Below are 144,179 nucleotides of genomic sequence, written 5' to 3'. Positions count from 1 at the left end.
GTTCCCACTCAACGCGTTCAAGGAATAATCGAGGTTGTATCAGTTTGCTAGGACTGCTGTAGCAAAGCACCGTAGACTGGGTAGCTTAAATGACAGTGGTTTATCTTCTCACAGTTCTGGAAGCTAAGTGTCCAAGGTCAAGGTGTCAGCAGGGTTGGTTTCAGCTGAAGGCTGTGAGGGAAGGATCTGTCCCAGGCTTTTGGTGTTTAATTTTCTGTGCCACCTTGACTAGGCCCTGGGATACCCAAATATCTGGTTAGACATTATATCTGAGTATGTCTGTGAGGATGCTTCTAGAAGAGATCAGTATTTGGATTGGTGGACTGGATAGATAGACCACTCTGTTTCAGTGTGGATGGGCATCATCTCATCCTTTGAAGGCCTGAATGGAGGAAAAAGGCAGAGGAAAGCTGAACTGACTCTCTCTGCCTGAGTTATCAGTCTTGGACCGGGAGTTACGCCAGCAGCGCTCCTGGTTACTAGGCCTTCAGACTCAGGCTGAAAGTTACACGTCAGCCTTCAGGAGCCTCCCACTTTCTGACAGCAGGTTGTGCCACTTCTCAGCTTCCATAATCACCTACCTGAGCCCCTTCTTTATAAGTTCTATTTGAATGTATAAGATGGGGCTCCTGTCGGTTCTCTGGAGAACTCTGATATGAGACCTCTCTCTGGTCTTCAGACAGCCATCTTCTCCCTCCTCTTCACATCATCTCCTCAGGTACACATCTGTGTTTACGTTTCCTCAGTCACACTGGATAAGGACCCACCCTAATGACCTCATTTTAACATAATCACCTCTGTAAAGACCCTTATCTCTTCATGAAGTCACATTCTAAGGTACTGGGGGCTAGGACTGCCACATATGAGTGTGGGGGGTGAGAGGACAAACTCCGGCCCATAACAAGGTTTGTGGAGCTAACTGTGACTCATCTCAATGCAGCCTGCATTTAAAAGAGGAACTTCAAGAGAAGAGACTTCAGATGGCGGAATTCTGGATTTCAAGAGGGGGAATTCTAGTTTTCAAAGTGGTCCCTAGGGGTGCCGAAGGCCCACCCTGTAGTTCTTCCTAAAAGGCACCTCAAAAGTATCCCACCTTCTGCCAAAGGGGCCCTAGCGACTGGTGGAATGTGTGTTATTATGAGGACAGGTGATTGTGATGGCGGCCAGGCTGTGGAATCTTGTGAGGCCAAATGTTAATGCCTCAAAAAATGTCCTTTGGCCCCAGCTGGCAGTGTTGTGGTTTTCTGGATGGCAATGGAGGATAGGGAAATGATGGAAGGCCGAGGGGCAGGAGAAAGTTGCCCAACCTTCCCCAGGATGGCGCCTGATGACCCCATGTCTGAAGGAAAGCCAAGGGCTTCGTTGGTAAGGAGGATACCTCTTCCCACTTCCCCAGCCCGTCCCAGTGAGGGGAGGAAAAGCACAATGGGGATACCACGAGCTAGGGGCTGAGTGCTAGAAGATTCCAGAGAGCAGCTAGGAGGGGGCTGACCTGCATCCCGTCCCCACACTGGCGCCTGGCTGTATCCAGAGACCAGGGAACTTTCATAAGATTGTGAAGTCACCTGAAGTTGCCTTTGCTCCCCCCCATCTACCTCTCCACTTCCCAGATGGCTCATCTGGTAATGAATCTGCCTGCAAAGTGGGAGACCTGGGTTCGATCCCTGGGTTGGAAAGATCCCCTGGAGAAGGGAAAGGCTACCCACTCCAGTATTCTGGCCTGGAGAATTGCATGGGGTCCCAAAGAGTCAGACTCGACTTTCACACACACACACACATCTACCTCTCCATGGGTGGGGGGCGGGGGTGGCTTTCTTCTTCCTACCGATGGGGATCCGGGTCCTCGTATACAGGGGTACTCAATGCAGATCCTAGGTTTCTTCCTACCTCTGTCAGTTAGTATCTAACTGATCCCAAACTAGTTGTGGGGGTGGGGTGAGTCACCTGCAAGCAGCGATTTGAAGATCACCAGGAAGACAGACTTCTACTCAATACCCCCACCACACCCACCTGCAAATTTAGGGCGCCGTTCCTCTGTCAGTTTCCCTCTCCATCTTCTTAACTCCCAAGGTCCTGATAACTCCTTGTAAGTTTCTCCTAAGAATTCAGTCTGGATGCTTACAGCTGACAACACACTTTCAAGCGCCCCCGGGGCACGGTGCCTGGGGCTGCGGGTGCACGTGGGGTGGGAGGCGGGGCCGCCCCAGACTGACTCCTCCCATCCCCTCATTTCCGTCTCCCCAGCCACAGGAGGCCGACACCCCGAAGCCAGATTCCTCCTACGACTACCTGGAGGAGATGGAAACTTGTGAGGACGGAGGCTGCCCGGGGCCACCTAAGTCACTGTCCTCCCAGGCTGGCCCCGCTGCCACTAAAGGACAGGCGGGCGATGGACCCGAACCCGCGGAGCTGCCCTCGGTCCCAGCCACGGAGGCGCCGGGGACCCCAGTGCGCGAGCGCAACGCGGAGATGGAGCTGGAGAAGGTGCGCATGGAGTTCGAGCTCACGCGGCTCAGGTACCTGCACGAGGAGAACGAGCGCCAGCGGCTGCACGAGGAGGTGATGGAGCAGCTGCAGCAGCAAGCGGCGCCCCGCCTGGTAGGTGACAGGTCCCGCCGGACGCCGAGGGTGCGGGACACTAGGGGTGAGGGGAGCCCGTCGCTGACCCGCATCTACTTTATCCATCTGGCGGCTGCGTCCCACCCTACCTCCACTCACGGCTTTAGAGCTTCCATGTTAGTTAAACTCAGATCCAACTCTTCAAGGAAGGTTGACCCCAGAACCACCTTGTCTACGGTTTTCCTCCTTAGGGAAAACTCAACATTTCTTCTCTGGCTGGATTCCCACCCCTCTCCTCTCTTCTCGGCATCTCTTAAAACAGGATGCCTGGGCCTAGACTGCAGACACCCCCACCCTTCACGCCCCCTCCCCATCATGTCCCCTCCAAAGCTCCCCCACCCCCAGCCCTGACCGCCAGCCACTGCTGCCTGGCCTGTGGATTTTGATAGAGTCATCCCCCGCCCCACCACACACAGACATACACCTCGCCTGATCAGGGCTGCATTTGTTCTATTGGATCACACTGCCTTGCTGTCAACTAAAACTTAGATATCTTTTGGCAAGAAATGGGCCACTCTCCCCTAAACTAAAAGGGGATAAGAAAGCCTGTGCGTGATTAAATGGGATGGGAAGTTCCTAACACTGTGGCTGGACCATCATAAAGCACTAAATAATGAAAGATGTTATTGTTTAAAGCAGCACTGTCCGAACTTTAAAATCAGACAGTTCTAGGTTAAAATCCTGGCTCTGAAACATATGAATTGCATGACACTGGGCAAATTACTGATCCTCTTGAACCTTGGTCTGCTCATCTCTAAGGCAATACCTACCTCATAGGGTTGTGGGGATTAAATGAAAGAATACATGTGAGGCATTCTGAAATGAGCCTGGCACATTGAGGTAAGCACTCAATAAATGTTAGCTATTACCATTTTTATATACTCATGCAATTCACTTCTTGACCCAAATGCAACAACCTACGTTCATCACTTTTTAATTTTATTGGGATGTAATGTATTAGCTATGCTTCCCAGTTCTGAGTCATCCTCAGTTCTGAGAAACATGCCTTCTGGCTTTATCCGAGTCATTGCTATAATTGTTGAGAAGGATATGACCTAAAGTAAATACCACTAAAAGATCTCCCTACAGGTTAGCAATGTTCCATTAATCAGCACCCTTGAGTTACATTTTCTCCAGCTCACATTTCTCTACCTTGTCCAGAAAACTGTACTGATACACACAGTATCAGAATTAAGTTTCCCAGAATTAAGGTATTACATGATAGGATTTCCCCAACTGTCTAGTCCATGTTCTTTTTAAAGAAAATTAGGTTGGCTTTGCATGATTTGCTCTCAATGAACACATGCTGGCTTCTTAACAATTATCTTTTGTTTTTCTTGCTCATGAAACACTTGCTTTTTAGTCTGAAAATCTTTCTCCTTGCTGGAGGAGATGGAAATCTTTATAGTCCTATCTGCTCTCTGTCTAAAAAAAAAAAAAAAAAAGAGACCGTTGGAAGTGTTTTGAAAAGTCTAAAAGATTTCACAAATGCACAGTTTAGTTATCAAAATCACAAATGTCAGTCATTAGCATACAGACCACCAACAGTGGCAAAGAGTCTGTGGACACAGAGCCACACCTGGTCTGCAGAGAAACACAGTATCCGTTCAGCCCTCCACTCCCACCCCAGAACACCAGGTTTCTTCCTCTGGTCTTCTGCCTTCCTTGCCATTCATTCAAGAGGCAGCTTTACTGGAGTCATTTTCTGCCCTCCTCAGTTTTATTTAGTTGCCCTCACATTTTATGTAGCTGTTTCAACTGTATTGTGTCCCAAACCCCACCTTTAACAATATTTTTACAAAAGCGTTTTACTTCCTGTGCATTTCCGTGAGGAGTTGAGTTGATTTTTAAATTCCCAACTCTCTTTTTCTGGGTGGGTGGGTGAGTAGGTAGACAGTTGTTATTGTATTGAAAAATACCTCTGAATATGTTTCTAGTGAATTCAGAGCATCACCAACCCTGCTTACAAAAAATATGGCATGAGTTGAAAAGATATTTTAAAGAATGAACCATAGGTGTGATGCCTTCTTAACTGCAGATCATAATAGTTACATCAGCTTTTACTCCACTTATATGTTAATGCCTTCTACAGTTTAATTGGGGATCTGTTTGACCTTAATCATATAGATCCTGGAAAAGAGCAACACACAGGCAGAAACTGACTCTCCCCCACACCCAAGACCCTGAGGGTTTAGGGAGGCCCCATCACCTGTCTACTACCTGTCCACAGGAGAGACACACCCTGGGCTGAAGGATCGCAGCCTGTCCTGATGTGACACATGCCAGCACCCAGAAAATCAGATACAGGCATTTGTGCCCAAGGGATGCCCTCTCATCGGGCCACCATCCAGCAAAAATGGTGGGGCGTCAGGGGAGACCATCTAGGGAACTAGCCCAAGATCCAGTGTCCAGATCTGGGGATCTCTGAGGAGGAGAGAGGCTGCCCACGTGTGGGGCCCACAAGCTGCATGGAGCGTACAGAGAAAGGAGCGTGGCGGCCCGACTCGGGAGGGCGAAGGCCAGGCTCAAGAAGTGAAAATGATGAGACCCCTCTGTGCCAGTAGCCTTGCCTGGAATTTTTCATTCTTGTCTCACTCTTCCTCCTCACCATCTTGTGAGGTGGGCACAGTTACCCTCACCTTGGGTGAGGAAGACAGCCTGCCTGAGGTCACAGTCCAGAAGGGACAAGAGCAGGAAGGAAGCCCAGGTCTGCCTGGTGCCTGGGCCCCATGTGGTCGCTTCCACTCTCTTCTTTCCCCACAGTTCCCAGGAGGCCTCCAGGACCTCCTGCTTCCCCAGAACCAGTTCGCCATGTTCCTGTACTGCTTCATCTTCATACACATAATCTACGTCACCAAGGAGATGATCTTCTTTCTGTTCTCCAAACACTACCTCTTCTGCATTGCGGCCATTTTGCTCTGTTTGATTAAAACTTTATGGTCATACTTCCAAGTGCCTTCGCTCTCTCTCCATCACTCACCTCCTTCCCTCACCTGCGCCCCCCTCCCCCAGTCAGAACTTGCTGTTAGGAAAGGTTTGTTGTCAAACATTTACACCTTAGTGTGAAGAAACGTGTTTAGGCCTGGTACTGAGCCCGAGTTCTCACTGTGGGTGAAGACACTTTGTTTCCCAAGAGGAGGATTTCAGAAGGTAGTAGCTTAAGGAGGCATCTGTAGGGAGAAGGGGTTTAGAAAGCCTTTCCAGAATCACAGAAATTATACCATGACTGGGCTGACTTGGGATCCACTGAATCTGCTCATTTAGACAGATCTTGTCTGAGGTGTGGGGAGCTGAGAGAGGTTCCCCAAAGACGTCCACATCCCAGTTCCCATATGTTACCTTCTGTGATTAAAAAAAAAAAAAAAAAGACTTTGGGATTAAATTAAGGCCTGGAAATGAAGAAGTGACCCTGGATTATCCAGATAAGCACAATGTAATCAAAAGGGTTCCTATAAGAGGGAGGCAGGAGGGTGAGAGGCTGAGAACACGTGGCATGGGAGCAGAGTGGGGCGTGATGTGGGACCACGAGCCAAGAAATGCAGGCAACCTATAGAAGTCAGAAAAGGCAAGAACACGGGCTCTTTCCTAGAGTCACCAGAAAAAATGCAGCCCTGCCAAAGCCATTTTAAATTCCTGACCTCCAGAACTGTAAGAGAATAAATGAGTTGTTTTAAGCCACTACATTTGTAATAATTTATGACAGCAGCAAAACTAACACAGGAAACTAACACAAGAGCCAAAACTCTGGAAACTCCTTCCAGCTCTGCAGACATGTCAAGATGGCATCACCATGCCGTTGGCCCATGTAACCCTGGACTGAGCAGGACTGCACACAGTCCATCACACAGGCTCAGAGCCTGTCCTCAGCCACATGCAATCCAAGAACAGAGATGCTGAAGCTCCAGGGAGCCTAATCATTGGGCAGTACAGGCCTGGGTGAGGTGGGGGCAAAATCTGGGCATACTCCTAGGGGCCTGGGGAAGGAGGCACTGATGTCTGATTAGATCCACAACAAGTCAGCAATGTTGCTCTCGTGGAAAAGTAGAAGGAGAGGGGACAAAACCAAACAGGCCACACAGCCCAACCCTCAAATCACACACACACACACACACACACACACACACACAGAGAGAGCTAACAGCGGTCTACAATAGACAGGTACACAGATAAGCAGGCAGCAACGACTAAAAGGAACAGACTCTGGGCACTAGAGGGCTCACAGAGGGCACAAATGAAGTGGCCCAGTGTGTGTGTGTTCAACTCCCCTATCCCCTACCCCGCCCTCCCCCCAACACACAGAAGGTTGTCAGCTGCCCGACCCCACCAGCCCCATCTGAGAATGATGGCCAGTGCAGGAGACTTCAAGAATAACACAGCAAGCTGAATGGACACAGCTGTGCAATCAGTCAAGTCTTTTTCTTTTTTTGACCCCTCTTCTTCCTGGACATGAGGCTCTGCTTTAAGAAGAACAAAAGAATACATTTCTGTCTTGTTGGGCTCTCTGAGTGATGCTGAGTGAAAATACATGAAAAGAGAAGACCACTCTGGGGTTCAATGTCAGGACACATTATCATGCACCAGTCCACAGTGACTTCTTATTTTCCACCCAGTTCAATGTGTCCATTCCCATTTATAGCTGCCTGTGGCAGGTATTTACTTGAAGGTAATAAAACTGTCATTTCTCATTAAACTTTCAATAGAATTTTTTTGCTATGGGTCACTTCTCACAATCTCTTAATTTGATCTGGGTTTCTGGGGGGCAAGGATTGAGGCAAAAGAAGGAGAAAATCTTGCTTTATTGACTATACCAAAACCTTTGACTGTGTGGATCACAACAAACTGTGGAAAATTCTTAAAGAGATGGGAATATCAGACCATGTTACCTGCCTTCTGAGAAATCTGTATGCAGGTCAAGAAGCAACATTAGAACCCAGACATGGAACATCAGACTGGTTGCAAATAGGAAAAGGAGTACGTCAAGGCTGTATATTATCACCCTACTTATTTAACTTATGTGCAGAGTACATCATGAGAAACACTGGGCTGTGAATGAAGCACAAGCTGGAATCAAGATTGCCAGGAGAAATATCAATAACCTCAGATATGCAGATGACATCCCCCTAAAGTGTAAAGAAACTATCAGGCACATAGACCTCAGTGATGAAGGAGATTAAACGAGAGGGCCCTGGAGTACAGAATGATCGGAAGTCTTCTCAAAAGAGCAGCTCACAGGGGCCGGTAAGCCTGGGACAGGTAGAAAGGAGCAGGGAGAACTCACCTGAATTCAGACCAGTGTGGGATCTTAATTCAAAGAAAGGAGTAGGCTCATCCTCGCTCTGGTGAATAATAACAGACCTGGAAAAGTGATTTGGAACCAAATTTTATAGTTTTGAATGTTGGTCTGAGGAATGTGAACTTAATCTCCTAGGAAATAAGAAATGTTCAAACTACTGCGCCGTTGCACTTATTTCACATGCTCAAAATCCTTCAAGCTAGGTTTCAGCAGTACATGAACCAAGAACTTCCAGATGTACAAGTTGGATTTGGAAAAGTCAGAGAAACTGGAGATCAAATTGCCAACATTCATTGGATCATGGAGAAAACAAGGGAATTCTAGAAAAACATTTACTTCTTCATTGACTATGTTAAAGCCTTTGACTGTATGGATCACAACGAACTGTGGAAAATTCTTAAAGAAATGGAAGTAGCAGACCACCTCATCTGTCTCCTGAGAAACCTGTATGCCGGTCAAGAAGCAAAAGTTAGAACCAGACATGAAACGATAGACTGGTTCAAAACTGGGAAAGGCTGTATATTATCACCCTGCTTATTTAACTTATATGCAGAGTACATCATGTGACATGCCGGGCTGAATGAATCACAATCTGGAATCAAATCTGCTGGGAGAAATATCAACACCCTCAGATATGCAGATAATAGCACTCTAACGGCAGAAAATAAAGAACTAAAGAGCCTCTTGATGAGGGTGAAAGAGGAGAGTGAAAAAAGCTGGCTTGAAACTCAGCATTTAAAAAAGTGAGATCATAACATCTGGTCCCATCACTTTATGGCAAATAGAAGGGCAAAAAGTTGAAGCAGTGACAGATTTCATTTTCTTGGGCTCCAAAATCACTGTGGACAATGACTGCAGCCATGAAATTAAAAGATGCTTGCTCCTTGGAAGTAAGCTATGACAAACCTAGACTGTATTAAAAAGCAGAGACATCACTTTGCCAACAAAGGTCTGTATAGTCAAAGCTATGATTTTTCCAGTAGTCATGTACAGATGTGAGAGGTGGACTATAAAAAAGGCTGAGCGCTGAAGAATTGATGCTTTCAAATTGTAGTGCTGGAGAAGATTCTTGAGAGTCCCTTGGACTGTAAAGAGATCAAATCAATCAATCCTAAAGGAAATGAACCCTGAATATTCATTGGAAGGACAGCTGCTGAAGCTCCAATACTTTGGCCACCTGATGAGAAGAAACACCTCTGTGGAAAAGCCTCTGATGCCGGGAAAGATGGAAGGCAAAAGGAGAAGTGGGTGGCAGAGGATGAGATGGTTAGATAGCATCACTGACTCAATGGACATGAATTTGAGTAAACTCCAGGAGATAGCAGAGGATAGAGGAGCTTGGCATGCTACAGTTCATGGGATCACAAAGAGTCAGATACTATCTAGTGAATGAATAACAACAATAGTGACCCTCCCCCCAAAAGGGGAAATTCTTCACCCATCCCCTCTCCTGGGGACCATGTTTTTGCCTTGACCTTCTCTTCCCATTTCCAGTCTAGGAACATTCATTCTAACGTCCCCATGTGAAGATTGCATTTAGCTGTAAAAGAAACCCAGTCACAGTGGCTTAACAAAGTAGGAGTGTACATGTCTCAGACACTAAGAAATCCCTGGTAAGGCAATCCGTGATGGTGAAATTTCTCTAGGAAGTCATAGAAAACCCAGTCATAAAGGACCCTTCTTTTCATTCCACCATCCTTAGCATATGACTTTTATCCTGCTCACTTCATGGTTTTCAGCCTCATAATCTCAGTATGCCTGCCGTGGCTCCAGGTATCAACTCCTGTTCAGCAAAGGGGGAAAAGAAATGAAGCCACCTCTGAAAAGCTTTCCAGAAAGATCCACTTAGAGACTTCTGCTTGCACCTCATGGGTCAGACTGGTCATGTTGCTGCTCCTAACTTCAGGACATCTTTAGTATAGTAAGTTTTTTGCCTGGACACTGTTGCAGCCTTGAACAAAATTAAGATTTTGATAGTATGGGGAGGAGAAGAAAGAGAGGGGCAGATATTGAATAAACAAATAACTGTATCTACAGTACCTTGCTGCTTTCTTAGGCCCAGCTCCCACTCCCCGCCTTAGTGCTGAGCCAGCATCACAGTCCTGTCTGGGTTGAGACAACTGGGTGGAGCACAGCCATGGCTAAGCTGGGTCTGGCGCATGGCTGCACTTCTGCCTTAAGGCCTCACTCACATACCACAGCAAGAAGGTCACAGTTTTCTCCCAGTACAGGACTGGAACAGCTCTGCCTTCATCCTTTTGACCTCTGCCTGAGGCCCCGGGATCTTACACAACAAGGGCCTCAGCCTTGCCTGGGGGCACACCCCTTGGTGCTAGGCTGCAGGAGGAAGCCAGTCTGCCCCTAGAGTCCCTCCCCTTCCGAGTCCCAGATCCCACAGAATAGAACCCTAACAGATCCTCCACAGTACACTCCACTATAGCCCAAGCAATTAAGCACTAATAATAAAGTTTCAAGCAGTCTCAAGAAGAGAAAGATAGAAGAATCTTGCCTGCTGTCACAGTGGAATCACATAGGTTGCAACCCTGAGCCCAGGGACAGGCTAGGATCCTGGAAATGCTCAGATCTGCAAGGAGGGAAGAAGGAGCAGGCTTGGCTTCCAATTTCCCTGCCATTTCAGTTTCTAATCCCACTTCAACAGGCGATGGCAAGCAAGTTGGTTAAGCTTTCTAGGCTTCATTTGGGTGACCTACCAATTACCTAGGTGCTCAGGTTTAAAAAAAAAAAAAGAAAAGAAAAAAGTGGGGGGGTGGAGAGAATGGGACCAAAGAGCCTTGGGTCTGATTTCAGAAATTCCAATTTAATTGATCTGAGATCATGTCCAGAGAATTTGGTAACTTGAACACTGCCCCAGTTGATTGTAACATTTTCAGCTTCATTACAAAAACTAAATCCTTGTGACTCAACACATGATCTGAGGACCAGCAGCTCCAGGTATCTTAGAAATGCAGCATCCCAGGCCCCACTCTGGACCCACTGATCATTTGTTTTTGACAATATTCTCAATGACCCTTGTACACGTGGGCGTCACAAAAGCGCTGCTCTAGGTGAAGTGATTCAACCTTTGTTCAGTTGCAAAGACAGTGCTCTCAGCCTGGAGGGTCTTGGGCTGGGGGCAAGGGGAGAGTCGGGGGTGGGGGAGGAGTTGTGGAGGCAATACAGGAAGGAGAGGAGAGAGGATAACCAAGCGTGCAGCCCCTAGGAGGGCTGTGGGAGCCCCCCTCACCGCTGGCAAGCACAGGCTGAGTGACCATACTTCTGCCCCTCCCCTCCATGCTCTTCACCAGTCCTTGCTCTGGGCTTCTGAGCAACCAAATAATTGCTCCCAGCACTCCGCGATTCACCAGAAACTTCCGGAATCCCCCCAGGCCTGTCTCTGCCTCTGTCCCTTTTATGATCTGGCTCTGTTGTAGCTTGGGGAAAAATCTTGCTAATATACATTCATTCATTATTTAAAGGTTGCCACTGTTCTTTCAGGAAGGTTAAGCATGATTAAAAGAGGGGATTTTTTTTCCACAGGGCACAGCAGAAAAGCTGGGACTCCCGCAATTTTAAGCTGTTTTGGCCAAGCCTTGTTGCATAATTTAAAGTCTGTGACTCATTTAGATTTAATTAGCCAAAGGAGCAGCAGCTGCAGGTTCATTAGTTGGTATTTATTAAGCACCCTCAGAGGGCTAGGTCTGCTGCTCTTTAAGAGCTTTGGACTTGCAAATTTCCTATACTTTAAGAAAGAGGGGATCAAGGAGAGGGTTAGGAGGCAAGCATTTTGGTTCCTCAAGAACAAAGGGGTGGCATCAAAGGTGTGGCCTGGGGTCAGGAGACAAATCCCCCAAACGCCTCTGCCGAGAGTCAGTGATTTAGAGACTCAAGGTGACAATGTGATAAGAGGGTGCAGGCTCAGCTCTACAAATGAGAGGTGTTAGTAAGAGAAGGGCAGAGAATGTAGGGGTCAGAGACCTGACTTTAAGAAATAAGAGATGTGGAGCAATCAGAACTCAGCTCCAGGATCTTCGGGGCCCAGTGCAGAAGGACAATGAGGGTCCCTTGTTCAAGAACCACTGAGGATTTCAAGGTGGGGACAGAGGATCCTGGAACCAACTGTGGGGTCTGGCTAAGTGCAGGCTACCCCCCCACACACACCCAGTGCTGTGGTGGTCCACCCATGAGCCTGGCCCTCGAGTGAGTGTGGGAGAACTTCTGGGGTAGGGAGCTTTTGTGGATCCTCTGAAATCCCTTTCTGATCCCTGACACCCCATCAGCCAGAGGAAGAGGAACAGGTGCTATGCATTTTGAAAGGGGGTAGGGACCACGGGAGCAGACCCAACTGCCGAGGATGCTGAGTCTGGTGGTCTAGGGGGAGGAAAGGTCCCCACATAGGCAATGTCCGGGGTTGGGGGGGCAGCTCATACGCCCACCAGCTCTGGAAGCAGAGTCTGGCTGAGTGGGAGACACCTCTTGGTGTGCAGGTCACGCCTTGGGCTTGCAGCTGCTAAGCTCAGGGCTAACACAAGCACTGAGTTCCCCAATTCTTGGCGTTTCCTCTCCCTCCTGGCTTCCTCTCCGGCCCCATTCAGCAACTAGCTTTTCTCTGGGCTAGAAAATCCCCAAATAAGAGAATAAAGCTACACTTTTTACCCTCATGAGCCTCATTTGTATCAAATGACACAGTCACTTTGCCTCAAACTTTGCATCAAAGGAGGCTTTGTAAGGTCCTAGGGCAGAAAGCAGGTCTTGGAAGAGAGCCACCGGAAAGCCAAGCAGAAAGTGCTGAGCAAGGCAACCCTTGGTGAGAAGGTGGGGGTCAGCGGGAGGGAGGTGGGGGTGTCCTTGGGAGCTTCCCCCAGCCCTAGGTAGGACGTATGCCAGACATTCTCTACCATGGAGCCACTCTCCTCCCAGCTGGACCAGCTAATTGTGTGCTGCAGGGACCACCCTACTGCAGGGGCTTCAGTCAATGCTTGAGGAGCAAATGAGTGAACAAGTCGATGAACAAAAGGATGCAGTCGACAGCCTGAGAGAGGACTCTGAGCTCAAGCCTTCTGTGAAGATGTCCCGGAGAGGAGGGAAGGGCTCACGCACTTAACCCAGTAGCTACTGTATATTCTGCCCCGTCCAACACACTTCATGTCAACTCATCTCATCCCATGGCCACCCCGTGAGATAGTACTATAACCATCCTCACTCTGCCAATGAGAATGAGACTCAGACAGGTTCAGGAGTTGCCTGAGCTTCCTGAGCTGGAATCCTGGCAGGGACCAAGTATAGCATGGAGCTGAAATTTGCTTTAAAGAATGCGGAGAAATCTATCTCGTCTTTTTGGATGTCAATGAGATTCAGAGCTGCTTTGATAATAAATGTGAAGAGTGATGTTACTGTATTTCAAATGCTATTGTGAGGGCCGCTGTATCTCTCTATATTGTGCACACCTAGGGATAGCGGCTTCAAAGGTACTCGACTGAAAAATCTGCCCTTTTATTCCACCCATCCTCTCCCTTCCTCCCACTAAAGGCTGTGGAGGGAAATATCTCTGAAAGGGGACAAGTATGTCAGGCCTCACTCACTGGCTTAGGTGGGGCAGGTGAAAGAGGGGAGCTGGCCAGGTGGAGCTAACAAGAAAGGAAGAATCCGTGTAAAAGAGGCAGCACCCCCCGCACCCCCCACCTCCTGCCCATTTTCACTCTGTGTCTAGTTCAAGGGCAGCCAGGAATCCAGTCTTTTTAACTTAATGATACCTGCTGATTTTTAACTGTTGACTCTATCTTTTTAGGCACTCTATGGACCTAACAAAAGTCTGCAGGCCCACCAACTCACAACCTTTGAACTTGAGATGTGATTTCCTTTATGATACAGTCTTCTGTTTCACTCAGAGACATGCTGGGGGAATTCTTTAAACAAAAAATACTCCTAGTTCCAAAAATAGAATGTGATTCACTCTAGCCCTGCATTAAGCAGAGAAGCAGCAGTAAAGGATGTTTCTTCCCTTCACAAATTACCTCACCTTGAGGTGTTTCAAGAGACAGATCTCTTTATGCATTTCAAATCAAGTTAGAATGGGAAAAATCTAATTTTCATACAACTTGCAGGAAAATGGGGATTTGACTCAAGCCTGGATCAGGATTAAGGAAGGGGCAAGGCGGGGGCCTGGGGTGGAGAAATGAGGCGAGAGAGTGCACTGCAGGCAGAGGGCAAAGCTGGGTGCACGCACTGAGGGATGTGGGGAGAGGCTGGCAACAGCCCTGTGAGATTGGGGAGACAGCGAGATGGAGCCTGGGGGCCGGATCCAGCCGGAGAGGGGAAGAGGATGAGGGCACATCATCAGTTGCCATGGCAACGAAGGGCTAAGGAAAGGGGCGGGGAGAAAAGGAGGGAGAGGGGAATCTCAGAGAAGAGCTGTATTCTGCTGCTGCGGCCAGGTCTCTCCCCTCCATCCAGGCACCTTGTCTATAACTCCCAGGCCCTCCACCACCTCCCCCACCTGACCCCACTCAACCTTGGCATGGATAAAATACTATGAACTGATGTTAAAGGCATTCAGATCCTCTATGTGTAACAATAAGATGTGTAACTACTTACTTCGCATCAGTCTCCAGAAGACCTCTTTTTAAAAAAATTTTTTTTTAATGTTTATTTGGCTGTACTAGGTCTTAGTTGCAACATGTGGGATCTTTAATTGTGACATGAGAACTCTTAATTGCAGCATGTGGGATCTAAATCCTTTACCAGGGACCGAACCCAGGCCCCCTACATTGGGAGCATGGGGTCTGAGCCAATGGGCCAACAGGGAAGTCCCTCCAAAAGGCCTCTTGAATTAAAAAATATTTTCTCCACTGTCCTGCTATGAAAGCCTGTAATTCAACTATCAGGGCAAAAATTCTTGGACTAAAGATTTGTTCATATTCAATTACAAACCCTCCTTAGGAAGAGTAATGTCTTGGATATTAACTTCTAGAATCTCATAAATTAATTTATCACACATAGCAGGGGTCTTGGCTTCAGCCTAGGTATGTCTACCACTAGGATTCAGGCATATCTAAACCTGTATGATAAGTTGGTAGGATAGACCTCAGACAGGTCAGTTTATAGCATGATTCCAGTGACATCTGCTATGTGTACCCAGTGTTCATTCCCCATTGATTTTCTTTTGGGGAACTCCCTGTTCATCAGTCTTTGTAAATTTCCAGTGGGCTGACTTCCAATTGAGGGTGGGCCCCAGACCCAGACCTGACCAATCACAGCATTCCATCTTTTTGGCCAAATGATAGGGTCTGGTGTGGACACATGACCCAAGTCTGACCAATGAGTCTCAGACTTAGGACTTTTGCTGGAACTCCTGGGAAAGATAAACTCTCCTTTGGGTACTAATTAGGCAGAATAAATGTCCAGAGCGATTGGTGGCTGTCTTGTTCCACTTGGGAAAGCCTGGCCTGAGAATACAGCTTACATGGAGAAAAGCAGAGCCAAGAAGGGATAAGAAGACTCAGGGAAAGAGAGGGAGGGAGGAGAAGGAAAGATAGTGAGACCTGGTTGGCATGATTTGAGCTCCTGGATCCACCTGAAATAAGAGACATCCCTAAGCTTTTCAGTTGCTATTAACTTTGATTTAAATTGGGTTTCTGTCACTTGGAACCAAGAGTTCTGAAGCAGGCAAGGGCTTTCCCATTTGGCTAAGGAGAAGAGAATTATATGAGTTGGAACATAAGCTCAGCAATAGCTAATGGAGGAAACTTGGCATCTGTTTCCAGCCTGTCCTATAGAGAAAGCTAAGCAGATGAACCTAAACAAGGGAGTTTGAGAGACACGGGGAGAAGTGGCGCTATTAGGGGGCACACATGAGAACTCACATGTGGGAAGGGAGTCATTACTCCACTTCTGGAGGGAAAACAGTCCTGCTCTGGCACCATGAGGAGCTGAGGGATTGATGTCTCTGCCAATGGAAATGGTGGCAGGGCATCGCTGAGAGGGGATGCCTAGTGGAAAACCATAGACAAGCATAGTCTGTACAATCACAAAGGCTCCATGATAAGACCATGAACAGTCTGGAAGCAACCCAAGCGTCCATCAACTGATGGGTAGATAATCACCATGCGGGACAGCCATACCGTGGAATATTATTTGGTAGTAAAAAAAGAATAAAGCATTGATCCATGCTACCACATGGTTGAACCTTGAAAACATCATGCTAAGTGAAAGAAGCCAAACATAAAAGACTACAGATGTTGTAATTCCATTTACACAGAATGTCCAGAATGTGCCAATCTCTAGAGAAACAAAGTAGATTAGTAGTTGCTTAGGACCAGGGGAGCAGAGGGACTGGGAGATGAGCGCTAGGGGTGCACAGTTTCCTTTAGGGTGATGAAATGTTCTAAAATTAACTGTGGTGATGGTTGCAAAACCTGAAATGCTAAAAGTCATCTAATTGCACACTTTAAATGGGAAATTGTACAGTATATGAATTATATCTCAATAAAGTTCTTACCCTCCAAAATGGCTCTTGAGGTTTCTGCTGAGTCTGCATGGGGTGGGGATAAAGGTGAAAGGTTAGCCTCCAGAAGACTCCAGGTGACCCAGGGCACTTGATGAAGCTGCTGCGACTTTGGGAGGGAGTTTGCCCTTAGATCTAACAAGAGAGACCTCGCTCTGGGCCAGCACTATAAGAGGGCTCCCCTCTGACTCTTACCTGGCCTCACCCCTCCCCACAGGGTAGAAAGGCTGTAGGGCCACGTGGATGTGCCCACCACACTCCACCTCCTGAGAACATACCATAGGCATACAGGACCCGGGAACTCCTTGCCCAAAAGGTCCCAAACCTGTTTCCAAACCTGCAGTCCTCTTCCCCAGGTTCATCCTCCACAGGGTAGACTGAATTGGGGGGGGGGGGGGAGGGCGTGGCAAATACAAGAGGTGTGACTGGAACTTGGATATGCAGGCTGGTTGCCCACACCAGGCCCCTCGAAGAATGAGGCAGAGCTGGGGGGTGAAGGATAAAGGGACAGGCCACAGGCCGTGAGTGCAGGGTCGGGGGGAGGCCTGGGGCCCGCTCTCCCCACAATCACCAAGTATTCCAGCAAGTGATCAGAGAAATATGAGCATTTTCAATTCAAACTTGACCTTCCAGGTCATCATGAAGATGTATTTTTCAAGACAGAAAGCTGGAACATTTAACAATTTGTGACGCTTTATAGGTGTAAGATACGTAAACACAGGCTTGTGAACCTCCATTTGTCTTCATGCTCTGGATTCCCGCAAACACAGAGATCTTGACGCTGAGAGATGCTTCACTTGAGAGAAATCTATCAGAGCTCTTCTTTCTACAGAATCTTGCTGAGGGATTTCCCAGGCTGCATTTACGGATTTAGGAAACTTCATGGATTCTTTGCTCCAGGCTACAGAGAAAGCTGATACATAGCTGCCCACAACCTGAAGTCTAACGATTTCTCTCAACGTCTTCTCAGCTGAGCCCACAGCTTAGGCACATAGTGAGGTGCAGGCTGGAGACTCAGTGGTTCTCAGAGGCTCTCTTGTCTTTCAGTTTTGTTGTTGTTGCTTTTAAGATATAATATAGTAAGAGTCCGACTGGCAAAGAATCCCAGCAGAAGCTCATGGGAAAAGTCTGAGAGCAGGACTGAGGCTGGCCAGGGAGTATCCATACATTCTTGCCCTACATCTTCCTGTTGGCCAAAAACTCTGAAGAATCGTGTGCTAGTGCCCTTGCAGGAGAGACCTTCAAGACACACTTGGTCTCTGTCCTCCAAGAATGTATCATCTGGCTACAAAGTAACACTGATGTGGATCATTAAAACACAAGGATCCCTGGTGGTCCAGTGGTTAAGAATCACCTTCCACTGTAGGGGACCCTGATTGCATCCCTGGCCAGGGAACTAAGATCTCACATGATGGGGCAACTAAGTCCAAGCCTCAACTAGAGAGCCTGTTTGCTCTAGAGCCTATGTGCTACAACTAAAGAGAAGCCTGCACATCCAACACAGCCAAGCAAATAAATAAAAATAAATATCAAAAAAAGAAAGAAAAGATGCTCAACATTAAAAACACACACACAATATAAAAACTCCATGATATAACAGCGTGTGACATAAAGCATTTTCAAGACTAGAGATCATCTCATTCAGAGTTTCTCTTAGGCACGCTGACCCTTTGGACTACATTACCCTTTGCTTGGGCTTCCCTGATAGCTCAGTTGGTAAAGAATCCGCCTGCAATGCAGGAGACCCCGGTTCAATTCCTGGGTCAGGAAGAGCCCCTGGAGAAGGGACAGGCTACCCACTCCAGTATTCTTGGGCTTCCCTTGTGGCTCAGCTGGTAAAGAATCCACCTGCAATGTGAGAGACCTGGGTTCGATCCCTGGGTTGGGAAGATCCCCTAGAAAAGGGAAAAGCTACCCACTTCAGTGTTCTGGCCTGGAGAATTCTGTGGATTGTATAGTCCATGGGGTTGCAAAGAGGTGGACACGACTGAGTGACTCTCACCACCACCACCCTTTGCTTGGAAAGACGGGGAGCTGTCCTCTGCTTTGCAGGATGCTAACAGCATCCCTGCCCTCTAACCCACTAGATGCCAGTAACAGGTTCCCTGCCCCAGTTGTAAGAACAAAAAGTATCTCCAGACACTGGAGATTTTATTTTCTTGTGCTCCAAAATCACTGTGGATGGTGACTGCAGCCATGAAATAAAAAGACTCCTGCTGCTTGGAAGAAAAGCTATGACAAACCTAGATAGCGTACTAAAAACAGAGACATCACTTTGCCGGCAAAGGTCCATCTAGTCAAAGCTATGGCTTTTCCAGTAGTCATGTATGGATGTGAGAGTTGGACCATAAAGAAGGCTGAGAGCTAAAAAATTGATGCTTTTGAACTGGTGCTGGAGAAGACTCTTGAGAGTCCCTTGGACAGCAAGGAGACCAAACCAATCAATCCTAAATGAAATCAACCTTGAATAATCATTGGAAGGACTGATGCTGAAGCTGAAGCTCCAATACTTTGGCCACCTGATGAGAAGAGCCGACTCACTGGAAAAGAACTTGATGCTGGGAAAGACTGAAGGTAGGAGGAGAAAGGGATGACAGAGGATGAGATGGTTGGATGGCATCACTGATTCAACAGACATGAGTTTGAGCAAACTCTGGGAGATCGTGAAGGACAGGAAAGTCTGTCATGCTGCTGTCCAAGGGGTCATAAAGAGTCAGACACAACTGAGTGACTGAACAACAGCAGATGAAGGGGAGATGATTGTGGGTGGGAAGAGCTAGTTCTTGAAGAAAGTGGCACCATAACTGGGCCTCAAAGGCTGAGTAGGAACTGGTGAATCTGGCTAGAAGGACAGCCCTCCAAGATGGCAGAGGTTGTGCTCAGAACAAGCAGTATGACCCACGTGGTTATGAGGTTGTGCAATGTCAAAAGGTGCCCAGCCGAGGGGACAGGCAGGGAGTCACACACAGCTCCCCTCTCCTGGCCAAGACATGCCCCTTGGCACTGGGCTGTGTCAGTATGGAGGAGAGACTGCTGTTCGTACAAAGGTGTCTTGTGCTCCCCACCTCATATGCCCATGGTGCTGTATCTGCCCAAAGAAGACCATTTCCTAGTGACAAAGGCACCAGGGGCCAGCCAGGAATGAGCGTGCCCTGGGATGGAGAGGAGAGAGCCAGCATAGGAGCCAGCCTTCCGTCAGGGTCCAATGAGGACTGTAGCATCTCGAGCCTCTTGCTGGCCCCACTAAGCTCCTCTCTGCTCTGACTGGTCTGTGGGGACACCCTCGCTCCTCCTGCAGAAGCCCTTCATGGAAGAATGAGAAGGAAGGACTTTCAAGAGCTCAAGGTAGGCTGAACCAAAAGAAGAAGGAAAGCTCTAAGAAAAGAGTCTGGATCTGAGACACACAGCAGCCAGTGCGCCTGGACTCAGATTATTGTTGCTTCTGTCCCTTCCTCAGAAAGGCCTTACAGAGAGGTGGTCACCCCTCAGGGATGTCTCCTATGCCCAGAGCATCTTTCCTCCTACAAACAGACCTTAAGACCCTGCAGTGACCCCTCATCCCATCACCTTCCCTTTCTTTGCTCATCCATCCAGCAATGGACAGGCAAAAACTAAGGTACAAGTGCCCCTGGGCATACACAAAGAACCTCCCAAGGGTATTTTGGCATGGGCCATTTTAAGAGCCTCACGTGACAAGTCTTCACCTTTCACAAGGACTGTGTTAAACAGTGTCTCATCTGAGTACACATGTGAGGGAGGCTGCTGGTTCTCCCTCCTGCTTCCCTTACACCATCACCCTTCTCCCACTTTCCCAAAGAGCAGCATACTTCTTACCCATCCTGAATCTTCCCATGGTGCACTGGCTTGAGGGAAAATGTATGGCACAACAAAGTGAGAGTCTAAATTCCTGTATCCATGTGGAGAAGAATGGTGGCTAAATGACTGGGCAAATCAACTAGCTTCTGGTTCTCTGCTTTCATTCAAAGTGAAGGAGAATCTATTCTAGTTGTCTGTCAACTGATAGGTTTTTAATGATTATCCATACGATTTTTGACATATAACTCAAAAAGAGTTTATAAAACTGAGTGACACTGCTATAACAAAACTCCTTACATTCTTTAGTATTTACGTACGTGAAACGTTTCTGAGCTCAGCTATTGCATCTAGTTTTTAAAATAGAAAAATACTGAAACTTGACTCCTCCTAGCAATGAGTAGTATTCATCTATGGATATATGATCTAATTGGGGTGGGAAAAAAAGCACTTCATCCTCATTAAGAGATACATCTTCAATTAAGCTTTATTTTTTATGCTTCCTTAAGTAGCTATTAAATTTTCTAATAGCATTTGTTTTGATTAATTGTGATTAGTTGTCATGGTACAAGTCCAGACAAAATATTTTCTAATATCTAGAATCTATGGTAACAAGAACATTTTAAAATAAATTCATTTTTATATACATAGCTTTGTTGGAGAGAAGTATGATTCGGTGAATAAGAGACATTCAATCATAAAAATGTATCAGGATAAAATTCTGTTGGGGAAGAAAAAGGAAACATAAATTCAAGGAGAAAAAAAGATGAAATTTTTCCAACTGTTAAGGGAGAACTTCATGTATTTTTTAAAAGGATTATGCTGGGTATCCAATCACTATACTATTTCATTTAGAAACATTTTTCAGAGTACTGTAACAGTTTTATCTTTAAATGTCAATATTTGCATACACCAGAAAGTACACCCTATGTAACTATTTAAACTATGGAAAATTTTTGAACGTTTGCTCCTAAAATTGTGCAAAGGGGTACACAGATTTTCCGGGAAAAAAAAAAAAAAATGGAGTCCACAAGAAAAACCTTTAGAGCACCAGGGTGACAGAGCTTGGCTCTTGCCTGCAAGGGGATGGCCTTCAGTGAATGCAAAATCAGCACCTTTAAAGATTTCCTAAGTCTCCAGGGGCCTGGGGGCACCCTTAAAGTGCTGGGCTGGGGGTAGGGACCTCTCACTGGTGCAAAACTGGGCCGAGGCGCTCGCCCTTCATCCTATCAACACTTTCCTCCGTCTTCTTTATTCTCTCGCTTGTTTTATTTTCAGCGTTCCTCCCAAATTCCATTCTCTCCCCTACAGATGCCCTGTCCGGTCGGTGTGAGATCTCTTCGGCTTGTTTGCATCCCGCCTCACAGTTCCTTTCTTCCAGAAGCTTTCAGGCGAGCAGTGCCCCCACCTGCCCTCCCCAGACTCGCTGACCGCAGTCTAACACCTCTTGGAAACGTGCTGCACCCACTGCTTCCTCCAGTTTTCTCTTGCTATGGGCGAGTGTCCTCACTCCCCAGCTAAGCCATTCGTTTTCTCATCTGTGTCTGCAAGACTCTTTTCTCAGCAGGAAGAGGCGGATATAAAGAATTCAGCGAGATGAAATGCGTACTGGCACGGAGCCTGGCCTGCAGCCAGAACTGGGTACCCAGCTGCGTTCAGCAAATACTTGCTAATCGCGCAGTAGAATTTTCCCTCTGGCCAGTGATTACAGAAGTCTGGGCTTCCTAGCGTCCTCCTTGTCCGCCCAGGGAACCAAAGAGAGTTTCCAAACCCCAGGTCTCCTTTCGACAGCTTGCCAAGTAAGAGTGATGGAAAGGCCCTCCCGCTCCCGCCACCGCTGCCGCCCCCGAGTCCGCTCTGGGTGCCGGAGGCCGAACGGTGGACTTGAAGAGTGGGTGGGGGGGAGCCGGGAGCTATGAGGTCATGCACGGGTCACGTGACCGCTCCCGCGTCTGTCAACTGTGATACAATTACTAGGCCGGTCTGGGCGTGCGACATTCAAACCAGTTCTCTCTCCCTCCCGCTCTCACAGGCTCTGGTCCCTTTCACAACAAGGGACCGTCTCAAAAGTGTAGGACCCTGAAGGATTTGGCTCCATATGTTACAATTTAAAGGGCTGGGCTAGAAAGAAAGGAGGGGAGAGAGAAAAAAAAGTCCAAGATAGCACTTACTGCTGCTGCAGTTTGAAAATTATGCTTAAGGCTCCTTAAAATCTTTTCTGTCAAAGCAATTTGGCATATGTGTTAAACGGTCTTTTAAAAATCTTCATATGGCCTATTAATTCCATTTCTAGCGTGCCTGTAAGGGAAGTAATTCAAACTGGGGCAAAGGTTTAGGTACAGGAAAGTCACTTTGTTATTGAAATTAACCAACCATATAAGGAAAGTGACTAGATGAGAGTATAAAAAAACAATATTGTTCAGTTGTTTAAAATGATTTCCAAGAATCTTTCACGACACAGAAAAATGTATGAAACAGTGACCACAGGGAGTATTTGTTGAGCACTTCCTATGTGCCAGATGTTCTGCTAAATGCTTTCTATGGATTGATGCTTACACCCTTAGGAGACAGATACCATTATTACCCCTCTTCTAAAAACTGTGGCCTAGAGAAGGAACCTGCCTAAGGCTGACTAGCTAATAAAGCAGGAAAACTGAGGCTTAGCAGTTATCCAAAAGGCTTACCTAGATAGATGACAGAGGCAGGATTTGAACCCACAAAATCTGAGGCTAGGGTCCAGCCTTTTAACTGCCATTCTCTTAACTGCCTGTCACAGTAATAACTGGCAAGAAATCAGTATGAATACGGCACACACACCATCAGGTCAGGAGTGTGTACACACACACGATATATGAATAGCAAAAGAATGAAAGGGCAGACACCCACATTCTCACAGTGGTATCCCCCAGTGGCACAATTACCAGCGATTTAAGTTCTCTTTATACTATTCCAAATGTTTTAATGCAGTATGTATGTATTATAAATTAATGCAGTGTGTATGTATTAATTTAACAAGTAGACAAAAATGTTATATGCAGATTGATTTCACTAAAAAGTCATGTTTTAATTATGGTATCATTTATTATTAATATAATGAAAACCTCAAAGTAGTTCATGACAATTACTCCTTGAATAGTTAAATGAATTTTAAAACATATTAGGTGCAATAATTTGCAGGCACTGAAAATGAAAGGTACAGAGATCAAATGATACCACTGTGTGAAAAATCAAGATACAAAATGGTAGGCATACTATACACAATTATTTGAAAATATTGTTATAAAATCTGAAAGAAAAAAACAATATCAAAAGATAACTATCAGGATGGTAAAATTATGTGTGATTTTTAAAACTTTTTTGAACTTCTATAATATCTTCTGTTTCTTCTATACTAATAAAAATTTTTTATTATTTTAATATTTTATCTTATTATTTTATAAACACTTATAAACAATATTTTATTGTGTTAAGGTTCCATATCAAAATTAGCACAGAGCACACAGGAATCTTTTTTACCTTTCCAGAATGCTTTCTGTTTTATCTCACTTCATTGCCAAAACATCCCAATGAGACTAGGCTCTTTTTCATTTTACCTATAGAAAAGTTAAGGCATTATGATGGCAAATGAGTTACTTGGAGTAAACTACTAAATGCATGGCAACCCTGGGACCAGAGCCTACAACCCCAGAACTCTGGCCTATAAAACACACCAATTTCCTGATGCCAAGGCTGATGGTGCTGCCTGGAGAATAAAAACAATGATTAAGACCGCCACCTCTGAGATCTAAGTGTAGATTCTCTCCAGTGAGCCAGAACCGGGGAGCAGGGAGCATGCCCTGTTGCTCCTCTCTGTCTTCTGAGTGGGAATGTCTAAGGCCTAAGGCTGTCCCCCCAAACTCCAAACTCCACCCCCAACACACACAGCCAGCCATGTCCCCAAAAACAGGCTCCCTGGGAACATGCCTTGGTCTCGGATGGAGAAAGAGGCCAATAGATGTGTAGTTTATCCTTCCCCACACCGTCTGGTGTACAGTCTCACCAAGAGTTCCCAGAGGAGGAGGATCAGGGGCCCCACAGGCCAGCATGTGTCAAAGGTTAGTTGCAAACTAGATAGGCACTAGACAAACAGGCCTGGGAAGAGCATCGGGACATGCATGTTGCCCACAGGCATAGGAAAGGATGCTCAACATCGCTAATTATTAGAGAACGGCAAATCAAAACTATAATGAGGTACCCCCTCACACTGGTCAAAATGGCCATCATTAAAAAGTCTGCAAATAACAAATGCTGGAGCAGGTGTGGAGAAAGGAGAACCCTCCTATACTGTTGGTGGGAATGTAAATTGGAGCAGCCACTATGGAAAACAGTATGGAGGTTCCTCCAAGCTAAAAACAGAGCTACCATATGATCTAGCAATCCCACTCCTGGCCATATATGTGGAAGACCAAAAACTCTAATTCAAAAAGATACATACATATACCCAGTGTTCAGAGTAACACTATTCACATTAGCCAAGACATGAAAGCAACCTAAATGTCCATCAACAGAAGAATGGATAAAGAAGATGTGGCATATATATACATACAATCATATATATATATATATATATATATATATATATATATATATATATATAAAACATATACAATTGAATATTACTCAGCCATAAAAAAGAATGAAATAATTCCACTTGCAGCAACATGGATGAATCTAGAGATTATCATGCTGAGGTAAAGTAAGTCAGACAAAGACAAATATCATATGCTATCATTTATATGTGGAACCTAAAAAGAAAAAAAAAGATACAAATGAACTTATTTACAAAATAGAAATAGACTCACAGACATAGAAAACAAACTTATGTTACCAAACAGGAAACAGGTGGGGAAGGAGGGGACAAATTATGAGTGTGGGATTAGCAGATACACAAAACTATACATAAAATAGATAAACAACAAGAACCTACTATATAGCACAGGGAATTATATTCAATATCTTATAACTAGCCTATAATGGAAAAGAATCTGAAAAAGAAAAATACACATACAAACATATTTTTTATATATAAATAAATATATATAATCACTTTACTATATATCTGAAACGGACAACATTGTAAATCAACTATACTTCAATCAAAAAAAAGAGAGAGAGAAAGATCAGAAGAGGTCAAGTCTCAGCGACAGTGGGCCAAGCCAGCCGTGGGGAACCAGAGGGGCTGAAGAACCCCAGGGAATCAGGTCCCGGTCCCTCGTGTAACAGAAGGAGATGTGACTTGCCAGGGTCACAGTCAGGCTGAGCAGGAGTAAGCCCAACCCAAAGCAGAAAGGAATTAGTCAGAGACCAGGCCACAACTCCACAGAGCCAGGCTTCATTAATTCATTCAAGATATACCCAGTGCCATTCCTGCTGATCAGATCTTCCTATTGTTGTGGGTCCAGAGCCAGTACCCTTTCCCCAGTCCCCTCTCCTTTGGGGATCAGGTGACCCCAATGACTCAAGGTGAGGGAAATGTGGATGTCACAGGCAAGGGGGCAATTACTCCTCCAGAGAAACAAATTCAAACTCCACAGCACAGAAAACAAACCAGTGGGCTGAGTCCAGGGGCGTGAGAAGTCCAGGGCTCAGTGGAGAAAGCTTCTGAAGGCAGGAGTCAGACAGGCATATGACTCGAGTGGTTCAGGAGGATGTACGAGCTCTAAAGAGCTAAAAGAAAACCAAAGGATCTCCATGGGCAAGGTCATGGCACAAAAAGTTAAGAGGGGGAGGAAAGCCTAGATTTACCAATCCTGACGTCAGGGGAGGGTCCCTAGTCAGGAGAATGGGAGGCGGAAGTGCTTGGATAGGGTGATTTATGTAAACAGTACATTTAAGTGTTTGTCCCCAAACTGGAACGGAAAGTATGGAACACCTGAATGTGAGCAGTTTCTGCTACTGAAGACAAAGGTGAAGGTAATGATACTTTCTGTAAAGAAAGGGGAAGCAAGTGGCCCCAAGTGCTATTTACAAAGAGGCTTTGAGGGGGTGGGCGGGGAATCGTGCCTATAAAGAGACCTGTCCATTGGTCTGAGCTGATGATAACTCTGTGTTTGCTTTCCTATTTCCATGGGGTCTGTGGGATTTCTTTAGAGTAAAGAAGAGGTGCAAGTGCTGTGCTGGGGACCTAACAGAGAAGCAGGGAGATGGTAAAATGAAATCATGTCCATTCCATTCTTGCAAACCTTCAGTGGCTTCCCAGTTTCTCTAGAATAAACTCAGATCCCATAAGTGTCACATGGGATCTGGCCCTGCCCATTCTCTCTCACCTTCACTCACTCAGCGAAGCCCCACTGACCTCCTCTCGGCTCCTCAACCCAACAGAGCTGTCTGTGCCTGGTGCCTTACACTGTGGGTCCCTCTGCTCAGAACATCCATCCTTTCTGCCCCCTTCCCCTCACCTTGCTAGGCTGCCTCCTGCTTCCCTCTGCTCCCTACCTAAGCATAAACTTTTACTTCTCCATAGTACTTAGATCAGACCCCAGTCACCAGCTGTCTACCTGCTCAGCGAGGCCAGTATCTCCACCACCCCCCCAGCCCTGACTCCTCCCACTTGTGCCCCACCCTCCACCTCCTAGGTTCCTCTGTAAAACCTGGGGCTTAACTGCCCTGCTCACTAAAAGTGATGTGGTGCCTGGCAGAGTGCCTGACATTGGAAACCAGTCAATACATATTTGTGGAATGAATGAACGAAAAAGAGATCTGCTGCTCAGAATGTAACTGAGTGAACGCTCAGAGCTCAAATTCCAAAGGAGAAAAGATGAGAATCTTCACACATTCCCTATTGCTTCCCTCCTTTCAACTGAGCCCCATGCAGCTTGCTTCCACTTTCTCCTCTCCTCCCTCCCACCCTCGCTTCTTTCTTTTACAGAGCTTCATGAGCACCTATTCTGGCTAGGTGCTGTGTGATAAGCCCACCTTCCCACCCACTGTGCTCCCCAACATGTGCCCAGTGCCCTGACCTCACCCAGGGCCCCAGCTAACCCTCGGCCCTCTCAAGCCACATCCCTTATACACTCACCCCCACCCTTGGTACCTCTTCTCCCTGGACCTTCACTGGACCTCTGTGCTCTGAGGACAGACACCCTGGGAAAGAAAAATGAAGGATTCCCCAAGGAACCAGCTAACTCCAGGCATGTATTCGCTAACATATTTATCCTCTTGGGAGTCAAACTTTTAGAGTTCCTATACACTAAGTTTTTCATAAAAATGAATGTCAACAACCTGGTCTTATCAGGTTTTTTGCTTGTAGTCCCAAGAGTCTTATTAGCTATGACCCAGGACTACTTTCTTGCTTCCTTTGAGCCTCAGATTCAAATGAACACTTGGCTTTTGAGATCCCTTCAACTTCTAGATCTTGTGTCAGCTTTGGCACACAAATTCACTCAGGCTTGGTAGCAGCCAGGATGAGTCAAACATCACTCTCTATGGGCTCATTTCCCAATGACAAAAAAAAAAGAAAGTGCTCAATTCCATCACTCCAAGGGTGTACAGGAGTGGGTGGTGAGCTGGGACAAGGTCTGCCAAGACTCTCTCTGAACTGGGGATTCATTTTGCTGCATCTGCAAAGAGAATGCAGTAGCTAGCCTTATAGTGAAAGGGGTCCCATACTGCAGGAAAAGACCACAAGGTGAGCTGTGAGGTTGTGCAGGAAAGCTGGGGTGCTGTGACAAAGTGAGGGTTTATCATGCTTTAGAACAGAGCTTAAGGGGAGGAAAAAAAGAGCTTAGGAAGGTGGGGGTGGCAGGAGAGATTCAGTCCTTCCTAGTGTTGTCAACGGGCTTCTCAGGTGGCATTAGTGGTAAAGAACCCGCCTGCCAATGCAGGAGACATAAGAGACGAGGGTTTGGTCCCTGGATCCGGTAGATCCCCTGGAGGAAGGCATAGCAACCCACTCCAGTATTCTTGCTTAGAGAATCCCATGGACAGAGGAGCCTGATGGGCTACAGTCCACGGGGTTGCAAAGAGTCGGGCACGGATAAAGTGACTGAGCATGCAGTATTGCCAATGAACAAGCGTAATGTCAGAATAATGGGCTGGGAGGGTACGGAAAGGATGCAGAGGAGAAGAGAGGAAGCGGCAAAGACTTGAGCATCTCCCTGGGGAGTCCAGTGAGTAGCTGCACTAGCTCCCGGGAGGTGTGGGGGTTGGGGTTGGCCCAGTGTAGGTCTGCTGATCCCTTCAAGGGTTCCTGGAACCCTAGAGACAAAGAGGAAGCCCTGCAGAAATTTCCAAAATGCTAGCAAGTGTGCAAAGCTCCCTCTCCAGGCAGCTCAGGCTCAGAATGAAATCCACACTCTCCATCCACCAAGTTATCCTTGCCTTCCTGGGGCAGCAGGAAGTGAGGGGCAGGGCCTGGCCACCCAGTGTTCAGCTCCCCCCAGTTCTCCCAGAGCAGGGAGTGAGCCTGCAGAACAGCCTCGGCTGGAGCACAGTCTGGGACTGCGTCAGCAGCAAACAGCTTCTCTCGCACCTCGGCAGGAAGTGTTAATGAGGAGAGCAGTGAGCAAGGGCTGTGCCTGCTTGCGGTTGTAACAGTTTGCTCCTTCTAGCTCACAGGCACTGAGGAACTTAGACATGGAACACGCCTTCTTGAGGGTAAGATGGTTAATGCTAATAATGTGTGTCAGTTTGTAGCAGGTATCGAACAAAGTGCCCAGTGCAAACATTTCTAAAGCAAAGATCTGGACAGCAGCAGTGCAGCTGCCGGAAAGGACAGGATGTTGACCAGCAGCCCACCCCCGCAGGTCGAGGGCAGGCTTGGGGGCTACAGAAAGGTGCCCCTTCATGGCGGAGGACCTAGCATCCACAGCCCCCTACCTTCGCACCCAGGTCCAAAGCAAGCCTCTCCCCTGTTTGTTTCCCAGGGAGGGAAGGGAGGCAATAAAACCCAGATTTGTCCAGAAGGAACCAACCCTGACTGAAGTGAGTCCTGATTGAGTTCAGTCTCCACGCATCTACAGCCTTCCCCACCAGGAGCAGAAGAGAGGGATTCTCTTATCAAACACCATCCCTGTGTTACATCCTTGCCCGGCCCACACCTCACCTAAGCACCCCTTTCTATGGCACAATCCATAGTTGAAGAGGAGACAGATGCTGGAAGCCTCCATCCAGAGACCAGCGCCAGGCCAGGGCAGAAGACTGTGACAAGCATAGATGTCTGTTCAGACCCTACAACGTGCACCCCAACAGGGTGGCAAGAACCACAGAGAAGGATGAAGACACAGTCCTGCCCACAAAGAGCTGTGTTGAAAAAGATGGTGGGCCAAGCAGACAAAGCTGCTGACCGGAAATAAAGGCAATGAGGGGAAAGATCTCATCAACCATCAATCCTGGCAACCAGGGGCTGGGAGGGCAGGCTTGGTCCACCACCGGTTTTTGTTTTTGTGGAGGGGAACATTATGACGGTGTAGACTGGAACACACATGTTGACAGGCTGAGAAGGAGGCTGGGGAAAGAGAGAGAATCAGGCAGCTCTGGGAGAGACATTTTGGAAAACAGAGAGACACTGAAGTGGGACAGGGAGAAATTTTGCAAAGCTCTCAACTTTCCCCAAAACCTTTCATTAAAACGAGTTTGCAGAGGAGATGAATTAATGTCAATCTGGGGGACACGGATGATCGCTGGGGCCCCAATAATGGATTGAGGCCAACTCAGAAGGTCAGAACTGGGGTTGGCCAGGGGGATCAGACACTCCTGGGTTATAGAGCTTGAAGTGGGGTTAGAGTCCCCAGAAGGGGAGGCGGCTGCGGGCTCAGGCAGCTGGGAAGGGAATGCTTTCTTTGCTGGGCCTGGAATGATGGCTGGGAGAGAAGGGGGTGGGTTGGGGGGGGGGGTGTCCACTGGGACTTGTCAGATGGTGTGAAACTGTAATGGAAAGTCTCAAGCCCTGGACAAGTGAAAGGATTTATTGGGATGGAAGGAAGGGGGGTGAGAATGGTTAGGACACAGGTCACAGACTCTGACCTCTTCCAGCCTGTGTATCAAAGAATTTAAGCTACCTCACCAAAAGGATGCGGAGATTATTTGTCATCTCTCACCTGGGCTGATGAACAGTTTCCAATGGGGCCCCTGCCTGCAGTCTCTCCCTTTCTCCAGTGTGTCCTCCACATACTGTGGCGCTAGAAGAATCTTTTGAAAGTCCAGCTCTCTGGGATTTCCCTGGCAGACCAGTGGTTAAGACCCTTCCAGTGCAGGGGGCGTGGGTTCAATGCCTGGTGAGGGAACTAAGATCCCGCATGCCACGCAGCTCTGTCAAATATTTAAAATAAATAAAGTCCTTCAATGACCCCTCATCACCTACACCCTGCCTCACCTACCCGATTTCATCTAATTCCTGAGCAGGGCACACAGCACCATGTAATCAGTCTCCGTCCATCTTTTCAGCCTCATCCATGTCACTTCTTGTCACTCCCACACTCCATCACACTGAACTACACACAGGTCCTCAAACACAATTTGCTTTTACACATGTCAGGGACTTTCCAAATGTTCTCCCCACCCATCACTCCCACCTTTACCTGAAGTTCTTTTCCCCAGTTCAACTGCCAACACCCCAGAGCCTTCTGTGACCCTTTCCTTCCACCTACTACTGTATTTCCACAGCATGCTGTATACGGCACTTCTGCATTGTTTCATCACCAAGTTATCATCTGTGAACGTGTCTGTAACTAGTGAAAGAACAGGGCCAGATGGTATTCTTTGCAGCTGAGCAGCCAGCGCAGTGCCTGGCTCATTCCTGGCATTCAGAAAATTTTCAATGAATGACTGAGTTTACAATTCAAAAGGGTCCACAAAGATGACATCTTTTAAGGAGTCTGTCCAGCTAACAAAGACACCCTTTTTTCATAGAACTGACCCCAGACATCAACTGGACTGGAGACGGACATCTGATCTGAGCTGGGTCAAACGGACTCCTTCTCAGAAAAGAGGAAGTGACTCTAAGAAAAGCAAATTTGTTTCTGAAACTACAACATGTAGTGCATGCATGCTTAGTTGCTGAGTCGTGTCTGACTTCTTGAGACCCCATGGATCCCTCCAGGCTTCTCTGTCCATGGAGGTGCTCCAGGCAAGAATACTGGAGCGGGTTGCCATGCCCTTCTGCAGGGATCTTCCTAAACCAGAGATCAAACCTGCATCTCCTGCATCGCAGGCAGATTCTTTACCACTGAGCCACCAGGGAAGTCCACATCATGTAGAGTCTGGGATATAAAGTATATGGGGAATGCAAACTCTACCACCTAAAATGGACGGTAAAATGTCATTCTTTAAAAAAGGAGAATGAAGTAACCATCTAGAGGACTTCATAAAGCTTTCTGATACTCAGTTTTGCCGTCCCTTGAGACTATGACAGATGCCTGTCCCAAGCTTCTGTGAGGTGACCCTGTTTATGGATAGCCTGCCTCCTATTCTGTTTTTGAGCTTCATGGGATTTCTGTTACTTACAAATTCCTGACCACACAAGCCAAGCTTTGCCCTTGGTAGAACATCTTGAGGGTTCTTTTCTTCAAAAAACTTCTATTTTAATACAAAAATCATACTCAGGCATAAATTAGACTTTAAATCACCATACACAGACAGAACCAGCTGCATAATTTGTGGGGCCTAATGTAAAATGAAACTGTGGGATCCTTTGTTCAAAAGTATAGTTAGGGCTTCCCTGGTGGTCCAGTGGTTAAGAATTCACCTTGCAATGCAGGAGACATGGGTTCGATCCCTGGTCTGGGAAGATCTCACATGCCATGGGGCAACTAAGCCCACATGCTACAACTACTGAGCCTGTGCGCTTGAGCCTGTACTCTTCAACTACTGAAGCCCGCGTACTGCAACTAGAAAGCAGCCCTCAAATGCAACAATGAAGATATACCACAGACAAAAAATAAGTTAAAAACTTTTTTTTATTTTAAATTACAGTTGAGTGAGAAAGTCGCTCAGTTGTGTCTGACTCTTTGCAACTCCATCAACTGTAGTCCATGGAATTCTCCAGGCCACGCTACTGGAGTGGGTAGCCTTTCCCTTCTCCAGGGAATCTTCCCAATCCAGGGATCGAACCCAGGTCTCCCGCATTGCTGGCAGATTCTTAACCAGCTGAGTCACACGGGAAGCCCAAGAATACTGGAGTGGGTAGCCTATTCATTCTCCAGTGGATCTTCCTGATGCAGAAATTTAACCAGGGTCTCCTGCATTGCAGGCGGATTCTTTACCAACTGAGCTATCAGAGAAGACCAAAGTACAGTTAAAGGCACAGAAATACTTCTAAAGCTTTTTACTTATTTCTCCAGTCTCTCTTTCAGCTTGTCATGGTGTTTATTTGCTATTTAATGTCTGGGTAAATAAAAATTACAGTATAAAATACTTAGCATGAATCTTATTATTTATCTTTATATTGTGCAATGCCCATATGGAGAATCACCAAAATGACTGTATTTCTTGTCTTTTCCCAGAAGATGCATCCAACTGGCAACAAGAGATGAGATGAGCCCAAGTTCCCCCATGCACTGAGTTGTCTAATGGAGGACTCCACCAGGCACAGGACACTTTACAAGGCAAGTACAGACCCTCATAAGCTTCTGAAAGTCCCACCCTGAGACTCAGGTCCAGCAACCCTAACAAATATTATGCCCTCCTTCCCACCAGTCCCCAGATCTATGTGTTGTGCCAAGCGTCATGGAAGTCAGGCCACGCATCTCCCATTCCAATAAACTGACTGATCCAATTCACAGTAGGCAGGTGAATCCCAGGGTCATTACCTCCACAATGAGATGTGCTCGGTATCTGGTGGGTAAGAAACCCATGCTCACCAAGTTGCCTGCTGGATGTGCCATGGAGCTGCCAACCTGGGGCAGAGATGGCCACTGTTACGTCCAGCCCTAAGCTTCTATGAAGGATACAGACCTTCCCTGCATACACTGGGCCCTAACCAGGGGCAGAGGGCACTAGTGTTCACTGGTTGAGGGAGAGGGAGGCAGGATCTTGGAATACCAGGGAGCTGAGAAGTGGGTGGTCAAGAACCCATCCCAGAGAGATGCGTAGACTTCAAAAGTTAGTACTTGCACACATGAGCCAGGGCCCAAGCCCCTGGCACGTGCACTGAAGTCCTACTGGACTTCACTTATAAATCACACATACAAAGATAAAATTAAGAACTTCAAGACAGTTAGCTACAGAGCATTAGACCCCACTTCAGTTCAGTTCGGTCACTCAGTTGTGTCCGACCCTTTATGACACCATGGTCTGCAGCACACCAGGATTCCCTGTCCATCACCAACTCCTGGAGCTTACTCAAACTCATGTCCATTGAGTCGGTGATGCCATCCAACCATCTTATCCTCTGTCGTAGACCCCAACTGCTGGGCAATTCTGAGCATGGAGCTCTGTGTCACTGCACTCATCATACACCCATGAAGTTGACCCTCTACACAAGAAAAAGAGTTTTGTGTGGGCATGCATGCTAAGTCGCTTCAGTTGTGTCCCCCTCTTTGCAACCATGTAGATGTCTCTACTTCTTTCAGCCCAGACTGTAGAATTGACCAGGAGCTCTAGAATGTATAGATAAAATGGAATTAGATTTATAAGCATTAAGTCAGGCTTTATTCCAAAGTATAATGCCTTTAGCTAGTCAGAGAGTATTTCATAAAGACAGACTAATCCCGGAGCAAAACAGAGGAGGAGATATTACCAGTTTGCTTTGCCCTAATGAGTTATGCTTTTATGGCTTAGAAGTTCAACAGGAGCTTCACTTTCCAGAGGCTTATACAAAAAACTTCCTGCTGTCATTGGCTCCAAACAAGGCCTTTCGGATTTCTGGCATCTTTTGCTGGGCTAAGAGATCCAGTCGGCTTTCCAGAGTATTAGAAACCATTATCCTCTGATCGCTACTGTAGACCTCCACACCTCCAATTGTGTCTGTAGCCAGTTGCACCTCTTTGTCAACTTGCACTTCCACACATCTGTGGGAGACTGTGGTGTACTGGGGGACGGCTCTCTGCACTGCAGCCTCCACCAGGAGGTGGTCCTGTGGCTTGCAGCGTACAATCATCACAGGCTCCAGCAGTCGGAGCAGACCCTGGAGCACTAGTTTATCCAGGAGCCCCTGGTAAAATTGTCGGTCTGTCACCATCCGGCTGAGTCTCAGCTTTGCATCATTCAGCAACTCTGAGATGAGGTCATTTCGGGCTCGCAGGACATTCAGCCTTGCCTGATTCCTCAAGGCAGACATCTGGATTTTCTTCTGCTGCTCTATCTGCTTCTCTTTCTTCTCATAATACTCTATAATCTTCAGTCGTTGGGTTTGCACAAGGCGTCCTTTCTCAATGTTGAACTCTTCCTCAGCCTTGGCATCTATTTCTTCTGCCTTCTCATTGGCTTCCTGCTCAATGAAAGCCATCATGTGCTTAATCTGCTTTTGCACATCGAAATCACTCAGGGCCATGGCTGCTCCTGGAAAGGGAGGTAAGTGGGAGAACTGGTGGACCCTCTGGCTTCTCTGACTTTGGGCAGAATTTCAGGTGTGTTTCCGGAGCTCCACTTTCTGAGCTGTGGAGTGTATGAGGGGAGGAAGGATAGAATTAGGATCCGAGGGGAGGAAGGATAGATTTAGGGTCCAAAGGGAAGGATCACGGAGACCATTTATTCACAACTCATTTCACAGATGAGGAAACTGAAGTTCAGACAGGGAAAGCAACTTGTCTAAGGTCATACCCTAGTAGAATCAGACTCAAACTTGGGTTCCCAGAGTTCTATTTCTACTACACTCACCACCTTTTTGTCATCAAATAATATGAGATGATCAAGACAAAAGATTTCTAGCCAGCAATGGCTCAATCACAGATAACAAGTGGAGAGAATGGAAAGGTCAAATTAATACAAAAATGGAAAGTGTAGGCCCATTTCAGGTTGGTGAGGGCTGGGGCAGTCATAAGAAACTTGTGGTTAAACAGGATTCAATCCAGGAAGGTTGCCTAGAAAAAGAAATATCTTTTGTGCCTCAAATGATACGAAGAGACACAATACTTGTGGGCAGATGGTGGCATCCTGGAGAGAAGTGGAGGTGGGAGAGCTTGATGGTAATCCTTTAACTGGAAGTGGTTTCCAAACCTAGATGTACATATAAATCACCTGTGGACCTTTCAGGAATACAGCTTTTCAGGTCCCACTCCAGAATACTGAATTAGAATCTCTGCCAGTAGGATCTGGGTGGGAATCCGTATCTTTAAGTCTCTCTGGGCCCTCCTACACTGCTGGTGGGACTGTAAATCAGTGCAGTCACTGAGGAGAACAGTATGGAGGTTCTTAAAAAAACTTGAGTTGCCAGATGATCCAGCAATCCCACTCCTGGGCATACATCCAAATAAAACTGTAATGTGAAAAGATACCTGCAACTCTATGTTCATTTCAGCATTATTCACAAAAGCCAAGACATGGAAACAATCTAAATGTCCATGAACAGATGCATGGAAAAAAGATGTGGTACATATATATTCACACACACATATATACAATGGAATATTAGTCATATAAAAGAATGAAATAATGCCATTTGCAGCTATATGGATGGACTTAGAAATTATCATGCTAAGCAAAGTAAGTCAGAAAGAGAAAGACAAATATCATATATATAACTTATCTGTGGAATCTAAAATATGACACAAATGAACATATCTACAAAAAAGAAACAAACTCACAGACAAACTTGTTTCTCTAGAACAAACTTGTGGCTGCTAAGGTGGATGGGACGCAGGAGAGGGCTGGATTGGGAGTTTGGGACTAGCAGATGCAAACTATTATATATAGCATGGTTAAACAACAAGGTCCTATTGTATAGCATAGGCAACTATATTCAATATTCTGTAATAACCCATAATGGAAAAGAAAAAAAAAGACTCTCTGGGATGCTTAATGAGCCCAAGCAAATGATACATGAAAATTTTAAAATGACATATGAAAAAATAAGACTAGCAATAAAGAGCCAGAAAATATTAAAAAGAACCTAACAGAAAATTTGAAGCTAAAGAATATAATAGCTGAATTGTAAAATTCACTAGAGGTGTTCAACAACAGACTTGATTATGGAGGAGAAATAATCAACCAATTCAAAGATAGGCCATTTGAAATTATCCATTATGGTTGGAGAAGCAAATATTTTTTTAAGTGAAGAAAATCTAGGGACATATGGAACACCATCAAATGGATTAATATATGCACTGTGGAAGTCCCAGAAGGTGAGGATAAAGAAAGAAAGGAGCAGAAAGCTTATCTGAAGAAAGAATGATTCCAAACTCCCCAAGTCTAAGGAAGGCAATGGACATCCAGATTCACAAACAAAACTGACAAAGTAACCAAATCATGTCTCTAAAACAAATCAGTGAAACACGGAGACAGCAAGAGAGGGACAAAAAATGCTAGAAGACAGACAGAAAACAATGAACAAACTGGCCATAGCACATCTTTCTTTTATAAGCAATTATTTTAAATGTAAATAGATTAAACTCCATAATCAAAAGCTATAGAGTGGCTAAATGAAATTAAAAACAAAACAGGATCCAATCATATGCTGTCTACAAGAGACTCACTTTAAGAACACACATAGACTGTGAAACACATATCCTTTCACTTTCAAGTGAAAAGATAGAGAAAGATAGTCTATGCAAATGGTATCCAAAAGAGAGCAGGAATGGCCGTACTTAAGTTACATAAAATACACTTCATGTAAAAAACTGTCATAAGAGTAAAAGAAAGACATTTTATAATAATAAAAGTCAATTCAACAAGAAGGTATAATAACTATAAATAGATATGCACCCAACATCAGACTACCCAAATACACGAAGTAAACATTGACAGGACTGAAGAGCAACAGACGGAAACACAATAATAGTAAGAGAGTTCAATATCCCATTTTCAATAATGAATAAAATATCCAGAGAGAAGATCAACAAGGAAACAGAGGACTTTAACAATGATATAGATCAAACAGACCTGACAGACATACCAAAATATTCCACGAACAGCAGCAAAATACACACTTTTCTCAAGCACAATTTTAACATTCTCCAGCATAGATTACATGTTAGGTCACAAACCAAGTCTTAACAAAGTGAAAAAGACTGAAATCATACCAAGCATCTTTTCTGACCACAATGGAATGAAACTAGAAATCAGTAGCAGAAGGAAAAATGGACATTTCACAAATATGTGGAAATTAAAATGCCCTTGAACAACCAATAGCTCAAAGAAGACATCAAAAGGGAAATTAGAAAATATCTTGAGACAAACAAAAATGAAATACAACATACCAAAACTTGGGATGTAGCAAAGAAGCGTAGCAAAGTGTTGAGAAAGAAGTTTATAGTGTTACAAGCCTACAATTAAAAAGAAGAAAGGACTGCCCTAGTGGTCCAATGGTTAAGAAACTGCCTGTCAATGCAGGAGACACAGGTTTAATCGCTGGTTCAGGAAGATTCCACATGCCTCAGGACGACTCAGGCTGGTGCACCACAACTACTGAAGTCTACACTCTCTGGAGACTGTGCTCCACAGCCAGAGAAGCCAACACAATGAGACGCCTGCACACTGCAACTAGAGAAAAGCCTGCTCGCAGCAACAAAGACCCAGCACAGCCAAAAATAAAATGAATATTTTTTTAAAAAAGAAGGAAAATTTCAAATAAGCAGCCTAATTTTATACATTTAAGGAACTAGGAAGACAAAAACTAAGCCCAAAGTTAGCAGAAGGAAATAATAAAAATTAGGGCAAAAATAAATGAAATAGAAAAATGGGGGGGGGGTGGAATCAATAAAACTAAGAGCTTTTGAAATGATAAAACTGACAACCTTTAGTTAGACTAAGAAAAAAAGAGAAGACTCAAATAAAATAAAAAATGAAAGAGGAGACATTACTAGTGGTGCCACAGAAATGAAAAGGATTATAAGAGATTACTATGAACAACCATATACCAACAAATTGGAAAACCTAAAAGAAATGGATAAATTCCAAGATACATACAACCTACCAAGACTAAATATAAATAGAAAATCTGAACATAGCTATAACAAGGAGACTGAATCAGTAATCAAAACCTCCCAATGAAAAAACCCCAGGACCAGATAACTTCAAAGGAGAACCCTACAAAAAAAAAAAAATTAAAAAATTAATGTCAACTCCTTGCAAACTTTCCCAAAAAATGGAAGAGGAGGGAACAGCTCCAAATTCACTTTAAGAAGTCAGCATTTTTTCTTGGACTCCAAAACCACTGCAGACAGTGACTGCAACCATGAAATTAAAAGATGCTTGCTCCTAGGAAGAAAAGCTATGACAAACCTAGACAGCATATTAAAAAGCACTTTGCCAACAAAGGTTCATATAGTCAAAGCTATGGCTTTTCCAGTAGTCATGTATGGATGTGAGAGCTGAACCATCATAAAGAAAGCTGAGCACCAAACAATTGATGCTTTTGAACTATGGCGTTAGAGAAGACTCTTGAGAGTCCCTTGGACTGCAAGGAGATCCAACCAGTCAATCCTAAAGGAAATCAACCCTGAATATTCATTGGAAGGACTGAAGCTGAAGCTCCAATACTTTTGGCCACCTGATGAGAAGAACTGACTCACTGGAAAAGACCCTGAAGGTGGGAAAGATTGAAGGCAGGAGGAGAAGGGGATGACAGAGGATGAGATGGTTGAATGGCATCACTGACTCAAGGGATATGAGTTTGAGCAAGCTTGGGGAGATGGTGAAGGACAGAGAAGTCTGGTGTGCTGCAGTCCATGGGGTCACAAAGTGTTGGACATGACTGAGCAACTGAACAACAATAATTACCCTGATAACAAAGCCAAAGACACTACAAGAAAAGAAAACTGAAGCCCAATATCCTTGATGAACACAGATGTAAAAATCCTCAACAAAATATTAGCAAACTAAATTCAAGAGCACGTTAGAAGAATTATACACTATGATCAAGTGGAATTTATTCCTAGAATGCAAGGATGGTTCAACATATAAAAATCAATGATCATACAAATGATCATTCAACATGCAAAAATCAATCAGTGCAATATACCACATTAATGGAATGAAAAATAAAATCATATGATCATTTCAATAGATGCAGAAAAGGCATTTGAGAAAGTTAGACACCCTTTCATGATAAAAAAACAACCAGCAAAGTAGGAATAGAATGAAATTACCTCAATATAATGCAGGTCATATATGAAACGTGCACAACTAACATCATTCACTTGGCTTCCCAGGTGGCGCTAGTGGTAAAGAACCTGCCTGTAATGCAGGGGACATAATGGACATGAGTTCAATCCCTGGGTTGGGAAAATCCCCTGGAGAAGGAAATGGCAACCCATTCCAATATTCTTGCCTAGAGAATCCCATGGACAGAGAAGCCTGGAGGGCTACGGTTCATGGGGTCGCAAAGAGTCGGGTACGACTGAATCGACTTAGCATACAGCATCATTCATACTCAACAGTGAAAAACTGAAAGCTATTTTTCTAACATCAGGAATAAGGCAAGGATGCCCACTCTTGCCACTTTTATTCAACACAGAACTGGAAGTCCTAGTTACAGCAATTAGACAAGAGAAAGACATCAAAATTGGAAACATATAAGGTCAACATACAAAAATCTATAATTTTTTTAATATATTTTTTATAATATTTTATTTTTATTTTTTTTATAAATTTTTTAAATAATTTGTTTCTATAATATTAAAATGAATAATCCAAAAAGAAAATTAAAAAAACAATTCCAATTACAATGTCATCAAAAAGAACAAAATACCGTGACTAAATTAAACCAAAGAAGCTAAACACTTGAACACTAAATCTACAAATTACTGTTGGAAGAATTTAATGACACAAATAAATGGAAAGATAACCTATGTTCATTAGAAGACTTAATACTGTTCATACTACTAAAATCGATCTACAAATTCAATGCGATCTCTATCAAATGCCCAATGGCATTTTTTTAAGAAATAGAAAAAACAACCCTAAAATTAATATGAAACCACAAGGAATCTTTCATAGCAAAAACAGTCTTGAAAGAGAACAAAGCTGGAGGCTTCACACCCCTAACTTCAAAATATATTACGAACCTATAGTATTCAAAACAGTATAGTACTGATAGAGACACCAATATAACAGGATACAGATCCTAGAAATAAACCCACACAAGAACAATAAAAATGATCTTCAACAAGGGTGCCATGACTACACAATGGGGAAAGGACAATCTCTTTAACAAATGGTACTAGGAAAACTAAATATCCTCAGGCAAAAGAATTAAATTGGACCCTTATCTTAAACAGAAATCAACTCAAAATGGATTAAAGAATCCCATATAATCCAACAATTTCACGACTGGATATTTACCCAAAAGAATTGAAAACAGGATCTCAAAAGAGATATTTGCATTCCCATGTTACTGGAGATTTACTCACAATAACCAAGAGGTAGAAGCAACTTAAATGTCTATTGATGATTGGATGGATAAAGGAAATGTTGTATATACATTCAATGAAATATTATTTTGCCTTAATATGACAAGGAAATTCTGTTATGCTATATCATAGATGAACCTTGAGGACATTAATATGCAATGTGAAACAAGTCAGTCACAGGAAAAATACTACATGATTACACTTAAATGAGGTATCTTAAGTAATCGAATTCATAGAAGCAGAAAGTATAATAATGGTTTCCAGGGGCTAGGTGGAGGGGAATTAGGAAGTTACTGTTTAATGGGTATAGAGTTTCATTCATGCAAGATGAAAAAGTCCTAGAAATCGGCTAAACAATGCGTATATAGCTAGTATTGTACTGTACACTTAAGTTTTTTGTTAAGAGGGTAGACTTTATGTTACCTGTTTTTTTTTTTTTAATTGAAAGAAAAAAATAAAAGAATGCTGTCCCAGAAAGATGTACCACTCACCAAGTTTGTTGGAAAAACACACCCATGTTTGTGATAAAGACCAAGACTTTGGGTTCAACTTTGCAAACTGTCATCGGAAGTTAAAATGAAAATAATTTAGCCCATCCATTCTCCATTATTTTAGGATGTAATTTTCCTTAAACTGTGCTTTTGTAAACAGAGAAAAACATTCTCTGTTCCTAAATAAGACAAGTCCATTAAATTTTTTTTTTAAGGTTCTCTGGGTAACCCTGCTGATCATCAGCTTTGAGAGCCACTGTGAATGAAAGACAGAGAGCGGGAGATGCAGGAAGTCACAGGTTAAGTGTGTAGAGGAAAAAATGTACCAGACAAATCCTTACCAGCTCCCCTGCCAAGGGCCAGCCTTTCTCTGGCGCCGGGCGTCTGCAGGCAGAATGTGGAACTTGGAACACCCACTGGAACCTGGCACTGTTGCTTCCTTCTTTCTGCAGACGACCCTCTCAGTCTGACCTGGCAGCTCGGATCTTCAGAGCCAGGCTGTCACTGGAGAAGGCGAGCCAAGCCAGCCAAAAGGAGGCCAAGAGGAATTTCCTTGGCACACAGGCCTGGGCTGGGGGCTGCGCTTGCACGCCCAGAATCTCAATTAAGTTAGCACACGGTGGGCTTCAACTCTGGGGTGGGGGGTGCTCACCTTAACCAAACCATCAGAAACAGATACGTGTGTGAACCCAGGCAGCCAGTTTACTAATTTACTAATGAAAAATACAGCCGTCAAGCTGGCAGGTCATGGCCCTCTTTCTCTGCATGTGAGTCACATGGGAACAAATGCAAAAGTTGTCTAGTGAGAAACCAGGGCAAACAAAATGTGCCAGATGGTCTCTAAGAGCGGCACAGTGGCCACAGGCGCTGGCATGCTCCTGTCCACAAGCGAGGACATCCTCTCCAAGTCCAGACAGGGCTTAAAGGGGGCATCACTGGCTTCCGAGTATGGGCTCTGGAGTAAGATTGCTGGAATTGAGATCCTAGTTCCGCACTTAACATTTGTATGACTTTGGGGAAACAGCTCATGCCTTGAAGGCTCAGTTTCCTCATCTGTATAATGGAAATAATAATAGCATGCACATCATAGGATTACCGTGAGGCTTAAATGAAAGAAGTGAGTGTTTAGCATAATGCTAAGTGCACGGTTAATCGTCATGCTTGGTAGTTACCGTCGTCATCAGCATCACTATTACTACTGCTACCACTTTATAACTAGCTATTCTCCTCTGCTTTAAGCCTCATCATCGTCACTCTGTGTATGTACAGAGTACTTACGACTGCTTTGATTTCCATTCTCAAAAGTAAGTAGAAACACATCCTAGTCTTGCTTCCTTGTATTAAACTTAGTAGCCCTGCAAGAAGCTTGAGAACCTCCCAGCACTTCATGGCATAAAATTCACCCATGGTCTCAGGTGGCCAGCCATATCCTTGATGATGGGAGGCAAAGTCCTGGAATTTCAGGGCTCTTGGGCTGGGGGTGAGGTGGAGTCATTTCACAGCCTGTAACAGTCCCTGAAACTGCAGTCCTGAGTTCTCATACCTCCTCTGGGACTCCCACTTCTAATCAGTTTCTCAGTGCTGGGACTTGAAAGCAGCTGCAGGGTGGGGCAGGGCTGGAAGTCAGGGATTGAGCAAGTGTCTCCACAGGAACGCGGCTGCCCGTATAATGCATCTGGCTGATGTAACTTCCAGTCTGTCTGGGATGGGGATTATGAACTCACATGAGCCTGTGGCTCAAACAAAACAATGAAAAGGAGCTAAGAAATATGAAACATACATGTCTGCTCTTGCACAGGACTCTCCTGTCCCACGAGGCAGGCTTGCACTGTAAGTGGCATCTGTCCTGCCCATGCTTGGTAGGGGACAGCACCTAGAGCTCTCAAGGCAGTCTTACTCCCATAAACTATTCAATACTGAGGTCTCTTCACTGCCCCCCCGCCCCCAGACACAGCAGGCTCAGCCCTATCTAACTCATGTAGCTTGTGACCACACAGTTCCCTCAGCTAAAAAGCCTTTCTCTGCTTCTCTCAACTTAACTAAATCACATCTACATCTTTGGCCCAGTGTGAGTCCCACTACCTCCTTGACCTCTGGACTCCTCCTCAAAATGACAGCATGGCCTATTTTCCAGATATAATTCACAGTCTTCTGATGCTCCAGTTACCTTGCTTCCTCCAGGAAATTCCTTGAGGACAAAAATCTCCTTCTCTAGCAGGGGTTGGATGCAGACAGGCACTCGTTAAACATGAATTGATTGGATTAAAGGCTTGAGGCTGGGGTGGGGGGAGTGCTTTTTTTTTCTTAATCGTGAATTATAACACACATTCAGAAAAGTATATAGCTTAATGAATTATTATGAGGCAAACATGCAGTAACCAGCACCCAGGTCAAGCACAAGGACGTTACCAGCACCCCCAGAAACCCCTCCTTATGACCTTGGGGAAGAAGACATTTCAAAACTGATGATTTTGTATTCATAGGCATAGGAGATGTTCTTAGAGGACGTGTGGGCTTGGAAATTTCTCTTCGCCAGTCCTCACCTACAGGAGCCTGTGTGCACCTTGGAGAATCCTCCTCACCACGAGAGGGAGGAGGGGAGATAGGCATGCTTGGGGGGGGCCAAATGTGTCTGTCAACCCGCAGCCCTGTCCAGACCCTGATCCCACTGTTCCTCATTCCAGTTGGGATTTGTAAGTCTGAGGGGTCATGTGTCCAGGTCTGGGCTCCCTGGCTTAAAGACAAGCAGCATCAAATCAGGGCCTCCAGACACTTAGAGATGACAGAGTGAGCAAGGGGAGGGTGCATGGGGCAACTTGCAGGGCCCAGGAAGTGGGTGAGGAAATTTAGAAAAATAAGGACTTCTTGCGGGGGGCGGGGGGGGGGGGGCGGTTAAAATACTTAATGTGTGGAAAGGGGGTGTCCCTTTTTCTGTCTTTGGACAAATATTTGCTGATCATCTACTACATGCCAGGCACTACGTAGGCACTAGAGACAGAGAACAAGCAAACACCAGCCCTGCCTCCCAAGCCCATGATGTCATGGGGGGGACCAACAGGTCAACAGGAAGTCACACTACAGGGTGGCCTGTGAGCAATCAGCAGCTCCAAGACAGCTAGGTGAGGACTTCGCTGGTGGTCCACTGGCTAAGACTCCAAGCTCCCAATGCAGGGGGCCAGGGTTCGATCCCAGACCAGGGAACTAGATCCTATACACTGCAATTAAAGATCCCACATGCCACAGCTAAGACCTGACATGGCCAAATAAATATATAGCAAAAATTAAAAAACAAAAAAGGCTAAGCAAATGAAGGGATCCAATGCCTAAACGCCCCCTCCCAAGTTCACCATGGGCTCTTCTATAATAAATTGCTCTGCAACCATTAAACTATGTAGTGGGTGGTTTGAGACACATCATTAGTGACAACAAATGCTTTAGGTGAAGGTCACTTCCCTGGTAGCTCAATTGGTAAAGAATCCACTTGCAATGTAAGAGACCCAGGTTCTATCTCTGGGTCGGGAAGATGCCCTGGAGAAGCCATTCCAGTATTCTTGCCTGGAGAACCCCATGGACAGAGGAACATGGCAGGCTACAGTCCATGGGGTGGCAAGAGTCACACACAACTTAGTGACAAAACCATCACCACCACTTGGAAAAGGTAGCAAGTTGGTAGTTTTCATGAAGGAGGGTTTTCCAAATAGATAAGAATCAATCAAGTTGTTAGGGGCACCTGACTCGAAGCAATGCCTTGGGCTTTCCAGAAGGACTCTGGCTCAGAAACATGGAAAGGTACCTGGACCCAACATAGGAAGGAATAAGAGAAAGGAGAAGACACAGGCTGAGTGACTGCAGACTTCAGTAGAGGTAGTGGTCTTCTGGGCAAAGGGTCAACCTAGGAGGGAGAAGCACAGATGGGCATTGAAGGACAGATACTTTGGAGAAGCAGGAAGAGAAAGTGAGAGTGTTTAGACAGGGAGAACGCTGTGGGCAGAGGCACTGTGCTGGGAGTGTGTAGGAGGTCTGAGCGCAGAGAACAGATTGGATCAGCAGCAGCAGACAGGCCTCCAGTGGCAGTGGGAGTGAGCGATGTCTAGAAAGTCGGAGCTCAGTTGGGGAAGATTTGAAATGTCAGACTGAGGGCTGGGACATGAGGCTAAGGAGACCCATTATGGGTTTTGAGTAGGGATGTAACTTGGCCAAACCCGAGTTTAGAAAGATTAGCCTGGTGGTGGTGAAAGCTGGAGAGTCTGGCTTTAGGTAAATGCCAGGTCGAGACTGCATGGATGAGGGCTTAGACAAGAACATGAGAACAGAGGCTTGGGGTGGAAGGAGATGTGGTACAAGAGCTGGCAGGTTTGAAGACTCAGGGTCTGGCCCCGGCAGCTCCTGCCGAAGCTCCACCCACAGGGCTGAGCTGCTCAACTCAGTGTGAAGATGTGGAAAAGCAGGTGTGAAGCACCCTGCTCCTTCCAGAGCCAGCTGGGGGTAGAGAAAGCCACAGCCAGAATTTGTTCATTTGGTTTGGAATTAAAGGAGAGGAATTAAAAGACCCGTCCCCCCCGAGAGGAAATCAGAAGTGTCCACAAAGCTTTATCTCTGCTTCAGTTGCTGATAACTAAGGGGACACATGCAGTTTTAATCAAAGAACTCCATCCCAGAGGCAAAGCAGGCTGTGGTTGGGACCGGAGAAAGCTAGTGCCCACAAGAGGCAGGCAGGTAACATAAAGGAGAGACCCAGGTAGGGTCAGAGATATTTCTTCCCCAAATAATGTACCTTAAGAATTTACAACTTAAGTGTCTCCTTTTCACACATCTGCAGGAAGGTTACTTCAAAGGAGTCACGTTCTCCCCAAGAGCAATGTGCAACAAAGTTGCATGGCTAAAGGTTTTCAGTGGTGGCTCCCCCCACCTCCAAAACAAAACCCTTCCATTTCATCCCTGCCTAAAGGGCCCAGGCTTCTGAGTCTTTTGGAAATGGGGACTTGGGGGCACAAGTTCTCATATTTTAGAGAAGGTGGAAATCCCATTTGAAAAGTAAAATCCTTTTATCCTTTTTCTTTGTCTTATTGTGGTAAAATATACGTAACAAATCTTTGTCATTTTAACCACTAAGTAATGTTCAGTGGCATTAAATACATTCACATTGTTGTGTGACAGACATCACCAATCATCTCCAGAATGCTGTACCCATCAAACACTAACTCCTCATGCCTTCCTCCCACATTTCCTGGCAACCACCACGCTACTTTGAGTTTCTATGCATTTGGCCACCCTCAGTTCAGTTCAGTTCAGTTGCTTAGGCATGTCTGACTCTTTGCAATCCCGTGGACTGCAGCACACCAGGCTTCCCTGTCCATCACCAACTCCCGGAGCATGCTCAAACTCATGTTCATCAAGTTGGTGACGCCATCCAATCATCTCATCCTCGGTCATCCCCTTCTTCTCCTGCCTTCAATCTTTCCCAGCATCAGGATCTTTTCCAAGGAGTCAGTTCTTCACATCAGGTGGCCAAAGTATTGGAGTTTCAGCTTCAGCATCAGTCATTCCAATGAATATTCAGGACTGATTTCCTTTAAGAATGACTGGTTTGATCTCCTTGCAGTCAAAGGGACTCTCAAGAGTCTTCAACATCACAGTTCAAAAGCATCAGTTCTTTGACGCTCATTTTTCTAGAGTTGACCACTTTTGAAACCTCTTGTAAGTGGAATCATTTGTCTTTTGTGACTGGCTTATTTCACTTAGCAAAATGTATTCAAGGTTTATCCATGTTGTTGCACTTGTCAGAATTTCCTTCCTTTGTAAGACTGAATAACATTTCATTGTATGTACCTACCACATTTTGCTCAGTCGTCAGTGGCATTTGGGTTGCATCTACCTTTCTGCTATTATGAATAACATTCCTCTGAGTGTGGGTGTACAAATATCTGTTCCAGTCGTTGCCTTCAATTATTATAGGTATTTACCTAGAAAGGGAGTTGCTAGATCACATGGCAATGCTCTACTCTTTAGAGGAAACTGTGCCGTTTTCTACAATGGCTCCAGCATTTTATATTCCCACCAGCAATGCAACAAGGGTTTCAACTTCCCCACATCATCACCAGTATTTGTTATTTTCTGTGTTTTTGACAAAAGTCTTCCTAATGGTTGTGAGGTGGTACTCATTGTAGTTTTGATTTGCATTTTCCTAATGATTAGTGGTGTTGAACATCTTTTCATGTGTTTATTGGGCATTTGTGTATTGTCTTTGGATTAATGTCTATTCAGGCCCATTTTAGAAACCAGGTTGTTTTTGTTGTTTAGTTGTAGGAGTTCTTATCACTTTGTGGTCCTGAGCACTCCAGCTGCCAGTCAGGTAGCCAGCCAGCCAGCAAACAAAGCTCCTAGATAGGGTTTTTCAAAGTGTGGGCTGTGAGACCAAAAGGAATAGAAAATCCAAAATTCATTACAGGTAGTGAGCTTAAGTGTGGTCTGTCAAATTTTTGTCATATATATGATGCATATGTATTCTGGTGCACAATGAAAATGTATTTGTTAACTGTGACTTAACATACAAAACATCTGAACAACAGTGACCTCCGGACTTTCCTGATGGTCTAGTGGCTAAACTCTGTGCTCCCAACGCAGGGGGACCTGGGTTTGATTCCTGGTCAGGGAACTAGATCCCATATACTGCAACTAAGACCCGGTACAGCCAAATAAATAGTACTTTCAAAAACAAAACAACAACAAAAAACTCTGACCTCAAGTTAATTGAATCCAACCTCCTTAGAAAGCAACCAGTGTTACTCAAGCAGACCCTGGAAATTCTCCCTCAATCGATTTATGAAAGTATTCATCCCCAAAACACATCTCTTCTAGGTGAGGATGGGGGTGGGTGGAAGTGGTCTGAGATTCTGGCTACATGATGTATGAGAAGCATGGTCACTCAGTCATATCCAATTTTTTGTGAGCCCACGTACTATAGCCTGCCAGGCTCCTCTGTCCATTGAATTTTCCAGGCAAGAATGCTGGAGTGGGTTGCCATTTCTTCCTCCAGGGAATCTTTCTGACTCAGGGGTTGAACCTGCATCTCCTGTGTCTTCCTGCATTGGCAGGCAGAGTCTTTATCACTGAGCCACCTGGGAAGCATGAGCAATTTATAAGGCTAATATCCACTGAGCATGCCCCCAGGGACTGGGCGGTCACAGGACACCATGGGATGGTAACTGAGGGTAGGAACCAGGCTGCCCCTGAAGTAAGAGGCCTCTCTCTGCCCTGGATGCCCCTGTGGGCCATAACTGGTGTCATGAGAAGTGCTATGGATGGAGCATCAGAGGTAAAAGATTCAATCCTGATGCCACTCATAGGCTGGGTGATCTGAATAAAGGCTCACAATCTGTTTGAATTCCCTCTGGATAAAGACACAAAGCCTCATCTGTTTACAGAAAGGATGTTAATGAGGAATTCTGTGAAAGCCAAATTCGGTGAGGAGTTACGAAGCTGTGTTAAATGCTAGGTGAACCACAGGTGTTCTCATTCACAAAACACCACGCCAATCATCCTGCCCTTCCCAGAACGTCAAGCTGCCTTGAAGTAGGAGCAGGTCAGCAGTCAGAACTCTAGAAAGCCTCCAGGCAAGTGGAGGGTGGGCTTGAGGTCATCCAGGAGCCCCAGGACACAAGTTTTTCCGGGGGAGCCGGCTGGCCAAGTCTCCAGCTGGTGGGCCACGGTCAGGGACAGCCTAGAAAGAGCAGATGCTCTGCTTGTTTAGGAGCATCAGGAGCAATGTTTGCTACCAGTCCCCAGTTCAGGGGATGCATTCAGATGCCAAATGCTCCTCTAGTACTGACTTAACGCTTGCTGCTATAGGTCCTGACAGGCTTCACCTCTGCTAAGAGACACAGCTCAAGCCCAGAAGCAGGGAAGCTACTGGCTTGCAAGGAAGAGAGTGTATCCACTCAACTGTGTCCCTCACGTTCACAGGGACTTCCATATGACATAGTTGGGAAAAATGCTCTTTCTGACCCCCTCTGTGCTCAGGAATCAACCCTGCATATTCACTGGAAGGACTGATGCTGATGCTGAAGCTAAAGCTCCAAGCCACCTGATGCAAAGAGCTGACTCACTGGAAAAGAGCCTGATGCTAGGAAAGACTGAGGGCAGGAGGAGAAGGAGGCGACAGAGGAAGAGACGGCTGGATGGCATCACCGACTCAATGAACATGAGTTTAACCAAACTCTAGGAGACAGTGAAGGACAGGAAAGCCTGGTGTGCTGCAGTTCATGTGGTCGCAAAGAATCGGACACAACTCAGTGACTGAACAACAACAGAGTCCAGTACATAACATTTAAGCATTATCTGTTGGACTCACAGACAAATGGATGGATAGTGAGGAAAGAGTCTTCTGTATAGACTGTCACAATCCTAGGAATCTGCAGCTCTTTTTCAGATGGAGGAGAGAGGAATGTGAAGAGGTGCTGCAGTGGTTGCCCCGGGGAGACACCTCCTCCTGTTTCATCCACATACTTGGAACATAGAGCTCAATAAGAATTTAACTCCCTGCGGTGTTTCACTCTGTCTGCACACAAGTGGAAACAGTGACAGATTTTATTTTCTTGGGGTCCAAAGTCACTACAGACACGTGACTGCAGCCATGAAATTAAAAGACGCTTGCACCTTGGAAGGAAAGTGATGACAAACCTAGATAGCATACTAAAAAGCAGAGATATCACTTGGCTGAAAAAGGCCCGTATAGTCAAAGCTATACTATTTTCAGTAGTCATGTGAGAGTTGCACCATAAAGAAGGCTGAGTGCTGAAGAACTGATGCTTTCAAACTGTGGTGCTGGAGAAAACTCTTGAGAGCCCTCTGGACAACAAGGAGATCAAACCAATCAATCCTAAAGGAAACCAACACTGACTATTCATTGGAAGGATTGATGCTGAAACTGAAGGTCCAATACTTTGGCCATCTGATTCGAAGAGCTGACTTGTTGGAAAAAGACCCTGATGCTGGGAAATATTGAGGACAGGAGGAGAAGGGAGCAATAGATGATGCGATCGTTGGATGGTATCACCGACTCAGTGGATAAGAGTTTGGGCAAACTCTGGGAGACAGTGAAGGACAGGGAAGTCTGGCATGCTGCAATTCACGGGTTCACAGAGTTGGACACCACTTAGCAACTGAACAACGAGCAACTTAGCATAAGCAACAGACTCAAGAGAATACTCCCTCCTCTCTGGTACTCAGTCTTGAAAAGTCTCCTCAACTCAGCAAGACCACTAAGGTCAGCTTTGGTTCAACTGTGCACTGCGATTCAGAAAATATTTCCAGCAGAAAGGGTAATAGTAGAGTTTCCCTCATTTGTTCCTTTCTTTCAAAAATCACAGTCCTGTGCTACATTCAATATCTGAAAACAGGGATTTGGGTATGGTAGAAGTTGGAATCTCTGCTCACACTGCATGAAGCACATTGAATACAGCAATCCAGTCTTCCAATGTCTTCTCAGGAGGCTGTGGTTGTGAGGAAAAGAAGCTGGACGTGGTTAACAAAACAGAAAAGGAAATTTTAAGGATCATGCATGCCTCACAGGATAGTGAAATGGCAACCCACTCCAGTATTCTTGCCTGGAGAATCCCATGGACGGAGGAGCCTGGTGGGCTACAGTCCAAGGGGTCGCAAAGAGTCGGACACGACTGAGTGACTTAACTTAGAAAAGCTGCTCAGGACTATCTTTACAGGAACCACACCCAACATGTGCCTCTGGACCTGCTCCGATGAGAAAACCACTTCTGGTATTGTTGCTGCCGACAAATTCTAGATAGTGTATACAGTAGTCACTTCTGCACCAGGAACTCAATTACACCACAACCAACACCACCACCCACCCTATGTGCCACTTCCTGTATTCAGCATTGAGTTGTGGACCCAGCACCAAAGCTGCAAGAGTCTGCTCTGTATTTAACTGTAGTCATTCCAGCTCTTGAGTCTGACAAGGAAAGCAAGAGTCTGTAACAGCTTCCACAAGGGTGATCTTTTCCTTCCCACCAAGACTTACAAAGTGGAAGATTCCCCAAATTCAAAATGTGCTTATAACACTCAGTGACCACAGGATCCACTATGGAAAAACAATCATCAACAAACCTTGGATCTTTTTCTGGCACTGTTAGAACTGAAGCCTAGAATAAAATCATTAATTTCATTTCTGGAAGATGGATCTATGATCCAGCCTCCTTTGGACCTTACAGGAGATGGCCACTCCCAGATCATAGAGGTATTCCATACCAGCAGCCTTTAAGAAGTGTCCTTTTCTATGAATCAACAATGGTGGCAATTCCATCTGTTATAATGACTGGTCTCCTGACCTAGGCTGCAGCAAAAGATGGTTAGAAATAAAGATGGAAAAACATTATTAAGGGTGCTTGAGCTAAAATTCTCAGAGGCTGGGATTTACTCCTGAGTTTCTGGCATGTGACGAGCTGGAAAAAAAAAAAAGAGATCAGGATGTATTCTAGAAACATAACTAATGAAACCAAGTGAGCCAGATGTATTGGATTTTTTAAGTCATCCTGATCATCAGGAACCATTGACCTTTAAGAAACTGCTGCAGTGTTTAAGTCATTAACATCTCAGCTAAAAAATTGTATAATACATTACATCTGAGCCCTAAGAGAAAAGGATGCAGATGGGAGGTCTTAGCGGTAGGAAGAAAAAAAGGAGTAGGTATGGCACACAGTGTGATGCTGCAAAGGTGGGCAGGTAGGGTCTGGGAAGCAGGAGAGCCCTGGGGAGTGAAGAGGCGGCAGTCTGAAGAGGGCAAGTATGGAGGAAAGAAGCATAATTGAAGAGCAGAGGAGGGACTTTCTTGGTGGTCCAGTGGCTAAGACTCTGGGCTTCCAATGCAGGGGGCCCGGGTTCAATCCCCGGTCAGGGAACTAGATCCCACATACTGCCAACTAAAGATCCTGAGGGCTGCGACAAAGATCAAAGATCCAGTGTGCTACAACTAAGACCAACTGCAGCCAAATAAATAAAAGAGCAGAAGGGACCAGATAAAAGAATGATTACCATTTTACCTCCTTGCCAATAACTCTAAGAAGGAAGTTTGAAGGGGGAAAGGAGTACCTACTATCAGCCAAGAATTAGGGACTCACACCAAACCTGGATTCATGTACTGACAAATCAACTGACTGAAATTTAAAACAAATCATAGATATGACTTGGATCCTTCTCATCTCCCTCTTCCCTTGAAATTTACTTTTTCTTTATTTCTAGTATAGCTTGGGGAGACCTTGAAACTTTGACTGTTGGCAACAATCCGGAGGTAATAGGTATTATTGGTTGCCTCCCCAGCATATATTATCCCCTATGTCTGCTGTCCACTGTGCAAGAAACAATTGAGGGGGAATAAAACTCTGGCCTTGGGGTGGGCCCTGACAGGCCTAATAAGGATAGTTCCAAGCCCCCGACCCAGCAGTGGTTTCCGGGACAGCCAGTAGCCCAGGCCTAAGGCAATGAGCATCTGACATTCTGATGGCCACCGTGATGAACTCAGCTAATCTGATGAGAGGAAGTCCAAGAATTTTGTGTATTAAGTGAGTCAAGAGAAGCTCTCTCTCCTGCTGGGCAGTGTGGTATATGGGAAGTAATGCCTGGACCTGGTATAACCATTTTGTTTTCAAGAGTGAAAGCAACCTAAGTAGGATGCTGACCCAGAGAGAAGAGAAAAACTGAGAGAAGTGCAGGAAAAAAATAGTTTCAGGGTCGTGATCAAGCCATACTTGAAGCCTGAGCTACTTCTAGTTGTTTCAATCAAAGAAGTCCATACACTCCCTTTCCTGTTGAAACCATTTGGGGTTGACTTTCCTATTACTTGAAGTCCAAAGTGTCATGACACCAAATGATCTACTAGAATCCAGTTGTCCATTTCTGGAGTAAATGTGAAGGGACACGAGCAAAATGACAGAAAGTGAATACATTTTAGAAACTTAAGTGTCCTTCTGGAGTTCTACTCTCAGCTTGGTTTAGGCAGTGGGTCACATATTTAGTCACCAAGAGGAGACTGGTACATTTTGAAAAGTTAGGAAGAAACCTAAAGAAGTAAAGAGGATAAAACAGAGAAGAATTAAAAGGGAGAGAGAGAAGGGATATGTCAATGGAATAGACACCTCAGAGTATCCCAGCCCTTCTCTGTGTTACCAAGCCCTGTGAACTTGGTCATCTAAACATCCTGCTTCCTGTTCATTTTCACAGCCAAGCCTGATCCAGACCTTCATGACCTCTCTCCTCCTTACTTTCTCTGCCTTCACTTGGGTCCCCTCTAAATCCATGTTCTACACCACTCCCAGAGTGATCATCTCAAAAGATAGCTCTAAACTTGTCATTTCCAACTGAAACTTTTGATGCCTCCTTCCTGGGGAACACGGGAAATAGCATGAGCTCAGACCAATCCTTTTGAAAGCTAGCTCTGCCACTTAGCAGCTACGTGACTTTGAGTAAATGTCTTAATTTCTCTGCACATCATTTATCTTGACTGTAGTGATAATACTATCATAGACAAGATTCCTTTAGTTACCAGTGACAGAAAACCAATCTACACCATCTAGGCAAAAAAGAAGGGAGGACTTATTAAGTGACCAACTGAAGCCCAGGAGTTTCAGGGAACAACAGAGTTTCAGGGATACCCAGAATCAGGAACTCACAAATATCCTGTGTCATCCCTGCCACTTTTCAGGGGAATGGGTGGAGAGCATCTCTCTCCATTTGTCTCTCTGTGCGTTGTTGCTTCATTTCCTTGGGTTAACTATTTTGAAACATGAAGCAGGAATGACCCACGACTTTTAGGCTCTTATCTTCCAGTTTAGTTAGTACCAGTTTTGAATCCCAAGTTCAAACTTCTCAAGAAGGGTTCTGGTCATCCCATCTGGTGTCAGGTGCCCAGGACAGGATGTGTGAGAAGAGGGCATCTACCATTTAACCATATGATTGGAACTTCCTTGGTGGTCCAGGGGTTAAGGCTCCCAAGGCAGGGAGCCTGGGTTTGATTGCATGCCACAACTGAAAGATCCTGCATGCTGCAACTAAGACCTGGAGCAGCCAAATAAATCAATAGGTAAATGTTTTCTGAAAGAAAAAGAAAACAAACCACATGCTCACAGAAAGAGCATGTAACACAAGCAAAGGGTGTTGTTTTGGATAGAGAAGCCAATAGGTATTCTCTATGAATTTTATCTTGCATGGTTATTTTGGGGGTGTAATAGGATGACCTATGAAATGAGCAGCAAATACCCAGGACAGTGCCTGGGCACAGTACACAGTGACAGCTCACAGCAAATCCTCCTTTCCTCCCTTCATCACATCCTTACTCCCAGAGCCACTGTTTACCTAGCTAGTTCCTTTGTCTGGATAGCAAGGAGATCAAACCAGTCGATCCTAAAGGAAATCAACCCTGAACATTCATTGGAAGGACTGATGCTGAAGCTGAAGCTCCAATACTTTGGCCACCTGATGCAAAGAAATGACTGATTTGAAAAAGACCCTGAGCCGACTCACTGAAGACAGGAGGAGAAGGGGATGACAGAGGATGAGACGGTTGGATGGCATCACCAACTTGATGAACGTGAGTTTGAGCAAACTCTGGGAGATAATGAAGGACAGAGAAGCCTGGAGTGCTGCAGTCCACAGGGTCGCAAAGAGTCTGACACGACTTAGTGAATAAACAACAATAACAAATAGAAAAAGATGTCCCTCTGTTGGTGGATGCCACCCCACAGGCACAGGTCTGATAAGCAGAAGTTGCCTCTGTGATAAGAAAAAAGTACCCCTTCTTCCCATGTACACAGTCTTAGGCCAGGGTCATGGCTTTGCGGGTATCATGTGGGCCTTTCTGGGTATCATATTTCTCCCTTTGCCTTGTGCAGTGCACAGACTGCCCAGCCCAGGTTGGCCCTGCATGCCCTTAACATGGCATCCAGAAGTCCATGGCCTGGTAGTATCACACAGTTCTCAATTAAACACAAAGCAGTTCTTTCACACCACTAATCCTGCATTCTGTCCACCCTACATGGCTCACCATTCCCAAGAAGTTGTGTGCTGTTCCTTCTTGCTGCTTTTCCCAGGCATTCTTATCTTATCTTACTCCTATTAGCCTATTAAACCCCAGGCCAATGACACCCTTCTGCACACCCAGAGCTAGGTACTAACAGCCTCCCAGCACTTCCCAAAGACTGTTCTTTATTCCCTACCACAGCACTGAACACATTATATAGTACTTATCTATTGAGATCTGTTTGGTTCTTTTAGCTAACCTATCAGTGGGCTGACCTGGGCATCTGGGATAATACTCCCCTCTGCCTCCTACTCCATATACAACTGGTGGAATCAACCCAGAGCTCAAAGTACTCCTGGCAGTCTGTTTTGGCTTTTCTACAGGCCAAAGGGATGAGGTCACCATCATCAGTGAAGTCACCATTGCCTGATTCATCTGACTTCAGTTCCCCACTTGGAATGTCCAGATATTCCCAGAACTTCTCCCAAAGGATCCAGAACCTGGAAACCCTTCCATCTGTCAAGGTTCTGGAGCTAATCATCCAGCTCCCTGGATCCCCAGTAACTATCTGCCCTTCTGAAAAGCAGCAAAAGAACTGAGAGGATGGAGTCTTGAATGGAGGAAGCGTCCATCCTCCCAGTCCTGGGACAGACCTCATTATTCCTCATCAAAGCCTTCCCCATGTCTCTAGCAACTGGCCCAAAGCCTCTACCAGGATCTTTCAGAGCATGTTGTGAAGAGCTCTAGAGCTGTCAAAGGTGAGCCTTGATCACACCCTATGGATGAGCTCACTTTTATAGATGAGAAACCTGAGGGCCCGAGAAGGGGGGTGGCATGCTCAAGGTCACACTGTGAACCACTGTCAGTCATGTCCGACTCATTGCGACCCCACGGACTGCAGCCTGTCAGGCTTCGCTGTTCATCACCAACTCCCGGAGCTTACTCAAACTCATGTCCATTGAGTCCAATCATCTCATCTCTGCTGTCCCCTTCTCCTCTTGCCTTCAGTCTTTCTCAGCATCAGGGTCTTTTCCAGTGAGTCAGGTCTTCACATCGGGTGGCCAAAGTATTGGAGTTTCAGCTTCAGCATCAGTCATTCCAGTGAATATTCAGGGTTGATTTCCTTTAGGATTGACTACTGTCAGAGTTGGAACCAAATGACCTCTCTCGGCTGAGAGTATTCAGTAGCTCCTTAACCTCTCTCAATAGGCTCCTTTCAGAATTCTAGTCCCAGCAAATGCTGCCTGAAGAAGTGGTTCTGCAGGCAAAGGAGGTAAGTCCTCCTTTCTTTCCCTCTAGAAAGAAGTGGCAGAACCAAGATCTGACTTCAAGACACCGAACTGCTTTCTTTAACCCATCATTCAGTACATACAAAGTGTCTTTCAGATTGACTGCATAATTAATCTAAAGCAGCCGGCAATGTAAGTACTCACACTCAGACATGATGCAGGGGTCTGGTGAAACACCCAGTGGGACTCCACAAGGAACTTCTGAAAAGCCAGGATGTCTTTCAGGACAATGGAAATCAGATTTGGGATTTGAGAGTTGAGGTCTCGGAAGCATGGTGTGAGGACATAACTAACTGAGCATTTCCCACGGTGTGTTCCCAGAACCTGAATGCTGGAAAGAGGTGGAGACCTTTGGGATAACGACTTCACCTGTCTGCGTCTCAATTTGCTTACCCACAATCTGAGAGAGATCTCAGGGAGACCGTGTGTTTGACCTCTGCTGTGCCTCTCCACACAGCGTTTTCTGATCCTGTGAACTGATGACAGGAAGCGATTTATCTCGCGTCAGCAAGGGGCGGGAGGGTGTGGTGTCAACGTGGAGTGTATCATCCCCGCCTCCCCTCTCCTCCAAGGCCTAAACTTAGAAGTAGCACTTTTGGCCAGTGAACAGATGGGTGTTTCCAAGCTTCGTCCAGGCGGGAGGGCAGGGGTTGTCGCCTGGCTCACTGGCCAGGTCTTTGAGCTCTGGGGTGTATCACTCCTCAGGGATCCCAACCTAACACCTTCGAGGGATACTGGGACTCTAAAGGGGCCTCAGAGATGTCGCCTCTAGGGGGAGCACGGGTACACCCGCAGCATCCAGAGTCTCCCAGTCTACCTTTTCTGGCTAGTTGGGGGGGTGGAGAGTGCGTCAGTGGTTCAAGATGCTGTAACTCCCTTAGTCACCAGTTTCATAGCAAACGATTCAAGCTCTGATGTGGACAGCATGGGTTGGGTTGGTGGAGGGGAAGGACTGGAAAACAAGCCTCAATGTAGGAGTTCCTACTTTCCAGCTCAGGGACTACAGCCACCCCTCCCCCGTCACCCCCGTGCGCCTGAAAAAAAAATTTTTTTTTCCCAAACTCTCTTGGCCCTTCTTCCTTCCCGATTTCTAGTTCTATTGTGCATTTAGAGGCTAATAGAATGGATCCTGTCTTCCGGGTGGAGTTTAAATATATATGAATAATTTTGCACGACTATTGCGTCATCATAAAAGTCGTCGTGGTCCCCCAAGAGGGCTCCACGTCTTCTCCCAGCTTCGGGGCCTTGGGACGCTTCTGGGCGCTGCGGACACTTTCGCGAGGAGCCCTCGGCTCCGCCCGAGCGCGGGTCTCTCGGTCCCCCTCCCCCAGTCTCACCTTCCTCCCAGCTACGCTGCTCCTCGGCTCCTCCTCCACGCCCCCTCCCCGCAGCCCTCGCGCGGAGCCAAGCTAGGGTGAGCCGGCAGGACAGAGCGGCGGCTGCGGGCGGGGCGCGGGGCTCTGGAGCCAGCCGGCAGGCGGGCGGGCGGGGGCGCGAGGCTGGCTGCCCGCAATCGGGGGAGGCGCCTGGGCCCGCCCTCCTCCGGGGCCCAGCGGGGAGGGGGCCCCGGCCCGGCGCGGGGCGGGGTGAGCCGCCTGGCCCCTCCCCTCCGCTGCCCTCCCCAAAGTTGCCGTCTCCCCCGGGGCCGGCCAGTCTTATGATCCAGTGGATCCTCCTGGGGAGGCCGGGCCGGGGAGAGGGCGCGGGCGCCGAACGGCGGGGGCAGCGGGCGGGCGCGGCGACCGGGGCCCGGGCGGGGATCCGGGCAGCGACCGAGGCGGCGGCAGCGCCCCGGGGCCGTCGCCCCCTCCCCTCGGGCGGGGGGAGCCGCTGCATGGGGCCGGGGGGTCGGCCCTGCTGCGCTGAGCGGCGGCGGCGGCGGCGGCGGACCCCCCAGGCGGGCTGGGGCTAAGCCCGGGGCCGGGGCGGGGGCTCCGGGGGGACCATGCCCGGAGGCCGGCCGGCCGCAGCATGGCTCACGGGCCCGGCGCGCTGATGCTCAAGTGCGTGGTGGTCGGTGACGGGGCGGTGGGCAAGACGTGCCTACTCATGAGCTATGCCAACGACGCCTTCCCGGAGGAGTACGTGCCCACCGTCTTCGACCACTACGCAGGTAAGCTTCGGAAGTGCTGACTAAGGGGCATCTCCCCAGGCCGGGAACTTTGGAGCAACTTTGGATGAGCCCCCTCGCCGCCTCCCCTGCGTGCGCTCCTCCCCCCTCCCCCGCCGCGCCCTCCACGGGGCGCCGGGCCCCACCCCCAGGCTATCCCTCGGGCAGCCCCCTTGCCAACTGGACCCACCCCTCTTCCCACCCCGCCCCCCCAATCCCGGTGCTCAGTCCCGCGTCCCGCGCGTCTCGGCGCCCGTCACTTCCCAACCCCCTCGGTGCTCCGGGCCGACCTCCTTGACCTTCCTACAGTCGCCTTCCCAACAGTCTCAAACCCCGAGGGGGAAGCGTGGCTACGGGACTTGGGAGAAGGGAGTGGGCAGCTGGGGGCCACTTCATCCCAGCCTCACGCCCACTTCACCGTGAGCCTGGGAAAAGCGGTGGCATCTCCCTGGGAGCTCCCGCCTGCGAGCGCTGGTTTGGGAGGGGAGGGTCCTGGCGGGGAACAGAATGGCCCCAGAGTCTAGGTAATTGAGCTTCTCTCCCCGCCCCCACTTCTGCCCTTGCAGTCAGCGTCACCGTTGGGGGCAAGCAGTACCTCCTGGGACTCTATGATACTGCGGGACAGGTGAGTGTCTTGGCCCCAGCCAACACCCCCCTCCCTTTCCCCAATTTACGGTGATCGCGAAGAGCCTTTAGAAACTGAGGTGTCTAGGAGCGAGGGTGTGTCTGCGAGGGTCCCTCTGGATCAAGTATTTCTTTGAGTCAGCACATTGGGAAAAAGATAAAACCTCAGCAACAAAGGCAGACCAGCCCACCCCACGGGAACCCCTGGGCTGAAAGTTTTTGCCTGTGTGTGCCTTCTGTGTGGTGCCTGGTGTGTGGGTCCCAACTCCTGTTGCAAAGTGGCAGCAGCCAATCCTGAAGCGCCCTTATTTTTAGTTGCAGATGACCAGGTCTCCCCTCACAGCCTTTGTCTGGTCCCTCATTGGTGAGTGGTCTGCCTGCCCGAGGAGCCTGATTGGTGGGAAATGGCATCATCTAATATGATGGGAAGGCATTTGGTCCTGGTTATGTTTATTACAACATCATTGCACTCTGGGACTCAAGTCCCTGAAAACGTAATTTGTGGTGTTACCGAGGACCACAGGGAAAAAAAGAAAAGAAACAACAACCATCCAGCCACTCCCTGGGGCAGGGAGAGGAAGGGTTAGGAGTTCAGCCTGAGCCTTGGAGGAAGAGCTTTTGTTGTTGTTGTTCCCTAGGAAGGCCAGGTGACTTTGTCTGGGTTTTCTTTGGTAGAGATCACTGTGCAGAAAGAAAATGCACCCTCCTCCTGTCAGCCTCTAACCATTATTGGCAAATTAGAGGTGGCTTCTGAAGGATTGAAGTCTCCTTTCTGACTCTGTACCAGCTCCACCCTTTTCCCAAACCCACTTTTGCTGTGGGCCTAAGATGTGTGATGAAGTTTTGCAAAATCCAGCCCTGTGATTAGACCTGAAAATTCAGACGGGAGTTTCTACGTGTCATCCTGACGAGTTCTTGAGGACATGTGGGCAGTTGAGGGCCTTAGAGAGTGTCTGTAGGGAATGGCCAACAGTGCAGTTTCCTTATGTGTAAGATGGGGTATAAAAATTTCAGACCATTCCCCTGGGCATGTATTATATGCTAGATGCTTAGCGTTGAGTCTGGCACATACTTGGTAGGTCAATAAAGAGGAGGTTTTCTTTGTAAACTCATCTAGTTCTGGGTTTCAGAATTGTAGTATCAGGTTAGATTCTGGAAAATGTCTTCTCTGGGGGCCTCAGTGTGACCTCTGGTTTCTGTACTGTGAAGTTAGAGGAGCCTCTGAGAGAGACTGTTAGAACAGACTCTATAGAGTAGCCTCAAAAGGGAGACTGTTGTCAGAGAGAGGTGACTAAGGCCACCCCCTCTCACCAAACTGACCCAGGTCAGTATAACCAGTTCTTTTTAGATTTTTTTTTTTTGGATGTGGGCGATTTTTAAAGTCTTTATTGAATTTGTTACCATATTGTTCTGTTTTATATTTTGTTTTTTTGCCCAGAGGCATATGGAGTCTTAGCTCCTGGTCAGAGATAGAACCTGCACTCCCTGCATTGGAAGGCAAAATCTTAACCTCTGGACCACCGGGGAAGTCCCAGTATAACCAGTTCTTAGCTTTCCAGGGCCACTTTTCATTACCTGCCTTGTAGCTACTCCTTCTGTCATGGACAGCAAGAGGCAGAACCCATTCAATCAAATAAGACTAATGTTTAAGCAGTACAGCTGGTAAACAACAGTTTGAAATTATTGGTTGAAAGGAGAGAGGTTTTTAAGAATCGTCTCTAATTTTAACTTCTCTCACTAGTGCCTCTTCCCTTTTCTTTGTTACTTGTCACCATGACTGTTTTTTGACCACGAGCCCTATTCAACAGGACGTGTGTATGTCAGAGCTGTTCTGTGCACATTCATATCTGACTAATATTTGCTGACTTTCTTCTATTGTACATATCAGGCCAGAGTCATCCACATGCAAATATTATATCATCTTCTTCACTAAACAACCCCATGAGATAGGTGATCCACTATCTTTGCAGATGAGAAAAGGAGCTCAAAGAAGCTAGGTTGCTGATCTAAGATCACGCAGCTACTGAAGGGTGTTGCTTGGGTTAGGACATGGGTCTGAATATAGAGGTGGTTATATACACAGGAAACCATGGGAGGTGCTGAGGTAACACCTGGGTTGATTGGGTTGCTTGTATGTCTGTAGACATGGTCCCTGGAATCTTCACAGCTATTCTGAGCAGGGGTTATATGCCAGTCCTGCAGAGGAAAGAACCCAGGTCGAAAGAGTCAACTGTTCTTTCCAGTGGAGATTGTAAGCTGTATACCTAGTGGGATCAACCTATTAGTGATTAAAGTTTACTCTTTTTACTCAGTGGTGGATCACCTATTCTGTTGACCACGAGGTGGACTAGGCTCCCTTGGTGTTTCTCTCAGTGTCTAAGACTTTTCTTAGCAATAATTCATCTTTCAGCATCCAAGCGTTTATTACTAATAAGCAGTCTTAGCAACATAATCCTCAATGAGATTAAATGAGTGCCCACTTTGTACCTGTGTGTGTCTGTGCTCAAGTCGCTTCAGTCATATCCGATTCTTGGCAACTCTGTGGTACCTGGCCCTGCACTAAGCACCTGGGGGCTACAAAGAATAAATTTAAGATAGGGATCTGCCATGGCCAATGGCAGCATAGGTGGAAGTGTTTGAATTAGATGCCATGAGTGTTATTTAGGCGGTACTTGTGTTGTACTTGGGCATTAAGGCCTCATGCCTTTATGAATCGATATCAGATTAGTCTTACAATAATAATAGTGATCAAGAAACACATATACATATGTAGAGAAATGTTAAAGTCTAAAGGGCACCAGAAAAAAGCCCATGGGCTTTGGAACCAAATTAGCTTGGGCCTGGATCTCTACTTGGCTGAACTGTTCTTTTGATTCTTACCACATTATTAACCTTCTTTGTGATCTAGTAAAAAATGTAGATAATTAAAATCTGCACTGCAGTGTTGTAGGCCAACTTAAATTGTTTAATGTGTGGAAAAACAGCTGACACTATTCTTCATTCATAGTAGTAGATGTGTAATAAATATTTGGAGAAATTACTGTGCTCCACTGTAGGCAGTTTTGTGGGGTGAAGGGGTCGCAGGTGGAAGAGGGCAGTGTGTTATACTTGGAGTTGATAGAAATTCCACTAGGATGCCAGATCCTAGAGCCTTTTGAGTGGAGCCATGGTGCCAACTTTGTACTTCAGAATTCCCACAGTCTCCATCACTACCCATGGACACAGTTGAATGCTCCCTTCTCTAAATGCCCTGCTGTGTCAGATGGTTTTCCTTTCTCGATCAGAACCTACATCCCCAATGATAGAACTCTTAGCAAAATGAAGAGTTCAGTGTAGATTTTGAGAACCAAGTGGGGTATGGAGGTTTCAGTTGATGCTACTTTGGGAGGTAGGTTGGGATGGGGAAGGAACTCATAGTACTTTCAGATGTTCACTTGTAGGTACTTCCCTGATGGTTCAGTGGTTTGGATTCTGCACTTCCAGTGCAGGGGGCATAGGTTTGATCCCTGGTTGGGGAACTAAGATCCTACCTGAGGCCAGAAAAAAATATAAAAAGTTTTAAAAAATAAAGTACAATGTTTCCTTGTGTACTTGGGTGCTCTCTGTATTTGATTCATAGCAACAACACCCTCCTCAGGTTGGTTGGGACTTCTAGTCTGGGCACCTACTCTTGGGTTCCCTCTTAAAAAAATGTATTAATTTTTATTTTTTAGCTGCCCTGTTTGGCATGTGGGATCTTGATTCTCCAACCAGGGGTCAAACCTGAGCCCCTGCATTGGCAGCATGGAGTCCTAACCACTGGACCACCACGGAAGTCCCATTGGATCCCCTCTTTGACCTCAGTCGAGTTCAAAGCCATGTAACAATGGCCCAATTTATATATTAAAGAACATATTAAAAAAATTCAAGAGGTGGCTGTAGCAGATGACCTCTTGCCTTCCAGAGCAGGCAGTTTCCCCCTTCACCTCTGCTGCTGGCAGAGAGAGAGAGAACGTGAGTGTGATGGGCAGTGTTAGTCTGGTCACGTGGTCTGCCTGGGCACATCCCGCACCACCACCAGCATTAGGCCAAAGGGAAGCCCCCCTGTCTTGGCCAAGACCCTGGGTGGCCCAGGAGCAGGCCCAATATTTTACTGCCAAGCTTTTCAGAGTGGAAGTTGTGGACACTCCCTCCAGCTCTCTGGGGCCTGCTGGAGGGTCTGGCTTCCGGCCTGGGCCTCTGCAGTGCTTCTCCTTTCCTGCCCAGCTTTCAGGGCTCTGAGGTTGGCTCTGCAGCCCCTCTGTCTGCCCACAGAGGGGCTAGAAGGTGATATTTTCCCCTCCTGCCTTTGTACAGGGAGCTTGGGGGAAGTGGAAAGGGCTCTGGCAGATGAGCCGGTGGGAGCTGACTGGCAAGCTGCTCTCCAGCACCCGGCTGATCTCTTAATCCTTGGCAGGAAGGCAGAACTTGATACCTTGAAGAGGGAAGGACAGACGCCCAGTTTATCCCAGGTCCCGGAATACCCACACTCAAGAGGGTGTGTGTTGGGGCTGAGTTTGGGTTCCTGGGAGTTCCAGATTTAGTCACTGCCTCAGTGTGTACACATCCATATGTGTGCTTTGGGGTGTACTGTTGCTATATGTGTTAACTTGAACACACACAAGTTCAAGGATGCATACAGGAGAGCTATAAATACCTTAGCTCAGGTGTCCCCGGGGGTTGGTTCAGGGACTGGCAAGGTCTGTTTCTTACTTGTCGTAGCCCAGCAGCTGTGGCTACCTTGCAAACTCTCTGGGTACGCAGGAAAGCGCTTCCCTTCCAGAAGGGAATCTCCAGGGCTGGTAGCCTGGGAATGCCCCGCCTTCAGTGTTTCCTTGGGCAGCACCCAAGGGCCCAGGGTCATGGGAAGGGGGAGGGGAAAGCCCAGGGAATTGCCACTCATGGAACACCTCCTGCCTTCGGGCCAACATCCTCATGAAACCTCCCAAGGTGGACTCTTCCCTGCTGAGGGAGTTGAGGGAGTGGGCTTGTGAAAACCAGACCCATTGAAAGGTTTTCCTTAATTCGGAGGGGTCTGCGGGGAACAGCAGTGAGACTCAGGAGGTGCCCGCTCACGTCACCAGGCCTCCAGGTCCCTGCACCCCCTCACTCACCCTGAAGGGCCCGGGGAGCAGAGTTTGAGAGGAGCTGCAGTGTTCCTTTCAGGCATCAGCCGCAACAGGTGAGATCCGGGCACTGAGCACCCTGGTTTCCCTTAGTAACCTACTGTAGATTTGTCATCTCTGCATTTTGCTAACCTTTTTAGAAGCTATTTATATCTCTAGCCTGCACTGCTTCATAGGGAATGCTGCTTTCCTCCTCCGCCTGGGGAAGGTGGATGGCCTTTTTTGGCTCCAAAGCCTTTGTGGTGGCCAAAGGTCCGGTGTCCCCCGTCTTGGGACTCTGATACAGGTTTGGGATGTGGTCCTCTGATCCATCTGGCTTCACTTCTGTCATGACTCTCTTGACGTTTGGTGACATTTACGCTCTGGGAACCAAAGCTTCGCAGCAGGTGTATCAGGATCGGTGTTACAGGTGTGCCCAGATACCATCTGCTCAGCTCAGGGCAGGGGGTTGGGGGGTGGGGGGCGCGGGGCAGTGTGCAGCCTCCAGGGAGCGGAGCAGATGCAGTCCTTTCTATGTGTGCCAGGATGTGAAAAAGGTGGGAAGCACTGCTTTAAAGCTCATGGGTCAGAGGCCTTAAGGGGAGCTGGGCGTTTGCGGTTTTGTTGTGGAATTGGGGGTTTCAAGAGAAGAGCCCTAATGGTATTAAACAACACAAAACGGAGCCGCTCTCCACGGGGCTGACACATGTGTTGGCAGCAGCTGGTACCACTGAGAGGCCTCAGACACAGAATAGCAATATACAAAAAGGAGGAAAGAGAGGCTGTTACAAAGAAACTAAGCCCGAGACCACACATGTCTTTAAAATTTGTGCGCCTCAGCTGAATTTCTTTTCAGTCAGAGGGCTTGGTTTTGCCCTAATTTGGCATGCTTGGGTCAAGGAGCAGCTTTCCTTGCCCTCAGCAGTTTGCCGTTCCTCTTTTAGTTTCTGGCAGACAGCTGCTTTGCACGAGGAAGCGAGGGGAGACCCAGCCAGGGAGGCTGCACATGGTGGCATGCGGGCCATGGCAGGCTGGCCGTGGCGAGCCGCACGAGCCCTCTCCCGGGTCTCCCAGCCCTCCTGGGTTCAGTCCTTCCGGATCCGCTGCCTGCAGATCTGACTCCATTCCGCTCTAAGCTCCGTGAGGACAGGCAACTCTGTTTCTTTACCGTGTTTCCAGCTCTAGCCCAGTGTCTGGTGCGTGGTAAGCCTACAGTGAATATTTCTTAAATTGACTTGATTCCCATTTGGCTGCCGACCCATTTCTGCTAAAAGGTTAACCAAAGACTAGGGTTATTGTTCTTAAATAAGAGCTTCTGGCACACCCCCTTTCTTGGGGAAAAAAAAAAAAAAAGCTTTGTAAATTTAGTAAAAGTATCTTAAGTTTCAAACGAGTGACAGGCATGTAGATAAGCATCAGGCCAACAGCGTTATCCCCTCTTTTGGACCCTGGGGGCCTTTAGTATCACCTGTGGGTCCGTCCCTCAATGCTGTCTCAAGCATCTTTCCTGAGGTTTCTGTCTCAAATCCCCTGAGGAGAAGGCAGCTTGGCAGTAAATGTATGGGTATTGGATTGTCTGGAACATCTTTGAATTGCGCTCCTCCTGTCTCTGTGAGAGCATCAGGCAGCCCGGATTCTTCCCTCCCTATAAAGTGGGGAGATAATGGGCACCTTGCAGGGTTCCATCAGGGTTAGAGATGGTCCAAATGGCCCGGCACTCAGTCTGTGACGATGGTCCAGGCTGGCTTTGGGGGTTTCACCCCAGTTCAGTTCAGCTGGTGTTGGTTCTGGGCTGGCTCTGTGTGTCAGTCTCCTGGGGGAGGAGAGAAGGGGGATCAGATGGCATAAAGGTCCACCTATGCAATAGGGAACACTCCGCATGTGAAACCGCGTGCCACATGGTCCAACTGAGAGGAGGTGGTCCAGACGAGCTTTTGGAAGTTGTTGGCTTGCAGGGAGAGACAGAAGGCAGCACAGTAGGCTGGTTACTATGGTGGGCCCCCACATTGGACTACCAGGATCCACTTCTCAACAAGGGTCTTGACCTCTCAAAACCTCCTTTTCCTTATCTGTAAAATGGGGATTATAAAATCAAACCAGAGCTTTCCAGCTCCCAAGTAAGAGATTTTTCTCAGCCTCAAAGCAGCTGGGTGGGGCCTAGGATGGGCAGCCCTGGGCTCAGGTTGTCCCTTCCAGCTCAATCAGCCTGACCTCAGTCACTTACCCCAGGGCCCCTCTACCTGTGTGCTGAACACATATCTCTTTTCTCTCCCGTGGAATGAAAGCTTGAGAAGCAAGGGACTAAATGAGGTCACAGAGGCAGAGGGGCATGGAGAACTGGTATTCTGGGTAGAGAGGAAGAGCGTGGGGCGTGCAAGCATGGGGTGTCCCAAATGTGTCTTTTCATGCTACCCCAGATCCCTGCTATCAGTGTCAACATGTGGAGTAGGGATGAGTCCTAAATTATGGAGTTTTTCACCTGGTAAGTGACAGCTTAGTAATTAGATATTAATCTGGTGCTGTGTTGCTTGTTGATTTTGTTTTATTTATTTATTTATTTAATTTTTGCTTGTTGATTTTAATAGAAAGAGCAGAACATGGGGGAAAGGGGCTACTGCTTCATTTCAAGTGCCTGAGTAGAGGCCTGGCCACCTCTCGTCGCCATCCCCACACAAGCCAGCCCTTTCCAGACTGAGGGTGGACTCTGGGCTTCAATAATGACACCCTCGTCATGGAATGGTGTTCTTACAGGGTACAAAGCATGTTTCATGTCCTGCCTCCACGAGGCCTCTCACCTGCTCTGTGAGTAAAGAAAGCCGGTTGCCATTGTCTCCTGTGCAGGTTCAGGGAAGTTAAGTAACTTGCTCATACCACAACAGCTGATAAAAGGCAAAATGAAGGTTGCAGGGCGGACTGCCCAACTCCAAGGCCTGGGTTCTTTATGTTAAATCACTCACACGAATCAGCTTGATGGTGTCATGCGTCTCCTTTACATCACTCCCTTGCTATTTCATTTAACAGTGCATTCCAGGCCTGCTGCTTTTCTGGATGGAAGAGTGGGTGGGATGGTATCTATAGTTGGGACACCAGGCGCTGCTGCTGAAACGGCCCTTAAAGAGACCCCCACCGCACCCCCACCCTGGGAGGTTAAGGGCGTTTTGTCCATGTATTCATTAACTTCCACTCTTGCTGAAAAATACGCCGTCCCCGGCGTGGCACTGGCGGCTGCACGGCCAGTGAGGCTGGGGCCTGTATTGCCCCTTCCCAGGAAGGAGGACCGGGCTGTGCGCAGCACCCCTGCGCCTTGTCACCCCGCTCGCCTGCCACCCCGACTTGCCTGGAGTGTGTGTGCGGCGGCTACTGAGCAGGGCCGTGACAGCCAGCACATGGCTGGTGTCTGTTCCATCCCATAGGGGCTGCCCCAGGCTTTTCTTTTTCTCTTGTTAGGAGTTTTCTTATTTAGGTAAAAATTGCTGTTTTCAACCTGTTTGTCCCTCGTCCATCGGGTATGCCCTGGATGTGCACCCAGAGGCTCCCTCCACCACCCGCGCCTCATTTTGCCTGCCTTCCTGAGTATCTCATTGACACCATGTCTGCTCCCACAGCCCACCACCTGGGCTGCATCCCGCCGCTGAGGCTGCCAGGACGGGATGAAAACATTCATTCATTCAGTCAGCAAACATTCCTTGAGCACCAGTCTGGGCCACCAGTCCCTCTGCCAGGGGCGGGGCTTACAAGACAGGTCAGGCCCTGCCGCCAGAAGCTCACAGTTCAGCAAAAGGGCCACAGGAGTAGGTGCCTGTTCATCACGGGGCGCAGAGGGGGCTGGGTTCTGTCCTTCCCAAACAATACACTGCCCCTAAGAGCTAAGCTGCCTAGGATTCTCCAGGTCGATTTTAGGTGAAGAAAAGTGCCAGGTTGGATTCGTACATGTACTCGATGCTCAGCAAGGGTTTGAATTGCTACGTGCGTGCATGCCAAGTTGCTTCGGTCGTGTCCGACTCTTTGCAACCCTAGGGATGATAGCCACCAGGCTCCTCTGCCCATGGGGTTCTCCAGGCAAGAATACTGGAGTGGGTTGCCATGCCCTCCTCCAGGGGATCTTTCTGACCCAGGGATCGAACCCAAATCTCTTATGTCTCCTGCTTTGGCAGGTGGGTTCTTTATCACTATCCCCACTTGGCAAGCCCTTGAATTAAACTACACTGATTCTCAAATGTGGTCCTGCAGCCAACATGTGTCTCCTGGGAATTTGATAGCCATCCAGGCTCTTAGGCTTCTCCCCAGGCCTCCTGAATCAGAAAATCTGGGACAACTCTGGTATAACAGGCCCTCCAGGGGATTCTGATACAACTGAAATATCAGAGCCACCATTAACGAATAACTGTGAACCTCATGTATCTCCTCACAGCAAGCCACCTCCCCTCCCCCAACATGTGTGTATACACACACATACACGCACGTATATGTATATGTATGTGTAAATGTAAGTATACGCAGGTATACTTACACATTGTCTCCAGAGTGCAGTACATAACTTCTTCATCTTTTAACCCCTATCCATCCAAACACGAGTACACACACCCTCATCTCTAGTTCTTTGCATGCGGTTGGGACACTCTGTATATGTTGGAATGAATTGAATCATTCAGCCAGTGGTGCTGCCTTCCTCACTTGTCTGGTGGAGATGGGGCCAAGGCAGTATCAGCAGCAGAAAACGGAAGCAGACTCCTTAAGCTGCCCTTAGCTCCAGTGGTATGCTGTCTGACGCAGGGTGTGCACACAGTAGGCTCCATGAGTATACTTTGATGAAACCCAAGTGTCAAGCCATGTTCTCCTCTGTACTGTAAGCAGTCAGATAGATTTGAGGCTCAGGCCCTGCTGTGCTCACCATGGCTGAGGTTAGCACTCTGGGAGGTGACAGGCCCGCCCCTGGGGACAAGGCTAGTTCGGTTTGTGCTAAATTAGTTACAAAGCCACAGGTGGGCATGACATCCTTTTGTATTGAAACTCCCCAGGCAGGTCACTGGGACAGGCCATTACTCACTCTTCTCAGCTGTAATTACTTTTCGGGCTGACCATGGCTGTCTGTCTAAGTGTCCTCCTCCTCCATTCCCCTTCCCTTCCCCCACTTTTGAATTCCTCCTTCAGTCCGCTCTTTCTTCCTTCTTTTTTTCTCTCTTGCTCTTTCTTTTTTTCAAAACTTGTTCCAGTGTAGAAAGACCATCCTCTTTCAAATGAGCTAATGGTTGGGATTATAAATGAGTTGGCTCAAGTATGCCCCCTGTAAGAGCTGCCACTGAGGGGAAGCATTTAATTCTTTTTGTCCAGCTTGATTAAAATTCCATTTACTCCAGCTTAATTTTCAAAGAGCTGTCCTTCCTAGTTAGCTGATTAAGGGTTCGTAATTAAGGTGTTTCTCCTTAAAAGGTGGCCTCCCTGGCCCTGGAGGAATGGGGAAGGGCTGGAGGTGAGAGGGTTTCTTGCAGTCTTCAGACAGGGGCCTTGTCTGGCAGCAGGGAGTTTGTGGTCTTTATCCAGCCTGCAGAAAGTGGGAAGGTCCTTCTGAGGCCCAGTCATCCCCCAAGCTCCTCCTCTGAGGCTCCAGCCCTCTCAAGGATTGAACTCCTTTGAATTTCAGCTCAGAAAATCATCTATAGGCTCTCATCTAGCATTTCATTTTATTCTGTGTAAATCTTTGCTCAGCCCCCAGATTGTAAGCCCTGGGAATGGGGGAGGAGCGAGCTGCAGGTGGCACATACACTCAGCACAGCTCACAGCCAGATGTGTGTTGGATTTAGGGGACTCTGTCAGAAAGATAATCATGGAAAGTACTTTTCCCTTGACTTTATGTCTCCTCCATCAGCTCATTTTAAAGGGGATTCTGGTCTGTCTAGATGTTATTGAAGTTCTTTAAAATCAGATTATAGGTGGTCATTGCAATGTGTTGTCCACTGAAGCACAGTAAAACTCATTTCTTAACTCATGGATGCCATTAGCAGAAAGATTTCCAGGTCTATTTGGATAAAATACTGGATAGGATGTGTGCTGTTCTCCAGCAAGTCTGGATCTCTGGGATCCCTTCAGTGTGTTTTATGTTAGGTGTCCCTCTGTTAAAAGCAGGGGGTTAGCGGGGAGCCCGGACATCCTGCTGCTGGGTCAGGCATTGTGGAAGCATCAGTCTAGGCAAGCTGGTATTATGAGCAAAGCGATTCCTCAGAAGTTTTTCATGGGCCAGACTGCTTGATGTGTAAGTTCACTCCTCTTTCCTTTTTAAAAGTTGAGGTATTATTCATATTCAGCAGGTTTTATATATTCACAAAATTGTATAACCATCACCACTGTTTAATTCCAGAACACATTCTCATCACTCCCCAAAGAAACCCTGTACCTACTAATACACTCCATTCTCTCCCCCTAGCTTTTAGCAACCACTAATCTACTTTTTGTCCCTGTGGATTTGCCTATTCTGGCCAATTCATACAAGTGGAATCATACAATATGTGGCCCTGTGTCTGTTTTCTTTCACTTAGCCTGATGTTCTTAAAGTTCACTCATGTTGTAGAGCATACCAGTACTTCATTTCTTTTTGTGGCCGAATAATCCTTGCCTGTCGTTTTTATTCCTTTTTGTCAGTCTCCATTACATAAACATTCTGCTTGAACCCTGGAAACCACTTTCTGAAGTTCTGCTGGTCATGTATTTCTGGTGCAGTCTTCACCCCAGCCTCCAGAAGGGGTTGGGGCCGGGTCTCCCTCATTCTTTCAGTGTTCCAGTTCTGCTGCTGCCTGTGTTCATGAACCTTCCCCACCTCCCACCATCCACACCCTTCTGTCTTTATCCTTCAAGTACGTGAGTATCTGTTAAATAGGTGACGTGAGGAACATAAAGATCCATCAGATAGGATTCTTCCTCTGTAGGAGCTTACAGTCTATTGCAAAGAGAAGATGTGTACTATGAAAGTGAAAGTCGCTCAGTCGTGTCCCACTCTTTGCAACCCCATGGACTATACAGTCCATGGGATTCTCCAGGCCAGAATACTGGAGTGGGTAGCAGTTCCCTTCTCCAGGGGACCTTCCCAACCCAGGGATGGAACCCAGATCTCCCACATTGCAGGCGGATTCTTTACCACCTGAGCCACCAGGGAAGTCCATGTGACCAAAATGAAAGCAGAAAATGGAATGTGCCAAGAAAGGGTAGGAGTGTGAGGAGTGTCACAGAGGTGCCTCACTGCCACGCTGCTTGCCTGGAGACTCCCAGAGAGCTCAGCCCCCAGTGGGGCCGTTGAGACTTAGAAACCTGATTTCACTGAGGCATTCACACATCATCAGGTCCATGGGTCTCATTTGTGTTAATTCATAGACATCCAGATATAAACAAGGCTGTGGATGGATTTACTTACCATGTAGTCTCATCGGAAAAATGGACACAAACCATAAACCAGTAGCTCACAAGGAAGAAAAGCCAATAGCCAATGAGCACACAATATGCAGAGATATGAAAATAAAACCTTTTTTTCACTTATCAAATTGAACATGAGAAAAATTGATATTCAGAAGTCAGGGAAGAGGATGCTTTATGTACAGTTCAGTAAAAACTGATGCAGTTCATTTGGAAGTTAATTTGGCAAGGATAGTTACATTTTCAATGATCCATTTCTATGAATTTATGCCAGGGAAACATTCAGTGTACACAAAGATTTACATAAAATGTTATTCATAGTGATACTTATATTAGTGATAAATGTAAACACATTAATGCATAGTAAAAAGGGATTTGTTAAACGATAGCATGAGGTGTATTAGAGTAATCACAGCCATTAAAAACTGCTTTCAACATATATTTAAAGATATATGAAAAGGCTGGTGGTATGTTAAGTGTGAAAAAGCAGGAATCAAAACTGTAGCATGATTACAACTTTGAAAAATATGCATATGTATAATGTGTAAGAAAAAAATTGGTACAGAATTGTCAAAATGTTAATCTGTTGGCTCTAGGTAGTGATGGTGAATATTTTTAGAAATTTACTTCTTTATACTTTATTCTGTTTTCCTTCAATTTATAAAAAAGTTTGGTTTATTTTATTGAAGTTATATATGCAAATGGCTTAAGTTTTAAAGAGTCAACAGTTCTGTAAGATCCTGTTACGAAAAAAACAAGATTCCTCTCAACTTCTCTGCAGAAAAATTCTTCCACTCCCCCAAGGCAAGCACTTTCAATTCTTAGCAGTTTATTTTGGTAAAAGAAATCCCCTGTTGCCTTCACACTGTGAATGGTGAGGCTTTAGCTCTCTATCAGAGTATCTTCCACTTCCCATCCACCCATCCCCAGGAGCAATATGGCAATTTTTGTTTGATTATTGATCCATGGTTATATCTTTACTACTGTGTTAGCACCAACCCACTCCAGTACTCTTGCCTGGAAAATCCCATGGATGGAGGAGCCTGGTAGGCTATAGTCCATGGGGTCACAAAGAGTCAGACACAACTGAGTGACTTCACTTCACTCACTTCATACTTTATCACTGGAGAAGGAAATGGCAACCCACTCCAGTATTCTTGCCTGGAGAATCCCATGGACCCAGGAGCCTGGTGGGCCACGGTCCATGGGGTCACAGAGAGTCGGACACGATTGGAGTGATCAAGCACGCACAGACGCGCTGTGTTAGCACCGCTGAGCCATGTAATGTACTGTAATTACTTTTCCTTCCTCGTGCCACTTTTTGTTTCCCTGGAGTTACTAATTATTTTGCTTCTTCCCTTGCTTAGTTTTCATTGTATGTCTATTTCATCCTGAACTTGCCTTTCCAGGCATTCCAGTGTATCCAGTCTTCTGTCCGTGTCTTCTTGGAGACTTTTGCCGTGAGCCTACTGTTATGCTTCAGACTGGGCTCGTTGCCTCTAGATGGCTGCACAGCTGTCATCCTGGGATTTTCCTTCATCATCATTGGGATTCCCTTTGACTCTATCTTATGTATTACATCCTTATTTTTATTTTTTTGTCTCCATAGTCTAGTTCCTCATTTTGGTAGAGCATCTATTTTATTAGTTTCCTGAGAAAAGGTACATTGTAGGCAAATTTTTTGATGCCTGTATGTTTGAACGTGTTTTAATTTCCATCATACCTGGTTGACGTTTTGAAAATAGATTAGAAATCATTTTTTCTTCAGAACTTTAAAGGCATGGCTCCATTGTCTTCCACTTTCAGTTTCTGCTGTCGGAAAGTCTGATCCCAATCTGGACCTGGATTCATTGTCAAGAACCTGGTTTTCCTCTCTGGAATTTCACACTCATGGTCTTTGGGTTAGGGTCCAACCAACTGTTGTGAGCCCTTTCACCCTAGAGATTCGTGTCCTTCTGAGAAATTTTCCTGGTTTATTTCTTTGATTTCTTCACTTCCAGTTAATCTCTTCTGTTACACTAGAACTTCCAGGTTTTAGATATTGGAGCTTTGGGGTGGTTCTCTGAAAGTGAAAGTCGCTCAGTCATGTCTGACTCTTTGCGACCCCATGGGCTGTATACAGTCCATGGAATTCTCTAGGCCAGAATACTGGAGTGGGTAGCCTTTCCCTTCTCCAGGGGATCTTCCCAACCCAGGGATCAAACCCAAGTCTCCCGCACTGCAAGTGGAGTCTTTACCAACTGAGCCACAGTTGTCTTATATTTGCCCTTTCAGTGTCTTTTTGCTCTATTTTGGGAGAGTTCCTTAATTGTATCATCTACCCTTACTATTGTTTGTTTGTTTAATGTCATTCTAGCAGAACCTTTTCCTGTTCTTTGGATGTTCCTTTCGTTTTTTCTTTAGCTTCTTCTAAGTTTGGCTTGGCTTGCTTTTGGTTTGAGTATCTTCTCTAATTTCTCTGAGGGTAGTTTTTTTTTTTTTTTTTTTTTTGTCTTTTTAAAAAAATTTACTTATTTTAAATAAAGATGAATATTTTTAATGATGAAAGGTACAATTTCCAAAGAAGATAGACATCATAAGCCATTAGACACTTTAACAACAAAGATAAATTTACATAAAGCAAGCATCAGAAGTCTCTGAGGGTATTAATGATAGGTTTTTGAACTTTTTGTTTTCCCACAGTCTTTTGTTGTGGTCTCTGCCTTTTGTGGCAGTTTCTCAAGTGTCTAATAATATTTATGGGAGTGACACTAGAGGATGTGGAATACTGTGTGTATACATGGGGCCGGATGACTCCGGTCCTTACTGAAGGTCAGGGTTTCCCATCCTAGCACCATTGTATTTTGAGCTGGTCAGCTTGCTGTGGTGCTGTCATGTGAATTGTAGGATGTTTAGCGCATCCGTATTGTCCTTCCCACCCCAGTCATGATGATCAAGAATGTCCCAGACATTGCCAAGTGTTCCCTTGGGGCAACACCACCCCTTACTTCCCGTTTCCCCATTTGAGAACCACTGCTGGAGGGTGAGCTGTCTGGGCCTTTTCCCTGGAGAACCTGGTCCTTCCTCTTGCACTGGTCATGTTCCCCAGAAAAGAATCTTCCACTCTGCTGCCTGAGATGGTCCTGCTAGGCTCCGCTCTTCTGGCCTTGTGTGTTAGGTATGTGCAACTGGGCCCTGTTGTCTTCCCACCCAGGGAACCCTCTGTTCTACACTTTCCTGGGAATAAATATCTCTGCCTTTTGTCAGGGTTGGGGAGAGTATTTATCATGATAGAGAACAGTATCTGGGGTGTAACTGCTTTACAAGCAGACTATCAACCCACCCCTTGTTCGTGGCTCCGCTTTCAACCCACTTTCAGAACACACTGTGCGAGCTCCCACACCTTTAAGCGGTTCTGTTGAGCAGAACAGGTGCTTTATAACTCCCCCTTGTTGCTGGCCCAGGATCCAGCATTTGGCTCCCAGGGTCTGCATATCAGTTCTCACTTGTTCTTTGGCTTTCTACCATCTAAAATTATGTGACTGTTTAATTTGTCCTGTGGCTTTTTTCCTTTTTTTTTTTTTTTAATTACTGTATATGTCAGAGGATTTGGGAAAGATAAAGGTAGATGCATGTGTTCAGTTGGGTAAGATTTAACTGAATTCTTCTCGAATTTGTTTTAATAGTCAGAAAACATACATATGAAGAGCAAAGCTATAGTGATAGATACCTTTTCAGTGCCTGTTATCCAGTGTACCTTCCCTTAGCCTTAAGGTACCAGGGAAAATGGATCCATTAGAAGCTTTCTTGGGATTCAGGGTTTGGAACAAAAGGTGGTAGAGGCTATATGAATTTTATCTGGATCCTGGAACCATATGGTTAACTGTCCCTTCCATGTGAGAGCTTGGCTTTCTAGTGTCCAGGATCTGTTTGTCCACCAGGTCCAACATCTTACTGTTGGGCAAAGCTGGATGGGCATGAATATTTCTGATTATGCAATTTCTCCTTTGCTAGACTCTTCTTAGGGTTGGGAAGATCCCCTGGAGAAGGAAATGGCAACCCACTTAAGTATTCTTGCCTGGGAAATCCCATGGACAGAGGAGCCTGGCTGGCTACAGTCCATGGGGTTGCAAAAGAGGCGGATATGACTTAGCAAATAAACAGCAACAAGAGTCTACTTAGAGTCTCTATAGATAATGATTTTTAAGTCAACATTTTTCAGACAGGCTAAAACATACTCTATTAGGTTACAGCTTCCTTTAGTTACATTTTATTCACCTTTATTAGAGTTGGGTGTTTTCAAGCATGTCAGTGATTTCTTGGTAATGTGATCTCTTAGTAATGACCCATATGCAGATGACTAATGACAATTATGGTTTCATTTTCATGACTTTAGTTCTCAACGTGTAGCCTTATGTCAAATTATTAGGGTGTCCTACTATAGTTCCCCTGTATTTATTAACTGCATCCCCAGATGCTGACATTGGGAAGCTGGAAGGAGCAATTCCACTTTGAGGATGGGGACAGGGAGGATCAGGACAGTTTTCTTAGGTGAGGAGGTGACAGGAGCATGTGTATTTGAGGTTCAGAGGGAATATGGGTAGGACAAAGTATTCCATGCAGCCTTCTCTAGTCCTCAGGCGGTAGACATAGCATATGAATTCCCGTGGCACTTAGCATATATATCTCTTCTTGCCTACATCAGGGGACCTTCTTTGGGCCTGTGTATCCCATTTGATCATAACAACAACCTCTGAAGTAGGTGATATTATCTACCCCTCCTCCTGCCTTTGCTTAAATGAATGAGAAAACACATTGAAATAACTTGTATGAGTTACATGCACAGCCCAGGAGAGCAATGCTGGATCTCAGACCAGGTCCACAGGCTCCAGATCTGTAAGTCATTATTCTAATTCGTGACTTCCCCTGCTGCCAGGGTCTTACTAGATTGCTTAACTGAACTAGTGACTCTCTGAAGGGAGATGTAGGCTGTTTGATTTTTCAGGAAGCACATAACACAGACTCCATAAAAGGGTTGACATGTCAGCTTGGACAGGACTCAGCTTACTGGGTGACTTAGGGTGGTGCTGAGAGCTGGAACCTCACAGGTTCCTGGCGATTTGACCAGACTCTAGGGTCCACACCTCTGCAGTTGAAAACCGCCTCCACCCCCACATTAACTGGCCCAACTGCTCCAGCCACGGCCTCACCAGCACCTCACCCACTGCTCTGGGCTTGGCTGCTGCTCTCTGCCCTATTTGGGGGACAGCTCCTGTCCCAGTGCTGCCTTCAAGTGTTTTAGAGGATCTACGAAAGAGAATGGACATTCGAAACCGCTAGAAATGACAGGTTTTTCTTGAAAATGTTGTTTCGTCAAATGCTGCTTTTTGATTTTGTTGCTCTGGCTCTTGGCGTGTTTTGGCCAGTGTCACATTTTCTTCTAGACTGGTTCTCTGTAGTGGGCAATCCAGCTCCTGGATTGGCTGAGTTTCTGGGAGCACAAAGATGCTGGTGCAAATGTAGGTCCAATGAACCTTTTACAGGCAGCAGCTGAGAACTGCCTGTGCTGTGCGCAAGGCCGGGCGGCCACATCAAAGTCCACACGCATCTTGACTCTTTTTCACTTCTCAGGTCTCGTTAACCATTGTTTTAAAACAATACTTTTGGGGTCTATTGATTTAGCTATCTTCAGTTATTTTAGTAAAACCTCCAATTTCAGTTCTTGCCTGCCGTGGTAAACATGCACTTTGTAAGCAGCCAAATTTCTCAGTGTGTTTTTCACAAACTCGATTTTCCCCTCCATTCTCCATTTCCTCCAATTTATTCCTTTGCGTCAACTCTCCTGAAACTGAGCAGAGAAGTTGTGCCATCGGGTGGGGTGATAAGTTTGCAGCCACCACACAGGCTGTGTCTGTCATTTAGTCTTCCAACAGTTGAGTCCATTTTATAGAAGAAGGAAATGGAAACAGTAAGTAACTTGCCTGAGGCCACATAGCCAGTAAGACTGTGATTCAGAGATTTAAAAGGTCTGTGTCTAAAATCTACTGCTTGCTTAGAACAAAGAGGCCATGAGGGTCCTAAACTAGTTGATAGGAGAAACTGCCTTCCTGCCTCACTTCTGCCCAACTCAGCTGTGACTTTGGACAATTGATGGGTTTCTCTGAGCCACAGTTTCCTCATCACTATGTTGGGAGCCAAAGGTTTGGTGGGCTGGTTGGACTAGTGTGGTAGCAGAAGCAAGTCGTGCTTGCTGTGAAGTGAAATAAGGCTGAAGTAGCATGGTGCAGCCACTCCATAATAAGCCTGGCAAAGAGCTCTGCTGGGAGCCTCCTGTAGAACAAGGGGGCCAGAAATGGAGGGAGAAGATGAAGCAGGTTATGCAGAACAGGCAGAGTAGGGAGTTGAGACGTGCCTGAAGGAGGGTAAGTCGTGCTCCACAATGTGGAAGCGCATAATGGTGATGAACGCACCTCCTGAGGAGTGGATGTCTTGGGAGTTTCTGCCAGGGGCTCTCTGCAGGGGAAGAGTATTTCTGCCATGTGCAATCATCCCTCTGAATTTTATAGAAATCTGTGTGTGTGTGTGTGTGTGTGTACACATGTGTGGGGGTGCCCACAAGGACCTGGCTTTGCACACTTGTTAACCCATGTATTTTCCTTAAATTAAGGTGAAATTCACACAATGTAACATTAATCATTTTTAAGTGTACAATTTAGTGGCACGTAGTACCTTTATGGGCTTCCCTGGTGGCTCAGATGATAAAGAATTTGCCTGCAATGCAGGAGACTCCCATTCAGTCTCTAGGTTGGGAAGATCCTCTGCAGAAGGGAATGGCCATCCACTCCAGTATTCTTGCCTGTAGAATTCCATGGTTGGAGGAGCCTGGCCGGCTACAGTCCGTGGGGTCACACAGAGTCAGACATTACTAACACTTACACTTCACTTCTTTTCAGTACATTTACAATGTTGCACAACCACCGCCTCCGTCAAGTTCCAACAGATATTGTGTGTACTTCCTAAAGGGTCTGTTCTGTGACAGTATTTGTGAATGGCCTTAGGTCATCCTGATTTTGCCTACCTGCCCGGAAGCCTCCTTCCCCCATCTGCCTGTATTGCGTGTTTGGCCAGGGAGTGTAGTTCAAGTATTCAGATTCTAAACATGTTTGCTAGTTATGATTTAACTCCTCTGTGTAGTGTGGCTGCCTCAGGTGGGCATGGAGAAAACCAGCGTTTCAGGCTTAATTAGAGGGTAGTTCCTGAGTCTTCTCTTGCTGTTTGTCCCTAGTATGTTAGAAGTCTGTATGTAAAGGTGTCTGCCAATGAGAGACTTTAGTCATCATCAGCCTCTTCCTCTGGAGAAGGCAATGGCACCCCACTCCAGTACTCTTGCCTGGAAAATCCCATGGACAGAGAAGCCTGGTGGGCTGCAGTCCATGGGGACGCTAAGAGTCGGACACGACTGAGCTACTTCACTTTCACTTTTCACTTTCAGGCATTGGAGAAGGAAATGGCAACCCACTCCAGTATTCTTGCCTGGAGAATCCCAGGGATGGGGAAGCCTGGTGGACTGCCATCTATGGGGTCACACAGAGTCAGACATGACTGAAGCGACTTAGCAGCAGCAGCAGCTTCTTTCTCAGCCTCAAAGCAAAGAATGTAGGTCTTGGTCCACAGCCAAGGAAAATGGTGTTTCCTCTGGATTTGGCTCATCCATAACTCCTAGTTCTACGTTGGCACCCTCACCCACGGGAAGCCCAGGTGACCTGCATCCACAGTGCCCAAGGGTCCTCTGCAGCTCAGGTGTTGGAAGGGTAGGAGGGCTGCTCCCCTGGAAGTGTCAGGCCTGCATTGAAATTATTCATGCCTGCACTGAAATAGTTAGCCCTGGGCAAAAACTAGTCCCCTCTGATAGAGGGACCACAGCATTGGGCAGAGTCCCTGAACAGTCTTCAGGGGCTGCAGAGATGGGGCCAGTTCAGTTCAGTTCAGTCACAAAGTCATGTCTGACTCTTTACAACCTCATGGACTGCAGCACGCCAGGCTTCCGTGTCCATCACCGGCTCCTGGAGCTTGCTCAAACTCATGTCCATCCAGTCAGTGATGCCATCCAGCCATCTCATCCTCTGTCATCCTCTTCTCCTGCCTTCAGTCTTTCGTAGCATCAGGGTCTTTTCCAATGAGTCAGTTCTTCACGTCAGGTGGCCAAAGTATTGGAGATGGGGCCAATGAGTGGTAAATCCTTTCGTACTTACTTTGGCCAGGGGGTAAGGAGTGAAACTCCATGATTGGCTTAAATCCAACCAGGACTTACTTTAAGCTATGTATGGGGTCGTGTGTCTGGATAGAGGAGAGGTAGGTGCTGAGCTAAACCAGTTTTGGAAAGAAAGAACAAGCAGGAAAAGGATGTTGGGTAGACAGTCAATGATATCCTCCATAGATAGAATAGTGTAGAATAAGTAGAATAAGTGTCAAGACAATGGAAAAAAGGTGGCAGTGAAAAACAATAGCAGGAACTAAAATACTGGAAGAATCACTCAATCTGAGGCTTTGCTCCTTAGAGCTCACCTTATTGTTTAGGAAGATGGGTTGGACAGGCAGTTGGATTCTGGGCAGAAAATGGTAACGGCAACTTAAAAAATTCACCTGTTAGTGGAGAATTCAAATGCTTTATCCACTGTCTCCAGCTTTGTAGCTGGTGAAGGAGGGGCAGGCCTCTGTGATCTGGCTGCAATTGGCTCTTCTGACTTCACCTCCCACATGCTTTCCTCGCTCATTCATCGAGACTTTAAAAGCAGCTACTATAAGCCAGACTTTGAAGAGTTGTCCTCTGCCCTCAGGGAGTCCTGCGAAGGATACAGATTTAAAATAAAAAGAAAAGAGGCAATCTATTACAATGTAAGAAATGGGATGACAGAATAGGGATGACAATGGGATAACATTGTGTTACAGAGGGACCTTAATCTGAATTGCGGGTTTGAAGAGTTTGTTGGACCAAGAGATTTTTAGACCAAAGTTTGAAAGGTGAGTGTGAGGTACCCAGGTGAGGGATGTGGAGAGGGGACAACAGACTAGCTGGGCAAGTGATTGACTTACTTTGTGTTTGATGTTGATCCTGAGGCCTTCCAGAGTTCTGGTTTGATCCTGATTGAGTTGTGATGTCTTTTCATGAGATGGTGAACCTAGGAGGACTTGAAAATTTGAGGAAGAAGAAATGACTTCATTTTAGAAATGTGAAATTTCAGATGCCTCTGGTTCAGCCAAAAGGAGACTTCCAGAGCTGAGTCCAGAACTCAGAGGCAGAGAGCTTCTCCAGATACACTTTTCCCTCTACTCAACATCTCCAACTTAGTGGGCCCAAAATTGGTCTTGTGCATTTTCTCCCTAATGTGCTTCTCCACCCTCAGTCTTCCTCATCGTTGTAAAAGTCATTCCCTATCCAACTGCACACACTGAAACCCGGATTATTCCAGAAGCCTCTCCAACCGTTAGCTCCACATCCATCACCCAAACTTGAGTCTAATTCCAGAATCTATGTAGGATCCTCCATTTCTCTATCAGCTGCTTCCACTTAATCTAAACCACCATCTTCTCTCACCTGAATTACTGTTATACCGTCTCTCCTTATACTCCTGCCCACCTCATTCATTCACCACAAAGCAGACTGAATTGCCTTTAAAAAAAAAAAACCAAATTACATGACACTCAGTCCATAACTTTCCGTTGTAGTAAGCTCCACGGATCAGGCGGGCTCCCTCTCCAATCTCACCTTGTCTTGCTGGCCTTGGGCTTTCCTGCCTTGGGCCTTTTGCCCCTGCAATCATGTATCTGACTCCTCAACACATCCCTCAGATCCCAGGTTAGACATCACTCGCTCCACGAGGTCTTTTCACACCAACCAGGCTGAAGCTGGTCATCCTGCTTGCCCGCTCTCCTGGCTCTTTTCCTTCTCAGCATATCCCAGTTTGCATTCATAATAATTTTTGTCCCAATTTGTTAAATACCTGACTCAGTGCCTCTCATAGATGTATAATCTGGCTGCCTTGGGTCTTAGTTGCAGCATCCAGGACCTTTCATTGCAGCGAATGGACTCTTTAATTGTGGCACGAGCTCAGTTAGTTGCAGTATGCTGGGCTTAGTGCTCGGCCGCATGTGGGGTCTTAGTTCCCTGACCAGGGATCAGACCTGCATCCCCTTCATTGCAAGATGGATTCTTAAGCACTGGACTGCCAGTCCAGTGGTTATTTATTAATTTTTTGGCTGCACTGGGTCTTCCTTGTGGTGCACAGTCTTTCTCTAGTTGTGGGGAGCCAGCTTAGTTGCCCCAAGGCATGTAGGATTTTAGTTCTCCAACCAGGGATCGAACCCATATCCACTGCATTGAAAGGCAGATTCTTTTTTTTTTTTTTTTTCCAAATATTATTTTATTAGTTGGAGGCCAATCACTTCACAACATTTCAGTGGGTTTTGTCATACATTGACATGAATCAGCCATATAGTTACACGTATTCCCCATCCCGATCCCCCCTCCCACCTCCCTCTCCACCCGACTCCTCAGGGTCCTCCCAGTGCACCAGAAAGGCAGATTCTTAACCACTGGACCACCAGGGAAGTCCTTGGTATTGATACATTGGATCCACACCCCCCACCCTTTTATTTATTTACTTGGCTCTGCCATGTCTTAATTGAAGCACTCTGGATCTTTGATCTTCATTGCAGCATGCAGGATCTTTAGTTGTGGCATATGAAATATAGTTTCCTGACCAGGGATCAAACCTGGGCCCCCTGCATTGGGAGAACAGTCTTGGCTACTGGACCACCAGGGAAATCTCTTTCTCCCCTTTTGATAACAATTTTTAAAATAGAGTTCTCCTATACTTATCTTCAAATGAATAGGTAACATAACCTCTCTGTAAGTAAGTAAGTAAGTAAAATCGCTCAGTCCTGTCCGACTCTGCGACCCCATGGACTGTAGCCTACCAGGCTTCTCCCATGGGATTTTCCAGGTAAGAATGAATACTGGAGTGGGTTGCCATTTCCTTCTCCAGAGGATCTTCCCCACCCAGGGATCGAACCCGGGTCTCCCGCATTGTAGGCAGATGCTTTACCGTCTGAGCCACCAGGGAAGTCTAACCTTTCTGTATACATAATTTTAAATCAGTGTTACAAACCTGTCAGTAGTAAGAAGGAGAAATAAAAGGAAAGTAATTCATAATAAAAGCATTTATGTCAGTATTAAATCCCTAAGTTCCCAGGGCTGAGTACTTCAGAAATCATAATGAAGTCATCAGATGAACAACTGTAGCAATAACGCCAAAAGTTCACTAACAGGGTTGTGTTTTAGTGGCAGTTAGGGTACTAGAAGTAGTATTGCCAGTGGTGTACAATTTTCTGTAGCGGTAAGCAACTCCTGTAATGTTTGAACAACACCAAGGAAATCTACCTTTGTCTCCCATGCAGCAGAGATAGGTCCCAGAGTCATTCAGTGCCTAGCAAGATGCACTCATCAATCATGCGGGACCCAGGACCAGTTTTCATTACACAGGTCAGGTAGCACCCTGGCTCCCAACCCCTTAATGCTGGTAGGGTTCCCACATTCATGTGGACGATCAAAAATAACTCCTGCGTGTTCCCAGTGTCCCCTGAACCTGCAGGAGTCCTGCCCTGGTGGGGAAGCACTTGCCTCTGCCGAACGGTGAACTTCACGAGGGCCGGGTACACGACGGTTTCTTGTTGGAGCACAGGGTTTTAGCACCTAGTGGGTAGTATTTGTTGGAATAGATGAATGCATGACTATTCCATCAATGTGAAATTTGTACCGAAAGAAGTTAGAAAAGGAACACACTGCCCAGAAGTGTGACCTGACATTGACCATCCTTCTGCCTGCCTTAGGCCAGCTGACCTCTGTTTTAGTGAAAGAGACTTGCAATTATAGCTCCAGACAATGTAGAATTGCAGCTCTAAATGCTTTACAATGAAGGAAGTCATCTCACCACGCACGAAAGAAATTGCACTGCCTCTGAAGTTGTGGTTTGTCTTTTTTTGGAAAGTCAGGCTTGTCTTGTTGAAGAGCTCAAAACACTTGACCAGCTCTCTCATTTATCTTAACATGTGTATGCTATATTTATTCTCCCCTCACAGATGGGGAAATGAAGCTTGCCGAAGGGCCATATTTAGCTAAGTCTTGATCCCCTGCCTTGGGGGGTCAGCTTAGATAAAACAGTACCCTAAAACTCAATTTTTATTCGGTAGTTTAAACCTCCACCCACGTGAAATCTGTTACTAGGGCTGCTCACAAGGGTAAAAAGTGTTGGTTTGAGCGTGTCTCACCATGTGATGTGGCAATCTAGTTCAGTCCTCTCCTTCTAGAGATGAGGAAGTACAGGTTCATGAGACATGGTTAGATAATGACACAGTCCGCGCTCCAGCTGGTTGTCTTCTGCTACCACACATTTACATTTCTCTCTTTTTCTCTCCAGCTAACCTAAACAGGAATTACAATCAGTCAGGCAGCCAAAAGCAAGATAATAATGGAAAAGAAGCCAAAGATCTGGTTCACTAGCTTCTAGATAATTAGTAAATTAACTGGGAAATGGATTTATTCTAATCAAAATATATGAAGATGACAGTTGCTTAAAGTTAGAAGCTGAGCCTTCAATTTCAAGAACTCTTTCACCAGGAACTAATCAGGCTTATGATAAGTAAACACCATTTCACAACTGAACAGAAGATGTTTTTAAAAAAGGGAAGGAGGGAAGTAGGGAGGGTGGAAGAAAAGAAGAAAGGAAGGAAAAGCGATGTTAAGAAAGTACATTTTTTTAATTTTTGAAAAACAATGACCTTTTGGAATTTCTAGCACTTAAAAAAAATTCTCCCTAAATTTTATTTAGTCCAATAAACTCATCGTCAGTGCATTCTGAACCAAACTTACCAAAATACTCCTCCAAAGAACCCAACCCAGCTTCCTTGAAAAAGTTATTTTTAAGGGGCTGAAAAGTGATATTTATCTGAAATATCACTTTTCAGCCCCTGAAAAGTGATATTTCAAAAAGTGAAATGAAAATGACAAAAGAACTACACAAAGAAGATGAGGTTTCATAGACTGCTATTATCAAGAATTATTATAGGAATGTTGATAATTTATGTTTTCTGACCAATACTTCTCATCTTCAGAAGCTAGCTTCAGTCCTTGTGTCCTTTTGGCTTTAGTGTAGTACCCTTTGGGGGTTGGAGTGGTTCAGGAGCCATGCCTGCTACCTATTTTGGGCTTCTCACCAGAAACAGATGTTTCAGATGGAGATGACTACTCCTTCATTTACCACAAGCCACCAGTTGTCAGGGACATTCTTACTCAGTTGTCTTACATTTTATATATCTTGAAGTAGTCAGAAGCTGTTTTAGACTTTAGAAGTCTGGGACTTGACTGTTCAAAGAATTATTCAATTGTGGTCCCACTTCGCATTATAGGTTGTTAAAGAGGAAAACTCTTACAGGTTTTGATAAATAACTATTTTCTAAATCAAAGTAACATCCTGGATTATTCGGAAGCGTAATATATTCTTATAGCACTTTATAGTCTTCAAAGCACTTGTCATTGATAATCTCCCATTTTACAAACTAATAGACGAAAACTCTAAGAAATAAGTGATTTGACGAAGGGCACATGCTAACACGTCACATATGTTCCAATCCTCCCCGCCCCGTAAGGGTCAACTCAAATGCCACCTCTTCTAAGAAGTCTTTTCTTAGCGCCTCCTAATTACTGCCCTTGGTTTTCACCACTTTCTGACTTGTAACATAATGTCCGAATAGGTTTGTTTCCCTTGCTGTGAACTCCCTAGGAGCAAAAACTGTTATAAATGTTTTTGTCTCTTCTCCATCCATTCTTCCTCCTCAATGCCAACCTTAGCATGTTCTCTCATCAGCACCACAGTTTCTTCTGTTCTAGGCTATGGCTTTGAGGTATGCAAAGTTCTCGTGAGGTACCCGGGCACACCATGGGTGTTGTTGCTCATTCAAGCTCGTTGCCATATTTTCAACATGTGGATGTCTTATGAGCATTTTGCAAATGTTTATAAAGCGTGTTATAAGTTAGAAATGGCTGAATCTTGTCCTTACTTCATTTCCCTGACGGTTGCACATTCTGGACACCTGTAGGTGCTTACTAATGTCTTTTTGATTAAGCATTTATATGTTCACCTGCTGCAGTTTACACTTTTCTTTCTTCCATTGCTGTATCTATCTTTTTCTGTATTCATGTCTTGAATTCCCAACTAAATATGAGCTCCAAAGGGGATGTCTATTTCTTTTATTTGTGTGTACATGTCCTTGGAATATCTTTGCTAATTTTCAGTGACCAGTATATGATAGAATACCACAAAAACCATGGCAGAGGCTACACCACCCGATGTGAGTGGTTTGCTTAAAGTACATATTTTGGATGTGTAGTTTAGGTAGGTGTACACATTCTGAAAACATGTATTTTAAACAGAACTCACTAAAGTGGGAGGGAGCACCCAGGTCCCCACAAAGGGAACCAAGGTGGTGCAGAAGGTGGGCACCCTGAGGAGCACTGCTGGCTGAGCTGGGCGGTAAAGGGGTCTTCTGACTGGTGGCCAGTTCTCTGTTGCACCTGAAGGTGTTTTGTGTCCTCTCAGAGCGTGTTTCATTGGTCTCACTGTCCGTGGGCTCTTGTCAGATCGTCAGCTGTGGTACTGTTGAAGGGCGAAGCCTGTCATCCTCACAGGTCAAGCACTCCTGATGAGCACGGAGAGTCTAACCAATCCCTGAGCTGCCAGAACCCACTGTGAGGAAATGGATCCCTCTGGTCCTCAGCCAGCTGCTAAGAAACTAAAGCTTTGACTGAGCAGTTCGGCAATCCTGTTGACCAAGTTCACCATTGTTTTTCAGCTTTTGACGTAAGACATTTGTCTTTAATACACTGAGAATATTTCAATTACCAGGCTGCAATATTTAAATATCTACCTTAAAAAAATTTTTTTTGGACTAAAATATGATCAATTTGTGAATTAGGAGGACAAGAGAATGGACTTTGAGGAATTAGCACTTTTAAAAGAAAGGGCAGTTCCTCATTTAACTTTCTTTGTGTTGTCAAATTTTAAATATATAGCTGGGGAGGAAAGGGTTACATGCATCAATTTATTTATCCCCAAATCTAAAATTGCACATTGTGTTCTCTCAAGATACTGCACAGTGGATGTAAACAATTTTATATGATGCATGCTACAGTATGCACAGGGAATCATTTTTTTTAAAATTTGTTATCTATTATTAGACTTCTAATTACTTAGGCTAGATGGAAGCAGAAAGATTTCATTCTGATAATCACTGCCAATGGTTTAGCTGGAGATTATAGGCAGAAGTTTATATTAGATAGTTCAGGCTTAAGTAACATTTCTTTCCAAGGAGTTCTAAACACAGTAGTCTTTTTTCCTTCAACCTCAGTTCTTCATATTTTAACTTTTGTAACAAAAATCTAGAATTTAGCAAATCTAGAAATGATTCGTCTAGGTTCCTTCCTTTGTGCCCACGTCTCTCACTGAGGTTATGAAAAGAATGCTTGCAGTAGACTTATGTGCTATAGAATATTTGGATGAATGTTTAGCATTTCTAGAGAACTTTTCATTCAGTTACTTTTTGTCTTCCCTCATAGCTCAGTTGGTAAAGAATCTGCCTGCAATATAGGAGACCTGGGTTCGATCCCTGGATTGGGAAGATCCTCTGGAGAAGGAAAAGGCTACCCAATCCAATATTCTGACCTGGAGAATTGCATGAACTGTATAGTCCATGGGGTTGGAAAGAGTCGGACATGACTGAGCGACTTTCACTTTCACTTTCAATACCCTCCTCAAGAAAGAGTGCACGTTCTGTTTCCCTGATGAGATACATTTCTCATTTTAAAAATCTAATTTGATTTTCTTGAAAAATATATAATTCTTTTGGGGGGTTACATTATAAATAGTCTTAAGGCTCTTGAGTCCCCAAATGACTAATTAGTACAGTAATAATACACCATTCTCTTATAGTAATCTGAAAATTATACTGTCCTCAAGAGACCTCAGTTTCATTTGTGTGTTTTGATGCCAGGGTAGAAAATTTGTGTTTCTCACTAGAAGGGTTTCTTCCCTGTGGTTGGAGAGAGAGATGCAGAGCCAGAACTGATATGGGATTGTTGGGACCCTGTGTGGATGGCAGAGAATAGGAGAACCAGTTTCCCGTGAGATTGAAGAATTTATGTTAAAGCATTGAAAGAGTTTTTTATGTGCCTGGCACCCTGCTGAGTGCTTTAGTTGCGTTATCTCATTTATTCCTCATAATCCTATGAGACCGTATCCTCATTTCTAATTCTGTGAAAACTAGATCTCGAAATATGGTGGAGGAAGAATTTGTAGCAAGAACCCCACCCTCCTTCCCTGACCTTGCTGTGGGCAAGTTTGCTGAGGAACAGACAGCTGCTAGGTAGAATGCTAAGATCAGATGCTGTCTCTTTAATTCTCCTTCTTAACATGCAGTTTGAAACTGGAGTAGAGTACAGAAAGTATACTTAATGCAACAAATTGTACTATTTAACACTCAAACTGATGTTTGTTTGTTTTTGCTTATCTAGTTTTTTAAATGGGGTATAGTTGCTTTACAATGTTGTGTTTCTGCTGTTCAGCAAAGTGAATCAGCTGTGTGTATACACATAGCCCCTCCGTATTGGACGCCCATCCCACCCTCTCGGTCATCTCAGAGCCCTGAGCTGAGCTGCTTGCTCTCTATAGCAGCTTCCCACTAGCTATCCATTCTACGTGAATGGACTCAAGCTGATTTTTAAAACATGTTTTTTATAATCATCCTTTTGTAACTGACTGGGGTGCCAACATGTTTCACACCCATTCTACTTGAGCTCCTCATTAGTAACTTCTTAATACTAGAGCTCTGCTTTTGAAACCAGTTAGAAGCCTCCACTTTTAAAAACAAATGTTCAAGAACACTGGGGGTGGCATTTCCCGTCTTGTCCCGAGCCAACACCTGAGAAATCTTTCAATACCCTTGGCCCCAGACTGCACATGTGCCCTTAGAAAGCACTGCAAAAAACCAGAAGGCTTAACTGCAAAGTCAAGAGTTTGAGATAATACTATGCTTGAGTGTAACACTGTAGTAAGAAAAATGTCAGAAGATGACATGAAAGGAAAATCGTCCCATGAGAGAAATACTACCACTGAAACTCCGAGTGGAAGATATTTTTAATACGCCTTTAGTTCCACATTCATGCAGTTCTAGTAGTGAAGGGTCATTTAAGAGGGGTGGCAGCTTAGGCCAAAAATAAAATTTCCTTGAAACCAGATGAGAGGCTCGCCGTGACAAAAATGGAATCCTGATTCTGCTCACTCCCTGGAATGTAAGCAAGCAGAATTTTGTGTCCTAGGAAATAACCTAAGCAAATAGGATATTCACTGCCTTTCGTGATGGAGAGATGTTAAAACAACTATTGATGGTGCAGCTCTTCTGTAAAATATGAAGCAGCAGTTTAAAATTGTATGTCTGTCAAAAGGTTGAAGGCAAAAGGAGAAGGTAACAGCAGAGACTGAGATGGTTAAATAGTATCACTGACTCAATGGACATAAATTTGAGCAAACTCCAGGAATTAGTGCTTCCCAGGTGGTACTAGTGGTAAAGAACCCACCTGGCAATGCAGGAGATATAAGAGATGCGGGCTCAATCCCTAGGTTAGGAAGATCCCTGGAGGAGGGCATGGCAACCCACTCCAGTATTCTTGCCTGGGGAATCCCATGGACAGAGGAGCCTGGCGGGCTACAGTCCATGGGGCCGAAAAGAGCTGGACACGACTGAAGGGACTTAGCATGCACACACACGAGGAGACAGTAGAGGACAGAGGAGCCTGGCAGGCTACAGTCCATAGGGTCGCAGAGGGTCAGACACCACTGAAGTGACTTAGCACACACACATGCACATATATATATAATCACACATATATACTCATTATATATATATGAATCACTTTGTTATACACCTGAAACTAACACAACATTGTAAATCAGCTACACTTCAGTTTAAAATCATATGGCAGTCTAATGTGTTCTAGTCTGGCATCAGCTCCAACTCATGCTGAAAGGTGCAGAACAACATGGATTTCATGGTCTCTTCTATGTACAGATGTTTAAATACATACAGCTGTAGGCATATACATGCACAAAAAACAACAGAAAAGACACATCTGAAAAATCTACAGTTCAGGAAAGGAATGGAAACTGGGGAGTAAGAAGGATTTTGTAGATTTATTCCATATGTTTCTATCTTTAATTTTTCACACAAACATGCACATGTAACATACACACAATTAAGAAAACTATATTAACAGGGAAAACAAAGATTTAAGGTCTCAGTGAAGATGTACAGTGATTAAGGCATGGATTCTAGAGTGAAGCTGCCAGTGTTTGAATCCCGTTTCCTTTACTTGCTTATTATGCTTCCTTACACAAGGCATTTAACTTGGGCGCCTCAGTTTACGCAAATGCAACACAGAGAGAGTGGTTGTAGTTGTCATGTAGTTGTTACAAGGATTAAATAAGTAACATGAGAGAGCATATTTGTATGTTTACATAGTAACATTCAGTATATAATATTAGTTATACATGACTGTACCTAGATATTTAGCCACAATCAATTCTGTGTGCAAACTTTTCAGTTAAAGATGCTTCCAGTGAGAACTGTGGTCATAACAATGTATTTTCTCAAAGTTTCCCTGTAGTTGTTAATGATATCGTCATGTTTTTACCCCCCTGGTGTTCAGAACTTCCAATAGAAGAACAGCAAAAATGAATGGAACTATGCTGTTTGATGTAGAATGCCATACGTTTCATTTGTGGAATCGTCCCGACCATGCTTTTTTGACCATCTAATCTAATGTACATATTTATTAGTAAATTCACAGTGATGGAAATGGTGAGGTTTTTCTTTCTTCCTTAGGAAGACTATGATCGTCTGAGGCCTTTATCTTACCCAATGACTGATGTCTTCCTTATATGCTTCTCTGTGGTGAATCCAGCCTCATTTCAAAACGTGAAAGAGGAGTGGGTACCAGAACTTAAAGAATACGCACCAAATGTACCCTTTTTATTAATAGGAACTCAGGTATGTATGCTTTGATTTTACCTGTTCAAGAATAACCTTTCTGGCCTGCCTAGTGAAATTGCTCTTAGATGATGGCCCCAAGGTTTAGCAAATGATATACATGTTTAATCTCAGTTGTTAGTTATAATAGATTCTGTCACACTTTTGGGGAAGGTAGTGTCAAAAGAAAGCAATCACTATATTAGTCCATTTTAAAAATCAAGTTCCTTTGTAATCTTTTTTTTTATATGTGGGGGTTAAATGGTACTACATGTTTTATCTTTAAAGACTGACACTATTATGGGATGTTATCAACTTTTCTTAACTAGATTGATCTCCGAGATGACCCCAAAACTTTAGCAAGACTGAATGATATGAAGGAAAAACCTATATGTGTGGAGCAAGGACAGAAACTAGCAAAAGAGGTAATGCAACCTTTACGGAATTTAAAAATAAATGTAAATGAAGCTAAGGTAGTAATAGAAGCAAATATTTATTGTGCATTTACCATATGCCAGGCTCTGTGCTGAGTGTTTTACATGCATTCGATCATTTAATTGTTGCATCAGCTTGGTGAGGTCAATTGACCAGTTGCTCTGAAGGAGAAAACAGAGGCATGGCAATGTCAGATATCTTGGCAGGTAGCTTGTAAGGTCCTGCAGGTAATAAATGGCAGAGTTGAGTTCAATAAAGACCTGACCCCAGCCTTCAAACCTGTGCTACACTGCCAACAATATTCTCCTAATAAGTCATGTATAGAGAGAGGTGTCAGAAAAGAGGGCTTCTTAATCAGGCCCTGTCTTCAGTGAAGACTCATGGAGTAGGCAGTGGAGTGCAATTGGAGGGCAAGTTACATCTGCAGTTAAAAAACAAAAAATTATGGCTAGGTAGGAGAGGAAATGTGTTGCAGTCTTTTTATGAAAGGTGGAAAATATTATCATTCTAAAAATATAACTCTGAAGCACAAAATGCCTCCTAACTTATAGTCTTCCTATCCCCAAAGAAAGGCATACTTTTTTCTCCATTTGGCCCTAACGTTATTGGATTCTATTTTTAGATGTTATGACTTTAAGGGACTTTTGTGGAAATGGAATCTAACAAGGTCTTTTTAAAAACACTATCAAGAGGCAGAAAAAAGCAACAAGACTTTTTGGAGGATAGTGTTTCCTAAAGTAAAAGAGAAATAGTTTCACTAACAAGTCACTTTAGAAATTCCAAGTACTAAATTCTGTCATCTTGGGAGAGAAGGAATTTCTAAATGTCATAAAGATAAAAGTCATAAATGAAAACACTGATGATTTAACTACATAAAAACTTAATACATCAAAATGCCAGAAATAAAATTAGAAGTCATTTAACAAACTTGACATTTATGGCAGAAAAATGGGTTAATATCCTTAGTGTTCAGGAGCCCCATTGCATATGGATTAATCAGAAAAAGACAGGTATACATATGTTGGGAATTCTCTCTCTCTCTCTCTCACTCTCTGTGTGTATATATATATATATATATATTCATACACTCCAATAGGAAAAGGGACTCAGATTCTTCAAAAAAGCAGATTGCCATCAAAGTTGACCACCATCCTTGGTGGTCAACTGTAAGTTCAATTTCCATCTATAAAACTGGCAAAAACACTGTCCCAGCAGGACAAGGGCTTCCCTGGTGGCTCAGACGGTAAAGAATCTGCCTGCAATGAGGGAGACCTGGGCTGAATTCCTGGGTTGGGAAGATCGCCTGGAGAAGGAAATGGCAACCCACTCCAGTATTCTTGCCTAGAGAGCTCCACGGACAGGAGCCTGGCGGGCTACAGTCCGTGGGGTCACAAAGAGTCGGACATGACTGAACGACTAACACACAATGGGGCAAAGAAGTAGGTACCCTGTTGTTCTATTGGTCATTGAGTAAAAGCAGCCCCAACAACACGCAAAAACCTTAAAGTCATGAACGCTTTTGATCAAGCAATTCCATAGGTAGGAGTGTATCCTAAAAAAATTATATAGGATGTGCTTAAAGAGATGGCCATAAAGTTGCTGCATTGTTTGTAACAGCAAAACCCAAAAAATCCTTCACCTATTAAAATTTTATACTAATATACCTATTACAATGTTCATGCTTATTATATAGTTTAAGGCGAAAAAATGGTTGCAAAACACCATGACCCCATTTTTAGACCTGTCAGCAGCATTTGGCACAATTGGTCCCTTCTGGAAACACTGACTTGGCTTCCTTGAACGCCCTCTCTTGGGCTTTCTGCTCTCTCGTTGGCCTCTTCTCCTTCTCCTCGTCTCCCTGTCTCTGAATTTTGGAGAGTCCAGGGATCAGCCCTCAACTTCTTGGATGTCTTTCCTTCTATATCCACACTCAGTCCTTTAGGACTGTTGAGCTTCTATCAGTTTTGTGGTTTTAGCAACCTACTACTGAGCTTCCCAAATTCCCATCTGCAGCCTGGACTTCCAGACTTGGTAGTCCAACTTTTCCTCCAACAAGTCCATCCTGGTGGTAAGCATCTCAAAATTAACACGTCCAATACAGAACTCCCAATTTTATCCTCCAGGCTTGTCTTCCCAGTTACTCAGGTTAAAAACCTTGAAGTCACACTTGACCTTGTTCTTCCTCTCATACCATACAGTGAACACTTCAGCAAAACCTGTGGTGGTTTTTTTTGCTTTCAAATATATCCAGAATACCTATGTTCCTCACTGTCCCCTCCTTTGGCAGCCTGGTCCAGGCTCCTTCCCTCTCTGCCTGGATTAACTGGAACAGCTTCTCACTCACCCTTCTGCTTCTGTCTGTATCTGTCAACCTGTTCTCAACACAGCAGCCATTGAGTCTTTAAAAATAGAAGCTCCATTAGCTCACTGCTCTGTGCACAATCCTCCAGTGGCTCCCCAGCTGACTTTGAATAAATAAAAGCCCCACTGTGGCATCCAGGCCCAGCCACCTCTGCCTCATTCATTGTGCTCCAGACACACGGCCTCCATGCTGTTTCCCATTTCCTGCCTCCAGGCCTTTGCCCTTTCACTGCTTCCTCTGCCTGGGAGTCGTCTTGATGTAGACATTGTTCATCCTTTCCCTTTAGATATCTGATCCAATATCACTCTCTCAATGAGATCTTGCCTGACCTGTCCCCCTCCCTATCCCCATGGACTATACAGTCCGTGGAATTCTTCAGGCCACAATACTGGAGTGGGTAGCCGTTCCCTTCTCCAGGGGATCTTCCCAACCCAGGCATCAAACCCAGGTCTCCCACACCGCAGGTGGATTCTTTACCAGCTGAGCTACTAGGAAAGCACTTCCTTTTAGATCTCTGCTCCAATATCACTCTCTCAATGCGATCTTGCCTAAGCTGTCTCCACTCCCTATCTCCTTCCCCATTTTTCTCCAAACCACTTCTACCTCTGTATTTATTCATCCATGGTCTTCTTCCTCTAAAATACATTTCATTGAGAGTTGCATAGGGACTTAATTTTGTTCTTGTTGTAGGAAGGAACAAATTCCTTCCTCTGATTTGGCAAATCAGTGCTCTGTAAATTTTCGATGAATGTATGGACGGACGGATGGATGGATGGATGGATGGGGCCCCTCTCAGAGTAGAAGCCAAAGTCCTTACTCGAAGTCACTATCTTGAGGCTACCTCACTGACCTCATCTCTTGCCACTGCCCCTGCTCACCCTCTCCCCTGCCACTCTGGCTTCTATCCTGCTCCCTGAATGTTCCAAGCATGTTCCTGCATCAGGGATCTTTACGTCTGTGGCTCTGTATGCCTGGAACCCTGCCAGCAGGTATCCCTCACTGCTCAGACTTTACCTTGTTGAGCAGCTTTCACTGACCGTCACCACCACTGTCATCTGCACCCTCTCCCTCCCTTTTTTTTAACCCATAGCATGTGTCACAATCTCCTCTATATTCCTCGTGTTCCTCCCCCAGTAGAACTTAAGCAAATGTAAGCATCACACAGCAAGGGTTTTGCTCTTTTGCTCAGTTCATAGGCGTGATTCCCAGCACCTAAAAACAGTGCCAGGCATATAATGCTGCTGCTGCTAAGTCACTTCAGTTGTGTCTGACTCTGTGCGACCCCATGGACAGTAGCCTACCAGGCTCCTCCGTCCCTGGGATTCTCCAGGCAAGAACACTGGAGTGGATTGCCATTTCCTTCTCCAATGCATGAAAGTGAAAAGTGAAAGTGAAGTTGTCAGTCATGTCCGACTCTTAGAGACCCCATGGACTGCAGCCTACCAGGCTCCTCCGTCCATGGGATTTTCCAGGCAAGAGTACTGGAGTGTGGTGCCATTGCCTTCTCAGAGGCATATAATAGGTATCCAGTAAACATTTGATGATTGAAAGAATTTTTCAGAGAAAGTCTGAAAGGATATACACTAATATTTTAATAGTTAGCTATCTCTAGGAAATCATAAATATGATTTCATTCTTTTTGCATTTTATGATTTTCCTTATAATGGTATGTTTGTGTGGTACCAGTTATAAAAAAAAGATTTTATATATTTGTGATTTTTTTTTTCTCCCTCCCAGATAGGTGCGTGCTGCTATGTGGAATGTTCAGCTTTAACACAGAAGGGATTGAAGACTGTTTTTGATGAGGCTATCATAGCCATTTTAACTCCAAAGAAACACACAGTAAAAAAAAGAATAGGATCAAGATGTATAAACTGTTGTTTGATTACGTGAGAAACATCTTCAGTGGCCAAGGAAACTGTACATTTCTCTCAGAAAGCATATGAAATGCTACAGCTGTACCCAGACCTCTTATAATGAAGCAGTTTAAAACTTGAAAGGAAAAAAAAAAAACCAACCCTGTCCTCAGAATTCTATAAAAGTTCATTAAGAATGTTTCTTAAAGGTCCAAGAAGCAGCAAACAGCATCTGAAGCCACAATCTATTATAAATACTTTATTTCAACTAGAAGGTACAATCTCTCAGGGGTTTCATAGTTTAAAAAGCTACAATCACATCATGTAACAGTAAAAAACAGTGCTGTTAAGTGGAACTGCCTGGCTTAGACCATATACATTTCTGCACAGTCTTTTTGGAATCTGCACAAAGAAATCTCTTCTCCCTTTGCTCCAATTAATTGTTCTTGTATGTGAGTTTCTTTCTATTCCAGTATATCCAGAGTGGTGAAATAACAAGGCCAGCCACGTAGCCAAAGGTTGCTCCAAGCGTGCAGGAGATGGGCCATTCCTGAGGAGAGAATGTATGAGATCAAAAAGAACAAATGTTTTATTATTACTTGAGCACAAGTGTAACCTAAATATTTCTATATTAAAGCTTAACGTGCTTTCTTAAAGAATGCCAAAAGTGTAATAAGGTCATAACTGCATTTATCATGAACACTAAAAATGTACACATTTTAGTTAATGTGCGTTCAACTGTAACAAGGCTTCTGGCGATTGTAGATTTAGTTTGATGCTCCCCAGACTGCATGAGATACATGCTGAGATTACAGATTAAAAACTTTGGGTCAGACTTTGTCATAATCCTGGACTCAACTCAGCTCTCTGAACTAGTTGGTAGGTTTTTAATTTCCACATTGGCTTGTATATCAAATGAGACAAAAAGTGTGTATGCTGACCAAACCACAAGAAACTTTAAATCATGTAAAGACAAATGACCTAGAATTCAAGCATGTTACATGGAATTTATAACAAAGCAGCTGCTTTCATAATAAAACTGATATCACCTTTCAGACATAGATATTGAAACCACAGTAGAAGTTACAGAACTACAACTTAACGTACACATCTACAGTATAAGTTAAATGACGTGCTGGCTTCCAAATACCCATTTTTCTCTAGTCATGTTACATTTCACAATATTACCTCTAGCCAGAAGTAAATAACACTGATTTATTGATCATCCGTGAGCAGTGCATGGTGGTCCTAAGGTGAAAGGTCCTGCTTTAAAAAAAAAATTTTTTTCATGTTTATCTGTGAAGCTCATTTGGTATACTGGAGCCATTTCTAATTTTTCTCTAGGGAAACAGGCCGTATAACTGTGTTAGAGGTGAACCATCTTAATGATAGTTCTGTTACCTAATTAAGCTTCCTTGTTTGGTCTGCTGTTGATCTACCTTAGTCCCAATGCCATGCAACAGACAATGTGTTAGGCAAAGATTCAGTGTGAACAACTGATGCAGTTCAGAGAAGCATAATCTAATACATAATTCCCCCCCCCCCCAGTCTTTCCTACATTTAAACTTGCTGTTGCCTAAATTATGATTTATGTCTTTGGTGAGCTTCTGTTAATTTCCATGATTTGAGCTTATAACTATGTCTATTGCACAGATTGGGTAATGGAACACTAAACTTTTATACTTGAAAATGACAGCCTTAAATGCTCATAGCAGTCACAAATCTAGGATGTATTGTCTTGTATGTGAGCTTTGTAGAGGTTTTTTAAAAAATACAAGTATCATCTTCCCCATTGAAGAGTGGAGAATCTACTGGATAACTGGTCAGGAGCTTTCTTTCCTGAACTGGACAGTGGATATCTTCTTTTTCCCAAGAAGCGGTGGTTCGTGTTAAGTATCATGGCCTTATGTATGCTCAAATGGAATCTGATGTAACTTTCTCATTTAATTTTGGTCTGCTATTTTTAGATAGAACTGAAAGAACTGTATAACTCAATTAGTATATTAGCCAAGCTGTCCAACACATGATATAAAGGAATTAAGACAGTAAAGTATTATATATTTATTTCCAGCTTGCCTTTGGGGATTTGATGGGAATTTTTTTCTTCCTCAGTTCACATATCTGAAACTCTTCACACTTGGTTTCCTAGCCAATAAAGTTAAAATCTAGAATTTGTCCTGCCCTAAGAGAAATGGACTAGGAATCTAGAAACACAAACTCTAGTGTCATCTGTTTCTTGATTGGGCCTCATTTTTCTCATCTTTTAAATATGGATTCTAATATCTCTTCCTATCAACTGCTATGATTTTCTTCTTTCTTACAGTAATCACTGTTGGACATTACCTTTTCGGCTTCATGTTCTTAAGATGGTATAAAATCCTGTATATAGATTACTAGAACTCTAAGCAAAGATGATTGTATCATCTGAACCTGAGGTGCCTTAGGTACTCTACTGACCTTGATGGGGTTTGGAGTTTCCCATTGCTTATGAAGAGCCTTTTCATTGCTTTGGTTCTTAAGTATCTATCTCTCTCTTTTTTTTTTTTTTGCAAAACCCTTTCAGCCACTTTAACTAAAACCAAAGATTTCTTTTTTTCTGTTTATAAACAGATGATAGAAAAGTTGCCTTATTTTCAGAAGCATGTCTTCATTTAAAATTTAGGTTTCCACAGAAATTCAGGCTAATCACTGGAACAACATAGTGAAATATCTGGAAAATAAAATACTTCAAAAATATCTTACTGACATGAATTTTGCTAGTGAATGAAAATACAGTGCTTCAAATAAGATCATGTATGAATGAACTCAAACTTAGTTAAGTTTTTTTGCATGTAAGTAATCAGTTTGAAGTCCTTAAACATAGTTTTAGGGACTTCCTGACATCTTATTTAATATTTTGCTTATATCCTTATTCAATCTCTAAAGGTACATTTTAGGTTAGCCTATGTTGAATTATCATATTTCCAATAAGTAGAGCCTGAACTAATGGTTTTTATTGTGAACTATCTTAGTTACTTTAGGCATTGCTTCCATTTGATTTTAATTATTCAGTTTACGTACCAAATTGAATACTCGTTTGTTGGTTGTTGCTTTTTAAGTGATTGTTACTTTAACAGTGTCCCATCTCAACACATGGGGTTACAAATAAAATAATATGCATAGTTTACTATCTATGTAAAGTATTGAACTTCTTACCTTAGTAGTTTTTATTTAACAGTCTATGTAAACATTTGGACTAACTCGATTCTCCTGTGTTTCTCATCGCTGTGAGCTTATGCATCATCGGCCAATTGTGAGCACCTGCACTTTGGTAAAGAGCACATTGTCCAAGTGTAGGGAGAATCATAATCCCTCATGAATCCAGCCAGATTCCAATTTGGGTTACTAAATTCTATTTTAATCACTTTGTAATTTCAGTGTGGCTCTTTGTTTCCAAACACAAAGATACATTTACACACACATTCTTCAAATAGCTGCCATACCTCACCTCCAGTGGAATGCCAGAAATGAAGTAAATATTAAAAAGTTTTAAAGTTTTGCCTAAAGAGGGGTTAAAGTTTGAAACTTGCTATTCAACATCTCAAGGAATCCATGCCATCAACAAATCAGAATGTTGGACTAGCTGTGGACACTGTTTGCTAGTGACAGGTCACACTCTCCTGCTTGATTGTCCTTAAGTAAGTAATCCTTATCTGTAACAGTCACTTTTAACAAGACATTTTCTTCATATAAGGGCAGACTTTCCTGATTTTTATAAACCGAGATAGGGATGGCACAGAGACTACTGGCGGGAGTTGAGGTCGGGGAGGGGCGGGAGGCTGCCAACAACCTTTCCTCAAACGGTTTGCTACTAACCTTCTTGTAACTGCTTTAAAACAATTTAAAAACTATCCTGTGGCAACAGATCATACTGAATTGTCAAACGAGGCTAGATTTGTCACGTATTTTCATAAATAGACTTTGAAGTTTTCCATTTAAAAGTATCATCTCACATATGGAGATGTTTCTGTTTATCGTTCCTCATACTACAAATAGGATTAAAAACACACACATGGTATCTATTGAACAGACAATTCAACTCCGTTGCTATAAACATGTCTCCAAATGATGGTCATCTGAGATGGAGCTATATAATTATCTTGTTTTGTTTAAGGAAAGTAGAAAACTCAAAGACATTCATGTAAAAGTCACAAGTGTTTATCACCAAAAGACCATCTTTTTATCCAATTTTTTTATCAATGTAAAATTTTTTTTAAAAATCACTAAATAAAAGAAAACTTTCTATCGCATAACAAAAGATAATATAGTGCAATTGGGTAAAATTACTATAGTTACTGTCAAAAAGAAAAACTAAAAAAATAAGTAGCTACATCATGTGAAGAAAGTACCCTGCTTTAGAGTACTACTATTATCCTTGCTTGAAATCAAATAATTCCTTATGTGTCTCAGCACTTGAAAAGTCAGTGTTCGCTTAAAATAATAGGCATTAACAAAGCCCTGATACATAGGATCTTAGTACATGGTACTAGCAATAGGTTATTTTTCTCTTAGAAAGAAAACAATTTCACCCTAATAAACTTTAAAAAAACTTTTAAAATAATACAGATATGTGTTTTTCTGTTAGAAAAATCACTATTATTGCTGCTTGAAAGACACTTCAAAATTACATAAGCTTATTTCTACCCAAAGGCCACACTACATTCTTCTGATCAGGCACTGCTATAATACTCTGCTTTACATTTTCGGAAAGGAAAATGTACTAATATACAGAGCTTGAAAGCATGTTCTAAGTAGTAGAGAATAGTATTCTCTGTGTATATATGTGTGTGTATATATATATTCTGAATAACTTTGCTTACACCCGGAAGTAACACAACATTGTAAATTAACTATACTTAAAAAAAAAGTTAACAAAACTATGACTCTAGGCAAGTCGCCTAACCTTTCTGTGCCTTGGTTTCTTATCTGCAAAATGAGGATCACTGTAAAATGCACCTCACAGGGTTACTGTAATGACCAAATGAGGTAATGTACTTACAATCATACCTAAAACATAGGTCTGGCACATAGGACAAGTGACCAATCAATGAGTTATAATTGATAATCTTTCAGCTCATATTTTTAAATAGGCACATATGAAATAAGTTGTAATTACAATCTGCAACCCTATCATTTCTCAAATACACCATCTCTAAAGCTATTTTTTAAAGTATTTCTAAAAAACTACACCTACCTATATATAGTAGACATTTCTATCATTTTTAAGAGTCTCCATTTGAATGGCTCTATTCATTCAAAATTATGTATTGAGAGCCCCTACTATAAACCAAGCAATTAAGGGGCAAACTAAGATTATTTTTTAGATAAATTTTAATAACACAAACTTTAAAAAATTTGTTGCAATATAATTTTTGGAGAGGTATGTGATATGAGAGATCTCAAGGGAAAACTGACTAATCTGCAGATCAGAAAACCTAGAAACACTTAGAACAACTCAACTCTTTCAGATAAAAAACGAAGATAAAACCCAGGCAATTCTAAATTTCACACAAACTACTTTTTAATATGTTTTGTTTATCATGCTTACCATAGATTTACATTTGCATGGCTGATAGAATTGATCTTTCAAAACCTACTTACTTTCAAACTTCAACTGGTTTTAAATGATCATTTATATTTTCCTCTGAATTTCATTTTAAATGCTGTGTTTTTCCAGATGTCCTTAAAGTAGATGCTACTGTCTGGTGTGAGAATACATGACCAGATGGATCTACTCATCTGGGTACGTTTCTCTGGTTGGTTGTAGCTCAGAGTTGGTTGGTTCAGAGTTGGTTGTAACTCTGCCCTGAGCCATGTATATCTACCACTCTCCTGTGACTAAGAACACAGATTTAGGAAGAGCTATTTGTGGAGAGGGCCAGAGTCTCCAGGCTGGAACTTCTTGTCAAAGTGACGATATAAGGTCCCTGCCAGGACCATGCAAATGAGTTTTACCTTAGCCAGCACTCTTCTCTATCACATGAAAGTCCTACTAGCATATCATCTTCAGTATCATTGCCCTACAATGAACCTACCTTTTAAATCCCAAACCACTTTCTATCAGTTAAATACTAATATTTTTCCCATGCTTGAAGTATGTAACTCACATTCATATAAATTAATATTTTATTTTGGTTTGTCTAAAACACTGTGTAAGACCTTTAGTAACAGAAACACCAATTAACCTAAAAATATGCACTCTTTCAATAATTAAATCCATAATCTTGGCTTCATCCCTTTCTCTACCATTATTTGCTGTGATTCATTTAATTTTCCTAATGATCTCCAGCATCAATTTATTAAAGTATTATCTGCGACACCTGTGACTTTTAATAATGAATATATGTCTCACAGATATTAATTTTAAAATCTGATAAAACCGGAGAAAACAAAAAATAATTTTTAAATATAACAATGCCTCATTTATCTGGTATCTGATGGGAATAAGTACAAATATTTAACAATTTTAAATGGTTTTAAAGACAATCTCCCTCCATTTCGCTTTTTAACTTTATAAGAAACAAATACACTCAGAAGAGATTTGATTTTGTGTTCAATTCCATTTTGGAGATAGTAGCACTGGAAGTCCAGAGTTTAAAGGTATTTGTTGGTTTTCTAGGTACAAAATCCTCATGTATTAGCTTCATGTACTCTCCTACAAATATATTAATGTTTTTGGTCTAACATACACTACCAGCTGAGTGGTTGTGGCATTTAAGTGAGATTCTCATGTGGGGAAAGAAATACAATATAATAACTACTCGACCTTTTTCAAAAAAATCTAAGCCATGGCCATTGTTAAAGAACAGGGATAAAAAAAATCATGGTGTCCTGGAGCGCTAGATTCTGAGTCTTCCTCTGATCAGTCAAGAAATGCTGAACAAGATGCATACTCCTCTCCTCACACTTGGCTCTCTTATGTGTAGAAATGAGGATGAAACCTGCCTTGCACTATGGTTACCAGGATTAAGTTACTTGTGTGACAGTGCCAAGCCCCATGCCTGGTCCATAAACAAAGAGATACTGTGTTTTCCCTCTACTGCCATCTGAAATGTCAGATAGGATTGAAAATTACGTGAAATCCAAATACCCTAAATACCCAAATACCAGAGAAACAAAAAGATGAGTTAACAATCCACTCTACCAATTTAAGGACTGTTGTGCAGAATGAATAAAACAAGCTGAGCTAATGCACGTTCTCTGGAGAATTCAAATAATGAACTGGCAGTTTTTTGGGAATGCTAAGAAAAAACAGTCATTAACCTACTCCTTTTATAGGTCATAAATGCCTATAACATTAGTTAAGCAGTTAACTGTCGGGTTCTGAACTAAGTAATTTAGAGTTATATTATTTAATCCTCACTAGGAAGTGTCAGAGCCAGGGTTTGAACCCAGTAATTGGATGCCTCAGCTCTTAAAAATCCTGTTATCTGTCTACCTATTAGTTAAACATGTGGGTTTAAAAACTTCATGTAAATTTCCTTTGTTTAGAATGACCAAGATCAATTCTTAACTTTGTACTAATTTTTTTAATAATGTGAAGTGCCAATTTTTGATAAATAAAAAATTAAGACATTTTCCAGATGAAAAGCTGATAACCATATATTCTGAAAATATTTAGAGCATATTAAATCTGAATCAGAATCTAACTCACAATCTGGATCTAAATTATCATTATGAAACAATTAAATTCCAGTCCTGGTAATATTTCTGTTATAACTTATATAGAATATGTACTTTGTACACAGTAAGAACTCAACAAATACTTACTGATTAGCTATTTTTACAGCAGATGAAAGCATCAAATTATAATGTAAAAAGATTTTCCAGAGTCAAAAATTTTGTTAGTTACTGCAGCTATAAGTTTTCTCTGGGGGTGAAGAAGGCAGTCTGGATTATGGACAATTCAATGTTTATAATGTAATAATTAAGGCAGGGAAGAGAAGCAAGATGACTTTGAATTACTTTCAAAGAAAACAATAAAGATGACCATCAACATAGCAGGCAGCCATCAACCATATTCCCTTTCACCAAATTCTCTTGTTGCCTACTAGAAATGGAAGGCTTCCTCCAATTATAAAGATGCCTGGTATCTTTTGTCATTTGTCATAACTTAAAATTATTTAAAATTTCTATTTTAGTAAGTGAAAAACCTTTTCATTAAGGTTATGTATTTTCAATGGGCCTTCCCAGTCACTAAATTCTGAAACAACTTAAAAACTATAAATATTCTTGAACTTGCTCAATATAGAACTCGCATCAGTATATAATCTTATGCTTGGCCTCTGGGCACTTTATACACAGATTGAGTACAAAGTAGAAAAATGGAACTAAAATATGTGAAAGTTTTTGTGAGTTGGTTTGTGTGTATGTGTTTTTAAAGAAAGTGTAATTGCTTAACCAGATACTCTTGCTTCTCCAAGTTTACTTATTTTTATTAAACATAAGTAAAATCAGATCACAACCCAGAAAAGCTTACTTTACCACAAACATATCAAATCTTTATTGGGCTACAAGGAATACAGAACTAAAATCTCTTCCTAATATTAAAGTTTAAATAATAAAGTACAGACAGAAGCTTTCTTCTTCTGAAATTCTACTTTAGAAAAATCTCCATTCTGAAATAATGCCATAATCTTTTATCTGGTTTATTGTTTCTCTGGCAGATTCTGTCAGCATCATGAGCCACACTGAGTACTTATTGTGTGGTTAGGTTTACAAAGAAAAAAACACAACAGAACAGAAAACTTTGATGAAAATAAAAAGTGAAAAAAAAAAGACATCATTTCTTTAGTTTATAATTGTTAAACTAGTAAATAATTGCTAAACTGGGGAGGGGCAGGTAATTATTATTTGAATAAAAGATGATTAATTATACATCACTTCTAACATATCTATCATAATTTTAAAAGATGATAGTGAATACGTATCTATCATAATTTTGAAAGATGATAGTAAATAAGTGGCTCATTAACTTGGAATACTCTTAAAACAACCCAGCAGTAAAGATTATTAAATAACCAGTAATATTCCAGTCAAATGAAACATTCCTAATGAAGACCAACATTTGTTACATACTAAATTAGCTAGCTAGAATTTTTTTTAAGTCAACAATTCAAATAGAACATTTATATTAATTTTAAAAGTCTGATACCATTCATTTGGATCCAGTTTACCTCTTACTGTAAATAAGAATTGAGATAGAAAAATGAGAGTCACTAGCTAGAAGCCTAAAACAATAAAAAATGTATAATTGAATTGTAAATAATTGAAATATATATTTTCTACACAAACCTAAACCCAGATTTTAGAAAGATGCATCTACTACCCATAATTCAATATCTACTTCTGCACAGTCTTTTATGCCTGTTGTTCCCCCCATCTTTGGCTGCACCACAGAGTATGTGGGATCTTAGTTTTCTAATTAGGGATCAAACCCACGCCCCCTGCACCAGAAGGCAAAGTTTTAACCAGTGGACCACCAGGGATGTCCCTGCATGGTCTTAAGACGATTTATACAGGTGTAAGATGCAGAGAGCCAACTCATTGGAAAAGACCCTGATGCTGAGAAAGATTGAGGGCAGGAGGAGAAGGGGGCAAAAGAGGATGAGATGGTTGGATGGCATCACTGACTTGATGGACATGAGTTTGAGCAAACTCCAGGAGATAGTGAAGGACAAGGAAGCCTGGTGTGCTGTAGTCTATGGGATCACAAAGACTTGGACATGACTTAGTGACTAAACAACAACAAGATATCAAACTTTTACACTCCAAAATATTCCATCTATATGCAATCTAACAAGCTAATTACATGTTACCTTACCAACTCATAAGCTGATGGCCCATGGTATGTTATATATTGATACTTTGTATTAGATTTAATTTCATATATCTGAAATAAGGGATTAAGACACAATTTCCTATGTATACTTTTCAATGATTTTGATTGTCCTCCAATTTAGAAATTATGACACTATAGAATGAAATTAAGTTTCATAAGATGGTAACTTGAGTACAGATGAATCTCTATTTCCCAGCAATCACTGAGATGGCCAAGAGAATATAAAAGAAACCTTTATTTATACTATAACCTTGGGAATAGTATCAGTGACACCACACATGCCAAACCTCCAGGGATTTCTATAACATATAAGTAGGTGAAGAACTATTACAGGGAAGGGAAACAAAGGGCAAACCTACCAGACTTACTGAATGTAAAACAACAACTCATTTGTTAGGGAGACACAACATCTAATAGAAACCACAAAAAATGGACTTAAAAAGTAGGCAGTTAAGTGCAAGACATACAATCCAGCTCCCTCAATGGCCTTTGGAAAGTGAGACACATATTAGAGATTCATTACCTTGGAATTTATTTTAAAGAGAAAACTGGACAAACTAAGACAAATTTAAGGAGAAAACTGGACAAAACTGCAAGGATGTATGTTTTATGATAATTATGATAATAATAGTGAAAACTGCAAATAATCTAAATATCCATTCATAAGAAATTCATATATGATTTTACCCAAATAATACAGTATTACACCCATGCAACTTTTCATTGACATGGAATGAGTTCCATAATATACTGTGGAAGGGGAAAGAAACAGATTAAAAATAATCTGTGTACTATGAATAGTTACACAAAGAGAGAGCTGCAAAACCTGTCACCAAAACACAAATGGGAGTTGCCTCTGGGTGGCTGGATATTTGATCATTTTTACTTACTTTTTATAATTATTAGTACTGCTGAAGTTTTCTAAATAAATGTATACTGTCTTTGTAATCAAGAGAAAATTTTTCATTTTGAAAAAATAAAGTATATTTATTTTTTAATACTAAAATTGATTTGGGAGAAATTATCTTGATAATTGGAAACATCCATTAAGATACAGATTAAAAGATCTTTATCATAACATTGTTTATAACAGTAAAATAGTAAAAATGGTAAATTATTAGCAATAATTTAAATGATTAATAGCAAATTTGTTAAATTTTAGAATAACTATACAATGATTTACTACAAAGCCATTAAAAATTACGACAAAGATGTATTCATCACTAGCTCAGTGACCTTGGAAATATCACATGTCCTCTAGGTATCAGTTTTCTCATCTGTAAAATGCGGATAAAAAGAATACTTACGGTGCTTCACCTAGCTTATTAGCTATACCCTATTGTGATAGAAAATGAAAAATCTGATGTTTGTAAGTTTCCTCTAATTCACAAACACTTATTTCAAAATCAACTTTGCTATATGCTAAAATAGTGCTGGAAGACAGAAACAGGCTAATCTGGATACCTGTAGCACTGAGGCTCCAATAAGTCACCCAGATGACAGTGACAGAGGGAACCGACGTCCCTACTTAACTGAACAATGAAACAAGTCATATATACACTTGTTGGCATCATCAGTTTTACCCTCACTGTACAAACGTTTACTTTGCTGCTTTAAGGAGTTGAAACCAACCTGCCACGGTCTTCCCCAATCCAGTGGAATAGGAAAAGCACCAAGCCATATTCCTACAAAACTAGAAATTGTAGTGATCTGAAGACTATTCTCCCAAACAGACGTAACTCTGTAAAACACAAATATATATATCATTGGTGGAACAGATCTCAGCTGCTGGGAAATCAAACGAATAGCATATATTAACACCATACATATGTATGTGTTTTGTTCATTTCAAATAAGCATCTCAAATTGACACATAAATATTTGCCATGAATCATTAACAATTAATTGGCAAGAAGATATAAGTGGTTTTCAGTTGGAAAAGTAACATATACACATACTGAAAGTCAAACAATTCAAAAGAGTATTTGCAATGAATGCTAAATCCTCCTCTCACCCTTATTATCAACTTTGGTTCCTTTTCCCAGAAATGACTATTACCAACTTAGTACACAGCCTTCCAGAAATATTTTATACACACAAAACCACACAATTTTGTTTAGAATGATATATGCACATCTGCTTATATGCACACATGTATGTATAAACGCTTCAAAACAAAACTCAAATGTACCATGTCATAAACACGGTTTTGCTGTGTATCTTCCCGTTAACAGTTTTACTAGTATTCCATTGTCCCAAGGAAGCATCATTTATTCAACTAGTCCCTTATGGCACATTTCATTTAAGAAAATCAACTCTTATTTGGTGGGGAAGGAGTAGAGAATGAGAACAAAATATTACAAAAGATCCAATGATGTGGCCTACCATTCTTATTTATTAAGTGCACATCTTCCAGTGTAAAGGTGGAAAGACATAATTCTGCCTGTCTCTTAGTAAGTCTTGGCTTCAGTCTGCCCCTAATGTGATCACTTAACTGGGTGGAATAAGAATCTCATTACAGTGGAGTAAACCACTCCCCAAAAATGCAGTAACTGGAGTCCAAATATTCAACTGTTTCAAATGCAGTGTTTAGTTATTCTGAAGTTTATGAAAAGCAGTTTCTTCCGTTACTGTGGTAAAGGGGGGAAACATTTGCTTTGTTAGATGACTGCTTTAGAAACAGGTTAATTACTATACACATAAAGTACACTGAATTAAAACCATCCAGAATGACAAGTCAGTCCATAAACCAACGTCCCATCACCTATCCATGTCATTACTGCCTTTCCCTCACCTACAACGAGTTAAGAGCTTCAGCCTGTTTCTGTTGAAAACTGGAGCGGGAAGAAGATCAGAAGCAACCCCCATATATCCACATCTGTGTTACTTGTTAGGCTTAATTGTTCTTTTCTATTTTGTGTAACACTTAAAAATAAAAGTCAATTTCTTCAACTAACATTCAACAGAACAGGGATCTATTCCAGTCTTAGAGGTGAAAAAACTGATGAGTTGAATGTAAAGAGAGAATTGTACGATTCAGGCAATTAAAAGGTTTGTCTAAGGTAATTTTTTACTTTTATGTTGCTGAGAAATGTTGACTACCTTTCACCAAAACATACACTTCTTGGTATTGCAATGTGTAAAGTGATTTGCCAAGAGAAACAAAAGTTGAGAGCAGAGTTTACTTTCTGCTAAGAAGAGTTTTACTTTTTTTCTTTTTTTATGAAAGAGGAAGTTCAGCTTAATTTGGAAGAATGAGCAGTATTTGGTCTTAAAGAAACGGAGAAAGAGATATACTTAGGTTAAAAGAACATAAGTAAAATTGGTTGAGCCCAAGTGGAAGAATGGGTAACAACACTGGAAAAGTAGGTTAGAGTAGGATTTTTTTAAAAAAATAATGGCTTTATTGAATACAGTAAAAAAAAAAAAAAATGCTACAGAGAAACCTTTTCCAGCCATACGATTCACTTAAAGTGCACAACTCAATGTTTTTAGTATGTTAACAGAAATGCACAATCATCACCCACAAAACAAAACCCTTTACATTAGCAGTCACTCCCAATTTCCCCTTCCCTCTAGATCACTAATCCACTTTCTGTCTCTATGGATTTGCCTATTCTGAACATTTCATGCAAATGAAATCAATGTGTGGTCTTCTGTGAGTGGATTATTTCACTTAGCATAGTTTCCAAGGTTCATCAGTTTTGTAGCACGTAAAAATGTCATTCCCTTGTATTGCCAAATAACATTTTGTTATACAGATATATCACATTTTATTTTCTCTACACATTAGTTGATGGACACCTGGGTTGTTTTGACTTTTTGGCTATTACATCTAATGCTACTATAAACATTCATATATAAGTTTTGTGTGGACATATGTTTTTCTTGGGGATATGCTAAGGAACAGACTTGCTGATAACTCTGTGCTTAACCTTCTGAGGAAATGCCAGACTATCATCCAAAGCAGCTGAGCTATTTTATATTCCCATCAGCAGTGTATGTGGGTTCCAATTTCCAGATCCTCACTAACACTTGGTACTACTGATTATAGCCATCTTAGTGAGTGGTGAAGTGGTATTTCATTGTGGTAGATTTAGGGTTAGGATTTTATAAAAGCCTTAAAAGTCAAATTTTTTAAGTCAAAAGAAGTCAAGAGAAGTCTCTGAAGGCTTTAAATCCAGTCAGCAATATGAGGTAAGTCTAATAAGATTTATGTACATGTCTAATCTAAGCTCCAAGTTCCTGAATTTCAAGGGGCAAGATCCATGTCTTCACACTTTGTTTTTCATTGTTATAAGTACACTTGTGGTCATCTTATATTTGTTAAAATAAGGGCAAATATCCAAGAGATCGTCCTCTATTTTGTTTGTTTGATGTATGCAGAGTATTTACGATCTTACAACAAACGCAGAAAAAAATGGAACCAAGACCTAGTTTAAAAATTAGAAGAAATTTGTAGCCTATCTTTTTAAAATTAAAAATTTATATTTATCAAAAAATATATATAAATATCTTTAAAATCAAAGATCACAGTTAGACTAATATAACCCCTCTCTGATCCCTCCTCACTCCTAATTTCAGCTCTTCACTGTTTCTTCCATGTACCTCATATTTAAAGATTTTTCAAGATTTAGTTTAGTTTTTCAAGATTTACTTACTTTCTGCTCTCTACAGTGGAAGAAGAGGATTTAGAACTCTTCACCCACAAGCCTCCCATCCCCACATACACATTTCTCTATGACTTCTCATCCTCTTTGACGGTAATATCTCCTCCTCTCAGCTGTACCTACGTTATGATGATTATGGAAACATTCATCACAGCTGAAGCACACAGCTAACCATAATTACACTCTTTCTTCGAGTAAAATTTTCATTGTCTTTGGATATTAAGAATGCCTCTCTTTCTTACCCTGCATTTGTTTACATAGCTGTCACTAAGTCATTCTCAAATATTCCAAGGAAACCAAACGTCCCTGTAAATGCTTGCTGGCGCTCCCCCTCTCTGATCTCCCCCCCCTCTTGGGGGGACACCTCACCTGCTCTAAACTGCCCTGCTTGCTGTCTAAGCCTCAGGCGCGACTGTGCTCCTGCGAGCGCCCTGCACCATCTCGTGAATTCCCTTGGCCTCTGTCCCTGCTTCTGGGTCTCCATTTTCCTGAATTTCAAGACTTCTTCCTTCTACTTCCCCGCTTTTAAAAAGCACATCCCTTAATACATTCCTGAGCAAATGTAGGGGAAAAACAGATTTTAGAGATGTTTAAAGTCTGACAGTGACTTTACTGTAACTATTGGCAATCATTTTGTCTCAGAATGTTGAAGGCATTGCTACACTGTTTTCTGATTCCTGCTTGAAAAGTTCAGGGCCATCTGGCTCCCAGTTCTCTGTAAGTGACATGCTCTCTACGCTCCACCCTCCCACCATCCTCTCTGGGAGCCTTTAGAATCATCTCTTTATTTCTTGTTATCTAAAATTTCACATTAATATGTCTTGGAGTGGGTCTTTTCATCCATTATGGCAGAAATACACATGGGCTTTCTTAATTTAGACTCTCGGGTTTTTAGTTCTTGAAATTTTCATTTATTTAAAGACTTGCCTTTTGATGCCCAGATCCCTTAAGAATTTTGTTTTTCTTAGTCTTTTGCTGGGGATACTATCATTATGAATTAATTCTCTAATCTTCTTACTTTTTAACCCATTTCCCATATCTTTGCCTTTTTGTTTGACTAAAGGATCTTTTCAACTTTGTCCCTACTTCTGTTGAATTTTTTAATTCCCAAGAAGCTTTCTTCTCTGAATATTCCTTTTGATTACCTCCTGTTCATGTTTATGGATGTAAAAATATATATTTTTAAAGTTATTTTCTGGTTCTTACACTGCTTTTATTTCCACTGAGTTTCTTTTTTGTTGTTTGCATTTCTGGTTTTCAGCTTAGAGGTGTCCTTCAAATGTCTAGTGATTCTTCAGTTACCATTCTACTTAAATGTAAAACACTATATATGAAATGTCCAGAAAAGGCAAATTTATAGAGACAGAAAGTACTTTAGTGTTTGCCAGGGATGGAGAGTAAGGGGGTGGGTGGGAGAGAAGGGTGGGAATGGAGAACGACTGTTAACAGGTTATTTCTTTTGGGGTGATAAAATGTTCTTAGAGTGTGCTGATGGTTACAAAACAGTACCTATACAAAAACACTATTGAGGTATACATTTTATTGCTTTATTTTTTGGCCGTTATGTGGGATTTTACCCAACCAGGAATTGAACCTCTGTCCCCTGCAGTGGAAGCGTGGAGTCTTAACCACTGGACCACCAGGGAAGTCCCCTTGAACTGTACACTTTAAATGGGTGAGTTTTATGGTTTGAAGTTATATCTCAATAACGTGCTTTTTAAAAAGACAACAAAAAAGTGAAACTCTATAAACAGCTGGCTGGATGATCACTGTACACGAGTAGCATGATTCAGCTGATGGGCTTCACTGCTCTAGGAAATGGGTAGGAACCCTGCCTGTTAAGAGAAATCTCAAATGTCAGTATCTATAGGTGTTTGGTACCATTTTTCCCAGAGAGAAATCATTTCAGTATTCTGCCTAGATGGTACAAGCCTGGCTCTCAGTGTTCTGGGCCCAGAAGATAAAAAGGACCAGGCATAAGGTAAAGACTCAACGCTTAGTATGTAGAATTTTAAGCATTCCTGAAGACATTATAGCAACTAGGCTCAGGATCTGGGGGTAGCCAGAGTGGCTGTGGGTGCATCTTTCTCCATCTTCCCTTCACCCACTGTATAACTTCCATTACTATGATATTTATACAGTATTTATATTCTGTTCTGAACTCCAATTCATTCAACTATTTTCTTGATATAGTAACCCCCTTATATACACACTCAGTAATTCCTTCATCTGGAGAAACTCTCTTCTATCATATCTTTGAATTATTTTTTGCTTTGTATTTTAGGGGTATTAACTTGTCTTAAGTTGATCTTCTTTGTGTGTTCTCTATATTTATCATTTCTTCTCTAATTGCTTTATTCTTCCCAACCCCCGTTAGCCTTCACTCATTTTGATTAGCTCAAACCTTTCTTGGGGCTACAACTTGATTTTGTAATTCACCTATGTTTCTAATTTATGATCTAATAGTATGATCTGGATCCTCAATTTATTTCATTAATTTTTCAATTTCCTTCTCCACCTCATTTTAATTATCTCATCTTTGAACTCTTATTTTATTGCATTAATATCCTTAATAACATTTTTTTCTGTGGTAAACTGTGTGGAGCTTTTGTGTTTTTGTTCCTTGGGTAGTATTTTCTTCCAGGCTGAGTTCCTTGTCTTCTACATGCCTTTTTCTTCTTCTATAGCTTGTTTTTAGGCGTTGTCAGATCATTTCTTTTCAACTTGCCCATACTTCATATGGTCAGGCTGCCAAAACTACCCATTTGCTTGGATAAAATGAATGCGTTATTTGAAGCTGCCTTCCCATCTTAACCAACATCAATTTTTCAAGTCTTGAAGTTGCATTTTGAGGACTGGATGTTCTTTTCTATCAAATTTTTGGTGACATGAGGCAGAAGGAAAGAATGGAGGCAGAGAGCCAAGGCAAGGGAAATGGTGTCTTTGCAATTTAATCAGAAATATTCAGCTGAAATTTAATGAATGGTGGTTCTATAAATTAAAAAAATTTTCTGACCAGGGCTTATGGATCCCATTAGGAATCAGATAAAACTATAGGAGATCAGTCTGCTTCTTTGGTAAAACCCAGTAGGCAGCAGCCCTGGGAGACTGATAAAGAGTATAAACAGCACTCATGGGGATTCAGGCAAACTGGCACTCTGTTGAGGTGTATGTATGTTTGTGTGTGTGAGTTCTGATGATGATGTGTGTGCCTAGTTGTGTGATGTGGGTCAGATGTGCTCAGATGATCTGTACAACTCTTTGCGACCTCATGGACTGTAGCCCGCCAGCCTCCTCTGTCCATGGAATTTTCCAGGCAAGAATACTGGAGTGGGTTGCCACTTCCTACTCCAGAGGGTCTTTCCAACCCAGGTATTGAACCTGGGTCTCCTGCATTGGCAGGCAATTCTTTACCACTGTGCCACCTGGGAAGCTATATATATGTAAAATAATAAAGTATATATATGTGTGTGTGTGTGTGTGTGTGTGTATTTCAAATTAGAATTTTAATTTGGTGATGTCTATCAACTTCTTTTGACCTAGCAATTCCACTCCAGAAATCTGGTATACAGAAATCAGTGTACAAGTATACAAAATTATATGGTACAAAGATGTTCATAACAACATTATTTATATCATGAAAATTTGATAATAACCCTCAATAGGAAATTAGTTAAATCATGGTACACGGAATACTTAAAATGATGATTAGTTGCCAACGTTCATCTCATCTCTGATGATTAGCCTAATTAAATCATGGTGATCCCATTCTTTCCCAACGATTAGTTTAGGAAGATTTAAGGAGAGAAGAGAAGTTGCTGCCATTTCCCTACCAGCCCAATAAGTGAAAAGCAAAGCAAATTATAAAACAGTGACTAGTATAACCAGTTTTGTTTTTAAATTACATATATTTTTGTATAGATAAAATCTGGAACATATAAAATCTGTTAGTAACAGCTGTTCCTTACATAGCATTCTAAGATCTTTAACTTTTGATATTTTTCTATTATTTGAAGTCTTATTCTTTTGTAAAAAAAAAAAAGCATAAATTCCTTTCTATTCACTGATTCATAGCAGCACTGATATTGATTTATTTTCATTTTATAAATTTCCACATAAAGCCATTGGAATTCAGTGGTTAATGGCTAATTTCTTCATAGTTAAGTTTTATATATATATATGAGAACAGAAAACATAGTGCACTGTTCTGTAAACAAACTTAAAAGTGACTAAATATTACAGATCAGTCTTCATGACAGTGAGTTCTAAGTAAATGTCCACATTATTTGACTCCACTGAAATTCATTTTATGAAATCTTAATTGAAATAAATAAACCATTTCGAATACCGACTATCTATGTTCCAGACACTGTATCAGTTATCTGAAATAGTTAACAATAAATACTATGGCTCAGACAGCCTGTCATCAAAACAGTGCTTGTTTAGATGGAGTTGATCTTTTTAACTGTTGATCTCTATCTAAAAAAGAGGCACTAAACAACTCCTCCTAGTGGCTAAAGATACTTACAGAAGTCTTACATAAACTTCCCCTTTCCCCACTGAATGAATATTAAAACCAATGCCTCTTTGCTACTAAATTTTTGTACCCACATTAAGACTAAATTACCTAATTTTAATACATATAAAAACTGGTCATTCACTGTCCTTTCACTTTTAATGTCCACAGTGGTTTTTTCAATATAAAGTCCATTTCAACACAAAGATGGCAAAAAGAGGCCTATTGTTTTCACTATACAAATAGGGCTTATAGGCTGTCTTTAGCTTGGCAAGATAATCACAGATTCAGGAATGTATTCAGAAATTAAATTTTTTCATTTCATGAACAGTGATCAGATTCTGAAACATTCAAATAAAAGCATAAAATAAACTGATAAAAGAAAAAGCAAACTTGAATGAAAAATATAGGATGAAGACAGTCAAATTATTATTTTCCTTCGTAAGGAAGTCAACAAATGAAAAAAAAAAAAGGCCCCACAATAATTACAACACCAAAGCAACAAATTGAAGTAAACTAGTACAAATTGAGTATATTCAGTAATAAAGTATACCAAAAAGAAGTGGCTAGAATTTTTTAGGAAACCAAATGACTTTTCTATCTTCAAGCTTCTTTAAAATAGCATTCTTTAAAAAAAAATTTACAATAACTTTACATGACTTTAAGAAAAAGTCTTGTTAAAACAGTCATTTAATTACTATTCAATCTGAATAGTGTCAGAACTCGCCCTTTACTATTGGGATGCATCTCCTACACAGTTCTCAAATTCAGAGCTTTGGTGTCTTCAGTCTTTATTTGATTATCATCTACTCAGTGTTAAACATGCAAATAAACACACTAAAAATTAGGATATAATGATATTTCACTTAAAAATAGTACAAAATATTGATTCAATACTGAACAAGATGTCAGCCCAATTCAAAATTGAGCTATTCGTACTGAACACCTGAACTAGTTATATTTCAAAAATAATACAAGGGCCAACTTTAAATAAGCAAAACAAAAGGAAAAAACCTCAACTCCTCTACTATGTTTTCTATACTAAAACACAGGATGAATGATAAAAATTTAAAGTTCTAAAATCTTCAATCAGTACTTTAAGGTATTTTAAATACTTTCAGTGAATTAGAACTATAGCATAAGTACTTCAAATCAGAACTTTAATTTCTGTTGAAAATGATTACTGGATGGGAAGAAAAGTATTATTCATATGTTCTATATAACCTCCTTAAATTATAATAACATTATTTTAAATTAAAGTTGTGACTCAATATAAATAATGTCAATATATTCAAATAATTTCAAAATAACACACAAGTAATTGTTTTTCTTAGGTATTTCATACTAATATGAAGTCACTGCAGAATCACCAGATCTTTGAATTTTTGAAATTTTTTGCATAAAAGTGAACATTTAAGGCTAACTCTAACATTAAACAAGTTACTGTATCAGATTATTTCCTCCCTCATTCAAAATTGGACATGTGACATATTTATACTAAATCCTTGAAGTATTATAAAAGTGATAGGGAAGTGACAGGAGGAAACTGAAATATCACCAATGTATGGTAGAGACATGACGACTTAAGTTCCCCACGACAAAGTTCAAATCAACTTTACATTAAGTGTACTGTAAAAACCATTCCTCCTTCCTGTGGTTGTCTATGCTTAGCACTCCTTGGTCTGTTACCTAAACCAAGAAAAGTACTAAGACAAATGGCAGTCAGGATTGGGAGTATGAGGTATAAAAATGTCTCCTGACAACTGTTAACCCAGTTGACAAACATTTCTTGAGCGCTTACCATCTCATAATCTCACTTGACTCTCAGGGTGGGAGGGGCAATACAGGGGCAGGGAATTAAGAGGTACAAACTATCATGTACAAAATAAGCTACAAGGATATATTGTACGACAGGGGGAATACAACCAATATTTTATAATAACTGCAAATGGCGTATAACCTTTAAAAATTGTGAATCACTATACTGTACATACACTTGTAACATATAACATATAATACAACTATACTTCAAAAAAATTATCAAAAGAAAGAGGCTCAGAAAATGTCTATATAATAAGTTCATGATAAATTACTAAGAGAAACTAAGAATGGTTACTGTTTCCCTTCAGTTTTAAAGTTTGACTTTTTTCTATTTTAAAATATTAGGAATTTATATATATTTAGTCAGTTCTGCTATAATGCTTGTTTTGAAAATTGGAATTTATTCCAATTTGACTGATATATTAAAGAACAATAGGAGTGATTTGGTCTGTGAGGAACACTGAGTAAACACAAAAACTGCACCCAGTTGAACTGAGCAGCGTATGAATACATAAAACATGCACACCCCTCAAATATCTAGCAGCTAATCAAGACAGTGTTGTACTGGCATCAGGATATACACTAATGGAATAAGAGCTGGAAGTCCAGAAATGGAATCATGTGCTTATGATCAACTGATTTTCAACAGAGGTGCCAAGATCACTCAGAGGGATAAACGGCTTTTCAACAAATGATGCTAGGGCGACTGGGAAGCCACGTGCAAAAGAATAAAGTGGGAGACCTCACTTCACAGCACACACAAAAACTAACACAAAATGGAGCAAAGACCCAAATTTAAGGATTAAAATTAGAAAGCTCTTAGAAGGAAACACAGGAGTAAATCTTCAACACCTCGGATTTGGCCATGGGTTCTTAGATATGACTCTAAAAGTACAAGCAACCAAAGAAAAAAATAAATTAGATTTCATCAAAATTAAAACCTTTGTGTCTCAAAGAACACTGTCATGGAAGTGAGAAAACAACAGACAGAAAGAGAGTAAATAATATTTGCAAATCATACATCTGATAAAGGACTTGTATCCAGAATACATAAAGAACTCTAACAACTTAGTAATAAAAACATAAAAAACTCAATTGAAAAATGAGCAAATGATCTAAAGAGATATTTCTTCAAGGAAAACATATAACAGCCAATAGGAGCAGGAAAAGATGCTTGACCTTACTAGTCAAAAGGGAAATACAAATGAAAAACACAAAGAGATAATACTTCACACCCATAAGGATAGCAATAATTAAAAAGTCAAAAACTAACAACTGTTGGTGAGGATGTAGGGGGATTGGCACTCTCACACACTGCTATAGACGTGTAAAATGGAACAGCCACATTGAAAAAGTCTGGCGGTTGTTCAAATGATTAAACATGGAGTTACTAAATGACCCAACACCACCACTCCTCAGCATACACTCAAGTGAAATAAAAACATTTATCCATATGTGTTACTTATCTTGATCTTGGAATCATTCTGCAATGTATATCAAATCACTTTAAATATGTATAATTTTATATCACCAGTTTTTCCTCAGTAAAGTTTAAAAACATAAAATAAAAAACTGTTCCATATTTAAAAATATATCCACACAAAAACCTGCACACAGACTCCTTCGGCAACTTATTCAGAAGAGCAAAAAGTGAAAACTCAGATGTCTATCAGCTGATGAATGGATAAACAAAACGTGGTACATATCCATCCTTATTATTCAACCATAGAAAGGAATACAGTACTAACACATGCTACAACTGGCTTCCCAGGCGGTTCAGTGGTAAAGAATCGCCAGCCAAGAAGGAGACAGGGTTCAAACCCTGTGTAGGGAAGATACCCTGGAGAAGAAAATGGCATCTCACTCCAGAATTCTTGTCTGGGAAATCCCCTGGACAGAGCAGCCTGGCAGGCTAGAGTCCATGGGGTAGCAAAAGAGTCAGACATGACTTAACAACATGCTACACAACGTGGATAAACCTCAAAAACATCATGATAAATGAAAAAGCCAATCACAAAATATCACATATTATATGATTCCATTGTTATGAAATGTCCAAAACAGGCAAATCTACAGACAGTAAATAGATTAGTGGTTGCTTAGGGCTTGTTCAGTTGCTAAGTGTCTGTGACCCATGCTGTATCCCACCAGGCTCCTCTGTCCACGGAATTTGCCAGACAAGAATACTGGAGCGGGTTGCCATTTCCTTCTCCAGGGTGCTTATAGCTAGGGGAGAGGAATAGGGAGTTATAGCCAAAGGATACAGTTTCTATTTTAGGTGATGAAAATATTCAAAACTGACATATCTGTTGCACATATCTATAAATACATTAAAAATCACTGAAGTGGACACTATATAGGTGACATATATGGTGTCTGAATTATATCTTCATACTGTTTAAAAAAACCCGTCTCCCAGCCGTCTCAGCTCCCCTCACGTATCTCAGCCGCACCTTCCACCATCTGCCTTAACTTTTCAACAACTCTCCTTACAAGAGGCAACCCCTCCCACATCTACTTCCAAAAGCAAATTTCAGGTTTAGCCCAAGGAAAAGTAACAAACTGATTATAATATTTATGTATTTCTTAGCTATTTAACATGTCTTAAACTGCCCTATCATTTTTATTAAGTTCCTACTTTTTTAATGAATCCACCTGCCGATGCAAGAGACAGGGGTTCAATCCCAGGACTGGGAGGATCCCCTGAAGGAGGATATGGCAACCCACTCCAGTATTCTTGCCTGGAGAATCGCCATGGACACAGGAGCCTGGTGGGCTACAGTCCACGGTGGTGCAAAGAGTCGGACATAACTGAGCATGCGTGCACATGCTCTTCTGAGTACTGAATATCTTTTATGATGTGTTACTGACGAAGTTTCTGAGTGTTGCACCTCAAATCCATTTTCTTCACTAGCTCTGTGTTTCTTCCTGCTTAGTTTTGTATAAGGCAAGGATTTTTAGATATGCATATGCCATCATACAGCAGAACTGACTGTACAATCAGATGACAATATCATCCTAAATGCACCATCAGTGCTATCATCAGAAACCAAAATCAAAGCTGGATAAATCAGCAATCCAAACCAATAAGATTTCAACTGATTTTCACTGTTTAAAATTTTCAAACTAAAATGTGAAAAGAAATCAATGCTATTTGGAATACTATGGTAATGATGTGGGAAAAGGTATTCAATGGTGATACACTTTTGTTTTCCAGAGACTTTATGAACACTAGAAGATGGTCCTGAAGGGGAACAAACAGTATGTATTTCAAAAGGAAAAAGTTAGTAATGTATGGAGTCTAGCTACATGGCAAGTATTTGCTCTACTTGGGCTGTTCTCTTCCAAATCACACAAAAATACCACGTTCATTTCAGTTTCTATGATTTCATTCATTCCTCTAGCATGCAGTGTCTCCCCTTTCCCCTTAGTCTCACCAAATCTCTTACTCCTGATCCAAGTCTTTCATAGATCATTCCCACTCCAGCTCACTCTTAAGGGATCTCCCCCACTACCGAGTTCCTAAAATTTTACACAAATTTAGTCTTATGTTCTTGCTCGTCTCATCCCTGCCCCTTGAATATCCAAGCCCCTCAGGGAGAGAAGCAGGTGATTCAGACTCCACAAACTCTGTACAAACTCTAAACAGAGTTAAAGTCTCAAGAAGTTTTTGCTGCTGGATGATAAATAGGACAAAATCATGGGTACCAACTAACTTTTAGTTTTCTTAGTTATGACTCAACCATTTCTGATACAAGTAATTTCAACACTTTTTAAGAAGCTAAAATTTTAACTTAGTGATGCTGAAAATACATACAGCTACTAAGGGAATAAAATCCTGCAAAACCTGCACTTGGATGTCTCACCACAAAAGAGGCTGAACAAGAAACTATGGTTGTTAACACTAAACATTTTTCGCTAATGAACACCAATTCTACATTAAAAGATGTATAGAAGCAATTTTATCTGCAGCAGTTTTATCACAGTGACAAAAGTATCCCCAGGGAGTGTTTCCAAAGTTTTCTTTCGGTAGCAGGTTTCTTTTTCACACAAAAGACTAAGTGAAATTCTACCATGCGGGGGGAAAAAAGCAGAGCTAATCATGCTAAAGTGGAGGGAGAGGCCTATAGTTCTGCCTGCTTGGGTCCCCTTCAAGTGCACACAATCCTTCCCCGGTCCTGGTCCCCAGCTGCACTGTGCCGGGAAAGCATCTCTGAGAACCATCCAGGGCTGAGAAACAGTTGCCCTGAATAGAAAAGTACCTTGTTAGTTTTTTAATACTAACTAGCTAGTTTTTTTTAATACTTCAAACATCTCTAGAATGTAAAATTAAAACTTACCCATTTCTACTGAAAATTCTTAGCCAGGCTTTGAAGTTTGGTCCTAACAAACATAAACAAGGCACAGTAGTAAAAGTGGACAAAATAACTGCAAGTGAAAATGTTTCCAGTGCCAACCTAGAAAAAAGAAAACCTTCATTAACTTTTTAAGAAGTGTTAAACGTGCAGGTACACATTTTGTGTCATTTTTATCTAAACAAATGTAATAATATAAACCTATTGTCCTACCAAAATGACGACTATAAAAAATGTTACTAATGAAATACAAACTATAAAAAAACAATCTAGCAGATATCTGGCTCTAACTATAGACTTCAGAAGTGTTAAATGCCCTGTGACACTGACACTGTTCATTGCAAGAAAACCCACTTCTAGATCATTAACTTTTTCCTCAATAGTCTCTGGAACTTTCTATGCAACCAGTGGTTCGATTTAGCTTATACTGGAACCATGTGAAGAACTAGTAAACTAGTTTCTGACTAAGGCCTGAGAATTTTGATAAAATGCTGATGCTGTTGGTTTTAGAACCACACTTGGAGAACCACTGCTCCAGACATCCACTCTACTCTAAATGGATTAGACAGAACACTACCATTTCCTGTTACAAAGGTCTTGTCTCCGCTCTAGAAAATAACTGCCTATTAACTTATTGTGTGCACATACAACCAGATACACACACACACACACAAAAATATATACACACACAGCTGTGTGTGTGTATATGTATTACATCACTCATTTCGCCATGATCATTTATCACTGCTAAGCTGAACTTTCTTCAACTACCGTGTGCATAAGACATATTCATGAATCTGCCTTTCACTAATTTAAAATTTTTCAGCTTAGAAATGGTACTCAGTCAAATTTTACCTTTCAACTATAAACATTAGCTTATTATGTAGTTAACTACAGCAATCTGCTGCTGCTGCTAAGTCGCTTCAGTCGTGTCTGACTCTGTGCAACCCCATAGATGGCAGCCCACCAGGCTACCCCATCCCTGGGATTCTCCAGGCAAGAACACTGGAGTGGGTTGCCATTTCCTTCTCCGATGCATGAAAGTGAAAGTGAAGTCGCTCAGTCGTGTGTGACTCTTAGCGATCCCATGGGCTGCAGCCCACCAGGCTACCCGTCAATGGGATTTTCCAGGCAAGAGTACTGGAGTGGGTGCCACTGCCTTCTCCAATACAGCGATCTACTGACTTCTAAGAAAACAAACTTTTTGAGTTTAGAATCACATTTACTAGGAACTGATATGCTGTTTGTAACTAATTTATATGTATCATTATAATCAGTTTTCTTAGAGGTTCTAAGGAATTATGATTATCAGTATCATACACTTACTGCTATAGGACAATTTCTCATGTACCTCCCTCCTCAGGCAACTGGGTAACAGAAGGCTAGGTAGTAGGAGCATTTAGTGAATTAAGTTATTTCACTGTCTTTAAAAAAAAAAAAAAACACTGGCAAGGAAGCGCAATGATGTCAGTATCCTTCCATGATCCATTAACTGAACACACCATTTTTTTCTCTAGTAACCAACAGAATCAGTATTTGGTTTTACCAATGACTGTTATAAAATATAATTGGCTTAAGGTACACATTTCAGACTTACTCTATTAGTGGTGCGCCATACAGAACAAAAATTACATGAAAGAAGAAACAAGACGTAAGAAAGTAGATACAGCATTTCAAAAATCTGGTTACCTAAAAAAAGAAATGCACAATATAATGAATCAAGAGAGTGCCTGAAGAACAGCAGATATTTTGAATTTTATCTACAAATACAACTTGGTCCCACATTGAGTGGTACAGGGGGACTATTCTTTGGATTTGCTCCTGAAGTCAGATCACACATGCTTTACACAACACTTTTAAAAAGCCTAAAAGACAAGAATCCACCCCCATATCCCACACACCTAACCAACAGCAGAATCAGAAAACATTTTTGTTCCTCTGCTATGTACTGAATTATGCTGTTAAGCAGTATTTATGAAATATCTACCGATAAGAGTGCTAGGATACACAAAAAAACAAATACAGTTCTTGTTGTGTGATAATGTTACATGTGAAATATTTACAGAAAATAACTATGATAAATCTTTTTTATTTTAAAACAAAATTCCTAGAAAAACTGGACAAAAAATTACAATATTAAGTAATTCCCCAAATCATATTTATGTTACTATAAAAAAGACCTGCATGTTTGAAAATCAGTGCGTGGGACCTACTTGACTTCAAGAAGATCTAATGGTAAAACACACATTGAGCTTCTTATATCAAAGGTCAGTAAACATGTTTTAAATTACCTAACAGCATATGTATATAGTACTGAATAATGTTGAGTGAGGACTTCTCAAATAATAGTCGTGTTACATTTTAATAAATACTCCAGAAAATAGATTCCAATATCTGAAACTTCAACTACTATTTAGTCAAGGAAGGCCATGTTTGAAACAAGAGCTACCAAGGTGGTTTATTTTATAATGTCTAAAAAACCCAGTGTGTCTTTCAGAAATGCAAAAGACGCATGAAAATAAACTGAAATGTCTTATAAGGTTTAAAGGTGCAATTACTACATGTTTTTATCTTCATCATGTTTTATGATGATGTAAAACATGACTATATAGGTTCACAATGCTATGATATCCAATGAACTCATGGCAAGAATCTATCAAACATTATGGACAATCTTTCAGCAAGCAATACACTACTGATTTGGGGGGAAAATAGCTTCTTATTCACTGTAAATAGCCTAAAAAGTGCCTGACTAATACTTTATCCTTCCAGTAAAAGAAAATTACCTACATCTAAAAATCATTTATCAAGAAATAAGCCTTACCTTATATGATAATGAACTTCTTTTAGAAGACACATTTGGTTTCAGTACTAAATACAATACTAAATTGACGGCAGTTACAGAAACAGAGCAGATGCATAACCATGTCAAGTGTGTCTCCAATATTGAGAAGTTCTCCAAGAAGAATGATGGAATGAAGATGCTTAGGATAATTGAAAATATGCATAAAAGATGGGTATACAGTAGTTTCTTGATGTCAGTATCTTTCATGGTGTTTTCTTGAGTGGCTATCTAATGAAAAACAAATTAAGAAAAGAGCATAGACAATAATGACTTTTTGCATTGTCCTAAATGCTTCGACGTCTAAAAATAAGCCATGAACCAAAGTCAGTTTTCTATGGGCAAAAATGTCTAAGTGCTAGAATACAGGGAGATGCATATGTGGAAATATACATGTAGACTAATAGGACACAAACTGTTCTCACAGCCTAAAAAAGGACATATTAACTAATTTCTTAAATATTTGTGTTTAGTTTCTGCAACATGGTCATGTGCTAGGACTATTTAAGGAATCCATTGTATTTTTCCTTTCCTTTTTTACTTTGCCAAAATCAGAGGTGAAAACAAAGGGCATAGGTTAACAACTTGCCCTTTTGGAATTATAAGCTATGCATTCTAGGAACCCCATAATACACTTTGGCTGGATTGTTGGCATTATCATTATGGACCTTTGTCTAACATCATAGTAGTTCACATTTTCTAGCAAGTGCCAAGTAACACCAGGTACACACTGGAATACTCAAATGGTGGCCAGTGTTATCAAGAGCCTTCAAAGGACATTATGCTAAACCAAGGAATCCCAGTGCTGCAAAAATACCAAAATGGCAATGTCTGTTACAGATGCCAGATTCCAAGCAAAAGCAGGGTGTGAATGAAAGGAAGAAAAATATTTACTTTCTTTCTATGAAACACATATTTGATGTATGTACATATTTACAAATTATCTAACAGAGAGCCTATACACGGTATGGACTGATGTTAAGTAAGGAGTTTATTAAAGTAACAGTCCACAGGTTACACTGTGGTGAACAGTCCAGAAAAAATTATATATACATACATATAGACATGGACAATGTGCTCATTCACACAGTCATGTTAGATTCTCTGCGACCCCACAGTGTAGCCTGCCAGGCTTCTCTGTCCAAGGGATTGTTTCAGCCAAAATCGAACTCAGGTCTCCTGAGTTTCCTGCTTTGCAGGCAGATTCTTTACCACTGTGGAGAAGGAAATGGCAACCCACTCCAGTATCCTTGCCCAGAAAATCCCATGGACAGAGGAGCCTGGCAAGCTATAGCCCACAGGGTCACAGAGAGTCGAACAGGACTGAGTGACTGAGCACTCTACCTACCACTGAGACACCAGGGAAGCCTATATATATATATATATATATATATATGTATATATTTTATAAACACACACACACACAGGGCGCCCACAGGGCAAAAGGGCGAATCCACACCTTACCCCAACATTCTAATTCACACTACACCTTTCAAATGCAAACATTAATACTTTACTGATAAGGAAACAGGCTAAAACAGATTAAGAAATACTCCAAGGTCTCAAGCTTTCAAGTGCTAAAGCCATTTCAAAACCTAGTCTCGCTGATATATACGCACCAAGGGGTCAAGAAGGGAATGAAGGGCAAGAAAGGAAATGTCTCTCACAGGTGCTACGCTCAGCTGAGGGGCGGGGAGGGAAATCTAGAATATATTCTTTCAACAGACAACCCTTCATTTTCCTGGGCCACCCTCAGAATCCCAACTGACCGAGCAGATCTGGACCTAACACAGTGAGCGGCACCCAAACTCAGATGGCTTGCGGAATGAGTGAATGAACAAAGAGTTGGTCCAGTGCTGCCCTTCTGAGAAACCAGCCCTGTGTCAGGCCCTCGCCAGCCGAGGACAACTCTGGTCAGGTGCCCTCTCAGGTGGCCAGGAACCCGGCATCCGCAGTCAGACCTGACCCAGGCCCTCAAGCCTTGCAGAGGTAGAGAAGGACCTTCTGAGCGACTCCTAGAGGAGCCTTGGCGGGACATTAACCTGCAGCTTCATCCCAAATTGCATCGCTCCGGACTCTGCCTAAGCCTGCCTCAGCCGACCGGAGTGTGGGCAGCGAGGGACGAGCTGAGAAACATAATCAAAGAACACAGACGTGGAGACCAAGAGAAACGGAGGTACAGACACAGAAAGACGTATCGGAAAGCAGTCAGTCCATCAGGGCAGCCCTTGGGTAACGCCCGAAGGGCGGCGCTCGAGGGGCAGGCAGGCGCCAATTGGCCGGGGACAGAGATTTCCGGCCAGTTGGCGAAAGTGGCCTGCAGCCTCGGGAGGCTCGCACGCGGGGGGCGTTCGGCTGGGCTTACCTATCTCTCCCACCCGCGGAACGGAAGGGAGGGTTACTACCTCCCACCATCAGGTGCCACTCACTGCCCTGAGTCTCGCGCAGGCGCAGCCCGTGGGGCGGAGACCCAAGGCCTCACAGCCAATCGCAGAAGTGGAGGGGCGGACCAAGAAGGCAGCCCCGCCTTCTCTCTCGCGTTTATTCCTACCGCCGCTTTCCAGGTGCAGGATAGGCGGGGCGAAGGACGGTGGGGCCGGAAGTGAGTTTTAGTAACCCGGAAGAGGAGTTCTTTGCTGGCTGTAGTGTTGATATCTTCCAGCTGCTGCTTGTACTGCGGCTGAGGGTATCGTCGTGAAAGGATGGTGTGCGAAAAATGTGAGTTAAGGAGACTTTTCTTCGGGAGAAAGAGGCTGGGAGACCCTAATTCGAACTCCCCGGGAACTTTGCCCTTTTTTTGTTTTTCCTTCGGCCACAGGGCTCTGACTCTTCTTCTGACTGTCCTTCTGTCTTGCTCTTTGACCATTCCGGCCCCTTCCCAATGACCGTATAGTCCTGTATCGGTTGGATTCGGGGTGGTCCCAGTTTTGCTCCGTTTTGTCTATTTCGGTTGCTTCCCCTCGGCCCCGACTGTCAGCCTGTGCTGCTTCTTGACAGGCTCCCTCGCTTCACAGACTCTCAGGGTTGGAATGGATCTTAAAAATCACTTCCACAATATCAGGAGTTGCTGGATTTAGCAAATAAAAGTACCGGACGCCCAGTTAAATTTGAATTTCAGGTAAACAACGAATAGCTTTTAGTGTGAAAATGTCCTATGCTGTATTTGAGACTTGGCCCTGTTTGCTGCTCCTACTCCTATTAAGTGCTTTGTCCCAAAGCACGCACTTTTACGACATTCTTTACTGAAAATGTATTCTTTGTTTATCTGAAATTTAAATTTCACTGGGTGTCCAGTACTTTATCTAACAAGCCTAAATCAGGATCCCACCCAATGGCTTAAGTGCTCTTTGCATGAATGCCTAGAGTACTGAGGCACAGGACTAGGAGAATCTTAGCATCTTCATAGAAGTCTCTGTAGTTTTCTCTGGCTTTTAGAGAAGTCTTTCCTCCTTATGGACTTCCCTGATGGCTCAGAGTCTATAGAATCTTCCTGCAGTGCAGGCAGACCCGGGTTCCATCCCAGGGTCCGGAAGATCACCTGGAGAAGGGAATGGCAACCCACTCCTGTATTCTTGCCTGGAGAATTCCATGGACAGAGCAGCCTGGCAGGTTACAGTCCCTGAGGTCGCAAAGAGTCATACAGGACTGAGCGACTGACACTTTCCTCCTTATAGTTGCCATTCAGTGACTCTAATGCCAACCCTTGAGAGTTCTAGAAAATATGATTTTTTGACTTCACATATTGTTTATAGGTTTAAAAAGAGCTGTCATATCCTCAAATACCTTTTTCCTACCGTTAGGTATGTCTGACTCTTCTGTAAAAAAGATTCAAGTCCTTATATCCTGATAATTAACATGATCCGTTTTGTTTATATCCCCATAGTATATAAAACTTTGAACCCAGACGCCCGTGAGTTTGAATCAGAGTTTTTATATTAGGTGAAAGAATGACCATGGATGGTTTCTTTATTAAATTTTCAGAGTACAGAAAATAATTTGGTGTTTTTATATTTGGAGCCTGGCATTCAGGAGGACCCTCCACAATAAAGCCTTAGCTTGTGTTTTAAACTTCATTTCCACTAACCCTTATTTTCTTCACTTCAGCCAAACCAAACTGTTTTGTATGCCTGTATGTACATACCCTGAGTTTTCCATGCCTTTCCCCAGGATGTGTCCTTTATCCAGGTTACCTTCATCCTCTTTTCTCCTCTCTCTTACCAGTCCCATTGCCACTAACCCTCTCTATTTCCTTCCCCACAAAGGTTTCCTGGATTTCCCTGATCAAGGTTATTTTTTTCTTCCATGAGATTTCTCCTAATACTACAGTTCTGAATTGTTATACTGTTTATTTTCCAGTTTATATTTTAGTTGAATAGTTCTTAACTTTTGGGGGTGGTTCTCTGAGCCCTTTGAGAATGTGATGAAAGCTATGGACTTAATATAGTCTACTTAAAAATGAATATACAAAAAGTTTGTGTACGGTTTTGTCTTATTCATGTATCGTCTGTGGCCTACCTGTGAGACTCAGACTAAGGACTACTGTTAGGGAAATCAGTGTGCTATAAACTCCTTGAAATCTAGACCTTTATCTAATTCATTTTACTTTTCTCTGTACTTTGTACAATGGCTTATACATCAGAGATGCTTAGTAAATATTTATGGAATGAATAGATTTATCAGATTTGTTTATACATATACAGAGGAAGCCTATTATAAACCATCCTGTTATCCACAAATTTTACTTGAGAGTCAGTTATCCATTGCCCACAGTTAATATCTTAAGTCTCAGTTCAGCAGCCCTAAGCCCAACATTGACAGGCTTGTACATTGTGACTGGTGATACCATTGTGAACTTTAGGCATAATGTAGTGTCTTTATTAGATAATAAACACTAATCCCCCTTGTTTTTACTGTCTTTTTATAACAGGTGAAAAGAAACTTGGTACTGTTATCACTCCAGATACATGGAAAGATGGTGCAAGGAATACCACAGGTATTTTTCCTTTTAGAACATAGATATTGAATGAGATACTTCCTGTGAATAATGTTTTCATTTTCACATTGTTTGTAAAATGAAATCTTGTTATACGTACAGCATACTTCATTTATTAAACATTAAGGAATACTAGATCTCCCAACTGTTTAATATATTCTTCTGTTTCATTCTTTCAGTGACACGTCAGGGTTCCTGATTTGGTAGAAAGGAAATAGCAAAAAAAATGAATTTTAAGCGAATGCATCATAGTATTAATAATTGATTTGATTAAGCTTAATTAGGGTTAGTATTGAAAGCCCCTTTTCCTCACCTGAATTTTATATTCTTGAACAAATTATTTAAATGTTTTCACCGTCATAATCATTAATTACAGTGAGGATTTTTTCAGAGGAGACAAAAAAATATTTTCACTATTCAGTGTCACTGGCACTAAAGTAGTGGCGTCTGGATTTTACATTAGATAGAGTAAATATAGACCCATTCCCAAAGTCCTACATTGAGTCTGAGGAATAAGATGATTGCTTTTTTTCCACCACCACACCCTGTCCCCCATCCCCAACCATGCTGTGAAGTTTGCAGGATCATAGTTCCCTGACTAGGGATCGAATCCACCCACTTGGCAGAGTCTTAACCGTGGACTGCCAGGGAGTTCTTGTAATGATTGCCTTTTATCCAAATTTTATTCTCCTAGTAAAAAATTGTTTTATTTTTAAGTAGTGTCTTTAAAACCTGGCTTTTAAATGAAGATTTTTGAAAATGTTGATATAGGCTAGTCTACCTGGAATGTTAGGTCCATGAATTAAGGCAAACTGGAAGTGGTCAAACAGGAGGTGGCAAGAGTGAACATCAACATTTTATGAATCAGTTAACTAAAATGAACTGGAATGGGTGAATTTAACTCAGATGACCATCATATCTACTACTGTGGGCAAGAATCCCTTAGAAGAAATGGAATAGCCATCATAGTCAACAAAAGAGTCCAAAATGCCGTACTTAGATGCAGTCTCAAAAACAACAAAATGATCTTTGTTCATTTCCAAGGCAAACCATTCAGTATCACAGTAATCCAGGTCTGTGCCCCAACCAGTAATCCTGAAGAAGCTGAAGTTGAATGGTTCTATGAAGATCTACAAGACCTTCTAGAACTAACACCGAAAAAAGATGTCCTTTTCATTATAGGGGACTGGAATGCAAAAGTAGGAAGTCAAGAAACACCTGGAGTAACAGGCAAATATGGCCTTGGGGTACAAAATGAAGCAGGTCAAAGGTTAGCAGTTTTGCCAAGAGAATGCACTGGTCATAGCAAACACCCTCTTCCGAAAATACAAGAGAAGACTCTAGACATGGACATCACCAGATGGTTAGTACCAAAATCAGATTGATTATATTCTTTGCAGCCAAAGATGGAGAAGCTCTATACAGTCAGCAAAAACAAGACCAGGAGCTGACTGTGGCTCAGATCATGAACTCCTTATTGCCAAATTCAGACTTAAATTGAAGAAAGTAGGGAAAACCACTAGACCATTCAGGTATGACCTAACTCAAAACCCTTACGAATATACAGCAAGAGTGACAAAGAGATTCAAAGGATTAGACCTGATAGACAGAGTGCCTTCAGAACTATGGACACAGGTTCATGACATTATACAAGAGGCAGTAATCAAGACAATCTCCAAGAAAAAGAAATGCAAAAAGGCAAAATGGCTGTCTGAGGAGGCCTTACAAATAACTGAGAAAAGAAGAGAAGCTAAAGGCAAAGGAGAAAAGGAAAGATATACCCCTTTGAATGCAGAGTTCCAAAGAATAGCAAGGAGAGATAAGAAAGCCTTCCTCAGTGATCAATGCAAAGAAATAGAGGCAAACAATAGAATGGGAAAGACTAGAGAACTCTTCAAGAAAATTAGAGATACCAAGGGAACATTTCGAGCAAAGATGGGCACAGTAAAGGACAGAAATGGTATGGACCTAACAGAAGCAGAAGATATTAAGAAGAGGCGGCAAGAATACACAGACGAACTATACAAAAAAGATCTTCACGACCCAGATAACCATGATGGTGTGATCACTCATCTAGAGCCAAACATCCTGGAATGCAAAGTCATGTGGGCCTTAGAAAGCATCACTACAAACAAAGCTAGTGGAGGTGATGGAATTCCATTTGAGCTATTTCAAATCCTAAAAGATGATGCTGTGAAAGTATTGCACTCAATATGCCAGCAAATTTGGAAAATGCAGCAGTGGCCACAGGACTGGAAAAGATCAGTTTTCATTCCAATGCCAAAGAAAGGCAATGCCAAAGAATGTTCAAACTACTGCACAATCTCAAACTTGCACTCATCTCACACACTAGCAAAGTAATGCCCAAAATCCTCCAAGCCAGGCTTCAACAGCATGTGAACCATGAACTTCCAGAGGTTCAAGCTAGTTTTAGAAAAGGCAGAGGAACCAGAAATCAAATTACCAACATCTGTTGGATCATTGAAAAAGCAAGAGAGTTCCAGAAAAACATCTACTTCTGCTTTATTGACTACACCAAAACCTTTGACTGTATGGATCACAACAAACTGGAAAGTTCTTCAAGACATGGGAATACCAGACCACCTGACCTGCCTCTTGAGAAATCTGTATGCAGGTCAAGAAGCAACGGTTAGAACTGGACGTGGAACAACAGACTGGTTCCAAATCAGGAAAGGAGTACGTCAAGGCTGCATATTGTCACCCTGTTTTTTTAACTCATGCAGAGTACATCATGAGAAACACTGGGCTGGATGAAGCACAAGGTGGAATCAAGATTGCCGGGAGAAATATCAATAACCTCAGATATGCAGATGACACTACCCCTATGGTGAAAACTGAAGAACTAGAGAACCTCTTGATGAAAGTGAAAGAGAAGAGTGAAAAAGTTGGTTTAAAACTCAACATTCAGAAAACTAAGATCATGGCATCTGGTCCCATCACTTCATGGCAAATAGATGGGGAAACATGGAAACAATGAGAGACTTTATTTTTAGGGGCTCCAAAATCACTGCAGATGGTGAGTGCAGCCATGAAATTAAAAGATGCTTACTCCTTGAAAGAAAAGTTACGACCAACCTAGACAACATATTAAAAAGCTGAGACATTACTTTGCCGGCAAAGGTCTGTCTAGTCAAAGCTATGGTTTTTCCAGTGGTCATGTATGGATGTGAGAGTTGGACTATAAAGAAAGCTGAGCACAGAAGAATAGATGCTTTTGAACTGTGGTGTTGGAGAAGACTCCTGAGAGTCCCCTGGACTGCAAGGAGATAGCCTGTCCATCCTAAAGGAAATCAGTCCTGAATATTCATTGGAAGAACTGATGCTGAAGCTGAAACTCCATTACTTTGGCCACCTGATGCAAAGAACTGCGTCATTTGCAAAGACCCTGCTGCTGGGAAAGATTGAAGGCAGGAGGAGGAGGGGACAACAGAGGATGAGATGGTTGGATGGCATCACCGACTGAATGTACATGAGTTTCAGTAGGCTCTGGGAGTTTGTGATAGACAAGGAAGCCTGGCATGCTGCAGTCCGTGGGGTCGCAAAGAGTTGGACACGACTGAGCAACTGAACTGAACTGACTGGTTAGAAGTCAAAAGATGAACTTTCTAATTGTTAAATGTTGCATGGCTATGTTATTATGTGAAATGTGTAGAAATAACCCACTGAAGTGTGTGTATATTTCAATGCAGAAAGTGGTGGAAGAAAGCTGAATGAAAATAAGGCTTTGACCTCAAAAAAAGCAAGGTAGGTAAAAGAGCATCTGTAAAGCAGTCATAAATTTCCACTCTTTAATATTAAGTGTATTGGAACGAACTTGTTTTGCCTCATTGTGTTATAATAAAGCATAGACTTAGGTTCTTCCCAGGGTGTATAACCAAGCTATCTGTTACACCCTATTGGTTTTACCCTGTTCTTTTCACTGTATCAATATATGAAGATATATATTATTTTTATAATTTGACCAGAAAATAGTACTTACTTTTTCTAGTTCTTAGCTTTTCTATGAATCACAGGCAGCAGACAAATGTGGACAGATCATGAGCTCTAAAGTCAGACATAAATTTGAATCTAGACTTTGTTACTGTCTAGTTCTATAACCTTAAGCAAGTCAAAACAGTTCCTTAACTTTCCTGAACATTGGTTTTTTACCGAGGAATGGGATAAAAATGTCTCCTACCATAAAAACAATTTTTGACACCATGCTCTACTATATTCAGTTTTAAAAGCTCCATAAATTCTTCCAGCTGCCATCCATTTTTTTGCTTCCTTTTATAGCAGAAGTTTTCAAAAGCCGTATCTAGAGAGTACTTTCTCAATGTCATTAAGTTATATTCAGCCTTCAGCCACTGTAGTCAGGCCTCCGTCTCTACCACACTCATAAACCTACTCTTGTCAAGATCACACATGATCTTTGAAACTGTTGGCTACTTCTCAGTTCTTTCCTTTCTTAACCTTTCAAAAGTGTGCTGTCTCTCTCTCTCTCTTTTTTTTTTTTTTGCAACCATTTATCCTCTTGGCTTTGAGATACCACTTTCTCCTTTCCTCTTAACTCACTAACTATTCCTTCTCAGTCCAGTGCTTCTAGACTCAATCCTAGACTTTTTTCCTCCATTTATAAATTTGCTATCTTTCCTCAAGTGACTTTAGTCCAACACCTTTAAATTCAAACTGTATGTTATTGACTTCCACATGTATATCTCATCCTGACTTTTCTGAACTCCAGACATATATCCAGTTGCCTCCTTGACTTATTTTCTTATTTGATGTTTGACAGGCATCCTCTTTTTCCTTCAGTCTAATCATAGTCTTCTCATCATGGCTCTGGGGTTCAATCTACTTGTACAAACCAAAATTCCTCACTGATTTCTTCATTTCATTCACTTCCCAAAGCCATTAGTGAGTTCTGTGGCTCTACTACCAAAAAGTAACCTGAATCCACCTTCTTCTGTTCATCTCACTGCTATTACCCTCTTCTAAACCATCATTATTATTTCTTATTGAATACTGTAATAGCTTCTATCTCCCTGTTTCCTCTCTGATTCCCTATACTTCATTCTCATAATAATCAGAGTGGTTCCTTAAAGGATATGTAACTCCTTTGCTCAAAACTGTCCGTTGAGTTTATTTTTACATTGAATAAAATCCAGGCCCTGTACCACATTCTCACAGGGCCCTTTATGGTCTGGCCCCTCCTACCTCCGTGACTTCCCATTGAGCCAGCTCTTGAATCAGATTTACCAAGCCCACTCTCATTGGAAGAGGTTTTGCTTACTGTGCCCTCTTCCTAGAACTCATCCATAAGAGCTCACATGGCTGGCTCCTTCTGGTTACTTGAATTGCAGCTGAAATGTCATTTCTTCAGAGACAGTCCCTAACCAGCATCTAAACTAATGTCTTCCTTCCTTCCCCTCCTGTCCACCACACTATCCTCTTTGAATTTTCTCTACAACAGGTATTACTATCTTAAAAGTGTGGTTGTCTCCTTACTTACTGTCTGTCTTCTCTCACAAATGTCAACTGGATGAAGACAGAAGCTTTGTCAAGTTCATCTTTGGCTTTTAATAATAAAGCTTCTAATACATAAAGTGCCTTACACATAGAGGTGTTTATTAAATAATGAGTATAAAATAGCATAATAGACTTAAACTTCAGTACATTGTCTCATTGTGTATTGTTGACTGATGTATTGATGTCTTCTAAGATCATTCAGTTATTATTGACCAAGTTGTTTCTTTTACAGAGCATACAGTTTTAGGTCCTTCTAGTTCCTTTATGCTCCCAAACTTACTTCAGTATCACTAATAAGTAGCTATTACTTTGGGGTATTTTAAATGTCTCATTTTGGGAAGTATACATAAGATTTCTGAGATATTAAAATGTACATTTTAGGAAAAAATATGGTTCTAAGAAAAAGTAATCTGTAGACTTGTAGGTCCAAACAAATTGAGTTTGTTATTCAAAGGAAGAATCAGGTTCACTTTTAACTTCCCTTGTGGGAAGTAAAGTGACATTCTTTTGGATTTAGAAAAATTAACCTTTGAAAAATGAGTTCTCATATTGTACCCAAGAGAAGAAACCAGGTCTGGACAGTGTTGGTATTTGGTATATGAGTTCAGTTACAAAAAGTTATTGCCAATTTGATGGGAAGTATTTCCTCTAAAATTATTTTGCACTCCAGTTACAGTAAGATGACATTTTCATTTAATAGAAACTTTTTTATCCAAAGAAATTTACATCAGTTAATTGAAAATATCAGTTAAACTAGGCAATCATGAAGAGATACACATACCTTATTTTAAGTCAAAGCACATAACTGTACATATATTTCATCAATCATTTTACATTGAGACAAGACTTTTTGAATATGAGTCTACTTTATCATTTGCCTTATACAAATGATAACCAGAATATATATTTTCAGTATCTTTAAAGTAGCTCAAGACCTGACACTTTTCAAGGGCCAAGTCCTTCCATTTAGAATTTTTTCTCAATTTTTAAGTTTTCTTACCCATGACTAATGCTGTAGCAGTTTTAATGATTCATTTTTTCCTGGTCATCCTAAAGTATTCACTTAGTTTTTAATAGATCAGTTACATTTTTTGTACTCTTCATTTTATGAGTTTCCATAATATTTAATTGTATCACATGAATAGATTGACAAATACAACTATTACAAACAGGTTTGGGATTAAGTACAAATGACTCTTTATAAGCATACAGCTTACATGGAAGGGGCAGAAGTGTGCAGGTATGTTAAGAGAGTAACCAATTAGAAGAGTGCTATGCCTATCAATTTTGTAGAGTTTTATAGAGGGACCAGAAAGCGTAGATTAATCACATTTGTTGCTTAAGTGAGGTTATTTAAGAGGATTTCTATTGTATTGTACATTTTTCTTTTTTTAAAAAAAATCTCTAGATTTGATCCATATGGAAAGAATAAGTTCTCCACTTGCAGAATTTGTAAAAGTTCCGTACACCAACCGGGTTCTCATTATTGCCAGGGCTGTGCCTACAAAAAGGGTGAGTTTCTCTTAATACCACTTTTATATTCATATCAAAGTACTTCTTTTGATACTGATTTGGATAACACAGTAAAAGAGTAGCCCTTCATAAATCTTATTTGTCAGATAAATGTTCTTTTTTCTAAGGCAAAATATATAGAACCTGTCATAGTTATATACGTTTTCTCTTTTCTGACGCTTTTTTTTTTTTTTTTACCTTCAGCAGTGACTTAAATAAACCAAATCATTGGTATTAGTTAAATAGTTGATTGATATAATTAGCTGTTGTTAACATTTGATTGCTTACATGAGTTTTCTGTTTGTTTTAGGCATCTGCGCTATGTGTGGAAAAAAGGTTTTGGATACCAAAAACTACAAGCAAACGTCTGTTTAGGTGTATTGAAGTTTCTGGTTTTCTGTATGATTTTACTTTTTGCTTTGAATTTTCAAGGCACAACTTAGATGTTCAGGTTACAAAATAACATGTCTTAAGACAATTAGAGCAGGGCAGAGAAGTAGACTGGTATTCTTTCTTTTGCTGTTAAAGAAGTTCAGCAGCAATATAACTAGTTTTCTGCCTTAAGCTTTATTTTCTTTATAAACATCTTATTTAACTGGAGTAAGTAGCAAATCTAACAAAAGTATTTTCCTAGTTCTGTATGCACTTTTTAATTTATCATTACTCATATAATTTTTTTCTTTTTCCCTCTACATTATAGATATTGCAAAAGAAGGAAGTTTTTGATATATGGCTTTGAATTTGGCATTCAGACTTGTAATCCTTCCCTCATTCCCTGTTGGTTGTGTTGCTTTAGAATCAGCCATTCCTTAATTAATTGCAGCATCATAGGGCATTTAAATATCTGAGCCCATTGTTGTTTAATAGTTCCTTAAATAAATTATCCCTGACCCAAATTAAACAAAAGTTGTTTTTATGTTATTTTTTATTCATTTGTGAAGCCAACATGCCAGTACCTTTCATAGGAGAACAGGAACTCAAGGGACAACCCACATATGTCCAAAAAATACACTGGATTTCAGAAAAACACATATCACCTTGAATTCAGACATTCATGAAAGCCAGAAGAACATTGTGCATCCATAATGATGTATAGTGAATGAATCGCCATTATTTGGGAAAGTGCTTTGAAGCAGACACCAAACATTTTTTTAAACTATAGTGTAGTTGATTTATAGTGTTATGTTAGTTTCTGCTGTGGACAACAGAATGATTCAGTTATACGTATATATACATTGTTTTTTAAATTCTTTGCCATTATCGTATATCACAAGATATTGAATACAGTTCCCTGTTCTATGCAGTAAGACCCTGTTGTTTATCCATTCTGTGCCTCTGCTAACCCCTAACTCCCAATCCATCTCCCCACCCCGACAGCCCCCTTGGCGGTCACAAGGCTCTTCTCTTTGTCTGAGAGTCTGTTTCTGTTTCTTAGATAGGTTCGTTTGTGTCATATTTTAGATTCTGCCTTTAAGTGAAATCATATGGTATCTTTCTGACCTCACTTAGTACAGTAATTTCTAAGGCTGTCATGTTAATTGGACATTATTTCATTCTTTTTATGACTGAGTAATATTCCATTGTATGTGTCAGTCTTTTGAGTTGTAGTTTTGTCTGAATATATGCCCAGGAGTTGGATTGCTGGATCATATGTTAGTTCAATTTTTAGTTTTTTTGAGGAATATTCATACTGTTTTCCATAGTGACTGTACAGATGAGTTGGTAGGCGGATTCCCTTTTCTCCATATCCTCTCTAGCGTTTGTTATTAGTAGACTTTTTAATGATAGCCTTTCTGACTGGTGTGAAATGGTACTTCACTGTAGTTTTGATTTGCTTTTCTTCAATAATTAGAGACGTTGAACATCTTCTCATGTGCCTGTTGGCCATCTGTATGTCTTCTTTGGAGAAGTGTCTAGGTCTTCTGCCGATTTTTTGATTGGGTGGTTTGGGCTTTGTGTTGAATTATATGAACCGTTTGCATGTTTTGGAAATAAAGCACTTGTCAGTCACATCATTTGTAAATATTTTCTCCGAGTCTGTAGGTTGTTCTTTTCATTTTGTATATGATTTCCTTTGTTATACAAAAGCTTATAAGTTTGATTAGGTCCAGTTGGTTTAATTTTGCTTTTGTTTCTATTGCTTTGGTAGACTGACCTAAGAAACCTGGGTACGATTTATTTCAGAGAATGTTTTGTCTGCATTCTCTTTTAGGAGTTTTATGGTATCAGTATCACGTCTTATTAAGTGTTTAAGCCATGTTGAGTTTATTTTTGTGTGTGGTGAGAGGGTGTGTTCTGTGTGTTCTGACTACATTGATTCACGTGCAGCTGTCCAACTTTCCCTTAACACTACCTGCTGAAGACATTGTCTTTTTTCCATTGTATATTTTTGCCTCCTTTGTTGAAGATTAATTGACCATAGGTGTGTGGGTTTATTTCTGGGCTGTCTGTTCACTTTCAGGTTTCAGACAAAGCCTTTTCTTTTGCTGCCTTTAGAGGTACAGGACTTTTGCTTTTGAAACAAGCTTACTGTGGGAGGCCAAAAAAAGTATTCCCCATTGGCCAAGTGAGGTATAAAGATGTATCACTATAAAATGGTAGACTAGATACAGTGATGATACACATGGTATAAATACCACATTTTTATTTGTTTTCAAATTACTGTGGAAAGGATTTAAAGTTTTAACTGTTTAACTTTATCTATAAGGTTTTTTCCCCTAGGATAAGTTTTTATTCTTACCCAGAAAGATCACAGCAATAATGAAAAATAGAATAACAATAGCTCTGAGGGCAAGAAGTATCTTCTCATGCTTTAATTTGGGATTTTAAGCTAAAATCAACACAAGGGGTACATAATAGGACCTGATTAAGAGAGTGACCCAGATCCATTAAAAGCTGCATTGGTCAACTTTGGGAAAGTACATTTTTCAAGTATCATCAACTGGGATGTGGATTTCCACAACTCATATTTCCTATTCATGCCTGACTAGCCTTCTACTGTAAATGATCCAATGGCCAGACTCAGGTTGTTCTGTGACGATATTTGTCAGTGTTATACCTCGGAGTAGTATAAGTGTTATAAACCTTCATATTGTTGAAATAACAATGTGATTGCCGTAAATTGAATAGAAGTTACTAAAAGAGGAAGAAAGTCCCAAAATAAAACATAAACATAAAATATTTTTAAAAGAAATTAAAAAATAGAAAATATAACATTAAGATGACAGGATTAAGATCACAGCTAGCCTTTATCAAGTTAAATAACATTAAAAAAAAAATCTCAGATTGTATTTCATGTATGTATGTCAGAAACAAATACCAACAGAAAATTTCATAAGTACTTTCACTCATTAAAATATGCAGCCATCAAAATAATACAAGATTTATGTATTTGTGCAGAAGTTTATGTATACAAATAGAAAACATCTGAAAGCCACTGATACAGTTTTCTCTGTGGAATAGAACTAAGGGCTGAGAAAAGAGAGACTTAACCCTTCACAGCCTCATGCTAACTACCTAGTACTTTTTAGCTTCTAATTCCTTTTGGAGGAGCAGGAGAGTACTAATAATTTTAGTATCCTAGAAATATATATTTACATGCATAGATACATAATTTATTTTTTGAGAATTTCAGGCAGAAGAAGTATATACACTGTTCTGCACTTCAGCTTGTTAATGTTTCTATTTGCTTTACCATTTTCTGTCTCGTTACACATTTTTTTGACCACATGATGAATACATTGCAGAAATCACACCGTTTAATACTACATATGTACTTCATAAGAGCAAGCATGTGAAGTGTGGTTATCACATTCAGGAATTTAACGTTAATATTTTCATCTAATCTATAGTCCTTGTTCCAGTTCCGTTTGTTTGTCCTATTGGTAAATTTTTTTTACAGCTACAGGGTCTAACCCAGGATCAAATGTTAGATTATCATCACTCTAATCTGGACCAGTTCTTCAGCCTTTCCTTGTCTTTTATAGTATTTATTTGGAGAATACAGGACAGTTAAAGTATAGATTATCCTTCAGTTTGGGCTTTTCTGATTCTTCCTTATGGTTACGTTTGGATTATACAGTGTGGGCTGAAATACTGTGAATGATGTGTCCTCTCAGTGTCACATCCAGGCTCTCAGAATGTCCCCTCGCCTCTTATTGGTGATGCTAATTTTATCACTTGAGTAAGATGTTGTCCAGTTTCTCCACTGTATAGTTAGTTCCTGTTTTAACTTTTGCAATTAGTAGATAATTTGTGAGGAGAAACTTTGAGACCCAGGTTGATTGATGTTCTGTTTCTTGTCAAATCTTCCCCTCCTAGATTTAGCATCTTTTGATAATTGTCTGAATAAACTTTTACTGTGATGTTTACAAAATTGTGATTTTTCTACCTACATTATTCTTTCTGTATTAATTAGTTGTCATACTACTATAAAGAAGAGGTTTCCCTTTATCTATTTATCATAAGTGTAGAATAAATGCTTTTCTCCTGACCACTTGAATATTACTTACAGGTGATTCCTCTTTACCCCAAATAAGTGTGTATTCTCTGAGAATAAGGATATTTTCTTATATAACTACAGCATAATTATCAAAATCAGAAAATTAGTATTAATACAGTATCTAATATTTTCCACATTTCACTGGTTGTTCCAGTAATGGCCGGGGAGAGGGGCAGGGGTGAATTGGTCCAGGATTCAGTCCAGAATAACACATTCCATTTAGCTGTCAAGTCTCTAGTCTCCTTCAGTCTGGAGCAGTTCTTCAATCTGTCTCTCAGAAATGTCAAGGGCGTGAAAAATATAGACTACTTATGTATATGAAGTGCCCCTTAATTTGAGATTTTGTTTATGATTATTGAGCTTATATCTTTTTGGCAAGAGTACCATAGAAGTGACAGTGTCCTTTTCAGTGCATCGAATCATGGTATTGGTTGTTCCATCACAAGCTGTTCGTTTTGATTGCTTATTTTTGGTGGTATCTGCTAGATTTTTCTACTGTAAAGTTTCTAATTTTTTTCTTTTAAGTTAGCAAGCATTTTGTGGGCAGATACTTTGAGACTGTAAATATTCTGTTTCTCAGCAAACTTTCAACACTAAGTTTAGCATCCAGTGATGCTTCTTGGTTGAATTGTTAACTCTGATAGCTGCCAAATGATAGTTTTCCAGTTCTATCATTCCACCACATTTATTAGTTGGCATTCTACTATAAAAGAGATTCCTCTTCTCACTTCTTTTAGTATGAACTCATAAATTCCTATTCTATTCATCTGTTACTCTCATTTGTTTTAATGTCAAATTGTTCCATATTTGGTCAGTGGGAGACCTTTTAGGCTGGCTTCTGAGTCTTTTTGACATGTTTTTATCGTTCTTTGAGAAATATCTTACTCTCCAGCATAAAATGTTCCAAGTTTATCTTGTTGTTTTCCCTTCACCCATCCTTGGAATCAGCCATTTCTCCAAAGATCCTTAGTTTTTTGTTTAGTTGGACAATGGTGTTTAGAAACTAAGATCTCGACCTGCTGGCTTGTCATTGCTTATAGGGCCCTTCAACAGAAAGAACTAAGAAACATTTATTAGAAATCACCAGTTTCTCTAATACCTTCAATTCCAAACCAACCCCACAGGGTTCTTTCTTGCCTTTACCCATTTGATATTTGTATCTTCTTCCATAGTGAGAACGTGGGTCTCCAGCAGCATCATTGCAGAACTCTGAATTGTTTAATACTGCTCATGTATTTTGCAATTAAAAATTGTTTCTTAAAAAAAGTTTCTTAAAAATCTTAAGTAAGCCAACAGAATGATATATGTGAATGTCGTTCATCAGTATGTTAGTGCAGGATAAAAGCTTGGGAATTTTTGTGCTTATGCTGCCTCCCAGATAAATTTGGTAAGTGAATAACTGGTACTAAATACTTGTTTCAATTCACCTAACGTTTATCGAATCTATACTATGTTCTCATCCCTAATCAGACTACTTTTATTGGCTCCAAGTTTTTTGCTCATAACCATCAGCAAGACTGTGATAAACAACCTATCAATTAATATAGTATTATAAAAGTAAGGTACAAAGAAAATATATTGAAAGAATAGTAACTAAAGAGAGAGACCGTTTCAAAAACAGCAATTCTAGCAGGAAAAAAGGAACTTGACTAAGGTGAGACTCAGAGAATGGAAATGAAGGGACAGATTCGAATGACCTGTTAAAAGATTTGACTGCCTTGTTGACTAAATGAGGAAATGAGAAGTTGAGTTATAGTGGGTCTCCTTTATATGTTCTAATAGTAAGTTCCTCCACCAGAGGGCAATGGTGTTCTTTCTTGGTTTTTAATTTTCCATCATGCTATAAAAGATTTGCAGTTTTAGACGTTCAGATCAAATAGATGGACTTAAAGTCTCCAACAACATTGTGAAAAGATAGCCATAGAAACTTAGTCATACAATAAAAATACTGGAAGCCATTTATTTACGTGCATACATAGTATATAAATATATAAAATTTCTGTGTACCTATTAACTGGCAGGAAATAATGAGGAGCCCAGAAACAAAGAAAAAGAAGTCCAAAATGTACATTAGTACCAAAGCCCATGCTTGCCTTAAAAGAATTATCTTCCAACCTGTCAGTGTCTAAAATCTACTTAAAGCATCATGGACAAAGCCCTGGACTTGAGCAAGGTGGGAAGTTTAGATCAGACATAGGTGCATAAAGCATGAATCCCTACAAGGCAGTGTTTTCAGTATACTTACTATAAAACCCCTCTTACAAAAAGGCAGTGGGGATATGTTTTTATCCTAGCCTTAGCCTTGGGAAGACATGGGGAAGAAAATTAAAATCTCTCCTTAAGAACAAGGATGAGATAGACATTTTTAGGCAAGCAGGTGAGTATAAACCAACCAAATCCTCAGTAGAGGACATTCGAAAAGGCATATTTCAGAAAGAAGAAAAGGAGCTCAAAAATTAATGAAATACAAGAGAGAATGGTCAGTTCCATAAAATGATAAATATGCAGCTAAATATAGACAAACATTGATTATGAAACATGTTAACATGTAGTTTGTGGAGTTTAAAATACTGGAAAATAATAAAATAGTTGATCAGATTAAGTACTCAAGAAGAAAAAGATATTGACAGATTTTCAACTTGGTTAAGTTAAAAAATACATTTTAAAGCAATACATGTTAAAATTTCTTAACAACAAAATAAAGAGCATATTTTCCAAACCGAGGTATATGGAGTAAGAGAAAATATATCAATCCAAAAGAAGTCAAAAAAGGAGAGTGCTGGGAAAAGACATTTAGAAAACAGAAGGAGCAAAGTAATATGTAGGAAATAAATTCAAATGTATCTCTAACACAAATGATGTGAATATACTAAATTTTCCAGTTAAAGGAAACAAATTGTCACATTTCTTTTAAAGTTCCAGCCATATGCTGAACGTGCATTTATAGTAAAAGGATGGGAAAGTATACCAGGCAAGTATTAATTAAAAGAAAACTGACGTGGCTATAGTAATATAGAGAAAGTCTTAAGGTCAGAAGCATTACTAGAAGAAAAAAAGACCATTACCTACTGATAAAAGTTTCAAGTTTCCAAGAAGATAAAAACAAGTCTTGGTTGTATACTGCTGATATCTTCAAAATATATAAAGGAAGAATTGATGAAACTGTTGTAGTGAAAGATTTTATATACTTATTGCACTAATTGATCAAACAGCCGAAATACTAAAAATTCAGTAAGATTTGAACAGTACAATTAATAACTTGATCTAATGGACACAGAAAAGATCATCTCAGTAACTGAATAATATGCATTGTTAAGCATACAACCATTAGCAAAAAATCATGTACTAAGCCATAAGACGTATGTCAACAATTTTCAGACATTTGATACCAGAAAGGCCAACGTCTAATCATAACACAGGTTAGAAATCAACAATAGAAAGATAATTTTTTTTAGAGTGTGTATAGTCAGCCTTCTGTCCTTGGGTTCTGCATCCACAAATTCAACCAACCACGGATTGAAAATACTCCCCCCAAAATTTCCAGAAAGGTCTGAAAAGCAAAACTTGGATTTACCATGTGCTGGCAACTATTTAGACAGCCTTTACACTGTATTTACAACTATTTACATAGTATTATAGGCATTATAAGTAATCTAGAGATGATTCAAAGTATATGGTAGGAAAGCTGTGCATAGTTTATATGGAAATACTACGCCATTTGATATAAGGGACTTGAACATCTGCAAATTGTGGTGTATTGTGGGGGGTGGTCCTGAAAACAGTCCCCTGCAGATACGGAGGGACAACTGTATTTGGATAAAACATGCTTCTAAATAACAGTCCAAACAGTCATTGTTGAATTAGAATTTACTTAAGATCAAATAATAATTATCAAAACTTGTGGGATACAACTAAAGTGGAATTCAGAGGGTTGTGTATAGCTTTAAATGCTTATCTAGAAAGAAAAGAAAGTCTGACAGCTAAGAATTGAAGTTAGAAAACAAATCCAAAGAAAGTAAGGG

At 42.3% G+C, this 144,179-nt stretch overlaps 5 protein-coding genes and 1 non-coding gene across 8 annotated transcripts; 4 read left to right on the top strand and 2 right to left on the bottom strand.

Annotated features, from left to right (window-relative positions):
• Positions 1-1,248: 1,248 nt before the first annotated feature.
• TMEM247 (transmembrane protein 247) lies at positions 1,249-22,113 on the top strand. Its single transcript, XM_065928830.1, has 4 exons — positions 1,249-1,365; positions 2,245-2,598; positions 5,383-5,653; positions 21,974-22,113. The coding sequence occupies exons 1-4, from the start codon at positions 1,249-1,251 to the stop codon at positions 22,111-22,113; spliced, it is 882 nt and encodes a 293-aa protein (XP_065784902.1).
• Positions 22,114-34,011: 11,898 nt separating this feature from the next.
• Positions 34,012-57,888, bottom strand: ATP6V1E2 (ATPase H+ transporting V1 subunit E2). Its single transcript, XM_065929339.1, has 2 exons — positions 57,852-57,888; positions 34,012-34,796 (listed from the first exon to the last, which is right to left on the bottom strand). The coding sequence occupies exon 2, from the start codon at positions 34,690-34,692 to the stop codon at positions 34,012-34,014; it is 681 nt and encodes a 226-aa protein (XP_065785411.1). The 5' UTR covers positions 34,693-34,796; positions 57,852-57,888.
• Positions 52,040-52,112, top strand: TRNAG-UCC (transfer RNA glycine (anticodon UCC)). The gene has a single exon. It is a non-coding gene; the product is annotated as a tRNA-Gly (tRNA).
• A 597-nt stretch (positions 57,889-58,485) lies between the features above and the next one.
• Positions 58,486-98,711, top strand: RHOQ (ras homolog family member Q). Of its 2 annotated transcripts, none has more exons than XM_065929342.1 (5): positions 58,486-58,627; positions 59,191-59,249; positions 90,742-90,906; positions 91,215-91,310; positions 95,424-98,711. In XM_065929342.1, exons 1-5 carry the CDS (start codon positions 58,486-58,488, stop codon positions 95,454-95,456), a joined length of 495 nt encoding a protein of 164 aa, XP_065785414.1. In that variant the 3' UTR covers positions 95,457-98,711. The 2 variants fall into 2 exon arrangements, with proteins under 2 accessions (XP_065785414.1, XP_065785413.1); XM_065929341.1 differs by having other exon boundaries at positions 95,420-98,711.
• Positions 95,783-126,119, bottom strand: PIGF (phosphatidylinositol glycan anchor biosynthesis class F). The gene is made up of 6 exons (XM_065929340.1): positions 125,988-126,119; positions 123,605-123,853; positions 122,378-122,469; positions 120,766-120,882; positions 107,051-107,159; positions 95,783-96,088 (listed from the first exon to the last, which is right to left on the bottom strand). The coding sequence occupies exons 2-6, from the start codon at positions 123,830-123,832 to the stop codon at positions 95,975-95,977; spliced, it is 660 nt and encodes a 219-aa protein (XP_065785412.1). The 5' UTR covers positions 123,833-123,853; positions 125,988-126,119; the 3' UTR covers positions 95,783-95,974.
• An 80-nt stretch (positions 126,120-126,199) lies between these two features.
• Positions 126,200-136,562, top strand: CRIPT (CXXC repeat containing interactor of PDZ3 domain). 2 transcript variants are annotated; one of them, XM_065929338.1, is made up of 5 exons: positions 126,200-126,340; positions 128,550-128,615; positions 132,326-132,380; positions 135,553-135,656; positions 135,967-136,562. In XM_065929338.1, the coding sequence occupies exons 1-5, from the start codon at positions 126,325-126,327 to the stop codon at positions 136,029-136,031; spliced, it is 306 nt and encodes a 101-aa protein (XP_065785410.1). In that variant the 5' UTR covers positions 126,200-126,324; the 3' UTR covers positions 136,032-136,562. The 2 variants fall into 2 exon arrangements, with proteins under 2 accessions (XP_065785410.1, XP_065785409.1); XM_065929337.1 differs by having other exon boundaries at positions 132,305-132,380.
• Positions 136,563-144,179: the final 7,617 nt, after the last annotated feature.

The sequence above is a fragment of the Muntiacus reevesi genome, chromosome 3, assembly GCF_963930625.1.
Source record: "Muntiacus reevesi chromosome 3, mMunRee1.1, whole genome shotgun sequence".
In the NCBI taxonomy this organism is placed as follows: domain Eukaryota; kingdom Metazoa; phylum Chordata; class Mammalia; order Artiodactyla; family Cervidae; genus Muntiacus; species Muntiacus reevesi.
Note: the sequence above shows the minus strand (reverse complement) of the source record. Positions and strands in the feature narration are given on the sequence as shown.

What these genes read in the sequence shown, in the direction of transcription:
- TMEM247 (XM_065928830.1), top strand. Translation starts at nt 1,249, where the DNA reads ATGGCAATGGAGGATAGGGAAATGATGGAAGGCCGAGGGGCAGGAGAA. An exon ending in GAAAGCCAAGGGCTTCGTTG is followed by an intron (nt 1,366 to 2,244) that starts GTAAGGAGGATA and finishes CCGTCTCCCCAG; the next exon opens with CCACAGGAGGCCGACACCCC. An exon ending in AGCAAGCGGCGCCCCGCCTG is followed by an intron (nt 2,599 to 5,382) that starts GTAGGTGACAGG and finishes CTTTCCCCACAG; the next exon opens with TTCCCAGGAGGCCTCCAGGA.
- ATP6V1E2 (XM_065929339.1), bottom strand. Translation starts at nt 34,692, where the DNA reads ATGGCCCTGAGTGATTTCGATGTGCAAAAGCAGATTAAGCACATGATG.
- RHOQ (XM_065929341.1), top strand. Translation starts at nt 58,486, where the DNA reads ATGGCTCACGGGCCCGGCGCGCTGATGCTCAAGTGCGTGGTGGTCGGT. An exon ending in TCTATGATACTGCGGGACAG is followed by an intron (nt 59,250 to 90,741) that starts GTGAGTGTCTTG and finishes TTTCTTCCTTAG; the next exon opens with GAAGACTATGATCGTCTGAG. An exon ending in TTTTATTAATAGGAACTCAG is followed by an intron (nt 90,907 to 91,214) that starts GTATGTATGCTT and finishes TTTCTTAACTAG; the next exon opens with ATTGATCTCCGAGATGACCC.
- PIGF (XM_065929340.1), bottom strand. Translation starts at nt 123,832, where the DNA reads ATGAAAGATACTGACATCAAGAAACTACTGTATACCCATCTTTTATGC. An exon ending in TATGGCGCACCACTAATAGA is followed by an intron (nt 120,883 to 122,377) that starts GTAAGTCTGAAA and finishes TCTTTTTTCTAG; the next exon opens with GTTGGCACTGGAAACATTTT. An exon ending in ATTGGGGAAGACCGTGGCAG is followed by an intron (nt 96,089 to 107,050) that starts GTTGGTTTCAAC and finishes TTCTCTCCTCAG; the next exon opens with GAATGGCCCATCTCCTGCAC.
- CRIPT (XM_065929337.1), top strand. An exon ending in TGGTGCAAGGAATACCACAG is followed by an intron (nt 128,616 to 132,304) that starts GTATTTTTCCTT and finishes AACCCACTGAAG; the next exon opens with TGTGTGTATATTTCAATGCA. An exon ending in TTGACCTCAAAAAAAGCAAG is followed by an intron (nt 132,381 to 135,552) that starts GTAGGTAAAAGA and finishes AAAAATCTCTAG; the next exon opens with ATTTGATCCATATGGAAAGA.